The sequence below is a fragment of the Beta vulgaris genome, chromosome 5 (genome assembly GCF_026745355.1).
Source record: "Beta vulgaris subsp. vulgaris cultivar EL10 chromosome 5, EL10.2, whole genome shotgun sequence".
NCBI classification, from domain to species: domain Eukaryota; kingdom Viridiplantae; phylum Streptophyta; class Magnoliopsida; order Caryophyllales; family Amaranthaceae; genus Beta; species Beta vulgaris.
Genome location: NC_079206.1, coordinates 57,987,797 through 58,131,975, shown reverse-complemented (window position 1 = coordinate 58,131,975; position 144,179 = coordinate 57,987,797). Strand labels below are relative to the sequence as shown.

Here is a 144,179-nt window from a genome sequence, read left to right as displayed (position 1 = left end):
TTAGGTGTCGTAAAAATTATTCCTATTTCCTTTTTAGTTCCCATTTGTAGTATATTTCTACTTTTATATATTTAAAAGTTTGGGCCCATATTCAATTCTCATTTACCATATACTGACCAGTGTTCCCAAATGAAATTCTAAGTTCCATTTCCTTTTTGTAATCAACAACTTTCAGTAAATCTCTATTTACTTAATTAGCACAACATTTTTGCGCATTTTATACCCCCTCCGACCCGTAATGTAGTGATTATTTATTCTTTTCTTTTGTTTACTGGAACTAAGGAAAATGGAGTGAGTAGTAGATTTTTTTTAAAAAAACAAAAATTAATGAAATACTTTTTTCTTGGAACTAATTCTATATTTTTTTTCCTTTGAAAACAAAGAATGGTGTAAAGTGATAAATAAGCATCCACATTTTGAAAGAAAGACAAGAGTGCGTATTTTGAAAAGTTTTTGTAAAAATTAAGGATAATTAGTCCCAAAAATTGATAAAAATAAAGTAGGCATAATATTTTAGGACACCCAAAATTAAATGGAATGTAAACACTATGGGATGGATGGACAAAATCAGAATTTTCTGAAACGTTTATTGTTCAATGCACAATATGAAACCAAATCCACTTCCTCAATTCACATAGAAAATGAGAAATAGGAACATATTTTGGGAACGAAAGGAGTAATTCTAAAGCTATATGATGTTGTAAAACGTGACACTTGTATATTGTAATACCCCAACAATTCTCTATTTTGCAAAATACCTTTTCAATATAAAACTTAGAGAATTATCAAAGTATTATCGCCCGTGTGATAACGTATCAGCTTATTCAGAATTTTGCAGTGGAAAACATAATAAATAAACTTTAGAAATAAAACTTAGCCAACTCCAAAAGTCAAACCAACAAATGGCAAAGTCAAACTGAGAAGTCAAAGTCAACAACAATAGTCAAAGATGAAAAGTATAAAGTCAAATAAAATATATAGCCAACACAAGTTCTCTAATCCCGAACCCATGATGCATCATCTTCAAACCTCTAATAGACAATGCACAATTGATCCCTAGAGATTGATCACCAAATAGGTCATCACAGGATCAATAAGGCATAGCCATGATCAACAAATACACACAAAGCATGTAATCAGCAAAACTGAGTACTACATAGTGCACAAAAAAACAAAACCTAACATGACACTAATAAATATTAAACAGGAATAAATAATAATATAATAACACTGCAGACTTCTTTTACTGAACTAAACTTCACAACTAAAGAATAATTGATTTACATGGAACATATAATCAATGGAACGAGTTGTCTAAACCAAAACAAATCTTCAATCTAGAATACGAAATATGGGCGCGACTCCGTATTCCCATGACCTACGATATCAATGAACCTTTAATAAATAAAAAAATAGGACACTGTGATCAATTCGGTCCCAAGAAAAGCCATGGGTTACCACCATGTACTCCAACTCATACTTGTCCAACACTTCAGACGTGAACAAGTCTAAAGTCATTGTTATCCACGTTTCACTTTACATGATTAATAATTTATTCACTAGTATAAAACAGACGATTTGCGTCTCACCATCTGCGTCGCACAATAGGATGACAAACATCGCAGAAGACCTATTTGCGTCGCATGCAACAGAGAATCGACGCATAAGACGAACTATCTACGTCGTATCTAACTAACGTGCGATACAAATCATCTATGTGCGTCGCAGGAAGCCCATGGTGAGACGCACATAACAAAGTAATCTGCATCGCATGAAGCCCATGGTGCGACGCAGATTACAAGCCCAACCCAACCCCGTGTTTTATATCCTCTCTCTCGAACCTGATTTCTTATTATAACTCTCAAACCTATTTTCTTATTATCAGCCGCGCGCGTCTCTCCAATGTTTCCTCTCTCTCTCCAAGGTTTAGGTTTCCTCTCTGCCTCCAAGGTTTCCTATCTCTCTTTCCAACTCTACTCTCTCTCTCCAACTCTTCTCTCTCCAAGGTCTCTCATATACAATTTTCGTTTTGATTTATCTGTGATTTCATTCTCATATTTGCGATTTGGAAAGCACAAACTTAAACCTCATACATGCGATTTTCTTCTTCAATTTCGACGAGCACGAACACAAAGAGGAGAGAGAAACGAACTTAAACGACGGGCTCTGAATTTCGCGCTCCTTATTATGAATTTCTTTGTTTTGCCATATTTATGTTTATTTTTGAAATTTGAAGAACGAGATTTGAAGAACTAGATTTGAAGAAGAACGAGATTTCTTTCTGTTAGATATGGTTTTTGGCGATTTGAAGAAGCACGAGGTTTTTGGCGATTTGTATTTTTGAAAAAATATATTTAGTGAAATTTATGTCTGTTAGATCTGGTTTTTTTTTAGGTTTAGTTTTTAATTTTGTTTTTTGCTGTATGTTAGATCTGAATATTTATTTTTTGATATTTGTTTAGATTATTTTCGTTTCTTAATTGACGCAAGACAATTTTTTTTAAGGTTCACTTGTTTAATTAATTATTATCACTTGTTTCTTAATATTTGTTAGATCTCGTTTTTTAATTATCGTCATTTGTTTCACTGGTTAGATCTGGTTTTTTGATATTTAATTTGTCTCGTTTCTTTTTCCTTGAATGCGGTACTAAAGCATTCATGCTTTGGTACTGCATTTTTTTTATTTTTTCACATAATGTCATTTGCGTCGCACATGGCGCAAGGTGTGACGCAGATGCCTGATTTGCGTCGCACCCCGTGCTATGTGCGACGTAAATTCCCCTTTTATCCCGACTGTAGTCTGTAGTTTGTGGGGCTGCGAAGACCAATTTATGGCGCACCATATACAACGTGCGATGCAAATAACTAAAACATCTGCGTCTTTTCCGCATACGACACAGATCGGTTATAGGTCATCTGGATTGAGACCTGTGCCGTCGGACCCATGTCCGACGCAAATAGAGGCCCCAGGTCCGACGCAAATTGACCTTTTTCTACTAGTGATTCACTTGTTATGACTCACGAGTAGGACCAATAATATAATCATCAAACAATCATGAACTTTCATTTTTATCGTAGGATTAGATAAGGTGATCATCAACTCAATAACCCAAGATTAATTCCAATTTCAATCCATAACCTTCCTTTATTTGTTGAACCAAGTCAACAACAAACCAACCTTTCATAGGTATAACAATCCACTTACCAAATAAGGCCCTCAATCCTCATAAAATAATTAATTAATCCAAAGGGAACAACATGATTCAGTCATGATCCAAACCAACATATATATTAATCCCTCATATGAATTAATGAAATAGAGTTCCCAAATTTCATATGCTTGCATCAATCTTCCACACAAACATAATAATATAATAAGCAACATGCTTCACACAACGACATAAAACATGGAAATCCAACTTAATAGAAATAGCAGATGAACTAAAAATAGTTCCCAACACATGATACTAAATAAATCTTATCCTTAGGACAATCACATGATACTAATCCAATCAACACAAGTATGAATGTACCTTGTGTAGACAAGTCAAGAGGACACTTTCACAACCTTAAAAGTCGCCTAAAGAAAATTCTCCGCTTAAAACAACCAATATAAATCCACCATCAATACCTTATAAAATTACAGCAATAATAAAATATTTTTAATTCTTTTTAAAATTGTTTAAGGGGGTTGCTAAACGCTTATTATCATATTCTTTCTAAAAAATCCTTTCTCTCTCTAAAAAATATTCTCTCCTTCTCTCTAACTATTAGATATAAAAAACTTCATTGAAGATCTAAAAATTTTAATTTGATATTCAATGGACCATAATTTTGACCCAATCGAGTTTCAATATGATGTAAGTTGTGAAATTTTTTTCGTAATTATGATTCAAGTTGTGAATTTTTTTTCGCAATTATGATTCAAGTTGTGAATTTTTTTTTTCGCAAATTCGTAATGCATGATTAGTCTGTTTCGTGTAGACTACACGAAACAGATGCTTCCATTTCGTGCAATCTGCACGAAACAGATGATTCCGTTTCCTGCAAATTGCACGAAACATATGATTCCGTTTCGTGCAACCTGCACGAAACAATTGAATCCGTTTCGTGCACCTTGCACAAACTGAAGGAAATTGGTAAGACGTGGGTTTTTCATAATATCTGCTATTTTGCTTTTCAAAAACCATAACTTCAGTGTATATTTGATGGTTTCACAGTATCTTCATTATGCTTTCATGGGATAAAGTACATGCCAGACAAACCGACAAAGAATGATTTTCTTCTTCAATCATTTTCTTTATTTTCCCTGTAAATTCATTCAATTTGTAGTCATAAAAGAATCTGGAGAAGTTCGGTTAGTCTCTACCAAAATGCAAGGAGGGAAAATTAATTATCAGTATTGCTTCATACATAGATCATCAATGTATATTGAATCATAAACATCTTCAAGAGGACGAAGGAGGAAGAAGGAAGGAAAGAGAGGGGGGAGTGAAGAGAGGAGCAGTTAGAGAGAAATGGGTGAAATGGGTTTTAAGGCTAAGGGTATTTTAGATATTTTGTAGAATTGTATTAGTAAAGTGAGGTTGTATTTAGCAACCATTTTGTTTAAAAACCTTTCTTGTCATTAAAACTCAGTAATTAAAACTACCTATGATAGTATTACTACACTAGTTGTTAAAAATCCTTAAAACTCATGTTTAAATCATAAAAACTCCAACATCCACTTCCTTTTTAAATTTCCAGCAACATATGAAATACTAAAACTCTTTTTAAAAATACTTAACATACTTAAAATCATAAGAATACTCAATTTCATAAACTATAATATACCACTACAATTTTACAACTCATAAAACCCGAAAAATCCATGCTTTGATAATTAAAATTCCAATTCAAACATATTAAGTAAATCTGAATTTTAATACTTCATTACATAAACTATACAATCTTAGATTCATAGTTAAATCATCAAACTATAACTTTTAAACATAATCATATTAAAACAAACCCTTGTAAATACAATTTTGCATTAAAATGAAACTTAAGGAGGAAGAAATAACCAACAAAGAATAGGAGGAGAAGGATGCCGGGAAGGAGGCGGCAGGCGCTGCCCTGGCAGGTTGGTGGTCGACGGTCCATGAACGGCGAGGAGGAGCAAAGGTCGAAGAGGAGATGAGAGAGAAAAAAAAAAGAGAGAGAGAAAAAGGAGGAGGGCCGAAAAATATGCACGGAAAAGGAGGAAAGAGAAAATAATGTGTAGGAATTTTGGGGTTTTGGGAGTTTATATAGTTTCCCCTTTTGGGCTTACGAAAAGGTGATTGGTCTAAACTAATATTTAATGATTGATGAGTTAGGCGGTTGAGTTCCTCATACCTAATTTAAAATCCTTTTTCACAACCCAAGAAGTGTTTTAAGCTTTTCAATAACTAATTAATATATTTGGCTTCTTTAAATCATTAAAATAATTTCTTTGACTTTCAAATAGTCAATCTTTGAAGAAATAAATCGTTCAAATACTAAAACATACTAAATTATATATAAATATATATTAAAATAAATTTATAAAATTCATAAATTTACGAAGATTATATATATACTATATTTTACAATATGAAGATTTTACCATTTTTCTATTTTTGGGCAGTAGGATGGTTTAGAGATTTTTAGAGAAAAGGAAGAACCCTACACTCTAGAATTTTATGTGAACAAATTAAATTAAAAAAAAATACAAAGAGAGTACTTTAATTTTTTTTTATCTAACTCACTTGGAATATTCAAGTCAAAATTTTAACAATTTGACCATGCATGCATGTTTACATTAGTTATTATACATTGAAAAATTGCATATGATTGTGAGAGGTTTAAGTTCGGTTTATCTTGATGTGTAGCTTTAAAAGATTCGATTTTCATAAAATTTACTAATCTCTAATTAAAAATATTAATTAAACTAGTTAAAAGTGTGTATGGAAGACTATGCAAAAACAAATAGACAGATAAATAACTATAAAATTACCCATGTATGGGGCTCTATCATAATTTCAAGGTCATGAGATCAAACCCCACAAGATCTTCATGAGTGAGGGTTTCATCACCACATCCCCCCACACGTCTATAGAGTTTGATTTGCGAAATGAGTTTGACCTGAAAAATTGATTGATAAATTTACTAAATATTGTAGAAATTTTAGAGGAGGAAAGAGAAACTTGGAGAGAATTAAAAAACTACATTTTATATTTTCATACATAAATAACCTGGGTTACTAAACGACGCCCTATAATTTCCTACTAACGCCCTAAATACATATAAAATACTGTATTTTTATACTTTTCATCTCTTTTCTCATTTTCTCACCTTCCTTCTTCACTTTCCCTCCCCATCTTCTTCCATGTCACCATTAGGCACTAACACCAACACACCACCGCCACATCACCACTGCGGCACCAACACACCACCGCTACATCACCACCGCGGCACTACCACCACCATGATCGCACACCACCCTTCTTCTCTCTTTTGTTTTCTTCGATTTTAAAAAAAAAATCAAAAAAGGAGGCGCCCACCACGGACGCTCCACCGTAGGTGGAGGCGTCCATGGCAAGCGCTCCACCACAGGGTGAGGCGCCTGCCATGGACGCCTCCACCAGTGGTGGAGCGTCTATGGTGGGCACCTCCTTATATTTTTAATTTTTTTTTTTAAAAAAGGAGGCATCCACAATGGACGCCCAACCACCGGTGGAGGCGTCCATGGTGGACGCCCCTCATATTTTTAAAAAAAAAAAAATCAAATGAATTTAGATCTTGAATTTGTAGGAATCCATGGTAAAATGTTGCTCTTCTATCCATGAAGATGATACACTGCTTTTCAGTTTTGCAATTTGAAGATGATATACTGCTTTTCAGTTTTGCAATTCACAGCAGAAGGCAATTGGTGGTGGTGGAAGAGGGAAATGGGGAGTGAGGGGAAGGAAGTTGGAGGGAGAAGAAAGGAAAGGTATAAAATACTGTATAATTATATGTATTTATAGCGTTAGTAGGAAATTTTAGGGTGTCGAATAGTAAAATCCTAAATAACTAAACACAACAACCTTTAAATAAGCATACAAAACAATATTAATAGCTTGCCCACTACATAACCCACTACTTGCTATGCCACTAAATAGACCATTATGTAGACCATTACTTGTTAGCCTATATCCAACATAATCCAACACATATATTCATTTTAATAGGCTCTTTTTCTTTACCTAACTACCTAAAAAAATAATTGAAATAATGACTAGCTACGATAAAGATTTGTTTTACTACAAGGATCCTTCTGCAAATAAAATTGTATTCTCGAATTATTCATTTTCTCCAAACTTTATGTTATTCAACCTTTATTTATTTTGTCTCAATGAAATTGTTTGTTTACTTTGTTGAGATGTTATTTCATACAAAAGAGAGAAGGAAAAAAAGTACGATCATAAACAAATATCTCTCAAACGGTTGATATACATAGAAAGTTTTAGTAACTACATGTATGAGACAAGAGGTAAGAATAAAAAAAAAAGTCCATTCTTATAACTTATAATCTGCATTTTTGCTTATTATACTTTTTGTTGGAGTTAAGGCTTGGAAAAGCCTTGGCTCATTTTCTTGTTTGTCCCACATTGCTTGTGGGAGGGAATTTCTTCATGTTTATATACTTCCTCCCTCCTTCCATCTATTGAGTTGTGACTAGAGATGCTTTTGTGGTTGGATGATATGTTTGGTTTGGGCTTGCTATCACACGCGCGCGCCGCCCGCCCGGACCGGGCCATGGGCTTTGGGCTTTGGGCTTTGGGGAATAAACTTAACTTAACTAAAGTTTTGGACCCGGGAGCTACGCGTGTGTGGCCGTTGGAATTCTGTAACGTTTTACCGTTACAGTATTCATGGCAATCCCTAATTATCCGCCCATTGATTTCTGTCTTGATTGCTATCCGTTTTTTTGGCTTGATTCTTCCCTATAAAATCAGTGCTATTCTGTTCAGTCAGACACACAAAAAAAACAAACACTCTTCTCTCTTCCCTTATCTTCTCTATTCCTGGGTTTTCATGACTTAGTTATACATCAGATGGATGTTAAAACTGCTTTCCTGAATGGTGACTTAGAGGAGGAGATTTACATGTCTCAACCTGAGGGTTTCGTGGTGTTAGGTCAAGAAGATAAAGTGTGCAAATTGAGGAAGTCCTTATATGGTCTCAAACAAGCACCAAAACAATGGTATGAAAAATTTGATAGTACTGTGGTGTCAAATGGTTTCATTGTAAACAATTCTGATTCTCGTGTTTATTCAAAATTGATAGGGTCAGATTGTGTGATTATATGTCTTTATGTGGATGACATGCTGATTTTTGGTAACAACTTAAAGGTGGTTAATGATACTAAACTTTTCCTGTCTTCAAAATTTGAGATGAAAGATTTGGGGAAGCTGATGTGATTTTAGGAGTCAGACTTAAGAGAGTCTCCGGTTGCATTTCCCTTAGCCAGTCTCATTATGTGGAAAAGGTGCTTAAAAAGTTTAATTCCTTTGATGTTGTTCCAGTGAGTTCTCCCTATGATTCTAGTATTCATTTGACCAAGAACTTAGGTGAAAGTGTCTCTCAAAGTGAATATGCGAAAATCATAGGTAGTTTGATGTACCTCATGAACTGTACTCGACCTGACATAGCTTATGCAGTGAGTAGACTTAGTAGATATACACATAACCCTAGTAATGAACACTGGAGTGCCCTTCATCGTCTTCTCAGATACCTAAAAGGAACTGTTGATTTTTGTTTGCACTATTCTAAATTTCCTGCTGTTCTTGAAGGATTTTGTGATGCAAACTGGGTATCTGGTAATGATGAGATCAGTTCAACTAGTGGCTATGTGTTTACCCTTGGTGGTGGTGCTATATCGTGGAAGTCTTCGAAACAGACTTGTATAGCACGTTCCACCATGGAGTCTGAGTTCATTGCCCTCGAGTTGGCAGGGCAAGAAGCTGAATGGTTGAGAAACTTGCTGTCTGATGTTCCTTTAGGAGGAGGACAGGGCGCACCTGTCTCTCTTCACTGTGATTCTCAAGCAGCCATTGGTGTTGCTAAGAACAGTGTCTACAATGGTAAGAAGAGACACATACGGATCAGACATGGAGTCGTCAAACAACTCCTGAAAAATGGGGTGATTTCTTTGGACTATGTGAGGTCCGAAAAAAATCTTGCAGACCCCTTTACTAAGGGGTTATCTAGGAGAGTTGTCCTAGAGTCGTCGAGGAGGATGGGGCTAAAGCCCATTAGTTGAGATCTTATGGTGGATACCCGTTTGTGGTCAAACGAAGCCATGAAATCTTAACTTGCACTACATTTCCCATCCCTATGACACATGGTAGTGCTTTTATCCATAGCCTATTGGTGGTGCTTCTGAGACGCACTTGATGGATATACATTGAGAGGTTGAGCATTTTGCTCTTAATAGTTCCATATCCCTTCGGGGTGGTGTTATTGAGAACACTTGATGGACTACCTACGTAAGTGTGGAGGTTAAGCCGCCTTCTATGAAAGACTGGGCTGTCTTTCTAGAGCATTATTAGACCAAGGAATGCGCATGGCTATAAAGCGCTTGTGATGTATCGCGGAGATTGCACGATCTTAAGGTAGGTATGTGTTGTGGGGGTCTCAACGGAACTCTGGTGAGTTCAAGAGTAATTCACTCACTAGATAGTAAGTTGTTGCCTTTCCACTATGCATCAATTCAAATCGAAAGATATTGGTGCTTAAGTACTTTCCTTTCCTTACCCAGGAATTTCTTTTGCTTTTCTGAGCCTTTGTGGGGGATTGTTGGAGTTAAGGCTTGGAAAAGCCTTGGCTCATTTTCTTGTTTGTCCCACATTGCTTGTGGGAGGGAATTTCTTCATGTTTATATACTTCCTCCCTCCTTCCATCTATTGAGTTGTGACTAGAGATGCTTTTGTGGTTGGATGATATGTTTGGTTTGGGCTTGCTATCACACAAGCGCGCGCGCGCCGCCCGCCCGGACCGGGCCAGGGCCTTGGGCTTTGGGCTTTGGGCTTTGGGGAATAAACTTAACTTAACTAAAGTTTTGGACTTATCCGCCCATTGATTTCTGTCTTGATTGCTATCCGTTTTTTGGCTTGATTCTTCCCTATAAAATCAGTGCCATTCTGTTCAGTCAGAGACACACAAAAAACAAACACTCTTCTCTCTTCCCTTCTCTTCTCTTTCCTGGGTTTTCGTGCTATTCTCTAAAGCTCAGTTTGCTAGTGGTGGCATTCTTAGCTGTGTAAACCTTGGGGAGCATTCCGGCCAAGATCGATAACCACCAGTGTCGGGCCGTAATTGCTTTCAAGTCAGTGATCTCCTATCACGGCACAGCTTGAAAGTTATCTTTTCTGCCTTTGCGAACTCTTATTCTAACAATTTGAAAGCAATTACTATTATTTGCAATGGCAGAAAGTTCAACCAAATCAATGGCTCATCTGTCCAAACTTGAGTCCCTTGATGGAAATAACTACAAACGCTGGGCTCAGAAACTTCTTATGTTTTTCGAGCAACTGGATATTGACTATGTCCTGTTCAATGACTGTCCCACTGCCATTACGGCTTCTGCTGATTCTTCTTCTCCTTCTGCTGCTGTCATTAAGCAGAATGAGGATAAAATTCTGAAATATGAAAAAGATAATAAAACAGTTCGTTTCCATCTCCTTAATCTGATGACTAATAATTTGTTTGATTTGTTTATGGTTCATAAGTCATCTAAACTGATTTGGGAGGCCCTTGAGAAAAAATATGGGGCTGATGATGCTGGGAAACAGAAATATGTTGTAGGAAAGTGGCTGTCTTTCCAAATGGTTGATGACAAACCTGTCATGGACCAAGTTCATGTCTACGAAATTTATGTGCTGATGTTCTAAATGAGGACATGAAAATCTGTGAGGTTTTCCAGGCAATGTTCTGCTGGAAAAATTTCCTCCTTCCTGGAGGGAGTTCCGTAACAATCTGAAGCATAGGAAAGAGTTCCTTCTCTTCAGGAACTGATCAGCCATATGAGGATTGAAGAGGCCAACCGATCAAAGATAATCAGGACTCGGCTCTTGTCAATGTTTCCAAAGCTAATCTGGTGGAATCTGTTGCTGCGCCAAGTTCTGATAAGTTCAAGGGTAAGGGCAAGAAGGTATTCAACAAGGGTAAGAAGCAAGGAAAAGTGAACAAACCAAGTGGTAAGATTCAAAAGAGGACCTTTGTGTGCTATGTGTGTGGAAAGCCTGATCATAAGGCTTACCAATGTCCTCAACGCCAAGGTTCTGTCCAAAAAGAACTCCTCAGGCTAACCTTGCTGTTTCGGATGATGTTATTGCTGCTGTGGTTGTTGAAGCAAATCTGGTCGAAAACAGTTCTGACTGGATTCTGGACACCGGGGCTTCAAGGCATTTCTGTTCGAACAAGGAGCTGCTCCATGACTTCCAGGATGCAACAGAAGGTGAGTGCGTCTACATGGGGAATGCAGCAACTGCTGGAGTGCTTGGACATGGAAAGGTCACTCTAAAACTTACCTCTGGAAAAACCCTCTCCCTTTCAAATGTCTTGTATGTTCCTACTATGCGTCGTAACCTAGTGTCTGGTGCCTTGTTAAACAAAGCTGGTTTGAAAATTGTTTTTGAGGCTGACAAGGTTGTAATGACTCGTGGTGGGGAATTTGTGGGGAAAGGGTATCTGAGTGGGGGTTTGTTTATTTTAAATGTTGCTTCTTCTGTATCTGCTATTAATAAAACTGTTTGTGGTTCTGCTTATATTGCTGAGTCTTTAAATTTATGGCACGGTAGATTAGGACATGTGAATGTTGCTTCTATTAAGAGACTAAGGACCTTAGAATTGATTCCTAATCTGTCCTCAACCGAGTTTTCTAAGTGTCCTATTTGTGTTGAAGCAAAATTTACCAAGAAACCTTGCAAAACTGTGACTCAAAGGACCACCCAACTTCTAGAATTGGTTCATACAGACTTAGCTGACTTTCAGAACACTAGAAGTAGAGGAGGAAAATTCTGGTATATTTCCTTTGTTGATGATTACTCGAGGTTCACTAAGTTATACCTTCTTAAGACCAAAAGTGAGGCAGGGGAAGCTTTTTTGAAGTATAAGGCCGAGGTAGAAAACCAACTTGATAGGAAAATCAAGAGGGTTAGGTCTGATAGGGGTAGAGAATATGAGAACTTCTCTTGGAATGACCATTGTGAGAAATTGGGAATCATTCATGAACTTAGTGCTCCTTATGTACCCCAACAAAATGGTATAGCTGAAAGGAAAAATAGGTCCTTGAAAAATATGATGAATGCTATGCTTGTAAGTTCTGGGTTGCCTGATGAAATGTGGGGGAAGCTGTTCTTTCAGCTGTCATGTTCTTAACCGAGTTCCTCACAAAAGATTAGATAAGACCCCTTATGAGCTATGGAAGGGTTATCCTCCAAACTTGAGTTTTCTAGAGTGTGGGGGTGTCTAGCCAAAGTTGGGCTTCCTGACTATAAAAAGTCAAACATAGGACCTAAGACTTTTGATGCTGTATTCATTGGTTATGCTCATGCTGCATATAGATTCATGTCTTTGAGTGATAGGTCTATCTGTGAGTACAGAGATGCTGAGTTTTTTGAACATGTTTTTCCTTTGAAAAAAGGTGATGTTGCATCTGTGCCTTCTTGTTCTTCTCCTGCTGTTGATTTATCTACTTGTTCTACGCATGATGTTCTACCTACTTGTGATACTCCTGCTGATTTGACTTTGAGTAGTAGTTCAGTTGACATGCATGCTAGTAGTTCTCTGTCGTAGATGAGCCTAGGAGAAGTAAGAGACCTAGAGTAGCAAAAGACTTTGGTTCTGATTTTGTTACTGCTTTTCTATCTGAAAGTTCTTGTGTTGACTTGTTGAGTGATGAACTAGTTTATGCTTTCATGATAGAAGAGGACCCAAAGACCTTTGATGAGGCAATGAGATCTGTGGATGCCAGTTTTTGGAAAGAGGCCATTAAGAGCGAGTTAGATTCCATAGTGTCTAACTCTACTTGGGAGTTACTGACTTACCTAAGGGATCAAAGACCATAGACAGTAAATGGATCTTTAAAAAGAAGTTGAGACCTGATGGAACTATCGAGAGGTTTAAAGCTAGGCTTGTCATCAGGGGCTTCACTCAGAGGAAAGGACTAGATTACTTTGACACTTATTCTCCTGTGACTAAGATAGCCACTATTAGGACCCTGCTTGCTCTTGCTGCTATTCATGACTTAGTTATACATCAGATGGATGTTAAGACTGCTTTCCTGAATGGTGACTTAGAGGAGGAGATTTACATGTCTCAACCTGAGGGTTTCGTGGTGTTAGGTCAAGAAGATAAAGTGTGCAAATTGAGGAAGTCCTTATATGGTCTCAAACAAGCACCAAAACAATGGTATGAAAAATTTGATAGTACTGTGGGTCAAATGGTTTCATTGTAAACAATTCTGATTCTTGTGTTTATTCAAAATTGATAGGATCAGATTGTGTGATTATATGTCTTTATGTGGATGACATGCTGATTTTTGGTAACAACTTAAAGGTGGTTAATGATACTAAACTTTTCCTGTCTTCAAAATTTGAGATGAAAGATTTGGGGGAAGCTGATGTGATTTTAGGAGTCAGACTTAAGAGAGTCTCCGGTCGCATTTCCCTTAGCCAGTCTCATTATGTGGAAAAGGTGCTTAAAAAGTTTAATTCCTTTGATGTTGTTCCAGTGAGTTCTCCCTATGATTCTAGTATTCATTTGACCAAGAACTTAGGTGAAAGTGTCTCTCAAAGTGAATATGCGAAAATCATAGGTAGTTTGATGTACCTCATGAACTGTACTCGACCTGACATAGCTTATGCAGTGAGTAGACTTAGTAGATATACACATAACCCTAGTAATGAACACTGGAGTGCCTTCATCGTCTTCTCAGATACCTAAAAGGAACTGTTGATTTTTGTTTGCACTATTCTAAATTTCCTGCTGTTCTTGAAGGATTTTGTGATGCAAACTGGGTATCTGGTAATGATGAGATAGTTCAACTAGTGGCTATGTGTTTACCCTTGGTGGTGGTGCTATATCGTGGAAGTCTTCGAAACAGACTTGTATAGCACGTTCCACCATGGAGTCTGAGTTCATTGCCCTCGAGTTGGCAGGGCAAGAAGCTGAATGGTTGAGAAACTTGTGTCTGATGTTCCTTTAGGGGAGGACAGGGCACCTGTCTCTCTTCATGTGATTCTCAAGCAGCCATTGGTGTTGCTAAGAACAGTGTCTACAATGGTAAGAAGAGACACATACGGATCAGACATGGAGTCGTCAAACAACTCCTGAAAAATGGGGTGATTTCTTTGGACTATGTGAGGTCCGAAAGAAATCTTGCAGACCCCTTTACTAAGGGGTTATCTAGGAGAGTTGTCCTAGAGTCGTCGAGGGGGATGGGGCTAAAGCCCATTAGTTGAGATCTTATGGTGGATACCCGTTTGTGGTCAAACGAAGCCATGAAATCTTAACTTGCACTACATTTCCCATCCCTATGACACATGGTAGTGCTTTTATCCATAGCCTATTGGTGGTGCTTCTGAGACGCACTTGATGGATATACATTGAGAGGTTGAGCATTTTGCTCTTAATAGTTCCATATCCCTCGGGGTGGTGTTATTGAGAAACACTTGATGGACTACCTACGTAAGTGTGGAGGTTAAGCCGCCTTCTATGAAAGACTGGGCTGTCTTTCTAGAGCACTTATTAGACCCAAGGAATGCGCATGGCTATAAAGCGCTTGTTGATGTATCGCGGAGATTGCACGGTCTTAAGGTAGGTATGTGTTGTGGGGGTCTCAACGGAACTCTGGTGAGTTCAAGAGTAATTCACTCACTAGATAGTAAGTTGTTGCCTCATTTCACTATGCATCAATTCAAATCGAAAGATATTGGTGCTTAAGTACTTTCCTTTCCTTACCCAGGAATTTCTTTTGCTTTTCTGAGCCTTTGTGGGGGATTGTTGGAGTTAAGGCTTGGAAAAGCCTTGGCTCATTTTCTTTTGTTTGTCCCACATTGCTTGTGGGAGGGAATTTCTTCATGTTTATATACTTCCTCCCTCCTTCCATCTATTGAGTTGTGACTAGAGATGCTTTTGTGGTTGGATGATATGTTTGGTTTGGGCTTGCTATCACACACGCGCGCGCGCCGCCCGCCCGGACCGGGCCAGGGCCTTGGGCTTTGGGCTTTGGGCTTTGGGCTTTGGGCTTTGGGCTTTGGGGAATAAACTTAACTTAACTAAAGTTTTGGACTTATCCGCCCATTGATTTCTGTCTTGATTGCTATCCGTTTTTTGGCTTGATTCTTCCCTATAAAATCAGTGCCATTCTGTTCAGTCAGACACACAAAAAACAAACACTCTTCTCTCTTCCTTCTCTTCTCTATTCCTGGGTTTTCGTGCTATTCTCTAAAGCTCAGTTTGCTAGTGGTGGCATTCTTAGCTGCTGTGTAACCTTGGGGAGCATTCCGGCCAAGATCGATAACCACCAGTGTCGGGCCGTAATTGCTTTCAAGTCAGTGATCTCCTATCACGGCACAGCCTTGAAAGTTATCTTTTTCTGCCTTTGCGAAACTCTTATTCTAACAATTTGAAAGCAATTACTATTATTTGCAATGGCAGAAAGTTCAACCAAATCAATGGCTCATCTGTCCAAACTTGAGTCCCTTGATGGAAATAACTACAAACGCTGGGCTCAGAACTTCTTATGTTTTTCGAGCAACTGGATATTGACTATGTCCTGTTCAATGACTGTCCCACTGCCATTACGGCTTCTGCTGATTCTTCTTCTCCTTCTGCTGCTGTCATTAAGCAGAATGAGGATAAAATTCTGAAATATGAAAAAGATAATAAAACAGTTCGTTTCCATCTCCTTAATCTGATGACTAATAATTTGTTTGATTTGTTTATGGTTCATAAGTCATCTAAACTGATTTGGGAGGCCCTTGAGAAAAAATATGGGGCTGATGATGCTGGGAAACAGAAATATGTTGTAGGAAAGTGGCTGTCTTTCCAAATGGTTGATGACAAACCTGTCATGGACCAAGTTCATGTCTACGAAATTTATGTGCTGATGTTCTAAATGAGGACATGAAAATCTGTGAGGTTTTCCAGGCCAATGTTCTGCTGGAAAAATTTCCTCCTTCCTGGAGGGAGTTCCGTAACAATCTGAAGCATAGGAAAGAGTTCCTTGTCTCTTCAGGAACTATCAGCATATGAGGATTGAAGAGGCCAACCGATCAAAGATAATCAGGACTCGGTTCTTGTCAATGTTTCCAAAGCTAATCTGGTGGAATCTGTTGCTGCGCCAAGTTCTGATAAGTTCAAGGGTAAGGGCAAGAAGGTATTCAACAAGGGTAAGAAGCAAGGAAAAGTGAACAAACCAAGTGGTAAGATTCAAAAGAGGACCTTTTGTGCTATGTGTGTGGAAAGCCTGATCATAAGGCTTACCAATGTCCTCAACGCCAAGGTTCTGTCCAAAAAGAAACTCCTCAAGCTAACCTTGCTGTTTCGGATGATGTTATTGCTGCTGTGGTGGTTGAAGCAAATCTGGTCGAGAATCGTTCTGACTGGATTCTGGACACCGGGGCTTCAAGGCATTTCTGTTCGAACAAGGAGCTGCTCCATGACTTCCAGGATGCAACAGAAGGTGAGTGCGTCTACATGGGGAATGCAGCAACTGCTGGAGTGCTTGGACATGGAAAGGTCACTCTAAAACTTACCTCTGGAAAAACCCTCTCCCTTTCAAATGTCTTGTATGTTCCTACTATGCGTCGTAACCTAGTGTCTGGTGCCTTGTTAAACAAAGCTGGTTTGAAAATTGTTTTTGAGGCTGACAAGGTTGTAATGACTCGTGGTGGGGAATTTGTGGGGAAAGGGTATCTGAGTGGGGGTTTGTTTATTTTAAATGTTGCTTCTTCTGTATCTGCTATTAATAAAACTGTTTGTGGTTCTGCTTATATTGCTGAGTCTTTAAATTTATGGCACGGTAGATTAGGACATGTGAATGTTGCTTCTATTAAGAGACTAAGGACCTTAGAATTGATTCCTAATCTGTCCTCAACCGAGTTTTCTAAGTGTCCTATTTGTGTTGAAGCAAAATTTACCAAGAAACCTTGCAAAACTGTGACTCAAAGGACCACCCAACTTCTAGAATTGGTTCATACAGACTTAGCTGACTTTCAGAACACTAGAAGTAGAGGAAAATTCTGGTATATTTCCTTTGTTGATGATTACTCGAGGTTCACTAAGTTATACCTCTTAAGACCAAAAGTGAGGCAGGGGAAGCTTTTTTAAGTATAGGCCGAGGTAGAAAACCAACTTGATAGGAAAATCAAGAGGGTTAGGTCTGATAGGTAGAGAATATGAGAACTCTCTTGGAATGACATTGTGAGAAATTGGGAATCATTCATGAACTTAGTGCTCTCTTATTACCCAACAAAATGGTATAGCTGAAAGGAAAAAAGGTCCTTGAAAATATGATGAATGCTATGCTTGTAGTCTGGGTTGCCTGATGAAAGTGGGGGAAGGTGTTCTTCCAACCTGTCATGTTCTTAACCGAGTACCTCACAAAAAAGCTAGATAAGACCCCCTATGAGCTATGGAAGGGTTATCCTCCAAACTTGAGTTTTCTAAGAGTGTGGGGTGTCTAGCCAAAGTTGGCTTCCTGACTATAAAAAGTCAAAATAGGACCTAAGACTTTTGATGCTGTATTCATTGGTTATGCTCATGCTGCATATAGATTCATGTCTTTGAGTGATAGGTCTATCTGTGAGTACAGAGATGCTGAATTTTTTGAACATGTTTTTCCTTTGAAAAAAGGTGATGTTGCATCTGTGCCTTCTTGTTCTTCTCCTGCTGTTGATTTATCTACTTGTTCTACGCATGATGTTCTACCTACTTGTGATACTCCTGCTGATTTGACTTTGAGTAGTAGTTCAGTTGACATGCATGCTAGTAGTTCCTCCACCTTTGTTTTTTATTTGTTTTTAGGTTTCCAATAACGATTTCTCCCTCGAAAGAAAGGATTTTCGATCTCCTTCGTAAGAAAAGGTTTTTCGATCTCCTTCGAAAGACAAGGTTTTTCGACCTCCTTCGAAAGACAGGGTTTTTCTCCTATTTTAGAGGGGGAATTTCTACAAGTTACAATCCGGGATACTAGATCTAAAGGATTGCCGTGAAATTATTTTATTGGTGAAGAATTATGGGGGATCACAAAGGTTATCAATTTTTCGAATACGGTCAGATGAATCCGACGGAAATCATCCTCAAGACTACAAGGGATCGTTAGATTGTCTTTCCAACAAGGCTGTATTTTCCAGCGATATAAGCGGGAGATGTTACATTGCAAGATTTGTTTGACGATCGTAGTTTTTATGAAGGAAATTTTTGTTTGATTCAACTTATGTATTTGTTTGATTCGATTGCTTATGTAGATGTCGTATGACTTTTTATTAATGAATTAATTTTACTATTAAAAAAAAAGGTAAGAATAAAAAATTATCATGAACACCAATCTGGAAGATGTCATCTAATATTTCAAGCAGTATATTATTTCTTATATCTTTTCAAGTTTCATGTTTACATCATAATATCCCTAATCAAGTATCTTAAACCATACAAATAATAATTACAAGAATATGACAAAATTATTCCAGCCACACAAATGCACTACGTAAATAAACCCAAAATAAAAATAGAAATATAAGGAAACAACAAGATCCTCCTAAGTCCTACTAATCAACATGAAAGAAACTACAAACAACAGAAAACAAAATCAAATTAATTAAATTTTCCACGCTTCTGTTGACTAATTATAGTCAAATACTTCAAAGTTGTTTACTTTATTTTAGGAGTAAAGGTTGGTTAGTGACTAATTAGTTGAGATTGTTTCTCTGATTTGTTAGCAACTAAGTAGCAGCATTTAGTTAATAGTGGGCCATGTTCCCCACTAGCTCCATTTATTTAGCCATTTTCTTAATCCATGATGTTAGCTTGTAAGCCTTTAAATAGGCCTTTTCATTGCTTTTGTTAAATGCAGTTTATAAGACTCATTTTCTACTATTGACTTTTATCTACTATATTTTATATTTATCAACAACTTGGTATCAGAGCTCAAGGAGAGCAGAGAGATAAAAACAGAGCACCGCAGCTCTTTCTCTTTCCTTTTCTCTTCTGGGTTCGATTGGGAACTGGGCAAATTTTTTTCTTTGAGAGTAAACACAGTGAGGCAAACACATTTAAGTGAATTCATGGGAACCACCGGCATATCGACCAATACTCAAACCCTAATTCCAACTTTTGATGGGGAAAAGTATGAATTTTGGTCAATTAAGATGAAAACTCTCTTTAAATCCCAAGAGCTATGGGATTTAGTAGAGAATGGATTTTCGGATCCTGATGAAGATCAGCAAAAATTGAGGGAAAATAAAAAGAAAGATGCAAAGGCTCTTCTTTTCCTTCAACAAGCTGTTCATGATAATCTTTTCTCACGAATTGCTGCTGCAACAACCTCAAAGGAGGCTTGGCAAACTCTCAAAACAGAATTTAAAGGCTCAGAGAAGGTAATTGCTGTCAAACTTCAAACTTTTCGTGGTGATTTTGAAACTTTGGTTATGCAAAAGAATGAATCTGTGCAAAATTACCTTTCAAGGGCTAGTTTAATTGTCAATAAAATGAGGTCTTATGGGGAAGAAATTAGTGATGAGAAAGTAGTTGCCAAATTTTGAGAAGCTTGACATCTAGATTTAATCCTATTGTTACTGCAATTGAAGAAGCCCATGAAATGTCTACTTATTCTTTTAACGAATTAATGAGTTCTTTGCAAGCTCATGAGGAGCGATATAATCGTTCCGAAGATCAGAATGAGGAGAAGGCATTTCAGGTGCAGGGAGAGTGGTCCAAAGATAAGGGCGGAAATTCTGGTGGTCGTGGAAAAGGTAGTGGTGGCTACCGAGGCAGAGGTCGTGGCGGAGGTAGAGGCGGCCGTGGCCAACAACGACAAAATTTCCAGAAGAGCTCTATTCAATGCAATTACTGCAAGAAGTTGGGTCACAAAGAAGCTGATTGCTGGACAAAGCAAAAGGCTGAACAAAAGCAAGCAAGGTTTGCGGAAAAGGATGACTCGGAGACTCTATTTATGGCACACTTTCATGATTCTGATATCTCCAATGACGTATGGTTTGTTGATAGTGGGTGCTCTAACCACATGTCTGGTTCACGTAAAATGTTCGTGAAACTAGATGAGTCGAAAAAATCTAATGTTCGACTTGGTGATAACAAACCAATTCCTGTCGAAGGTAAAGGTACAATTGCTCTTTACAATAGTAGTGGTACACAAAAGCTTTTACATGAAGTCTTGTATGTGCCTAGTATAGCCCATAATCTGTTAAGTGTAGGACAACTTTTGTCCAGTGGATTAAGAGTCATATTTGATAATGATCAATGTATGATTCAAGATAAGAATTCTGGTCAAAATGTTGTTTCAATTGGCATGACTCAGAATAAAATGTTTCCGCTTGATATTTCTTGTGTCGAAAAAAGGGCCTTTGTTGCTAGAAAATGTACTGAGTCTGATTTGTGGCACTTAAGATATGGTCATTTGCACCTAAATGGGCTTAAGCAATTGAAACAGAAAGACATGGTTTCGGGGATACCACACATAGATGACATTGAATTTTGTGAAGCGTGTGTGTTAGGAAAGCAGAGCCAACGGTCATTTCCTGTTGGGAAGTCTTTAAGGGCTTCTCAATGTCTTGAATTAATACATGCTGATTTGTGTGGTCCAATGAAAGTCGAATCCTTAAATGGTAGCTTCTACTTCTTGCTGTTTACTGATGATTACAGTAGAATGAGTTGGGTTTATTTCTTAACATTAAAGTCTGAAGCTTTTGAAGTGTTTAAGAAATTTAAAGCCCTGGTTGAGAAACAAAGTAGTCGAAGCATCAAAGTATTGCACACAGACAGGGGAGGTGAATTTTGCTCAAATAACTTTGATGATTATTGTGAGGAAAATGGTATCCGAAGGGAACTTACTGCACCCCATACGCCGCAACAAAATGGCATTGCTGAACGGAAGAACAGAACGGTTGTTGAGATGGCTAGAAGTATGTTGAAAGCGAGAAACCTTCCAAACAAATTCTGGGCAGAAGCAGTGGCTACAGCAGTGTATCTTCTGAATCTCTCACCGACAAGAGTCGTTGCAGACATGACACCCTATGAAGCATGGAGAGGCTTCACACCACGCGTAAGCCACTTAAGAGTTTTTGGTTGTATTTCTTATGCTTTGATTAAATCTCATCGTCATAAACTTGAGAAAAAATCTGAAAAATGTGTTTTCATTGGTTATAGTTTGCAATCAAAGGCATATAGGTTGTACAATCCAAATAGTGGTAAAATAATTATAAGTAGGGATGTTGTATTCAATGAGGGTGCTAGCTTTCCTTGGGGTAGTGACCCGGAGGAATATGTTGTTTTTCCTGTTGATGAAGAACCAGAAACAGAACCAGCAGGTACTGTTCAAGAACTAAAACCAGTTTCAAGGAAGTAGGAGTCTATCTTATTGTACCATGCACGGGGAGCTTGTTTAAGGCCATACAAAGCCTTTTTCAGTTTGTAGACTTTGCTTTCACCACCATGCACAACAAAGCCTTCAGGTTGAGATACATACACTTCCACGCTTCTTCTTGAACCTCAAAACCCTAATCCATTCTCATGGCGAGCTCCAAGCAATTAGCAGTCCAGCAGTAGTAAACTAGAATCTTTTTGCCATAAAACTCACTATTAAAGAGTAAAATTGGACCCAGAAATAACGTGAAAACATTCTGGTTTCTACCAAATCTATCCATCTTCATCTTCAACTGCAAACCATATATATAGAAACTTACCAGGGGTGTAAACATTAGTAGTCCTTACTCCAAACCCGTTTAGAAGACGGTCCCTCATTCTCCTCGCCGTCATCGTCTCAGGAAAAGAAAGCAAGAAATTGACATTGATTAACTCGAGTTTATTAAACAATCTCCTGGTGGAATCAAGAAAATCATACCCAAGAAGTTCCCATCTAGTTGGAATTCTACTAGGTCCAATGGGCATCATCGGGGTGGGTTGTTGTTGTAACCTAAGATGCATAATCTGGGTAGGAGAGTTTGAGCTTTCTTCCCAACGATAACAAACCTCAATGTCTACTCCAACTTGATGATAATATTCAGACGGATCGAATTCGAGCATCGTCAATGTAAAGAATTTGATGGATGAAGATACGAGTTGAAACCGCCGGTTTGATGATGATGATGATGATGATGATTTCAAGAAAGATAGAAGATCAATGGGTGTTAATAATTTAGTCTGATAGATAAGATTGTTATTGTATTTGCGGCGTAATCTTAGGTGGTAAAGGAAATCGCAGGAAAGATTAATGGATCGGATAAGAGAAGTATTGCCATTTTCACCTCTGAAGTCACAAATGGCTGTTAGTATGGTGTTTTCTTTTTTTTTTTTTTTTTTTTTTTTTTTTTTTTTTTTTTTTTTTTTTGACATCAAAGTAACATACCAAAACTAAAATTACTCTAAAGAAGATGTAGTCCTGCGACAGGTGAGCGCCAGCATATGAGCCAAGTGAACCTGATCCCTGCTTACCTTTATCCCTGGTGATGGGGTGATGGTGTTAGGAGTATGAATTTGGACCCTAGTTTCAAAGTTTGTTGATAAAAGAAAGTTGTCCAAAATTCGAGGTGATATGTTGATTAATAATGGGGTGGTTGTCATCTCTTCTTGTGTACTGAACATTGCAAATCCTAGATATTCATATTGGTTTTTCATCTTGAATAATCTTGAAAATGAGAGAGAAGATGAGACTGAGGTGGGGTTGTAAGAAAATGAGAAAAGTATGATTAAGGAACATAATAGTAAGTGTAAGTATTTACTTAATCCACTTAGACATTATTTTTTCAAGTATTATCTACTCCAAAAACAAATATAGACATTATTTTTTTTCAAGTAATATATACTCCAAAAACAAATATGACCTGTAAAATGTTGGAATTGTGTCAATGTATATTTTTGTAATATGAACTTTTTATAAAATTTACTAATTGGTAATCAAATAGGAGAGCTAGTGAGGAATCATAATTAGTCTAGGAGTTATTATTTTATTTTCTTTATTCTCGTTATCGTAGTTGAACAATAAAGATTATTTTAATAAAGAGTGAGTTATTTCAGTTTTTCCGCTGCATTAGTTTAAAGTTCAGTTAGTAGTTAGTAGTAAAGCCTTTAACGTTATCAATTGGCGGTAACACTCTCAAGTTTTTCAAGCGTTTTATACCAAAATATGATTTTTAGAAAGAGAAATTTTGGGGGGGGGTGTCAGTTACCTTTTTTTAATCAACAACTTTCAATCAATCCCCGTTTACTTAATTAGCACAAAATTTCGCGCATTTTATACTCACTTCGGCCCATAATATGGTACTGATTTACTTAATTGGAACCGTTTATGCTAGAAAGATTTTCTTTATTTTTTTGGGCTCAACTGCTCCGGTTTTCACCAAAAAAACGGACCAGGCCAGTTAACTGTATACTGGTCCGATTTTTAGTGAAAACAAGATAATTTAGTGGATAATAATTGATATGGTTTTCACCCAGATTAGTTGACTTTTAACAACTGACCTGGTCCCAATCCGGATCAGTAACTCGTGGTTCAGCTCGTCTTGCAAGAGACGGTCTAATTATAATAGTAAAATTAGGCGGAGCCCAATAGGCCCAAAATAGAAATACCCACCTCACAAAACCCACAAACCCAGCGCCCCCAAACCCACAACCCAATCCCAAAAAACTGAAACCCAAAAAATTAAAAACCCTACCTGACAGTTTTTTCACCTGACAGTTTCTTCTTCAACCTCATTTCTCTCTCGAAATTCTTCCAATTTTCAACAAAAAAACAATCGAAAACACATGATTCTACTAAATTTCGGTGGAAAACCATCAATTTGCATACAAAAGATCATTCCATCAACTTAGGTATGTATTTTATAGTCATATTTTCTTCAATTCCTGACTTCTTTTTCTACTAATTTAATAAATTCTTTTGAACCGCGATATTTTTAGGTGTTTTCATACAATTATCTGGTCTATAATAGCGAAATATGGCAAGACGAAAGAAGAAAGCGCCAAAAATGCCAACAGATGAAGGTATTTTACTAAATTTCAGTGTAAATTTCAATTAATAAACTGCGATTTTGCTTGATATTAATTTTTGTACGATTTTGCTTGCGATTTTGCTTGCGATTTTGCTTGCGATTTTGTTTGATTCTATGAACTTATGCATTCACATTTTGCATTTTGATTTCAGATTTTACATATTAAATGTTTGTTTCTCATTATTAAATTTAGGTTTAGAGTTGTGGATATTCTTTTCATTGATCTGATGATTTTGCTTCATTCTATCAACTCATGCATTCACATTTTGCATTTTGATTTCAGATTTTGCATAGTAAATGTTTGTTTTTCATTGTGGAATTTAGGTTTAGAGTTGGGGATATTCTTTCCAGTGATCTGATGATTATGATTTTTTGATGTGAATCTCACTATGACTGTTGACAGATTTTGCTTGTTGTATTGTTGGACACATAAATGCAAAAATGGACAAATGATTGTAAATTATACATTGTTTCATTTAGTTACCATTAAACTTGTATTTGTAGCCAGTTTATGACATTTAGTTACCATTTATTTTAAGATAAGAAAGACTTCACAATCACTTAGCCCAACATCAATCCTAAATCTATAACCATCTCTATATCTTAATCTATAACCATCTCTATATCTAAATCTAATAGATAAGCTAAGAAGGATCTCATTTGTACACCTTAGGGAAAATAAATTAGTAGTAGAAGCATTGAAAATATGTTGACAAAATATTTAGTAGCAGTAAATATTAAAAACAGAAACTAGATAGTGAAGAAACTAAGTCAAACAGGGGATTAATGGATACTCTTACAGTAAATACACACAAGTAAGAGGAGGAAGGGGAGATGTACCTTACCCAGATGCCTCCCACAGTCCTCCTCCCCCCTGCCCCATTGCCACTCCCTCCCACTCCCTCTCACTCCCTGCACTCACTGCCTCCCCCTCCCTCACAGACCCTCACTCACCCACCTGCACTGCCTCCCCCCTCCCTTACACACCCTCACTCACCCACCTGCACTCCCTCCCCCTCCCACTGCCTGCACTCCCCACCCCCTCCCATTGCCCTGCCACAATTTCCTTATTATGCTAATTGGGATTAGTTCTGTACTTCTATTGTTTCATTGGATCAAATTTCTTTTGTGGGTTTTTTTATATTTATTCTTTGAGGGGGTGGGTGTGATTTGATAGATAATATTGCTCATAATTTTCATAGTAATTACATGAAATTTGGTTTATTAGTTGTTTCATTTAGTTACCATTAAACTTGTATTTGTAGCTAGTTTATGTCATTTAGTGACTAATGAAAGTTATGACCACTTTTTATAGATACACACAATCAAGACACAAAAAAAGCAAAACCATACAAAACTGTGGCACAAACTTTAGCTGAGATGAAGAAAAAGGCAGCTAATGATAGAAAAGCTGCAGCAAAGGATAAAAGGCGCCAACCACCTAAAATACCAAAAAAAAGTGAGGAAAGAACATCTCCTCCCATAATTGAAAAGGAACAAGCTGAAGGTGAGTCAAACAAGGGGCCAAATGAGGAAAATCCAACACAAGAACATCAAGAAAAGGGAGGAAAAAGACGTAAACAACCTCCTATAAAGGAAGAAAAAGATCAAAAAGAGATACCTCAAGGAAAAAGAATGAAATTGGCACAATCACCTGGAATGAAACCCATAACAAGGGGAATGAAGACTTCTCCGGAGAATGAGATGGACGCTTCACAACAATCACCTCGTACAAAAGCAAAGAACAAAGAAAAACAACATCTGAAAGAGATTGACCAAGATGATTCTAAAAAAAAAAACCCGTAAAATCAGGTTTACATTTCATTCATTTTAAAATTATGTAATTCATATTTATTGTTCCTTTGCAAAAATATTTAATTAATGTTTTATAATACAGTATTAGTTGATATTTTATATCATTTAGTAACTAGTTTAATTCTATTAGTCACCACTTTTGGCTCATTTAACTTTTATGTTTAAATTATGTTTTTATGTCCATTATTCAACACTAAAACATTAACTTTTTAGAAAAAATCAGTTGCAAAACAAAAACAGGGTTATCACTACATTAACTCGTTTTGTGCTCAATATTGTTCATTTTGTCACCAGTTTATCTCAATTAGTGACCAGTTTAATGTCTGATGATCAATATGGTTGTGATGTTTGTTGTTGTTCCAAATTTGTTTACAGGGCTAAGAAAGTTTTGATTTCGACATATTGTTCCCCTAGTGGACTGTTCAAATTGAATGAGCAACTCACTACAGATCAAAGAGTGCATGTGGAATTTATGGGATTTGGAGGATTGCTTATGCTAAACATGAATGCGTATTATCAAGGGATGGTGGACTGGCTGGTCCAACAGTATAACGGAGCAGCCACTGGTTTACAGTTGATGCAACTAGGGGATGCAATATAACTGAAGATGATGTTTATGACATCTTTCAACTGCCAAAAGAAGGTGATCCTGTTGTCCAAAACTCTCTTGCCAAAAGAGACAATCCAGATCTTTGGGCACAAAATCATTGGCGTGAAGAATTAGGATGTACAGGCAATGCACAAATAAAAGTATCCAAACTGGTTGAAGAGATTCTGAAACTACCAAATGGAGGTCGAAGATTCCAAAGCTATTTATGCTATGTATGCCCTCTCGACATTTCTCACGCCTACACCACACAACAACATAGACATGGATATAACAAAAGCACTTTTGGATCCCGTGCAAATCCCAAGAATGAATTGGTGCAACTATGTGTTGGAGAGATTGGATAGAGCTGTAACAAGTTGCAACAAAAAAGGATCAAAGTATGTAGGTGGGTGCATCATCATACTACAACTTGTTTACTTCCATCGTTTACTTTGGAAGGGAATGCAAACCCTAACATCACTTCCACTAATTCAGCATTGGACATATGAAATAGTCCGTGAGCGTGTGCTAGAAGAGGTTGCAGCAAAGAACAGCAAAGGAGGAAGATTTGGTATGGGTGAGTGGGAAACAATAGTGTTCCCAATATGCCTTAATAAAAACAGGTATGATACTGCTATTATGTTTTTTTATGTTGTTTTATGTGTGGTATAAAGTTTTTTTATGTCATCATAAAATAGCTTAACATTAGGTAATAATCTACTGTTCCCAATCTTACTCAATGGAAACAGGTTTGAAACTCAGCATGAAAAAATGAATGAAGGTCCTCCATTGCATCATGATCAAAATCCTACAATGACGGGGTCAAAGCCACAACCAATGGTGATTACAAATTCTGCAGAGAGGGTAATAATAATCAAGCTTCCCAAAGGCACGATGACTGATGAAGAAATTGAAAAAACTACAAACGATGTAAGTTTAAATTTGCTCTTAAAATGCAGTACGTTTTTTTACCATTTTAATTACTTTAGTTAGCAGTTTAATTACATTTGTTACTAGGGTAATATCCCCATGCAACTGAGTTATAAAATTCTTAAGTTTAGAAAGACAGTGGGAATCAGGAAATCTGTTTTAGAGGGAGAATAAACTTTATTGCAAACTTGTTATGACAAAGATATTCTTATTATGACAAGAAGGAAAATGCAGTACATGTTGTTGTTACCATTTTAATTATTTTTGTTACCAGTTTCATTACATTTGTCACTAGGTTAGTTACAAGGTACTGTCACAATATTTTTGTTATTATACATTAGTTCTACTAGATTACTTGCATTAATATTTGGAAAAATTGTCAAGAATAAGTCAACCTTTGCGTTGACCGCTTTTAACAAGTCAACCTTCATTTATTCCAGTAGCAAGTAAAGCTTGTACATGAATTAGCTTTTAACAAGTTTTTTTACTTATGACCTGAACAACCCCTACAATTTTGTTCAGTTTTAACAGGTGTGTATTCTAGAACTCATTAAATTGTTCTCTAGAACATATTTGCACTGCTTGAATTTTATAAAAGTTCCGTGAGAAACTTAAAACTGAACAAAATTGTAGGGGTTGTTCAGGTCATAAGTAAAAAAACTCGTTAAAAGCTAATTCATGTACAAGCTTTACTTGCTACTGGAATAAATGAAGGTTGACTTGTCAAAAGCGGTCAACGCAAAGGTTGACTTATTCTTGACAATTTTTCCTTAATATTTTACGATCCTTGTAATTTTGACAGCCTATTGATCAAGCTCGTCTGAAATTGGGACGCGACCTAGAGGTTTGCTATAGCATGCACACGCGAAGATTGGAGGAGCTTAAACAAATGAACGAGGATGTTCCACAGGATGGATCACCCACATTGACTCAACTGTTAGAGAACCCTAAAGTTCTTCAACAAATTGATGACATTGAGAAGCTCCTAACAACAACAAGGCAAACAGTTCTAGATATGCCATCATTTGACTTGGGTATACCCGAAATGAACCAAAAAAAGCAACCTAAAAAACCAAAACAACAAGAAGATCAAAGCAAACTTGTTCCTCAACAAGTCTTTACGAGACGATCAAAGAGACACCAAGAAGCACAAAAACAAGAGGCAACCACTGAAGTACTACCAAAAGACTCTCCTCCTATAAGAAGAATCTCTCCTAGAAAAACAAAGAATGCCTCCTAGAAAGCTATATTATGAATTCTGATCATATGGTTTTTTGCACAAATGTTGATATGTCAACAACTTTCATACGGTATGTTAGGTTATATTTTGAAATGTAAATATGAAAACTAAGGGCAGTAGGCAAAGTTCTATTTTGTGACCACTATAAACCTTTTAGTCACCATATTATGTTAATTAGTAACCATGTATGGAGAAGTGTTTTGAAATGTTTGTTTGTTTGGCTTAACGGTTCATATAGCATACTAACATTTCAAAGTTTATATTATCAGTATTCTATTGTGGGTAAATAATTAAAACAAAACCAATATTCTTAATTGGGACTTGGTTGTAATATATCTATACCTACTTCATCATCGACAAATTGGAAACGAAATTGCATATATTATGCTGATGTTGAAATCGATCTTTTGGGGCATGGCATAGGGGTCTATGACATGGAGTCTAAGAAGATAAGCCAAATTTACCAATATTCTTAATTGTATTCAGTCTAATCCTATCAGTTTCCACTTTATTCTTAATTGTGACCAGTCTAATCCTATTAGAATGCACAAGTAATTTTAAATATTGTATTATTGTGACCAGTCTAAAAACATAACATTTAAGTATAAAATACTAGAAACCAGTATTGTATTATTGTGGGTATTCTTAATTAAGATATTAGTCATAAGCCTATTAGTCAGTAGTTTATCTTAATTAGTGACCTATTATAGTCATATAGTCAGCAGTTTATTCTATTTAGTTACCAACTGTGCAACTCTTTAAAAATCATAAGTGATGAAGAAAAAAGAAAAATATTATTCAATTGCAATGAAGAAAACTTAAATGAGTCATTACAAAAACTTATTATTAACTAACCTCCATTATAATCCTACTGGTCAGTAATTTAACCCTATTAGTGACCACTTAAAGCTTATTAGTCACCCTTCTATCTCACTGTAAGAAAGTCAAAATAATCTTGCAGGTGGAGTGTAAGAGCCAAACTCCTTTGCAACATTTGAAACACATTTCCCACGACCTCTGCCCCTCTTGCTCTTCTCAATTCCACTTTTCGGCCTCACACTTCTTCCTTTCGTTTTAACCCAAGGAGGATCAAAAACAGTAATGGTAGAGGAATTTGATGCAGTTGATTCTCCAACACCTGATTCTGAATCACCTAAGTTAATATTTGCAAAAACAGTCAGCACATCAGCAAGATCACGCATATAACCCTTCTCCATTATCTTCCTTGCCTTTTCATTATCATGACTTCTTATGATGAGATTGTTATACACCCTAGACATTTGAAATCGCCAAGGAATGCAATCTTTCTTTAGTGATGACATGTTCACCCGTTGTTGCTTCAAACGGTCCCAAACTTCTGTTTTGGCAAACTTTGTCCACCGCCTTAAAATATAAGATGAAGGTATCTCACTAACCGAGTGCATGTGAAGTACCCTTAGGCAATGATAACATAACATCCCCACCTCCTCATAATTCCTACAAGAACAACTGACAAACTTGTTGACACAATCAAAAGTGACTTGGTGTGTCCGTTGTGGATGCTTCTCAGGCCACACTTTATAAACTAATATTGTGTCATCCATAGTCAACAACTCACAAATAGTACCCAAACAATACCCAAATTCTTGCTCAAAATCCCTAAACATTGTAGCTGTGTAAATTTGACTAGCATGTCTCAACATACCCGTCATAGGAAAATAAGACTTAGGGACAGATTTAGAATCAACAAATTCATCATTGGTTTCAGTTTGTCTCCATCGTGAAATAGTATTTTGAAACATACCAAAAAAATCATACAAGCTTGTTGTCTTGGAAGCTTGAAAGCCTATAGCATTATTAGTACTTTCACTACGTTGGGAAGACAAAATTCCAGCTGAGAAGAAGTCCTTACTCAATGCTGTGGACCACTTATCCTTCAACTGATACAAACGAGCAAACCACTTGTCTCCTTCTAGGCCATACTTCTTCATCATATAATCCCAACTTGCCTCAAACTCAACGCTATCATAACAACCACGAAGACATTTCTTAAAAGCATCGGAAAATGTGTCATCACTCTTCAAAGTCCCAAAGTGACTAACTGCATTCTGATAAAGATGCCACTGGCATAGCCTCGCCCTCGTGTTAGGAAACACCTACATACCACAATTCTGTTATAAACACATTTAAGATATCCGTACCCAGATAAATCCATTAAGTAACCATTTTATGTCATTTAGTGACCAACATAACATAATCCCTAAACATTACATAATAATAATTAAGTCATAAATGTCAGTTTTCTATTAAGTACTCATTATACCTTTATAAGTTACCAGTTTAGTGCATTCTGTGACCACTTTAATATATAAGATAAAAGGACTCAAAAATTTAAACAAAATTACCTGAGACAAAGCATTGCTCATGGCCTGATCCTGGTCTGTAAATATTGATACAGGACAAACTCCACCCATACATTTCTTGAAAACCTCAAAGAGCCAAACAAATGTATCAATTGTCTCGTCCGACAAAAAGCAACACCCAAACATTATATTCTTCCAATGATTGTTTATACCCACAAATGCACCACATATCAAATTATACCTATTTGTACGATAAGTGGTATCAAAAACAGTAACATCTCCATACAATTCATAATCATCCTTCATCATAGAATCGCGCCAAAACACATTACACAACCTACCCATGCTATCCAATTTAACCCTATAAAAAAAGTCATCCTCATCAGCAGCCCTTTGGCTAAGCTTATCGATGACAACTTGTGCATCACCTCCTTCAATTGCCTTCATCTTTAGCCTATTCACAAAATTGTAGTGGTCACGAGAAGTGTGACCAAGGGCCTCTGCACCACCATATTGGTGACATTCATATCGATATTGCACAGCAGGACGCATTGATGCTTCTGTCATAACAGTAATTTCTTTCGCTTTGCCATCCCCAATGGCCCTTTCTGAACGGTGGTAATGTTGCCATCGTAGCTCATGAAGCACATGACCAATAACTTCATACATCCCCGAATCATTTAGCTTCACCCTCATCATTGCATTACACCCCGTCTTTGTAACAATAACCCTCCGTTGCTTCCGCTTTCTCTCATTGCCATCCTCATCAACAACATCCGGAACAGAAACAAAATCACTTTGACCATCCGGTTTTCCATGACACGAACAAACAAAGTACTTTTCCTTCGTTAAATACACATTTCCCTCAACCCTACCAATCCTAGATGTATACTTCCTAATGCTAAAACCCAATGCTCCAGAATGCAGACGGTACAATTCATACAATTCCTCAATTGTTTTCTTTTGCACACCAATTAGACTACCACTAATATCAAGCTCGTCTTCTGCCACAAATCACAAAAAGACACCACAAAGCCTTAATCAGTGACCACTTTAGGCCATAAAGTCACTATTATAACAAAATACATAATGTCATATTCAGATATAAAATAACAACATATTTCTGCCAAAAAAATAAATAACATATTCTGCCAAGAATTTCTGTTACCAGTACATTCTTCAACAATTGAATCAACAGGTTGTAGTTGATTATGAATCATTGCATCTAATGGTTCATTTTCATTATGTGTTGCATCAACTACTTCTAGTTGATTATGAATGACTTGATTTGCTGATTCACTTTCATTATCTGCTGCATCCGCTAATAAAAATTCTTCAAAACCTTCATACATTTTATAATCCATTCTAAAAAAAAAAAAAGTCAGCGATTGAATTCAAAAATTCTTCAAAACCTTCAAAAATGATTGCAATCAAAAATCTAACAATATAATTCAAACGAATTACTGATTTTGAACGTAATAAGTTTGATTGCAATCAACAATTATAAAGCAACAAAAACATAAATTGTAGAGACTATTTGTGATTTTTTTTGAAAGTTTACACAGAATTGAACATAATAAAAGCAAGAATACGAAAAAATACCTCAATCAAGCTCAAAATTGCAGCAACTATTTGTGATGTGTTTCGAAATGACATGCAGCAACTCTAACCTAAAAAATTAAGTGAAAAAACCAGATTTTCATCCAGAATTGATTGCGAGGCAGAAAGCGAAGAAGATCAACATTAAATTGCAAAAAAAACGAAAAATATTGATGCAATTATTGGAAGAAGATTGATGCAAGCAAACTTCCGCCGTTTTTTTTTAGAGAGAGAATACTGAATTTCTGGTTTTCTGAGCTGTAGAACATATTACATATGGTAACTGTTTCTCGAAAAAAATATGGTAGCTGAATTTTCGGCTGAGGTGGCAAATGTTTTTGGCATGTTTAAGTATGAGTTGGATCAACTGAGAGTCATGAATTATTGGGCCTGGGCTGCCTACTTTTAATGTTATAATTAGGCAGCCTAGCCTAATAAAAACTTCTCGTGGTTTGACCGGATCCAATTAGGTTTTTCCAACTAGTGTACAGTATGGTACCGTACATGGAATCAATGATCAAACTAGTCCCCAAACCGGATTAGTAACCTGTGTTTTGACCGGATTTGATTATGTTTTTCCAACTAGTGTATAGTATGGTACTGCATTATAAGATCATTTAAGGATCTCATCCTTTAAGCTTAAGAAGAGTGCTATTAATCAACATATATAAATGAATTATGTAATAATATTGTTGTGCATGTAATATGTTATGTTTTGATGATAAAAATTAATATGATATGTTATAGTATGAAAGTATGTAACAGTTGAAACAGATGCATGAAGAAAGGAATTAATAAATGAAGACTTTGAAGAAAAGAAGAATCAAGATTGAAGTCAAGTTTATATGTTCCTTAGAATAGTTACTTTGTGCAAAAATGTAATATGCTTGAATTAGGTGATATACTATGTGCTAAATATAGAAATATAAAATTAGTATAATTATTATTTTCTTAGAGTTAAGAAAATAAATAATTGTATTAATATTATATGTCTATATAAAAAGGAAATTAGTTTATGAAATAAGATAAAAGATTTTCATAAAAAATGTTTTAGAAAAGAATTTTATAAAAAAAACGTGGTTTTAGAAAAATATTTTTTACAAACGTGTTTTATGAAAATAATTTTATGAAAACGAGTTTTAGAAAAGAATTTCAGAAACAACGTAATTTAGTTTTCTAAAAAGATTTGGAAAATTCTTTTTGATAAAAACAGAATTTGAGTTGAAAAGAAAATCTAATATGGAAAACTTATCTTTTTGAGATTAAAGATAAAGATGGAAAAAGATAAAGTATGTTTTTCTAAAAAGAGAGTTTTATCCCTTAAATTAAGGATCAAAAGATAAAGATATTTTTAAAGGATTTTCGTCCAAACCAAGTCCTATAAAAGGGATTTATAATTCACTTTTAGATCTCACGTTTTTAGAGAGAAAAATCAGAGATATTCAGAGCTGAAAACAATTTCCTTACGCACAGAGTATAGCACTGTCTGAGTCAGATTCAAGTAACGATTATACGAGTGTAATTGTCCTCTAATTGCTTGAATAAAAAGCACACGTTTGAGGATTCTTTCTTTCTGTAATTTCACTATTATAGAGAGTGTCAACTCTTAGAGTTAAGAGTTGGTTAGCACTACTAGGGTTAGTAGTGAGCTAGGGAGTCTTATTGTATCAAGAGGTTGGTATCTTAAGATTCAAAGAAATAAAGAGTTTTGTTTCGTGTGGACGTAGATCTCAGAGGTGATATTGAACCACATTATATTCTGTGTTTGTGCATCAAATTCCACATAATTTAAGTTTTAGTTTTCGCAAAAACTCAAATCAGTGATTTACGATTATTTTGCACAGTGGCTGGCACTGTGCAATAACAAAGGTTTTGCGAAAATCGATCGAATTTCGTCACTCAATTCAACCCCCCCTTCTTGAGTGTCACCTTGGGTTCTAACAAGTGGTATCAGAGCAGGCTATTCTCGTAAGACTCACATCTAGAGAATATAAATCATGAACACGCAAGATGACTATCGTGATAGGCACTCCAGGTGTCCTACTTTCAACGGAAAGGATTACGGATGGTGGAAGACTAGGATGAGGATCTACATTCAAGGTTCTGATTTTGAATGCTGGAGAATTATAAAGACTGGACCTCTCCCTATTCAAGTCAAAGATGCTGAAGGAAAGCTGATCGACAAGGATGAAGATGAGTACAATTTTGTTGACTATGGAAAAGCCGAAAAGAATTACAAAGCTATGAGTATTCTCCAATCTGGAATTGGACCTGACGAATATTCGAGAATCTCGGCATGTACTACTGCTAAGGAAATTTGGGACACACTAGAGTTGACCCATGAAGGTACAAATGAGGTAAAACAGTCTAGGATAGATTTACTAGTCCATGAATATGAATTGTTCACAATGAATAAGGACGAATCTATTAAAGATATATTTACCAGATTCACACTAATAACTAATGAACTAAGATCCTTAGGAAAAATCTATTCTTCTGAAGATTTAGTTAGAAAAGTGTTAAGAAGTTTGACTAATAAATGGCTTCCCAAAATAACTGCTATTCAAGAGGCCAAATATCTAACAAAACTCTCACTAGAACAACTTATTGGTTCTTTAATGACTCATGAACTTGTTTTAGATTCTAAATCAAACGAACCAAATAATAAAGGGTTGGCCTTAGAAATTGAAGTAGAAACGGATGATAGTGAAAGTGATGAAGAAGTAGCGTTTCTAACTAGAAAGTTTGAGGGATTAAAAGGTAAATAATGACTAATAAATAGTTTGAACACATTTATTGCACCATAAAACTAATGAAAAATTTAATTCATAAATTATATTTTTTTATGGAAAAATTCGAAATAGGAACAACATATTGAAATTCTCCAATGAGAAATACAGGAATTATAAAAGAAAATAGAGGGGAGTAATATAATTACTAAATAACTATACTACATATTGTCAAAATTATAAATATTGTCAACTTTCAAGTGAGGTAACAAAAAAAATACACAGAAAGTACGCTATTTTTTTTATCTAATTCACTTTTATTCAAGTTAAAAGTTTTAACAATTTGACCTTGCATGCATGTTTATGTCATTTATTATCATGCATGAAAAAACTGCATATGATTGTGAGAGATTTTAATTGATTTATCTCGATGTGTAGCTTTAAAATATTAGATTTTCATAATATATACTGATCTCAGATTAAAGATATTAACAGTTAAAGGTGTGTATGGGAGACTATGCAAAAACAAATAGACATATAAATAACTATTAAGAAAGTACATGCTAACTAATACATAATTATAATTTCGTAAATGTAGCAAAAAAAGGCTAATTAATACTCCCTTTGTTTCCTAAAGATCTTCCCTCTTTCCGTTTAAGTGCGTTTCCAAATAAAAGATCTTTCCTCTTTACTTTATTCCTTATTTAGAATTTTTTCTATCCTTTTTACCCTCTCATGTCCTTATCATATGGTCCACCATTACATTATTAATTCAATTTTACACCCTTTCTCTCTCCTACTTTAACCTCTTTTTCTTTGTTTATTTATCTTAACCCCTTTCTCGCTCATACTTTACCCAAACCACCCCCACACAAATGGATCCTCCTTGGTATCTGTAGGAATAATAACAAGGAAGATCTTTAGGAAGTGGATGGAACATATACAATAATAATGTACAAATTTGTTAATGTATAAATTTTAATTCAAATTTAAATATAAATTCAACTTAATGAATGAAGTGGATGTAAAATTAAAATGGACGATCTTGATTACACAAGTTATGGTGGCTATAATATTATTGTAGCCATTGTAAAATTGTTTATAATTTATATAGTATTTGATATTTAATACTTCTTCTTTTTTTTAGTTTGTTTACTTTAAATCTTGGCACTATTCATAATTGGATACAATCTTCAAATTTCTTCTCAATATATAAGAAAAAATTAGTAATATGGGGACTTTTTTTTATTATTCTCAATGAGTATTGTATTAATATTCAGTCGTGATAGTTTTTACTAATATGTAATAATTGATATTTAAGGTCAAAGGAGTGCATCAGCAAACGACACTAGTCCCTAGGGTTGTTCAAAGTGCGGTCTGGACCACACTAAATCACAACCCAAAATGTTTTTTCGCGGTTTAGATTGGTTTATGATTTCAAAATTGCGAGTCGGTTTGATATTTCAAGCAAACCGCGGTTTGCGATTTGGGTTTGGTTTGAATTTTTATAGACCGAAACCGCACAGTAAACCATAAATTTATGTGATTTTTTTCAAAAAAAAAAAAAAATTTATCTATTTTGATTTTGTTTTTTAAAAAAACATGACAAACTCACTGATAATACGAGTATACAAAATAATACGAGTATTAGGTTAGGTCTTTTCATCTAGTCATCTGCCCCTCTTTGCAATCCTCTGTCTCCCTTACTTCCACTCCTATGAGGCTCTGACCTCCACTTATCTACTTTGTGTTTAGTATCTAGTTTTAGAGAATTATGTATTGATTTTATCAACAACTTTCTACCAATTTTTCAAAATTTTTAGATTACAAAACTCATACCGCAGAGAAAAATGTGGGCAAATGTGTGGTGCAGTTTGAATTGGAAAAATGTCAAATCGTATATTTGCGGGTTGGTTTAGGTTACTTTCCACACCGCACCAACCCAATCGACAAACAGTTCTAAAAAACACTGTCAAATCAGGCAGAGTACAAAATATAGATGGAGTACCTATTAGCTTATAATATAATTACTACTAGTAATATTATAGCTATACTATATATTGTCAAAATTGTAACTAGCGTTAAAATTCAAGTGAGAACACTAAATTGTCATAGGAGTTTGTCTTGTAAGAGACCGCCTACTTTTAAATTAAAACTAGTTATTAGGCCCGGGCTATGCCCCGGGTAAGAAAAAAATTTCTTTTATTAATATAATACTTTATGATAGTAACACTAAATACAACTTAGCCTAGTGGTTAAAACTTTAGTATATGTACTTGATGTCTCGGGATCAAACCCTATACTATGCAATTTCTTAATTTTTTTTATTGTACATGGATTACATGAACTAAAACTCCCTAGGGAGAGCGCCACGTGGCACAGTTTCTTGTTTTCGCACGCCTTTTAATATATTTGTATAGATTAGGCAACGGTAAGCCCAATAGTAACTAAGTTAATTTCTTTCAGTAATTAGTTTAATCCATTTACTGAGTAGATCTACTTTTATCTTAAAATTAAACCGTCTCTTTTAATAATTTCTGCACGAATAGATACGAAAAAGATTTGTTATAGTACACGCATCCTTCTCCAAGTGATCAAATTATATATGTTTGTATTATTTATTTTTCCCTATACTTTATGTTCTTCAACCTTTATCTATTTTGTCTCAATGAGAAATTCTAATTAAACGAACAGTGGACAAACACATTTAAGACCAAAGTTTTACCAACTACGAGTATGAGATAAGAGGTAAGAATCAAAGACTATCATGGATACCAATATGGAAGATGTCCAACTATCAGAAACTGTTGACACTGTTGCTATGTTCACAGAAACTCTAACTGGAATCAAACACAAAATAAAAACAACGCTGACATTATATCATCATTCCTCTTGATACTTGATAATTTCCACAAACAGCTATAGTTGATATTATATAATCATTTACGAAGTCATGAAACTAGACTTCATATTTAAGATGGAGATATACTTCAGTTTCCTAAACCAACACATACTCTATACAGTTTCCTAAAGCAGACAAGTAGTTACAAGAATACCACAAAATTATTGCAGCCCTAAAAAAATAAAAATAGAAAAACAACTACACAACAAGATCCTCTAAACTAATTAACATAAAAGAAATCATAAACAACTGAAAACAAAATCTACTTACTTTAAGTCTTAAGATACTCAAGTATCCTATCCACTAATTATGCATCTTTCTCGAGCACACTTTCACCATCTTTTTTTTTTTGTGAACATGGTTTTCATTCATTAACTAGATAAAGTCAAACATATTACAATCTGAGAGTAATTGTTCCAAACAGTAACTAGGGGGGAGAGGAAAAATCCTAGTTACAATACTATCCCCATCCATGTTCCTACAATCTTTGGCCAGGAGATCCGCCACACTGTTGTACTTCCTGCTACAATGCTTAAGCTGGATATCCGGTCGCTTAGTCATCCACTGCCTGCACATATTAATCAGATTTGAATAGAGGTCAGGTTGACCCCCTGTGAGTAGGTTAGTCGCATCCATACAGTCAGAATATACAATGGCCTTCGGGAGCTTGTATTTTTCAATCAGAACAAGAGCCTCAAGAATTGCTAGAAGTTCCGCTTCGATGGCATTTTTAGTAAATGTCTTCTTACCAAATCCCCAAACCCAGTGACCACCATCCTTACGTATCACCCCCCCAATCCCAGCCACCTCCATATTTCCAACAAAAGAAGCATCAACATGGATCATCAAGAAATCTTTAGAATGGGCAAAAGGGAGTGGATCATTATTTAAAGAAACCGAACCTGTGGCAGCTAGAAACTCTTTCACCTTTTCTCTGGCCCTAAAGCAGATTACTCGAAAAGACGACGGGTTTTGATTTTTGAAAACACATGTATTCCTATCCTTCCAAAGTTCATGACACATATATGGAAAAAGAGACCCCCAAGGTAGGTCCCAGAACTTTTCGGTAGACTGCATATTCTGCTTAATCCAGCATCTAAAGTCTGTGTGGGTTCCAACGGGCATCCCCGTCCATCCCCACATATCCCTACTTTTGGTACACTCTCGTATAATGTGTGCACTATTTTCAAGGTGAGTTTGACATCTAGGACAAGTGTGATCATTGATCATACCTCTAACTGAGAGAAGGAGCCTATGGGGAATTCGGTCGAGCCAAAGAAGCCACATAAAAAATCTAACTTTTGGTTCACAACACCCTTTCCAAATCCACGATAAATCTGGGTGTACGGAGGACTGGGTTACTTGAGCCCTGTAGGCCTTTTGGAGCATGAAGCCTTTGTGATCAACAAAGTTCGGTATTAAGAGGTCTGGGGCCGCATTGTGAGATGGAGGTATCGTGGTAAGGATTCGATTATACAGACGCGTCGGGAGGAGAAGAGACAGGGGGAAAGGTCCCACTGGCCAAGGTTCACCACACTATGGACTTTCCTTGTGTCTTCCTCTGGAGTAAGAGGGCCCTGGACCCATGCACGCAAGGGTCAAATCGACAACCAGTCATCATGCCAGAAGTCAATACTCCTACCATCCCCTAGATTCCAGGAACTATTTTCCTTGAGGAGATCCCACCCTTGACCAACACTTTTCCACACGACAGACCCATTCTGGAATTTTGTAACATGATCTTTGTACATATATTTTGCTCTAATACACCTTTGGGCCAAGCTAGGTTGTCCTTGGGTTAATTTCATGAGTTTTTGGCATGTGATGCCCAGACCCCCTTGGTTTTTTGCCAAAAAAGTGGTTTGCTTATTAACTAAATGGATCTTCTTCTTACCCCCCTCCTCACCCCACAGGAAGTTGTTGCATATCGAGTCAAGATCCTGCAAGGTACTTGACGGGAGGAAAGTAGCCTGCATGTAGTAGGCCGGAATGGCTGATAGGGTTGAGGAAATAAGGGTCATCCTACCTGCTTTTGATAGGAACTTTGTTTTCCAGGTCGCAAGTCTGGTCCTGACCTTATCCACAATAAACTGGACCTGGTTACGGGAGGGGCGTTTATGGGAGATTGGAAGGCCTAGGTACATCCCCAAATCTTTAGATTCTTCTATGTTAAGAGTTTCAATGAAGAGCCTTTTGTGATCGTTAGCAGTGTTAGGGGAAAAAATGAGCTTGCTTTTAGCCTCATTAATTTTCTCACCTGAGTCCTCACAGAATCTCTCTAGAACTATACGGACCGCAAACGATGTGTCCTCATCAACCCTCCCAAATAAGAGAAGGTCATCTGCAAAGAGAAGGTGGGAGATGGGAACACGACCCCTCCCAACCCAGAAGGGGGTCCAGTTTTCACTCATACAAGCTTCATTAATCCTACCCGTCAAGGCTTCCATGCATATATTAAACAGATAGGGTGACATGGGGTCCCCCTGTCTAAGGCCTCTGGAATGTTTAAATTCTTGTGATTTTCGCCCGTTTATTAGAACACGAGATGAGGCATTGGTGATGCAGCTCATGATTAGGTCAATAGCGGAAGGGTCTAACTGAAGGTTATTAAGACATTCCCGGACAAAATCCCATTCAACTCGATCATAAGCCTTTTCAAGATCAATTTTTAGCGCAAACCATCCCCACTTTCCCTTCTTTTTATTAATGGAGTGTAACACTTCAGAAGCTACCACAAGATTCACGTCAGGCCCCCTACCCTTTATAAAACTGTTTTGATTTTGAGAAATCCAGGATGGAATTAAAGGTTTAAGGCGGTTAACCAGAATCTTGGTGACCAGCTTATATAAAGTATTACACAAACTTATAGGCCTAAACTGCTTAACAGTATCGGGAGATTTTTGTTTAGGGATGAGACATATCAAGGCCTGACAAAGATCCTCCGGGATCCTACTTTGGTTAAACCACTCTTGAATATCTCTGCACACATCATTCCCTACAACAGCCCACGTTTTTTGGAAGAAAATTGGATGGAAGCCATCTGGTCTAGGGGCCTTGAGGGGTTTCATGCTGAAAAGGGCTTCCTTAATTTCAAGAGATGTTGGAACATACCCTACATTGCACACCACATGTGCCCCTTCTCTCAGATTTCTCAAACAGGCTAATTTGCCCGTAGAGTACAGCACCTGATAAAAGGCTAGAATTAGGTCATGAATACCTTTCTGGTCAGTGATCTCATTTCCAACATTATCCCTCAACCTATTTATCCTAGACGCATTTCGTTTAATAATAACACTTCTATGAAAAAATCCTGTGTTTCGATCCCCTTCCCCCACTCGTTCCTTTCGACTCTTAGATTTCCAAAGTACCTCTTCCTGGTCTAAGGTCTTAATCAAATCAGCCTGAATGTTCGATTCTAGGTCTTGGTGAAAAACAGACGTAGGGTTATTTTGGAGATATACCTGGGTACCCTTCAACCTAGCTAAGAGGTGACGCTTTCTTCGGTAAATATTCCCAAACTTTACATGATTCCACTCAACGAGAATATCCTTAAACATAGTCAGACTTTCCTGGATTGACCTACATGGATACGGCCACTGAAGGAGAGCCCCCTCTCTAAACCTACTATCAAGAAGCCACATAGGTTCAAACCTAAACGGTTTTTCACCTTGGACAAAGGGATCATTTTCGAAATTTAGTAAAATAAGACAGTGATCGGATGTGATTCTCGGTAGATGCCACAGATTCGCATTAGGAAATAACTGGATCCACTCAGTATTCGCCCACCCTCTATCCAGTCTCTCGAAGATCGGTTTTCTCTTTCTTTCATTTGTCCAAGTATACTTGGGACCATTAAACCCTAAGTCAATGAGCTGGCATTTATCCATAGTAAAAGCAAATAAGTCCGCTCTCCGCCTAGAAATAGGTCGACCCCCCAGTTTTTCATTTTGATTGACAACATCATTAAAGTCCCCTATAACTAACCACGGTTTACCTAGATCATGAGCAAAGTTCTCTAAATCATGCCATAGGTTTTGCCGAAAGTGAAATTTAGGACTAGCATAAACTGAAGTAAGCACAAAACAAATGTTTGTAGAATGTACCTCGACCACGCCATAAACTCCCTGAGCACCTTCTCCTATAACATGAAAATCTAGGATATGTGATTTCCACAACAGGAGGATGCCACCCACAAATCCATCCGGTTCAAGCAGATGCCAAGAATCGAAGCCCAAGTCAGCAATAATAGCGTCAGTCTTCTCACGCCCCACCCAAGTTTCCGCCAGGATGACCAAAGACGGATAATGATGCTGCATAAGAAGCCTAAAATTCGGCTTGAAGGAAGGCCTAGCCAACCCTCTAACATTCCAAAAAAGCTCAGTCATTCCTTTTCTCAGGGGCTTTTTTTCCAGGAGCATCTTTAACAGCCCCTCCTTTCCTACCACCCACGGGTCGACTTCGGCTCCGGTTTGGGGGCATGTCCATGTTTTCCAATGGGGCCAGAGAGTCACTTCGGCTTCTCGAGGGCTTCTTTGCCCTTTTCCCACGGCCCATGTTGTTGTGATCCCCAACTGCTTCATCGGAAGGTGTGTTCTTGCAAGTAGTAGCGCATTGGAGTTGCTTTTTGCTATCATGCGCACGTCCCTCAGTTTGACCGTTATGAGAGTTCGTACCATAGGTAGCAAGGGTATTGGATCCACCCAAGGTCCCAAACTTGCCAACAAGGCTCTTTCTTCGCTTTCTACTCCTACCTCTTTATCTAGAAACCACTTCAGAAATATTTTCATGGTTTGGGGAAGGTGATCTGCATTTAGCACTTGAGGGACATGAGCTGGACGGAACTCGGAGTTTGAGTACATCATGAGGTGATCGGCCGACTCTGGGTTCAGTGCCGGGTTGGCTATTAGGGCCTTCACCTCTTTGAAAGTTAGTTCCGTGTAAAACTCGTTGGATCCTCCAGGCTGTCGGGAAGGTAGTACTCCACCTCGTCGAGATGGAGCTCCGGTTTGAGAGGCCGAACTGGGCGAGCGAACAGAACCGGGCTGCGTGAGCATGTCATCATGACACGGGGTTCTGGGGGTGAGTTGGGTGGTGACAAAGGCGGGGGTGGGGACCGAGATCCGGACAGATCGAGAAACTCGGGGTCGCATGGTCTCCACATTTTGAGAGGTGAGTGAACTGGTTTTTTCTCTTACAGACGATAAAATATGCAATGTAGTTTGGTTTGAAATTGGAGAAGGAATATGGGTATTATTTATAAAGGATGAAATAGGAGGGGCGGTGGGATAACAGATGAATTATTGGAAATGAGCTGGGTCTTAGTACACTTAACTGGGAGATGGAGGTTGTCCGATTGGACCTGAGCTTGAGTTTGATCAGAAAGCAGCTCCTTTTTCCCCATTTTCGAAGCTTTGGCAGGGGAGGGTGGGATTTCTTCCTGCATAAACTGCAGTGCCGCATACTTATTTTCATTTTTTGGAAGATTTTCCAAATCTTCCTCAGCATTGGTAATGTGCGAATGAACAACACTACAAAAAAAAGTCCATTTAGAGACGGACAAAATCCGTCCCTAAATAGGTCAAATCCGTCGCTATATGGGCTTAGAGACGGATTTAGAGACGGATATTGTCCCTCTCTAAAACCCTTGTCGCTAATTCGAGTTAGAGACGGATTTTAAAAATCCGTCTCTAAGCTTAGAGACGGATTTTGCAAATCCGTCTCTAGTTTAGAGACGGATTTTGAAAATCCGTCTCTAAGTTAGAGACGGATTTGCAAAATCCGTCTCTAAGTTTAGAGACGGATTTTGGAAATACGTCTCTAAATTCGCTGAAAATATAAAAAATATATAAACGAAATTAGCAACACGATAGTTCCTAATATTATCATGATTAAATTGAATCACCTATTATTACCTACCTAGTTCAAGTTGATCTCATTACCATTTAGGAATATATCCCTTAAGTAAACCCTGTTCAACTCTACAAGGGAAAGGATAAGAAGACTCCACAGTCGCAAGAATCGCTGTTCGTAGGAATCGAACTTGTAACCTCAAAGAAACGAGAAGAAGCTCCAACCAACTACACCAAATACAACTTGTATACTTCTCTACATAATATTGGTAATATGTAGAAGAAATATTAGAGACGGATTCAAAAATCCGTCCCTAATTTAGAGACGGATTTTCAAATCCGTCCCTAAATTAGAGACGGATTTTAAAATCCATCTCTAAATTAGAGACGGATTTCTAAAATCCGTCTCTAACTTAGAGACGGATTTTTAAAATCCGTCCCTAAATTAAAGAAGTGCAATAAAATATTCATATTTGAATTTAGAGACGGATTTTTGAATCCGTCTCTAAATTTAGAGACGGATTTTAAAAATCCGTCCCTAAATTAGAGACGGATTCTAAAAATCCGTCCCTAAGTTAGAGACGGATTCTAAAAATCCGTCCCTAAATTAGAGACGGATTTTGAAAATCCGTCTCTAAATTAAATACGTGGAATAAAATATTCATATGTAAATTTAGAGACGGATTTTTTAAATCCGTCTCTAACTTTAGAGACGGATTTTTAAATCCGTCTCTAACTTTAGGGACGGATTATCAATATCCGTCCCTAAGTTAGAGACGGATTTTCAAAATCCGTCTCTAAATTTATTTCGAGACGGATTTTTAAAATCCGTCTCTAATTTAGGGACGGATTTTTAAAATCCGTCCCTAAAGTTAGAGACGGATTTAAAAATCCGTCTCTAATTTAGAGACGGATTTAGAAAATCCGTCTCTAAATAAATTTAGAGACGGATTATCAATATTCCGTCTCTAAATTAGAAACGGATATATATCCGTCTCCAAAAATCCGTCGCTATATAAGCTTTTTTTTGTAGTGCAAGGGGAAAAGTCCCATCCATGCCTCCCTTTTCTCTCTCATCATCATTACTTTTGCCACCTTCTTTCCTAGGTGTCCATCTAATTTTAGAAGGGGCCCTACCCATCTTTCCTTTCCCTAAGTCAACTTTCCTTTTATGTTTTTTATCCTTCACGTCAATCCATGCAGGATCCTTAGGCTTCTCCACTTTGGAGTGAACTCCCACTCCAATATTCATCCTTTCCGACACCATGGCAGCAACCAATTTCATCTCAGGACATCCCTTTACATTGTGACCCACTTTCCGGCATTTATGGCACAACCAGGGGGAGTCGGAGTAGACAAGATCCTGACATGTCCCTCCAACCCACACCCGACCCGGAACGCAGGAGGAAGCGCGCATCAAAACACACACCGACGCAAACCTTTTCCACTCCCCATCAAGTGAGTGAGCGTCGATTTTGATAATATTTCCTAAAGCATTACCTATGGAATACAAGATATCTTTTCGAAAAAATTCTAACGGTAATTCCGGCAAGCTGACCCATATGGGGTATTGGGATATGTTTGCATTGGATGGCTTAAAACCCGGCTGCCATGTTTGAACCCATATGAGAGAACCCATTACGAACCATGGACCCTCTGCAAGGATTTTTGATTTTTCCTGGGTCGAACCACAGTTGAAGCTATAAAATCCTTTCCCCAAAGAGATAAGATCAACACTTTTCTTCAAACTCCAAACCTTCTGTAATTCCTTCTTTAAGAATTCATGAGAGAATGACTTTCCCACTACCTTACATATTAAAGCTTCATTCCAAGGCTTAACAAGTTCTCGATATTTCTTTTCGGAGATAGGGATAAACACATCATCACCCTGGCATTGCTGGGGCTGAACCTCTGCAAAAGGAACTTCCATCATTTCTACCGGAACAATCTCTGAGATTAGTTGCGGCACAAGCGCGGTCGAACACGCTATTTCTTTAAATGACCTTTGCGGGGAAGGGGGAGGGGAGGGGTGAGTAGACTGCGGCGACGACGGACGGCCGACATCCTTAGCATCTGCTTGAATACCGGAGATTTGCTTCGGGAGATTCTGGCTGGGCTCCTTACTTTTGGCCTTGAGGGCAGTGGGGGAAATTTTTTCATGTGGTGTTTCGGGGAGAACAAGGGGAGAGCTTTCTCTCTCCACTTTCTCTCTCATTGGAATTAATTATGGCACGACCATCAAACCAAGTGTCGTTATCCCTCGTATCGGTAGCGACGAGACTGAGGGATCGATTTCAGAACGGGTATGGAACGAGGGCTACTAATGTTTACACCACTCATAAGATTATACATGGTTTGCAGTTGAAGATGGATAAGTATGGTAGTCCACGTGGACCACCATACTTATCCATCTTCAACTGTAAACCATGTACAAGCTTACGAGGGGTGTAAAAAATTAGCAGTCCTTATTCCAAACCCGCTCTGAAATCGACCCCTCAATCCTCATTCTCGTCGCTACCAATGTCTCAGGAAAAGAATTACAAAAATTGGCATCAAAATAACGTACATACTCGACTATATTAAACATATGATCAAGAACATCATACCCAAGAAAATACAACCCACTACTTGGCGTTCGTTGAAACTTGAAACGGCAGCAACGGGATCGGTTCTTGATTGTTGTAGCTGAAGACGCAGAATCTTTGCAATATAAATAATGTCGTCCCTGGTTTGAGTCATTGAGTGCTTGCTGAGAAAAGAAAGTCGTTCAATATTTGGGGTGATACGTTGATGAATAATGGGGTTGTCGTCATCTCTTCCATCTTGTGTACTGAACAATGCAAATCCTAGATATTCATATTGGTTTTCCATCTTGAATCTTGATGGTGTGTTCTTAGAGCCTAGAGGAGAGAGAAAGATGTAGAATTTTTAGAGGAAAGAGAGAAAACTTGGAGAGAAATTAGAAAGACTACATGTTTATATATTTTTCATACTCACATAATGAATAAACAAAACAACCTTTAAATAGGCATACAAAGCACTACAGATAACATGTCCACTATGTAGCCCACTACTTGCTATCCCACTAACTAGACCACTACTTGTTAACCCACTAACTAATTATTAGTAACTAATCCTAACTATTAGGAAAACTATTTGACTAATTTTGGCGCATAATCCAACACACCCCCTTGCTCCAAAATTTCTAAGAGCCAACATTAAACATTCTGTCACAATTTTGCTTGTTCGTAATTCTTCCCGCATGATAAACTTTCAATTTTTTTAAAAAATTTTCATGGAGCACTTCTCTCCGTTAACATGGAAGCACTTCTCTTCCTAATGTAATGCACTTCTCATTACCATCTTTAAATTTGTTGATGCACTTCTCATCAACCTTCAATGAATGAATGGAGCACGTCTCTCCATAAACTCTCTTCGACGTAGTCTTGCAAATTTGACCATATCCACTACTAAAATTTTAGAAACCGTGTCTGCATTGACTACAGACTTCCACCATTATCAGATTGCCAATTATCTGATTTTCTTGTGAAGGTTGCCCCATCACCCTAAATATTTACTCCCTCTTTTTTATAGTAACCAAAAATAATTTCATGTAGTCTTTCTAATTTCTCCCCTTTTTCTTCTTCTTCTTCAACTCAAACAATTTTTTATGCCCTCTTTTTCACAGGATTAAAATCTATTTTCATGGGCTAAAAAGAAACCTAACAACACATCACACCCAACCATTACTTTCATGGTTAAACACAAAAAATTTCACTCAAACAAAAAAAATTGCTCACAAACAATGAAATCAAGCTGCATTGCTTGTTTCTTTTTACTTAATTTTGTTTTTAATACTCTCTTTCTCTCTCTATCTCTCTCTCTCTCTCTCTTTTTTTTTTTTTTTTTGCTTCATCTCTTTCCCTTTCCCGGATCTAACCTGGAGCTCTTAATACCATGTAATTCTTCCCAAGCTTCCTTTGCCATCTTAGCTGTTGAAATTCGAGGAAATATATCATCATCCACTGCAGATTGGATGATAAATAAAGCTTTCGCATTTAATTTGCGATTGTCACGTAGCTTTTTATCGGGTACCTCCGGTGGCTCCTCCGGTTCCTCATACCCGCTCTCAACAAGATCCCATAACTCCTGGGATTGAAACATAGTTTGCATCTTGATACTCCATAAATGATACTTCTCACCTTTCAATATTGGAATTTGGGGTGTATTTGAATGAATACCATTAGTGGCCATGACAAACACTTTCTCACAATTTGTGTAAAGCAAAACCTCTCCTCCTCTTTTTTTTTTAAGTGATTCAAAATTACCATGGAGGTTTCGTATCATGTATATTTTATAATTTTCTCAACATGGTATCAAGAGCTTTATTTATCATCCAATCTACAGTGGATGATGATATATTTCCTCGAATTTCAACAGCTAAGATGGCAAAGGAAGCTTGGGAAATTTTAAAAATGGAGTATAGAGGTGATAGTAAGGTAATTTCTGTCAAGTTGCAAAACCTCCATGGTAATTTTGAATCACTTAAAATGAAAGAAAAAGAGTATGTGCATGATTATTTGTCTAAAGTGTCAAGTATAGTTAATCAAATGAGGTCATTTGGTGAAAATATTAGTGACTCAACAGTGGTGCGAAAAGTTTTAAGGAGTCTTACAAAAAATTACAATCATGTTGTTGCTGCAATTGAGGAGTCAAAAAATATGTCCTCTTATAGTTTTAATGAGTTAATGGGTTCCCTTTTAGCCCATGAAGATAGAATTTTAAGGTCGGATGAAAATGTCGAGGAAAAAGCCTTCCAAGTTAAGGGGGAAATGTCAAATGAATGGCATTATGAAGATGGTCGTGGTCGTGGTCGTGGTATGGGTAGTCGAGGTCGAGGTCGCGAAGAAAGTGGAGGACATGGTCAATACGTAGGACAACGTCAATCTATGAGTAGCATCCAATGTTACTACTGCAAAAGGTATGGGCACAAAGAAGATAGGTGTTGGGATAAGCAAAGGGATGAGCAAGATGGACAAACCAATTTTGCTCAAAAGGTTGAAGAAGAAGAGACGCTCTTCTAAACTCGTGTGTCACAATTGTGTTGTGAAGTCGTGGTTGAGGTACTTTGAGTGTCGAGAATCAAAGCGTGTCGAGTTCAAGTCATCAAAGTTCGTTGCAATGCAATGTGGGTCATTGAAGTTTACAGCAAGTTTCAGTATTTGAATGTGACTTTAAATCAAGGGGGGATGTTGAGTAATTGATTCAAAAGTTGATTAGCTATTATTTAGGAAGTTGGGTCAATTATTCTTTGTTAGTATTGGAGTCTTTCTAACGTCAATAATGTAGTGTTGTAGTTTGTTATTAGTGGTATTTTGAGTGGAGCAATTGGTGGATCATTATCCCCACTTCTCTCTAGTTAGTTACTAGTGTTTAGGAAGTCTAATAGTAGGTCTTGTGTGCCTATATAATAGGTATATTAATGTAAGTCATTCATGCAATTTTGTGAGCAAAAAACATCTGTTTAGTTAATTGCATCAGTTTGGTATTATATTCTTCCGCTGCAATTCCTTTCATTTTCGTATCATGTATATTTTCTCTCTTTCCTCCTCTAAAAATTCTACATGGTATCAGAGCACTACAGATAACATGTCCACTATGTAGCCCCCTACTTGCTATCCCACTAACTAGACCATTATCTAGACCACTACTTGTTAACCCACTAACTAATTATTAGTAACTAATCCTAACTATTTGGAAAACTATTTGACTAATTTTGGAGCATAATCCAACAAAAGAGAGAGGATGAGATTGAGATGAGAGGTGGGATCGTAAAAAAAAAAAAGGGATTATATTGTTCTACTTTTATAGAGGTGGTTGTTTTTTGAGTTTTGACAAGTTACGCTCTAAAGACTAGTACTGGTAAAAATGGTGAGGGATATGATATCATATGGCAGAACAAAGTTTGATTTGGCGGCAGGGAAATTTGAAGATGTAGAAAAAAAAAGAAAAAAAAAGACGGGAAGTAAATGGTGAGGGATGATGCCCATTGCCCATTGGACCTAGAAGAATTCCAACTAGAATGGAACTTCTTGGGTATGATTTTCTTGATTCCACCAGGAGATTGTTTAATAAACTCGAGTTAATCAATGGAAGAACATAATTTGATTTGGCAGTCTGACAAGCTTATTAGAGGAGAGAAACAATGTGATTTTATTAAGGTGGTTCAATAATGAACGATGACTACAATATATATAGGAGTACATAGAAACTCCTACCTGAAAACCATCTCAAGAAGATATACTATTCTTAATAGTTATTTGAAATAAATCATAACATAATTAATATCTTAACTACTAATATATCCTAAAAATATTTATCATATCTTTAGTATCCTAATATATCTCTAACACAGTCATACATATATATAATCATTCCTCCCCTCTTTTAACTTTTTATATTTTATATTTTTATTTTTTTTTTATCAGGAGAGAAAGCTAGGAGGTGTCTACAACAAGAGACACCTCCTAAAACATCCCGAAGGATGGTTACAAGGTACATCGATAAAAACATCAAGGTAAACAAGAAGAAGAAAAAGGAGCACAAAGGAACACTTGTGGAAGCTCCGCCACGGCTAACACCTTCACCCCAGGTCCAATAGTGAAACCCGTCACGGGGGGCGAGACAAACACCACAAAAGTTGAGATAGCTCCAAAACCTTTACAAAGTAACCACCATACCTTGAATTGTCGCCAACCACAGAGACCGGCGACGTGAAAACTCATGAACCACCACGAACGAACTGCACCCACACCGCGAACAACCATTTTCAAATTGACTGATTTTAGAAATGGCGAAAGCAAATTAAGAGGCTAGAAAACCCCGACTGAGGACAAAAAAAAATTGGGCTAGTAGACAAAGCTAAGCCATAACAATGACTAGATCTAGGAGGAAGAGAAGAAAGAGGAGGCTAGGGTGTCAAATTCTAAAGAAATTGATTTGGGGGTTAGGGTTTTTAGGGTTTTCTTGTGGGAAGCTAAGGGATTTTTTCTAGAGAGAAGGCAGAGCCTCTCTCTCTCTAGAAAAAACTTTTTTCTTTTTTTAACTTTTTTTATATTATACTCCATCCATCTCTTTTCCATTTTCTTTTTAGGTGTCCTAAAAAATTGTTTCTATTTTTTATAGGTGTTCAAAAAAGTTAGTTGTCGTTTCTAATATTTCTACGTACTTTTATATTTTAAAAATTTGTGCCCATATTTAATTATCATTCACCATATTAAATTATATTTATTTTCATTTCCTTTTTTCAACTTTTAATAAATCACCATTTACTTAATTAGCATAATCTTCTATTAGAGTACATAAGAAAACGAATATAGTTTCCTTATGATAGTATGTAAGTATATATTAGTATTAATTATATTTCGTTTAGGATATGTTATCCTAATTCTACTTATGTTAGGTTTTATATAATGTACTATAAATATCCCTTTTAGGATCAATAATAACGTGACCCTTTTCCTTCACTCTATCCTAACACATTTCGTGTGTTTTGTTATCCATCCAACCCATAATATAATGGTTATTTCTTTTTTCCTACAGGAATTAAGAAGAGGGTGGGGAGTATTAGGATTCTAAAAAAAAAAGTAATGGAGTACTTTTTGTCTTTGAACTATTTTAATTTTTTTCCTTTGAAAATAAAATCAAAAAGTAATAAATGTTCCTTGGAATGGTGCAAAGAAATAAATAGGAGAACATATTTTGAAAGAAAGGTAGGAGTATTTTGGAATTTAATTTGTGTCAAAATAATTGAGGATAATTTAGTCCAAACAAATTGATAAAAAATAAAATAGGCACAATATTTTGATTTGGGACATCCAAAATAAAATGTGAACACTATATTATGCGATGAATGGGGTATGTTTTATTCATTAAATTATGTTGTCAACACTATATTATTCAATGGATGGAGTATGTTTTATTCATTAATTATGTTGTTCCAAAATCAGAATTTTCTAAAACCTTTATTGTTAAATGCAGATTATGAAACAAAATCCACTTCCTTAATTCCCATAAAAATTGAGAAATGGGAACATATTTTGAAGACGGTCGGACTAAATATTAAAGTTGTATAATGTTTTATGTCGTTACATTTGGTTTACTATATTTATAATATCAAGATTTTACCATTTTACTATTTTGGGCGGTGGGGATGGTTTAGAAAATGTTGGAGAGAATGAAGAGCTCCTCGCTAAAGAATTTTCTATGGCAATCTAATTTTCTCCTTCTCTATATACCCTTTTAAGTTTTGAATGAAGTACATGTAATCATATTGTCTTTAAAAAATTCTAGTGACATTATGGTAAAAAAAAAGTTTCACTTTGTACTTTTTTTCCCCCTTTTTCCTTTGATTGTTTTTCTATATATATTTTTTTTTTATTAGATGCAACATTTTGATTTACCTATTTGTTAATATGTAACTTTGATCGTCATTAATATCTTTAATTATTTATTATTATAAATTACAAAAATTTGATATTTTATAAATGTACTTTAAAATAAATCTAATAACATGTTAAATATTTAATTTTATTGTATATATTAGTCAAAAAAGTTCGGTCGAAGTTAATACATGAACGATGTACAAGTCAAAATATTTCAACCTTAAAAACCAAAGAAAGTATAGGTTTAGCCATGGTGACAATATAATGCTCTCTTGCCACCTTGAATTGCGCGCAAAAATTAAAGTAGCTTCACCCTGAGCACAACCATGCTAGAAAGGAATCACTAAATCAAATTGCATTTGATGTTAGGGACATATAAGACATTCTGGAGTACCAATCATGTCATAGTACTTAATGCTATCTGCTCTAGTAGAACTCACTAATGTAGGGGCATTTTTAAATGTTCTTGTCATTGTGTGATGAGAAGCATCATCGTGTAGAAGCAGACACTTGACTTATCCACAAATTAAATCCATTAATGCAAGAGGGGCATCAAGATGGGACGTAATTTGTAGCAATTGATCAGTTGAGAGACTTGGAAGAGGAGTTGAATCAATGGCAGAAGTCGGTTTTGTTGGAGGAAGGTGTTAGCGTTGCCTGCTTGCCTCTTTGTCTCGACCACCTTGAGCAACACCACCTTTGTTGCTTTGTAGATCTCCACGACCGTAACACCTTAGATCATCGTCTGGGTAGTCATAATATTACATCGTTAAACTTGAATACATCTTTGATCATTAATATTTTCCAGTACTTATTGTAAAGAGAATATAAACTGGCAATAAAAACTTGATTTTACGTGACAATGTAAAGATTCTAATTAACTCTTTCAAATACATTTTAAAATTTAGAATCTTTGACAACAAGACCATGAGGGTAGAGGCAAACAAATTGTAAAGAGATAATACATTAAAATGGAAATTTACAAGTTGTAATCACCAAATAAACAAAAGAAAATAAACATTCAATGTTAATTTGACAAACAAAAGGAGAGATTCTTTTCTATAAGAAAAAAAAAAGAAGGAAACAAAATAAAAGGCTTCTATTGCACATATCATAAAAAGGGAACAACCAAAAATGCATGAAGAAATTAGAAACCTTACCAGCGCTTGGTACTAAACAAATTTGTATCGCAAGTAGTGGCATTGGACGAAACAATAGAAATTCCATTACACAAAACTGTGAAATTCCGTCTTACAGACAACAAAAAACCAGAATAAAAATTAAGCTCCCCTCTTAATATAAAATCAAGTTTCACATCCTCTTTTCTCAAGCTAGATTTTGATATTTGGATCTCCCCTTGTGCACTCATCATCAAATTAGATGTACTTTTAGACCCTTGTGCAAAATGTTGTACTTGATGAGTTCCTTTAAATTTTGCTCCAACTTCAAACCATGCAGTTTCCATTACCACATTCCAAAATTCTACACCAACTAAACAATTTTCATTATCGGAATCAAAGACAACGTCAATATTGGTCGATAAAACTGGTGGTTCTAGTTTTACGACTCTAAATGCAGATACTTCGATATTCTTGACAACAAATTGAGGTCCTTCAGCATATTTGAAGGCAACTAATATTGTTATTGCACCGATTAGTAGGCCAAGTAAGATGATAACAAGAAGCACAACACACAATATTTGCGTATACTTTCCATTCCGTCTGGAGGCTGAGGCACCTTGTACAGTATTCCCAGCCTCCATTGACGGGAGGGTAAGTTTAACTTTCTATGTTTTTCTTTTAACAATAGGAGGGTGCGATAATGATTTACTTCCCTCGATAATAGGAAAAGAGTTCCTATAATTACGCTAATTATTGAGGTTTATCAAAAGGAATGGTAAGGGTATTTGACTATAATTGGATGTTTCTTACGTTGGCATGATAAGAACTAATGTTCTAGTTTAAGGTGAGGGTGGAATTCTCCATATCTTTTTTAAGGTTCCAAGTATTTAGGATGGTAATTTACTTAAACATAAATGTTTTTTATCAAAAAAGTTATTCTCTAGGTCCCACAATTATAACATGAGAGTATTTAAATTATTATATATATATTAAGTTATCTTAAATCATATCCCAATTTAGATACCTTAAAGTTTTTCTAATAATCTCTCTTCGTATATTATGAGCATATGATTACAAACCCCCTTTTACATAGAGGTCAAATTATAACCAAGGATGTCTTGGCCTAGTGATTAAGATTGAGGTGCTGTGAGCGATAGGTCACAGGTTCGAATCCCCCTTCCCTTCTTTGTACTTTGTACCGCCTTCGTGGCTCATATGGATCAAAAAAAAACATAGAGGTCAAATTATTCTAATCCTAGTGGATCATCCAACAAGACTTATCTAATTAAAATTAGAAAATTAATTATATATTCATCTGATCTTTGTAACACAAATGTCATCCTTCTAGAATATAGTTAATCACTAGTAGAAAAATGCTAATTTGCATCCCAGCATGAATGTGTCGAACATTTAAGAAATCGACGCAGTTGCAGGTCATTTGTGTCGGTTGTATGAAGGATTCGACACAAATTATAAGTAATGTGTGTCAGTTTGACCGGAGCATTCGATGCAAATTAGTACCATATCGCATATGGGGTAACAACGATTCGGTTATTGATCTGCACGCGACATAAATGGGGACTCTTGCCGACGCAAATGGCACATACTATGTGTCGAACTACAAACTGACGCTAATAACTTGTGGGCAATTTGCGTCTGAAGTTGTAGCGTCGAATTCGAAACTGGCGCAAATAAGGGTTCAGGAACCGACACAAATAATTGATTCTCTAATAGTGAATATCCAATAATTCTAACATAAATAAACTAGAAAATAGAGCAATTAAAATCATGGAAACAACTTTATAAATCATATTGCACAAACTTATGATGGGGGCGATATTCTAGAATCGATGTGGGAGTTTTAACTTTAGGTAGACTACCTGTTGTCCAAAAATGACTATATTCGAGAGTCCGGCCAATATGATTTTCTTGGGTTTAATTTAAATAAGATTTTTCCACCTGAAACCGAAATGACTCAAACGCTAATATTTTGGATTAGGGTTAGGGTCGAACCTAACCAACTCAATTGACCCAACATTCTAATAAAATGTTTAAAAATTAATATTGTAAATGTAAAATATGATAAAGATATATATAAGCGTTTAATTTATTTCTAAAAAGGAAAAGTATTTAGTATTATGACTAATAATTGATCAAAATAATTATTACATTAAATAAATATTTGCATTCACATCAACTGCAATATGTTTGATTAATTGAATGATACAATATTATTTATAGTACCAATAATTTACCATTATTAATTTAAATTTTACCAACTTTATTGGTAGAAAATTTAAATCATATATATGTTAGTAATATGAAGTGGCTATTTACAAAGAAGTTAATACAAGGTGATTCTATATAAAAAATATAATATTATAGAGTGGTTTTTTATGAGGGGTTATAGAGTGGTTAGTGTCAAAGATATCCATTCTCATATGAAATGTTTCTACTCAAATATTATTAATTTTGTATTATTTTTGTAAGAAATTACTTTTTAATTAAGTGAAAGTATTGTGTCAGACCGTCTGACACAATACATTTGGTCGGACCATCGTCATGTTGAAAACTCTCCTATTACTGCTCCTCCCATTTCACATCCACAAAAGAACCAACAATGGCAGCACTAAAAACTCTCCTATTACTGCTCCTCCCACTCCTCGTCCTTGCGACTACCATCTCCATTGTTGCCACAGCCAACGACACAACCAAAAACGACGAATTGTCAACGATCTAACACAAAATAAACCCAACCCATAAATTCTTAGGGCAACCAAAAAAAGATGAAAAATATATGTAAGTCAAAAATCACACAAAAAATAAGTAGATCAACGAAAAATCAGCGCAAAAGTGTAATAAAATACCACAAATTGATGCTTTTTTTCCGCTACGTACCGGAAGAACTTCGTTTCGCCGCCGAGAACCCGACACAGAGAGAGAGAGTAAGGAGAGAGAAAATGAAATAAATAAAAACGGCGTAAAAAACGAAGCTTTAATCCACAAAGAAATGCAGTATATAAAGCCAGAAAGTAGGTGAATTGAAATCACGGTTGTGCCCTTGATGGATGTTTGCGACTACCATCTCCATTTGGATTATCTTGGTGTTCAACAGAGACAGGATTGGTATAAAGAATGCTTTGCTGCTTGTAATCTTATCGCAAAAGCTTCTAATAATGTATGTTGATCTCCTGTACTTTGTTAGAAGGACGTGGTGGTGTTGAACAACACTAACAAGACTTCTGTTAAGCGGACAGAAGAGGAATGAAGAAGAAGGAGAAAGTGAGAGAAAGTAGAGGTTAGTGTTTTGTTTTCTTTTCAGTTGGACTTTGTTTTCTTTCAGTTGGACTTTGTTTTCTTTCAGTTGGACTTTGTTTTCTTTCAGTTGGACTTTGTTTTTTTTCAGTTGGACTACCTGAAGAAAAATGAAGACTACCTGAAAAAGAATGAAGACTACCTGAAAAAAAAAATGATGACTACCTGAAAAAGAATAAAGACCAACTGAAACCCAAAGTAAGTCTAACTGAAGTACAAAAACTAACTGAAAAAAAAAGAAGACTAACTGAAAACAAAATGAAGACTACCTGAAAAAAATGAAGACTACCTGAAAAAAATTAAGACTAACTGAAAAAAATTAAGACTAACTGAAAAAAATTGGAACCACCTGAAAGTCGTCCGACCAAAGATTATGGTCGGATGAGTCCGACACAATACGTTCTCTTTAATTATATACTCCGACAAATTAATGCTAAAAACAACCTTTTGAAAAAAATTGGCATAATAAAACCTTCAATTGTTTTTTTTTTTGCTAAAGACCATATTAACCCATATTCAGACGTGCGTTAAATTGTTTCTTTTGGTATTCTTATACATCCTTTGGATAAAAATCATTGTGAATTGTGATGTTCCTAAAATCCTAATTATTAGGTGTGGAACCTATGACTTGTCTGAAAATTCTATTGTGCTCCCGGAAGTATAATGAGAAATGTGCTCTCGGGAGCATAATGAGAACTGTGCTCCCACAATACAGAATAGAACATTTACGAATACGAATACGAACATTTACGAATTCGAAAACGAACATTTTACTGTTGAAGTGGAACATTAAAAAATTCATTTACGAAAACGAACATTTTATTGTTGAAATGGAACATTACAAGAATTCATTTATGAAAAAGAATATTTTACTGTTGAAGTGGAATATTACCAGAATCCAAATACAAAAATGAACATTTTGTTGAAGTGGAACATTACTAGAATTCAATTACTTAAATAGAACATATGCTTATCAAATATAGAACATATTTTTAGTAAAAACAGAACATATTTTTGTAAATAAATTTTGTAATGTTCCACTTCAACAGTAAAATGTTCGTTTTCGTATTCGTAAATGTTCTATTTTGTATTGTGGGAGCACAGTTCTCATTGTGCTCCTGGGAGCACAATGCACGTACAATTTACGGTTGTATAGTAGATCGTTGATGCCGTCTCTAGTCTCGACCCGCCATATCAGACTGTCTCCTTTGTTTCAAGTAATGCACTCTCAAAAAGTTGACGCTCTAATTCTTACTCCTTTGTTTTAGCGCGGAAGTTAATTTATGTTAAGGGAGAAAGTTAGTTAATAAGTTGTTACGCCTAGCTGGCAGTGGGGTAGTTAATCAGTTACAATTCAGTTAGCTCAGCTGATCTCAATTGTATAAAGGTTAGCTGATTGTATGATTAGAAGATTTAATGATGATAATAATCAAATCTTCTTCTCTCCACCTTCTAATTCTCTCTCTCTCTCTATTTTCTAACTAAATTCTGCAGATACTTAGTATCCTGCAACATTGGTATCAGAGCATTTCGATCCAAATTCATCCAAATTGATTCATTTTTAGTTCATTAGAATCTGTGTTAGACTGTGATTCTATCGAGCTAACATTTGTAATCATCAGTTCATGTTTTCATATTCAAAATCGACACCCTATTTTGTCGAAAAGTGAGGAGAATTCTGTTTATAAAGATTTTTAGTTCATCCAACTCGTTATATCCTCCTGATTCTATTGAACTACAAATTACAGGAAATTGTTGAGTAATTTGTTGTCAATCTTACACCCTATTTTTCAGAAAGAAATTGAGAAAAACTGGCACCTGTAACTAGAACTAGCAGTAATATGGAGGAACAAATCAAATCATTGGAGCAGAAATTTGGTGCTCAATCAAAGAAGGTGGATGATCAATCCAAAAAGATTGATGATATGATGACATTGATTCTGGAATTAAGGAATCAAATGCTTGAGAACGTGTCTACAAACACAGTTTCAAATGGTGAAGGAGGTCAAGGAAGTCCTAGAACTCCTAGAACAGTTGGTCTTAAACCTTTGGGGTACGTACCTAAATTAGAGTTTCCAAAATTTGACGGCTCTAATTGTAGATTGTGGATTAAAAAATGCAGCAAATATTTTCATTTGTGTAAGATACCTGATGAACATAAGGTTGATTTAGCGTCATTATTCATGATTGAAAAGGCTGAAAAATGGGTAGCTAGTTACTTGTCTGTGAGAAAGAATGTAGACTGGACTGAATTTGTGGTTGATTTGTCTGCAAGATTTAAGGATGAAACAGCAATTGATGTTGTTGAACAATTCAATAAGTTGCAACAAACTGATTCTTTAGAATCTTATATAGATGAATTTGAGGATTTAAGTTCTGTAGTTCTTCAACATCATTCTCTGCCTGATGATTACATTCTAGAAAGTTTTGTGGGAGGTTTGAAGTCTGGAGTTAAGCCTTTTGTTAAAGCATTTAAGCCCAAAACTGTTTCAGCTGCAGTAGAGATTGCTAGATTACAAGAGGAGACTCTTAAATCTATACAATACACGCCTTCTAAATTCACTCCTTTTGGTTCTAAAACACTTCCTCCCTTGTTGCCAAATCCACCTGTGAAACCTTCTTCCCAACCTACTCATCCTGTGACTAAATCATTTACTCCAAGAAATGCTAAAAATTTTAAATACATTCCGGCAGATGTTAGAGCTGAGAAAATAGCAAAGGGGCTTTGCTATTATTGTGATCAACCCTATGACAGAAATCACAAATGCCAGTTTAAGGAACCTCAATTGTTTACAGTGGAAATTGCTAGTAGTACCGGAGGTGCAGATGGAATAAGTAATGATGAGGATGATAGTGACATTGATAATATAGAACCAGTGATTTCAGTCAATGCTTTGTCTGGAAATCAAAACTTCCAAACCATGAGAGTGCAAGGCAGAGTTCATGACAAACCTTTCCACATTTTAGTAGATTCAGGTTCTACTCATAATTTTCTAGATCTGAATTTAGCTAAGAAGTTGGGTTGTGCTATTGAATCTATACCTGCCCAAGCAGTGGCTGTTGCTGATGGTAATCAGCTGAATTGTCAGCATGTATGCAAGGAATTTCAGTGGAGTATGCAGGGGCAATCTTTTGTGGCTGATGTTATGCTGATCTCCTTAGGGGGGTGTGATATGGTTTTAGGAATTCAGTGGTTATCCACCTTAGGACCTATTTGCTGGGATTTTAAAGCACTCTTAATGGAATTCTTGGTTCATGGACAACAATTTAGGTTACAAGGTATGCATCCTCAAAGAGTAAAGGTGTTGAGGGGGCACCATCTTCCAAGCTGATGAATACTGCTGTTCACCTTTGTATACTGCAAGTAAGGGATGTGTCTTTCATGGCTATGGATGTGATGCCTGTTACCACACCTTTACAACCCCTTCATCCAGAATTGGAAGAGTTGAGAACTCAATATAAGGACTTGTTTGCAGATCTAGTTAATCTTCCTCCTCACAGGGGTGTGTTTGATCACACTATACCTTTGGAAGCTGGTTGCAAACCAGTGAATATCAGGCCATATAGGTATCCCCTCAAACAAGGGATTTATTGAGCAATTGGTGCAGACATGCTGGATAGAGGAATTATACAGAATAGCTCAAGTCCATTTGCTTCACCAGTGGTGTTGGTAGGTAAAAAAGATGGTACTTGGAGACTTTGTGTGGACTACAGGGACTTGAACTCTAAATCTGTTAAAAATAAATTTCCAATCCCAGTGATTGATGAGCTTATAGATGAGTTAGCTGGGGCTACAGTCTTTAGTAAGTTGGATCTTAGGACTGGTTATCATCAGTTGAGAGTCCATGCTAGTGATGTTTATAAAACAGCATTCAAGACTCACACAGGACACTATGAATTTCTTGTAATGCCTTTTGGGCTTACAAATGCTCCTGCATCTTTCCAGGGGTGGATGAATAAGGTGTTCAAACCTTTGCTTAGGAAGTGTGTGCTGGTTTTCTTTGATGATATATTAGTTTATAGCAAAGACAAAGACACTCATTGGGCAGATTTGACTGCAGTCTTTGAACTAATGAGAACTAATTCTATGTTCATTAAAGAAAGCAAATGCAACTTTGCCATGGACAAAGTGGAATATTTGGGTCATTATATCTCAGCTGTTGGAGTGCAAACTGGCCCAAATAAGGTGGCTACAGTAGAGAAATGGCCAACTCCTAAATCTGTGAAGGAATTGAGAAGCTTCTTAGGATTGGTTGGATATTACAGGAAATTTGTTAAGCATTATTCTCTTATCAGCAAACCCCTTACTGACTTGCTGAAGAAGGGTGCTTTCTCTTGGTCTAATTCAGCTACTCAAGCTTTTGCTGCTCTTAAGCATGCTCTAGTTACAGCCCCTGAACTTGCTGTTCCAGATTTCAGTAAAACATTTGTAGTGGAGACAGATGCTTCTAATGATGGCATTGGAGCTGTGTTGATGCAGAGTAATCATCCTTTGGCTTTTATCAGTAGGACATTGGGTCCAAAATGGCAAAAACTTTCTGTATATGAGAAAGAATTGCTAGCTATGGTGTTTGCAGTGCAAAAATGGGAACAATACCTAGTAGGCACCCATTTTGTGATTCATACTGATCAAAAGAGCTTGAAATGGTTGTTGCAGCAGAAGATTTCAACTCCATTTCAGCATTTTTGGCTATCTAAACTCATGGGTTTTGACTATGAGATTAGGTACAAAAGTGGAAAGGAAAATCAAGTTGCTGATGCTTTGTCTAGGGTGCAGGGTTCTGAGATGCTATGCATGGCTATCTCTATTGTGTCTTCCAACTTAACTGAGCTTTTGCAAGCTAGTTATGTATTAGATGACAGTTTGCTGGCAGTTCTACATCAGTTACAGCAAGCTCAGCCAGTGGACAAGTTCATATTACAGGATGGATTGCTAAGGAAATATGGCAAGTTAGTGGTTGGGCCAGATGTTAACTTGAGGTCTAAGATCATTACTTGGTTGCATTCATCACCAGAAAGTGGCCATTCTGGAAGAGACTTGACTATTAGAAGAGTCAAGAATTTGTTTCAATGGAAGGGTCTTAGCAAAGATGTGAGGAAGTTTGTCAGGAATTGCAAAGTGTGCCAAGCTTCTAAGTATGATCCAGCTGCTAGCCATGGATTACTGCAGCCCTTATCAGTTCCAGAAGCTGTGTGGGTTGATGTTTCGATGGATTTCATTACTAGATTGCCCAAGTCAGCTGGATATGAGGTCATCTTTGTGGTAGTTGACAGGTTGAGTAAGTATGGCCACTTCATACCCTTGTCACATCCTTACTCAGCCTTGCAAGTAGCTCAGGCCTACTTAGATTCTGTTTTTAAACTCCATGGGTGGCCTAGGAGTATAGTCAGTGACAGGGATGCAATTTTTCTAAGCCAATTTTGGCAAGGATTGTTCAATTTACATGGTACTAAATTTCTACTCTCCTCAGCTTATCACCCTGAAACAGATGGTCAGACAGAGGTGGTTAACAGGTGTTTAGAAACATATTTGAGGTGTATGTGCAGTGAACATCCAAAGGAATGGCATGCCTGGTTGCCTTTAGCAGAATGGTGGTACAATACCCATTTTCATTCTGCTACACAACTCACTCCATATGAGGTTGTATATGGCCAGCCACCTCCTGTATATCTACCTTATTTGCCAAGGGAGTCCAGTGTGGTTGAAGTGGATAGGAGCTTGCAAAGGAGGGAAGACATGATAGCTTTGCTTAAATTTCACTTGAGCAAAGCCCAAGCAAGGATGAAGCAACAAGCTGACAGGCATAGGTCTGAGAGATCTTTTATGCTTGGAGATTGGGTATGGTTGAAATTGCAACCCTATAGACAACAATCGGTTCACCATAGAGGCAACCGGAAGTTGTCTCCTAAGTTTTATGGGCCCTATCAGATACAAGCTGTCATTAGAAAAGTTGCTTATAAGCTTAAGCTTCCTGATTCAGCTAAAATTCATGATGTTTTCCATGTCTCTCAGTTGAAACCTTTTCATGGAACACTGCCTATGGCTACACACATTCCTTCTTGGTTTCAAGCACAGGATGCTGGTGTTGTTCTTAAACCCAGAATGATCTTGGACAGAAAAATTGTTAAGGTCCATAATCAGGCACAGGTCCAGTACCTTGTTTAGTGGGATGAGGCTCCTGATCATGAAACTTCTTGGGAAGTAGCTGCAGACTTTGAAGCTAGATTTCCTGATTTTGTGGTTCAGTGATTTGAGTTGTACTCTGTTGGATAATTTAGAGTATTTGGTTGATTAATTTCATGTATCGTATAACTTGAATGACTTGGTTATGGTGTCGTTGTTCAAGTTACGTTAAGTATACACGTGGGTTGTTTATGGTATAATAAACAATGAGAAACGCACGAAGCTAGGCAGAAATGTCGTCGCGCGACTCGCCACCATTGTTGTGGCTCGCGACTGGCTGATGAACACGAGACTGGGCAGAAGTGGGCAGAACCTTGGCCGCGACTCGCGACCACTGTCGCGACTCGCGACAGGCTCGCTCGCAACTCGCGAGCTCTGTCGCGGCTCGCGACAGGCCACTGTGTTTTGCGTGAAGTTGTGTGTGTTCAGCGGTTTTTGACGGTTTCTTCTTAATTTTGCGTGTATATAGTGGCATTGGTTCACAGATGAAAGGATGTTTTTTAGATATTATTTTCTCTCTAAAAGCATTATCTCTCAAAGTTCTCTGATTACATTGATCATCAAACACAAAATCACAAATCTTATTCTCATTTTTACAAGATTCATACGAGCGTGACTCTTGTTGTTCTTCTTTGTATCTCGAAATTGAATTCCGTGCAACCCGTGCTTCGTATAGGGTCGGAATATCACTTTTGGGAAAGTGTCTACACACGCCTAGAAGTTTCATTGTTCATAGTAATCATCTTCATCACCCTTAATCAAGTTCAAACAATCCAAAAGCAATAATTCTTGAAGATGGCTACGGTACGTGAAATGACTTCGAATTTTCAGAAACTTGAAAAGTTTGAGGGTGTGGGATTCCGTAGATGGCAAAAGAAGATGCATTTTCTTCTCACTTCTCTTTCGGTGGCATATGTTTTGAGTACTCCAAAACCCGAGTTTGTGGAAGATAAACTTTGGAGGCCTCAAGGAGAAGGAACAAGTGGGAAAGACGATTATATATGTCGTGGTACATATTTAAACGGTATGTCTGACACTTTATTTGATGTTTATCAATTTTATGAATCCGCTAAAATGCTTTGGGATGACCTTGAGTCAAAATACATGGCCGAAGATGCATCTAGTAAGAAGTTCTTAGTTAGTAATTTCAATAACTTTAAGATGAATGAAACAAGGCCTGTGATGGAACAATTCCATGAAATTCAAAGGATTTTAGGAAGTTTTAAACAACACAATATTAGTATGGATGAAACTTTTATTGTTTCTTCGATAATTGACAAATTACCACCAAGTTGGAAGGATGTTAGAAATACTCTTAAACATAGGAAAGATGATATAAATGTGGAACAATTGGGTGCTCATCTTCGGATTGAAGAGGGCATTCGGGTTCAAGATGGACAAAAGGAGGTAAATCCTAATTCTTCTACCATTAACATGGTGGAGGATGGAAAGTTCAAAGACTCAAATCCTAAGAAGAGGGCTAATAATTTCACCAAAGGCAACAACTTTAAGAAGCCTAAGAATGGTGGAGGTGTTCAACAACGTGGTTGTTGGGAGTGTGGCAAGCCCGGACACTTCAAAAGGATTGCTTCCTATGGAAGAGGAAAATGAACAAAAAGAATGAGCAAGGTGGAGGGAAAGGCGAGTCTAGCCAATCCCAAGCCAAACAAGGTACTTGTACACAACTTTCATGTAATTCAGTTTGAATTATATGTGTATGATTTCTGAAATCTTTTGTGTACAGGATGATTGTTCATGGTATATCGATTCAGGAGCTTCAAGGCATGTGTGCAAGGAGCGGTCTTCATTCAAAACCTTCAAGGAGGTGGACAATGGAGAAGTTCTATACATGGGGAATGACTCTACAGCTCAAGTTCTTCGGTGTAGGACAAGTAGAGTTGGTCTTTAGTTCCGGCAAATCTCTAGTGTTAAGAGATGTTGTATTTGCTCCGGAACTTAGGCGTAATCTAGTGTCAGGAGCTATCTTGAATCGAATAGGTTTTAAAATGGTTTTTGAGTCGGACAATTATATTATCTAAGGGTGGTTTTTTGTTGGACTTGGTTATTGTTGTAATGGTATGTTTAAACTCAGCATTTCAAATGCTTTAGTAAACAATGTGTGTGTTATTAATGATAATTCTTCTCTTTGGCATTTAAGACTTGGTCATGTTAATTATAGAAAATTATATTCTATGGCTAAGGATGATTTAATTCCTTCTTTTGATCCAAGTATTGAGAAGTGTAGAACATGCATGCTTACCAAAATAACTAGGTGTTCTTTCCCTAATAATGTGGAAAGAGATACTAAATTGCTTGATTTAGTACATAGTGATCTTTGTGATTTTCATAGTACACCTTCTTTAGGAAACAAAAATATATATAACATTTATTGATGATCATTCACGATTTTGTTATGTATATCTATTGTCTACTAAAGATGAAGCCCTAGAAAAATTTGAGATCTATAAAAATGAAGTAGAATTGCAACTAAGTGACAAGGTTAAACGGTTTAGAACCGATAGAGGTGGTGAATTTCATAATCCTAGTTATTTCCAAGCTTTAGGAATTATACATGAAACAACCGCGGCTTATACACCACAACAAAATGGTGTAGCGGAAAGAAAGAATAGAACTTTACAAGAAATGGTAAATTCTATGTTATCTACTCGGGTTTGAGTGATGGTTTTTGGGGTGAAGCGGTTTTAACGCTTGTTACATCTTGAATCGTGTTCCTATGAAAAAGAACAAAGTACCCCTTATGAATTATGGTACAAAAGAAAACCAAATCTAAGTTACATTAGAGTTTGGGGATGTAGGGCAATAGTGAAAGTGCCGGAACCTAAACGTAAAAAGTTAGGTGAAAGAGGAGTTGAATGCATCTTTATAGGATATGCTTCTCATAGCAAATCCTATAGGTTCTATGTTATAGAACAAAACGACTTTTGGTCGGTTCACACTATTGTGGAGTCAAGATGCAATTTTTGATGAAAATAGATATTCATCGGTTCCTAGACCAAAGGATAACTCCAAGTACCGAAATTCAAGAAATTGATCAAACTAATGATCAAGATTAGATGAACAAATTCTAGATGAAAATGTTGCATCTACATCAACTCAACCAAGGAGAAGTAAACGGGTTAGGAAAGAGAAATCTTTTGGCCCGGATTTTCATGTATATTTGGTTGAAGGATCAAGAGATAGTGTTTTGACTAAATTTCCATATGTCTATAATGTGGAAGGGGATCCTTTAACATATGATGAGGCCATGCAATCTCAAGATGCTTCATTTTGGAAAGAAGCTATTGATGATGAAATGGACTCAATCATGGGGAATAACACATGGGTTTAGCGGACCTACCTCCTAAATGTAAACCAAAGGGTGCAAATGGATTTTCAAGAAGAAAATGAAAATCGATGGAACTATTGACAAGTTCAAAGCCCGGTTAGTGGCACAAGGCTTTTCTCAAAAGCCGGGTATCGATTATTTCGATACATATGCACCTGTAGCTCGAATCTCCACTATAAGATTATTGATTGCCCTTGCAGCAATTCATAATCTTGTGATCCATCAAATGGATGTCAAGACTGCGTTCTTGTATGGAGAATTAGATGAGGAGGTTTACATGAGACAACCGGTTGGATTTGTAAAGAAAAAAAGGTTTGCAAGCTAATTAGATCTTTGTATGGGCTAAAACAAGCACCTAAGCAATGGCATCAAAAATTTGATGAGGTAGTGTTGTCTAACGGATTCAAATTGAACAATTCAGACAAGTGTGTATATAGCAAATTTGATGACAATGGTCATGGTGTGATGATTTGCTTATATGTAGATGACATGCTAATTTTTGGAACTGATTTATCCCAAGTTGAATGGACTAAATCTTTTCTATCGTCTAAGTTCTCAATGAAAGATTTGGGGGAGGCGGATGTCATTCTAGGAATTAGAATTAAAAGAAGCAAAGGTAAATTGAGTTTGTCTCAATCTCACTACATCGAAAAGGTTCTTAAGAAATTCGATGTTAGTGGTTGCTCTTTTGTGTCAACTCCAATGGACCCTAGTGAGAATTATGCCTAATGAAGGTAGTGTTGTATCTCAACTTAAGTATTCAAGGGTGATTGGATGTTTGATGTATGCTATGACGAGTACTAGGCCGGATAACGCTAGTAATCCTAGTGTACAACATTGGCAAGCTATTCGTCGAGTATTACGGTATTTAGGGAAAACCAAGGACTATGGTTTAACCTACAGTGGATATCCTTCGGTTTTAGAAGGGTATTCGGATGCAAGTTGGATCTCTAAACAAAGAAGATCACTCTTCTACAAGTGGATGGGTATTTCTACTTGGGGGAGGTGCTATATCTTGGGCTTCCAAGAAACAAACTTGCATAGCGGATTCCTCCATGACTTCGGAATTCATTGCTTTTGTCTTCCGCAAGCAAAGAGGCGGAGTGGTTGAAGAATCTCATGATTGAGATTCCTTTGTTGCCAAAACCGATATCGCCAAGCGATTCATTGTGATAACGATGCTGCTTTGGCAAGGCATATAGTCAAGTCTATAATGGTAAGTCAAGACACATTGGTGTCGGCATAGCTACATCCAAGGACTTATCAAGGATAGTGTAATCACTGTTGACTATGTACGTACAACGTATAATCTAGCGGATTGTTTTACAAAGGCCTTGGCTAGAGATAATGTAAAGAGGATGGCAATCGGTTTAGGATTGGAGCCCCTCGAGAATCACGAATGAGGGAATCTTAACTTAACGCCCAATATGACGTTGGGTCTTAAGTTCAATAAGATTAATTTCTTCATTAGATGATTGTAGAACTTTTATTCATCCTAAGTTTATAGTTCTATAACTGTGTTGTATAAGGAGGTTGTATAACTTAATAGGTCTCTTGTTTATGCTTTTCACAGTAGCATGTATTTTAGAGATCTACCTATGTAAGTGTGAAGTTTAGCCGCTTCAAGGAGCTAGTGGGGCGGCATAGCTTTGATACACTTATGAATAGATATGGACACAAGGCTTTATGTGTCGGTTTATAATGAGTTTAAGTAATCTTTATCTTGTGTGTATAGTATCTTCGGTTTCCATTATGTATTGAAATTGCTTCAATCGTTATCGACACCAATTGGATACGGATACTTGGAATGTGTACTTTACTATATGAAAGTTCAAGTTTTATACACTTTCATTTACGCATGAGATGTTTGGTTTGATGATGTTTAGTGCTTATTATCTTTTAGAATACTCTAAATGGGGGAGGATTGTTGGATAATTTAGAGTATTTGGTTGATTAATTTCATGTATCGTATAACTTCAATGACTTGGTTATGGTGTCGTTGTTCAAGTTACGTTAAGTATACACGTGGGTTGTTTATGGTATAATAAATAATGAGAAATGCACGAAGCTAGGCAGAAACGTCGTCACGCGACTCGCCACCATTGTTGTGGCTCGCGACTGGCTGATGAACACGAGACTGGGCAGAAGTGGGCAGAACCTTGGCCGCGACTCGCGACAGGCTCGCTCGCGACTCGCGAGCTTTGTCGCGGCTCGCGACAGGCCACTGTGTTTTGCGTGAAGTTGTGTGTGTTTAGCGGTTTTTGACGGTTTCTTCTTAATTTTGCGTGTATATAGTGGCATTGGTTCACAGATGAAAGGATGTTTTTTAGATATTATTTTCTCTCTAACAGCACTCTCTCTCAAAGTTCTCTGATTACATTGATCATCAAACACAAAATCACAAATCTTATTCTCATTTTTACAAGATTCATACGAGCGTGACTCTTGTTGTTCTTCTTTGTATCTCGAAATTGAATTCCGTGCAACCCGTGCTTCGTATAGGGTCGGAATATCACTTTTGGAAAAGTGTCTACACACGCCTAGAAGTTTCATTGTTGATAGTAATCATCTTCATCACCCTTTATAAAGTTCTAACTCCTGATCATAAAACTTCTTGGGAAGTAGCTGCAGACTTTGAAGCTAGATTTCCTGATTTTGTGGTTCAGTGATTTGAGTTGTACTCAAATCTTTTAAGGGGGAAGGAATGTTAAGGGAGAAAGTTAGTTAATAAGTTGTTACGCCTAGCTGGCAGTAGGGTAGTTAATCAGTTACAATTCAGTTAGCTCAGCTGATCTCAATTGTATAAAGGTAGCTGATTGTATGATTAGAAGATTTAATGATGATAATAACAAATCTTCTTCTCTCTCACCTTCTAATTTTCTCTCTCTCTATTTTCTAACTAAATTCTGCAGATACTTAGTATCCTGCAACAATTTGTCTGTCCCATTCAAAAAAAAAAAATGCCCGAAATCTGTTCGATGAAATGCTTCAACCAGTCAACCAGATGAACACTTTGCGCTTCGGCATAGCGATAATCATCATGAATCTTCCAGAATGTTTCAAAAGAAGCGAAAATGGAAGAGAAGGGAAAAGACATAAAAAGGTACTTATGTAATTAGCTTTTCTACTATTATGATTCATTATTAAATTTTGGGTGAAATTAGTGATTTGATTGCTAATCATGAATGAATGTGAAGTAAATTGTTGGTGAAGTCAAATGATACTTTGGTTCATATCTCTATTTCTTATGAATTCGTATCCCTTAATTGTAGGCAAATCAAAATACTGAATTTTTTTTGTTTGTTTTCTACTGCCTACATATGAAGAAAAACATTTGGTACTACTACAAATGGATATATTTGAGTTAAAATAGAAATTTTCTTTCTAATTTTGCACATTAAAATGTAGTTACAAAGTGTAGGGGAGAAATCAATTTTCTCTCCTCTAATCTACAACTGAGAAATAAGTCTAGTATCTACAATAATGTCTTCTAATCTTCCTACCTATTGTGTCTAATATCAAATATACTGAGAAAAGTGGAAGATTTACTTATGTTTAATTAAATGGACTACTCATTTTCGAGCTATGAAAGATTAGTCTATGTCTTAATTAGGCGAAAGATTCGCCGGAAATCTGGCTAGGATGAATGACAATTCCTCGAAGTTCTGTTTTTGTTGTTGTTGACTTGGGGAGAGTTAAGTTTAGCCCAGGGGGTATAGGCTTTTCGGGCGAGTGACCCAATATTTCGGGAGCACCATTGTCACCTTCTCCCCAGTACACTTCCACCATAGTTCCCTGAGGATTCTTGTCAGATTCTGTTCCTGGAATCCCAACAAATCTGGCTCCAACCGGTATCTGCTTGTACATTGTTAGCAGAAATAAGATTCAGTTCATTAGCAAAGCTTGCCTAACCATCCACCTTGAATTTTTAGTTATTATGTGATTTTGTAAGGATAAAGAACTTACCTGTATCGAGGTACCAGATGTCAGACTTAGAGTTACCAGTTTCTCCTCTGTAGCAGCATTTTCCATTTCTTCTTGTTTAGCAACATTCAGAAAGACTTCTTCTAGAGTTGCAAGACCGAGCTGGATGTCTGTTATACCGAATTCACTTTGTCTATCTTGGACCTCGCCAAAAGTTCTCTGATTTACTCAAAAGCATGAATTGGGATCAGAATAGGCATATGAGTTGGTTAGTTTGACTTCAAAGTTATATTCACTAAACATGTAAGGTAAAGTTATATTCGCTAAACAATGTAGTTTTTCTGCTGGTTTATGGTCTCAGATTATGCAGCAGGTTAAAAGGGTGCCGCTGTTGGCAGAATTTGGTGAAATTAGTAGGATAATGCAGGATAAAGCTAGAAGTAAGAAGGATGAAAATAAAGTGATAGTGATGTTATTTACTGAAACTGTGTATACAATCTGGAAGTACAGAAATAGGAAAATCTTTGAACAACAAAGTACTACAGATTTGTCTCTAGTTAGGGAGGTTATCTTTAATACTGCCTGTAACTGTAATGAGAAGCAAAGACAATTTCTCATTCAGTAGATTTCCTAGCTGATTGTGTTGGGTTCTTGTTGCTGTCTTTCAGTTTCTTTATAGTTCAGACCTCCTGTGGTCTGTTGTTTTGAAAGAATAGGTTGTACTCTATTCCCAAAAGTTTTTTTTTGGTTTTCAATAACAATTTTGAATTGCCAAAAAAAAAAACGTGAATGTTCTGTTATAGAGGTAATCAGGACATGCAAGTTGTATACCTTTAATAATGGTTCTTTCTCATGGGGAATGATGTAGCTAGTATATGACTTGGTCTCCTCCATGGGTTCAACATTCAATTGCTGCCAAATAGTAATTATAAAACAAATGTCAGACCAAAAAGTGCAAATTTGTCTGCTGTTTAAAAAAACATCCTAGATTAGAGTTCCTCTCCAACTCACTGTTTTAAACAATTGCTTTAGCCCCTCTCGAGCTTTGTTGCCTATTTCACCTGCTTTGCTGTCAAAGTTCATATGAGCAACAAAACCTGTCCCAAACCGCATCTTCAATCGAATCGGTGTTCCTACACAACGTAGCCTTCCCTTTGCCATAATCCCTATACGATCACTTAGAACATCAGCTTCTTCCATCGAGTGTGTTGTTAGAACAATGGCTCGCCCCCTTTTTGAACTTTCTATAATGTCCCAGACATGTCTTCTAGTAAGTGGATCCATACCAGTAGTCTACAAACTCAAATATTAGCCTGTTGTGGTTACTTGTTCACGTGAACAAGTAGGAAACATTTGCAAGCCTTGAAAGTAGTTAAATAATTTCATACCGGTTCATCTAGAATAACCAATTTTGGGTCACCAATAAGGGCTGCAGCAACACTGAGACGCCGTCTCATTCCTCCACTATAACTACCTGATCGGACTTTAGCTGATTTAGCCAGCTGAACATCTTCTAGTAATCTGTGAACAATCTGGTTGCGATCAAAGCTTTAGGTTTAGGTTCTTTGAAAAAACTAAATTGGGAAGTCAGAATTATTAGACATTCCCCCAGCCTCACAATATTTATGTGTTGTATATGTATAGCATATAAATAAAGAGTCCCCTAGCAAAAATGAAAAAAAGAAAAAAAATTGATTAAATTGCAACAAAGGTGCGATTGGTAAAACACGTTGTAGAGACAAATGGGGGATCATTGCCAAAGGGAATTACGCTATCTGGGGTAACGATATGGATATATTGTAGTTTCTTCCCCAAAAACAAAGCTAGGTAATTATTTGCAGCAGAATTACCACTTTGTATATGTGCTTACTTTCCTTTTTGTACAAGAAGACAGGAAATGCCAATAGAATTTTGTTCATCTTGGATACTTACTGTTGGGATTGAATCAGGAGGTAGGCCTTTTATGTTGCAAAAAAGGTCCAGGTGTTCTTCACCGCTTAATACATTCCACAAGATATCAAACTGAAAGAATGATGTTGGGAAGTAAATGTCAGTCCTTTGATCTTCTAGAGTTTAGCGGTAGAAAGTATAGGCCAATTCAATAGTTTACAAGGATTATTGCAATAATCAACACAAAATACAGAGGAGAATAAATTATGGAAATAACCTGAGGGCAAACACCTATAATTCTTCGGATGTTGGACATTCCAACAGAACTTCTAACAGATTGATCGTATATTAGTGCTGTCAGTCAAATGCTGTCAGTCAAATGAGAATAGTAATCTAGGGGTAAAGAATCGCAAGTAGTTGGGTTATTGTATCAATAAAGATTGAAGCTATATTACCATCTCCTCCGCTCACTGGTACTATACCAGTCAAGCAGCTGATTGTTGTGGTCTTTCCAGCCCCATTATGCCCGAGGAGGCAAAAGAGCTGATCCTTAGGGAAGTTGACCCATAAGCCCTACAAATAATGTTAAAAGCCATTTCGTAAAGGCTACTATAGTATCCATATTCCGTAATATTATCTTTGGGATTTACCTTATCTTTTTTTCTGAAAAAGTAGTTAAAGTTCAAGAGCATGATCATTTTGGGTTTTGCATAGCTACTTTAGCAAAAGAAAAGGATGAGAAACAGATCTAATAGCTCTTTTAGCATTAGTTGTACATTGTTTTGTATGATTAAGGAACATAATAGTAAGTGTAAGTGAAAATGCAGAAAGGAAGGGAAGGGAAGAGAATGGGGGGATTTAATCTTGTTCTTTTTATTAAGCGAAATTCTCATAAGAAGATACTACTATTTGGAAGGAAAATGCAATTGTACTCCTCTGATCCCTCCCTTCCTTTCCTATTATTTTGCTCAACTACCATTTCCTCTATTGATTTATGAAAAAACTTCTATAAGTAGTACCTTAACAGAGTGAAAAGGAGGGGACATCTTTAATTTCTTATTCAATTTTCCTGGAAAAGTCTTGATAAGACCTCTTATCTGAACGGCAACATCTGGATCCACCATACCATTGTCCATCATCTTTTTAATCTTGTTTTCTTCTTCAAGGACATCTTCATCATCTGGTGTAACTGTCTCAGGTTTTGGAAGCCATTTTGTACAGTTGAAAATGCCACTTTCTGAAACATTGAAGATAGAGGTATATAGTCATGGATGAGCTGTAAGTAGAACTTCCTCTGATTTAAAATACTTTGCACCACTTTAATCTTTGCTCGATTCATATACAATTTTGAAAGTAGTTTTTTTTACTGATAGATAAAAAATAAATGTTACTATTTGAAGTGTTGATAGATTAGTTTTCAATGTATGTTTTTGAAAATCAATATGTACACTCCCTCTGTTTATACTTGGTCAGTTGGTTGTTCTCACTTCTACTGTTGCACTATTTACTTAATCCACTTAGACATTATTTTTCAAGTAATATATACTCCAAAAACAAATATGATCTATAAAATGTTGGAATTGTCTCAATGTATATTCTTATAATATGAACTTTTTATAAACTTTACTAATTGGTAATCAAAGATATTTAATGGTCAATGTGGTGCATCGACAAGTGTAAAAGTCAAAATGGAACAACTAGAAAAATAACATAGGGGCATATTTTTACTCATAGAGAATATAAAATATTAGTTATTGAAATTGTGTTTTAACAAGCATGGAAGTCAAATTTTTGCTAGTATTTGAAACATAGGAAGTATAACTGTATAACAAGGAAATTATTGCATAGAGAAGCTGTATATATTTTTAAGGAAAGAGGGATTTTACCAAAAGCTCCAATTCCTCCTCCTCCTGTCCAGTACCCTGGGTTCAGAAAGTACAACGGTGACTTGGATATGCCATTCTCACTTGGAAGTATGTTGTCTAAATATAAAGCCACCAGAAGCCACAAAAAGAAGGCTCCTATGAGCCTAATGAATACACCATCCTGTTTGAACCATACATATGGACGCATAAGGTTAATGATATAGTTAACCTTCATGTTATCCCCTGATATTTTTGTTAATTCTTTTTCTGGTGTAAGAAAATACTAACGTTGAATCTGACATTTGGACACGTACCATCGTGAAAATACATGGTTCGCTATCTTCACCCTGTGGACACTTATTCCGTCCCTTCCAGCTCATCCCGTTGTTGCTTGTAGCTGCTGTCGTTAGCATATCAACGGCTTTGGCAAACGGGATTACTGGCACTATATGCTTGATAATTTTGACTATCTGGTTATCCTTCATGAATTTTGCTACGAGCTGGAGGAATTTCAGTAACATGTATGTTGTCAGAATTATATTATTCATGACTACTAGTTCAGAAACCCTAAACAAAAATGGGAAGCGACTTGCCTGAATGGCAAAGCTGCCAACAAGGACATAAACTGTTGCCTGGTTTGCTGAGCGTGCTTGGCTGATAAAAGTTGAGGCCAAGAAGGCAATACTCGTCTAGTATATCAACAAAGGAGTCCGAAGATGAATAAGAAAACCTCAGTAGCAATGGGTTTGAAAGAGCCAAGGAGAAAACCCTTAAAAGCAAAAATAAAGCTAAAAGAGGACATATTAAAGGACTTGAAACACAAAGGAAAGACATACCAATGGATTATTATTACTAAAGGATTAGCCATTTACTTTCATACCAGTGATAAATGAGGATTAATCATTTTCTTGTAAGAGTATTGTACTATAAACTAGTGTAGTAACAAAGAATACCTTTGTGCAGATATAGTTGTCACAATACTAGTTCAGGGACTGGTTCAAATCCTTTTATTAATACTAGAAGTAATAATACTAGTAGATACAAGCGGATAAACATGAGTACTAGAAGTAAAAAAGAGTATGTTTTGTGATAACTTCTGCAATGTTCTTATGTGGGTTAGGTTGAGTTTCTCGCCCATGGTTTAAAGTCGGGTTTGGATTGCTTAATCAACTTAAGTCAGAGACCGCCAACTCTTAACATGATAAGACACAGAAATGACTTTCACCTTCTATAAATTTAATATGCCATTATTGTGCAACAAACCGATAACAAAAGTGTCTACATGTTTAGAAAATGGAGGGAAGTTGGAGTTAATGCATAGGATTTGCTTTGAAAAAGTAGGGCAAAAAACAAAGGAGCTTACCATGCTAAGTAGGTTAAGGTAGAATGCAAGGGACACAACAATAAAGTTATTGCGCGTGAAGAATGAAAACCGGAAACACAAGCCTGCGATCATTGTGAATAGTGAAACAAGGAGAGTCATGATAACCTCCCAAGCGAGCCAGGAAAGCCAGTAAGCAGAATCATAGAGCCCCATTATATTCATAGCCTGTTAAGTAATTATAGAAACAGTGAATATAAGACGAAAAAGATTTTGATCAATTTCCATTACTACGATTTAGAAATTTAAGGTGACAACATTTTTCAGATATCTATATGTGGAAAAGAGTTTACCTGACGTAATTTTTGTTCTTTCTCTATGATCAAGTTGCTCAATTGAATCTGGAAAACCTGGGTGGTGATCAGCATAAAACAAATATTTCCAAGAAAAGTAAACAGTTGGGCTCCTTTGCTCTGCTTGGGCGGGTGTGCAAACGGCTTCATGCCAACACTCCAGTTGAAATTCTGATCTAATCCAGTTTTATAATATTAAAGCCAAAAAAGGGAGCATAAAAGAAGTACAGTAGTTAATCATTAGAAAATTGGGGTAATTGCCAAAATATGTCTCATAAAAGAGTACTATTTCTATTGTAATTTGTCAAGGAAAAGAATGCTTGTGAGTTGTGATGTGTACCTCCAAGAAGGGTTCTAGCGATTTCGCGTTCTGCTGCCATCTGAAGGGGAATCTGAAATTTGAGAGAGGTCTCTAGGTATGGAATTATATAGATTACTGTAGAGTTAGGCTGAATTCCATAGCTGATGACAGACTTGCTTCTGTCAACAAGATGCAGAGCTCCTGGGCTGCGTGCAGGGTTACTTAGAAACCATGCATCTGTTTCCTTTTGAGTTTTGAATGATTTTACCTGCATGCCATTGCCAGATATATGTATAATTATCATCAGTCCAACATATTACCAGAATTTTAATTAGAACTCATACATGCTTTCATATCTTATAAAGTACAGGTGGGGAAGGTTATAAACATTTAGAAAAATAACAGCAACCAAGAATATGTCTTCTAAACTCCATTTTTTCGACGTGTGACTAATATGCACAACTGCACATATCTATGTGTCTCTATATTTGGCCTCACTGCAATATTTTCTTTATAGGTTGTGGACTTGTGGCGTCGTCCACGAATGAGGAGAGTTGGAGTACTGAAGAAAGTTATCACAGATTCCATCCGTATTAACAATGGAAAGAGTGATTCGTATTGGTCTACTTATGAGATGTCAAAGTCTTATTTATGTTAGAGATGTTACACTTAACACATAAGTTTATTGAATTCAAATTTTATGTATCCCACAATCTATAAACCATTGGTGTGACGCTTTTTCTAATTCCTCATATATATTTCATAGGAGAACATACCTTGGAAGGTGGAATGGGTCGACCAGGATTGTTAGCCATGATCGCGTCAACAATACGTTGAATCCTTGAGTTGGAGTTGGAAGGTCCGCCACTCCAAACAAAGTCATAGCATGGACGGATTACACTAAACTCCTCGCAAGGCGGTATTGGCTCCGAGAGGAGGTTGTATGGCGGGTCAGACAAGTCACGAAATGTGGGATCTACGGTAGCAATGGCGTGGCCTATCTTGTCCAGCGCAAACATTAGGAAGATAAAGAAGAAAGTTAGGAAGAATAGTTGGAATAAGGCGTACTTATTCCTCCCTGCCACCCACATATTTTTCCTCAAAAGCGCTTTGATTTGCTGCATTAGCAGCGGGATCCCGCTTCTCAATTGCATCTTTTATTCCACAAATATCATCCAAACCCAAATACCAAATAATGAAAACAAGGAAGAACAAAAACCGTTTCAGTTTAATATATGGAGGGTATATATACATTTTTATTAAGTGGACTTAGCTACATTTTAGCCATTTATTATATATAGTAAAGAAAATGAGAATATCTAGGAGAAAATATAGAAGAACCATATATGCATAAAAAAATCTGCAGATCTCTTATAGAAAAATTCAGGAGAAAATTTAGAACCATAATGTCCATATGTAGTAGATCTCTCATATATTCTAGATCACTCATAAACAATTTGCATGGCCACTAGAAACGTAGGTTGACAAAAACCATATGTATAGTAGTAGAGAAACGTGGAAAAATTGTTGGTCACTGTAGATCTTTCGAGGAGAAAATATAGCAGAACAAATGAACACTTCTCTTCAATTTTTCTTCAAACTTTGTTAATTCTCCTCCAATCTTTCTAAGGGTGTGAATCATATTTTGTTGGGTTGTTTGTTTATAATCTTCAAGGCATGGAAGTCTCAACGATTATTGGTCGTGCAAGCTTTGGTACTCAGGCAGATGCATTGTTTAGAAAATCTCTTATATATCAGGTACACTGTTTCATATTTGATCTCTAGGAGCATCTTCGTATAATGGCATATTGAGCTAGGAAAATTCACCATTAAATATCTCAAATTTGGGTGTTTCTCATATTTATCCAAATTTTACTCTTACTTATGAATCAAGGCCAAGTAATGTATAAGACATGTTATGAATTTAAATAGGGAAGAAATGTTACCTATGGTAAAGAGAAGGCTTCTCATTGGATCGCTAATACATTTCCTCTGTTTCTATATAATTGTTTGACTTTCAAGTTTGCCAATGCACAATTTTGACAATTAATATTTTTAGTGATTTATTTGTAAAAATTATAAAAAGCTGATAATATGAAAATATTCATTGAAACAGATCCAACAATATTCCAATTTACATATGATCATTCTTGTTTTAATATATTACTTCACCTGTTCCGTTTTAAATGCAACAAACAAATATTTTATATCTCACAAATAATACTCCTTTGTTACATTTAGGCTCCGTTTGGTAGGGCGTAAAACGTTTTTCCGGAAAACTGTTTTCCTCTATTTTCAGTTTTACATTGTTTGGTTGGCAAAAGAGTGTAAAACCATTTTCCCTTGGGGTAAATTACTCTCCCAAGGATGGAAAACCATTTTCCTTTCAAAATGAAGGGAAAACTATTTTCCTTCTCTCTCTTGTACACTCATATCACTACCTCCTTACTTTCCCTTTCATTTTCCTTTCATTTCATCATTTTTTTTACATCGAACCAAATAATGGAAAACTAATTTTGGAATTATGTTTTCCATTGTAAATTGTTTTCCATGAAAATCATTTTACACTGAAATTATTTTACGCCCTACCAAACGGAGCCTTAAAACGAAACAAAGGAAGTAGTAAGAAAAATATGGTCAAAATCAGGTGTATGAATAGTGCAAAATTCAAAGAGTTGCGCTTAAAAAAGAAATTGAAGAAGTATATAAGTAGCACTGAATCGGGTACGAGGTTGTTGCCTACTAGGTATTTCTTCATGCTTCATAGTTGCATACCATTGCATGATATGACTAATCATACAGATTTAAAAAAAGTGGAATTAATGATTAGTTGTGGTTTTGGAATGCAGAAACGAAACAAGTCACAGAACTGCTGCCTGTTAATAACCCCATTGGTAATAGTAGCATTTTGTGGACTTTTGGAACGTTATATGGTGGACATAAGTAAAGCAGACACAAGCAAAAATCCTAAGATGACGCAGGAGATAAGGGACCCCTTTGCTTGGCCACCAGCCGTGGATATTCCTTCCGACACCACACGAGCTGTTCGCTTCAAATACATGCCTTTCACTGACTTGCCGCCTCCTTCTTGTCGAGACGCCCACAATTGTCCGGTCTCTTTGCTCTTCACAGGCACCAATCGATCCTTTGTTATGAGTATGTTCACCATTTATCTATCTATCGACACCTCCTCGTCCAACTTTATTCCGCGTTTTGTTACACTTTGATTTTCATGCTCTTTATAATTTACATAGAGAGAGTTATTTTTCTCCCTTTTTTTCGACATCAAGAAAAATACATTAATAAAAAATCGAAGTACAGCCTAATGCTAATACAACCAAACCGAAACAGCTAACACTAACAAGAACTACATTAACTCGTACATACTTTTTAAAGAAAACACTAATTATTATATTAATTATTATGTGTCCAGTTTGAAAGAAGTTTGTCTTGAGGTATGGCGGGTGAGGTTTGATATGAGAGGAAATCTGTTGAGATACAAAACCCTAATGATCTTTATAGAGAGATTGTCGTACAACAGTTAGTAGATCCCATTGTCCACTAGACGCGAAATCCCAAGGTCCTTGATAATCCTCCTAGTATTCTCCTGATTCAACTAACAATGAAGTCACTTTTTTGGTGAATTTTGAACCTGCTGCGAGGGTATCCAGAGTTCAGTCACACTAGACTGAAACTCGAAAGACGTGAAGGTCTTGATGTGTCCCAAATCAAGTTGGAGTGCCTCCCACAAGATGCATTATAGGTGTGATGACACCTTAAGCCATCACGAAAATTTAGGACGAGTTAGATTGAAAAACTTTGCCCACTAACAGATCCTAAGATCCAAACTGACAATCCCAAACCCATAAGACCAACACACAACAGATATTAAGAGAGAATATACTCTCATCTTAACCAACACCTGAATTCCTAAAGTGGCAAAAACCCTATGCCTAACTCCAGAATCATTGACTCTTCCTACCAGGTTGCCTAGATCTTCCTTTAACATAGGAAACCAAGAGCCTTGAACTGCCCAGGGATCACCACTAACGAACACCCCAACACAACCATTCACAAAAAGGCAAGGGCCATCAGATCTGAAAGAAACAAACATGAAAATAACGAAAACACACATTACTAGATTCGTAACACATAACCCTAAACTAGAAAACTCGACCAAACGCGGGAAGGGGAAAACACAAATGATAAATATGAAAAACCACCTAGAAAATAACATAGAAGGGGAGGGAGAGGGAAGCAGACGCACGTAAATGACGCGCCGCAAACACTAAAGGGGGAAGGGAAACTCGAGTGGGACTCGACGGACGAACATAATAGGGGAAGGGGTAAGGGAATCCCACGAACGCAATAGGGGAAGGGGAGGGGAAGCCCACGAAGTTAACCGGAGAAGGGGAGTCCGGTCTCCGGTCAAAGAAAAAATGGGATCCTGGGTTTCCCTTCAGGTTCTGTTCAAAACTATAATTTTTGTCCGGACCGAAATGGACTGGAATTTTTTTTTTGTAAAAATAGCTTTGAAGGTTAATTTTTTTTTTGAAATTTAGAAAAGCTAGGAAGTTAAAACCTAATCTTTATAGCCTTTAAGATTATTGCTTTTAAAATTATTACTTTTCAATCTATCGAGTTTATAAACATGTTTAAACCTAAGCAATGATTTTTATAAATAAAAAAAATACAAATTCCAGTCCAAAACCGGACCGGTGCACACCCCTACCTATGATTGGGAGCTAAAAGCCTACCTATGATTGGGAGCTAAAAGCCTCTTATAATACTATATACACATATCACATCAAGCACATTTGCACCAATCGCAGGCACATCATAAGGTTTCGCAACAACAAGAGAATCTGAATTGAAAGGAAGAAAGATCTAGGGTATCGGGAAACAAGTCTAGAATGTGTTTGAAGAGATTTGAAGGATATTGGAGATGGCGGACAAGTCGACTCAAAATGAAATCGAAAGAAGGAGCCTCGCATTGAGGAATCCTAGGATGTGGTGTCATAGGTGAAAATGAGCTTAGAAACGGGAAGAAGGGCGTACTCGAAGGGTCTGCAACGAACATAGACTGCGATTAGATCTTCGGTAAAGATGGAGGTGTTGATGATGGTGTCACTTTAGTGTTTTTTGCCATTGATCAAGGAGGAGAGAGAAAATAAAGAAAGGGTTAAAATTGGGATTGGATCTTTTTTTAATAGGGGATTGGATCTTTAGAAGAGATCTATATATATATATGGAGTTTTATGAGGAGAGAGAGTGTGTGTGAGAAGTGGCGCTAAGTCTCTAGCATAGGGGGGGGGGGAAATCATAGAAATGTATTAAGTGTTGTTTTCACATGATCTTGTTATATATATATAAGCCAAGGGATGAGGTGTGGTGTCCTCTTTTGAAATGATTAAAATACCCTCTAATAATTTAAAAACAATATTTTTCTTTTTATAAAAAACTGAAAAATGAGAATCAATGAAACTTGCCATATGAGTAGGTCAAAAAATGGAATATGCAATAACACTAATAACTTGACAAACTATATCGACACAATCAATTCACGAAATCAATTAGAATCTTCAACCAAAGAAAGTTAGCAATATATAGTGATAACATAATATTTCATATTTACAAAGTGCAAACAATATGGTTTATTAACATTTATAATTGTTAAAGAACTTTACTAAAGTCGCTGAAAAGAAAATTATTAATTCATCTATCAAATTTTACAGTATCGGTATTGAATAGTTAAAAATCATTCACCTATATTTTAAAACAACCTTGATAATTTACATCACTATCAAAATAATTTTAAATAGAAAAAAATAAAAACATGTCCATTTGTATATAACTACATAAGATTATCGACGCACGCATCGCGTGCATATGCAACTAGTATATATATAAGCCAAGGGGGGAGCAATGTTGTACCCCTTTGAAAGTACATATTCACCCTCCACAACATAAAACCATTACGCACATAAACTTACCAAAAAATTTCAACGAAATCTTTATTAAATTCAATTAACTCATATAATTGTCAATCAAATAAACTCGCCAATAAAAAAAATTCAATCAAATAAAATTTAGATCCTATCAACTAAAAAATTTTCGTAATCAAGAACTTACCAAAAAAAAAAAAATGGCATTCTCATTACAAAGACAACTTATATACAAAATTAATCACAAATATGAACTCCAAAAAAGATTCAATTTCTTCATTACTTGGATATGCAATTTTTTTTTTTTTTGACACTTATAATTACTTTAAAATATTTTTAGATACTATTTGTAAGTATTTAAATACTTCTTACTCACCAAATGAAGGTGAATGTAGTACTTTCATAATTTTATTTTTCATTTCTTTTAATACCGAGTAATAGTATGCCTAAAATGTCGCCGCAAGTATAGCGTGCGGAAAAAGCTAGTAGTATATAAGTGAGGGCGAGAGGAGCATTGTGTCCCCTTACAGAGAGTTTGATATTACTCTTAATGAATTTAAATTGTCATATATCAAATAATATATTCTTCTTCCTACTTGTCATTTCTTCCTACCCGTCATATATATTGAACAAGTTAATGATGGTATTGAATTTGAAATTTCATTTAAATATTAAATCACGGAGAATGATTTCCTTTTCTTACATATATGTGTCGAAAACTCTAATAAAAAATTAAATGACAATATAACTTGATTGACACGATCAGAAGAAAAAAACAAAAACTTGAATTTCATATCAATAATTATATTGGTAATATCTTAAAATATAAATCAAACTCTATTATATAAATCAAACTTTCGCACTTTATTAATTTTCAATGATTGAACCTGATATACAAATTATTCCACTTTATTTGAGTATAAACTTTCTTCAGCTTTATATTTCTCTCAATACTATATTTGGATAGTGATGAACAAGTAACTAAAAAAAACCAACAAAACATTGATTTAAGAATTATTTTTTATAATTATAAACGTCTGTTCGAATCAAATTTTCTATAGCACCCATATATAACTAATTGGGAAAAAACGTTAATACGATACACACACATGCATTAGGGTGAAAGTTATCCGGATAAAATCCGGAAACCAATCCAATCCAAACGATTTAATAATTTTGATTGTGTTTTTGAAACATCAGATTGTCGGATTGGATTGAGGGTGATTGGACCCGAAAATTCAAAATAGTTGAATAGTAAAAATTCCTATATTGTTTATTTATGATTGGGCTTAACTACTTCAAGTAACGCTCAAATAATCCGACATCCGTTCCCTTTCTTTAAAAGTTAAAAGCCTAATTTAGGGCATGTTTGGCAAAACTAGCGATTATAGTAGCTGTTAGCAGTTACAGTAGCCGTAGCTGTTGGGGGTAGCTGCTAGCTGTCAGCGATCAACGATTAAATTAGTTTATACGACTTTTTAGATGCTAAAAAAATGTATATATCTAAGAAAATATTCAATCCTCGAAAAATTTATATTACCAATTTTACTAAAAACTTGTAAAGTATCTTATCTTTAAAATAAATATTTGAATTACACCTTTACTATTGTAAAATAAACATTGAATTGTCATAAAATAAAACAATTAATAAACAATAGTGTTTATTTGCTAGACCGCTACCTCTAAATTTCAAACGTTACTTGTTGTAACGTTCCATAACCGCTACTCATAATTTACTCCAATCATTACCCGCTACTACAACCACTACCTTACCAAACAATCATAAATTTCTCAAGTAGCGTTTTAATCTTGTCAAATCGCTCACCGCTACCTCAAACACTACTGCTACCGGGTTCGGATCCTCTAGAGTTTTATGAAAACTCTACAAAGTAGAGTTGAATCCTGACCATATATTATAAAATCAAGGGCTCATGATTAGTGGGAAAGGAAAAGATATGGGCAGGATATTCGGGGGAAAATAGGGGGGATTTTTGGGAAAGAAAATACAAGCCTTTGATTTCTTAATCAATGACTGATATTTAACGAACTCTACCGTGTAGAGTTATTTTGGAACTCTAGAGGATCTTAACACTACTGCTACCTGCTATATCGTGAACATGTTGTTATCATGTTGTTGAACATTCAGTTGTAAAGAATTATGAATATTTTTTTTAAGGGGTAAGTAATTGTTAGTCTTTTCATATAAAAAATGAGAAGAATTCAAGGACATTAGATGAACGAAATCTAACGATCAATAATTAACCCGTGTCACTAATGACATAATTGCAATTTTCCTAATATTCTCGTGTCCCATTAACCAACCCTTGTCATTCTCTCTCTGTCTCACACTCTCACTATTTCCTCAGTCCTATGTGCGACATTTTAACTTTGATCTTTTGTCTAAACATCTCCTTCTCTTCAAAACCTTTCAGCTTCAAATCCAAACTACCCATAATCTCAAAAAATAACATATCAAAGTGAAGAATATTAACATTTCATCCCCTCATTTGCAAATATGGGGATTCATCAAAAATCCATAATAAGGCAAGAAGTAAAAAAAATGAGGACTTGGACAAATTCGGCAGTTGAATCGGAATTATATTCCCATAGAATTTGGTGGTCTGATGTTGTTGTAAAGAAACCCAAAGAGATGCAAAATTGGATTTTCCATATTAGTCTCTAATTTATGTGCGACAGTGGCACTATAGTCTATATGTGTTTGGCTGTTTTTGCTCCATTTACCTTCAATTTGGGTTCATCTTGCTTTAGGTTGGTTTGATTTGTTCTTAAATTTTGGATTTTGCTTCAATTTTGCACTCTAATGTGTTGCAATTTCAATTTTCTGTCTTTGAATGAATTTGTTGATTTTTCATGAATTTACCCATAATTCTACTTAGTAATTGCTATAACTCTAAAGCAATGTTGCTATGTATGGATATGTGTGTGGTTTTTATGATTAATAGATATATGTATATCAACTTTTGTAACAATAGTTAAAAATCTATAATGAAGATATAAATGATCAAAGTTTTGTATTGGTAAGAATGAAAATCAAAATGTTGCAAAAAAATAAATAAATGGGGTATAATTTTGTTAGATTCGTTTCAATGTGTGTGACGAAAAATCGAAAATACCAGCTTTAATAGATTTTTAGAGTATGTTGCATTGAGTAGGTTAGTCTTTGGAATTTGCCATATTATTCAAGTTGGTACTAACGTAAGATTCCAAAGAAATACTACTACAACTTACTCGATTGTACTAGTACTAGTATTTTAACTTAATCTCTTACAACCATATGTGGTCTAATAAATAAAAATTACCTGACTATAATATGTGAAATGTTAATGACAGGTTTGGCAGAGAAAATGAATCCCCCAGTGTCTGCAGGAAACCCTTCTGATATGGATCGTATAGTCTTGGTAAACATGAATATTTGTTTCAATCTCGTTACATTTTTGTGGACGACGTACACTTCCGAGTTAGTAATACTATGATCAACAAATAGGGCATTCAGCATTGTATGATTGCATCACGCCTTTGGCCTTTGCTGGCTAATTAATTGCTGAACTTTATCTAAAATTGTGTACCAGGCAACATCAGTTAAATTTCCTCTAGCGAGTTATCTGATGGATCCTGCTTTCGATCCCGGATCGCCGTCACCCCTCTATTATTTACAAAGCAAGTGCAAGGCTAATTCTTCAATCCCTTATCCATCAGGCCAAGGTACATACTTGAAAACCTTTTTCTGGCTCTTGTTTACGTGCATCTTTGCTGTTTCATATTTCTTTGTTGAAAAATATATATTGAGCACATATATGAGAACAAAACCTCTTTTTGGTCTAGTTTATAACTTTATATTGCTTGTAATGAGATGACAACATATATATTCATGCAACAAGCATGTTAAAATAGATTGAAGGGGAAATGTTCACATTATTATTAATTTGGATTTTCACACTGGTGTACTTCAACTTTTAACAAATTCCAGTGGTATACCTAAGTTTTTGGAATTCCCGAAAACATACCTGAGGTATTGCCATCTGCTCATATGTGACATAATTGGTTAACAACAATTACTGTGTCGGTAAGTGTATTTGTTTTATGTTTAACCTTGGTTAACCACTTATTTACTTAGACCCTAACAATTATAAAACCGAAATCACCCTTCTTTCTCATTCTTTCATCTCAAATTCTTCAATCTCAGCCTTCCTTCTTCTTGCTACTGTTGCTATGTCTCGAAACACACGCTCATCCACTTTAAATGGCAGGTATGAACAGCATGACACCCCTTTATTTAACAGCATTTAATAACACAATGGGAGGTTGGCTACAGTTTTTCAATGGGTTTATAGAAACCTTAGCAGTAGAGAATCTTCTGTTATACATCTCACGAATTATCACATCATCATGGAAAATGAATGAATAGAACCCTCTACTAAATAGAAAGTTGAAAAGAATGAAGTTGGCACAGTTCTGCAGAACTAAATACAATTGAATAAGAACCCAAAAAGTTATATAAAGGCCAATGTATTGGAAAAAAGCTACAAGTGACTTATATTATTGAGTTCCTAAAGATATCAATCTGTATACATCATGGTGATACAATTCTAATCAAGAGAGAATGTGATGTCTTACTGAAACACTCAGAAACATTGAAATGATTGGATTTGCAGCAACTTGGTGAGGTTTTTGATTGAGGCTACGCTCTCATGGACGAAAAAAAACTGGAAGCAGGCACTCAGAGTGATCAAGTAGCACCCATTTGTGAACTTAGCGTTTGGAACAGTTAACATATGCAGGCAGAGATATTGCTATGGAATCGCACACCAACAATACCAAGAATTCGAGTGAAGAATCTGATTTACAGTAAGTGAGATATGGAGAATTTAGAGAGTTTTTGTTTACAAAATAGAACAGAGTTTGATGAGAGTGAAGAAGATGATTTGCTAGAGTGAGTTACCCTAGTTTAACTAACCATAGTGATTAACCACATAAGCAAGATTTTAACATAAATAATAAGGTTTAACAGCATAATAGCAACTTATGTCACATTTAATCTTTGTACACTACCTCAGGTTTGCTTTCGGGAATTCAAAAAACTTGGATATACCATTGGGATTTATTAAAAGTTGAAGTATACCAGTGGGAATTTCCCTATTAATATTTTTTTTTTTTTTTGAAAGATCCCTATTAATATTTATAATACATCATATAAAACCTAAGTTCGGTAGAATTAGGAAAACATATCCTAAACTAAATATAATACTAATAATATATACTTAATATCATAAGGAAACTATACTCGTTTCCTTATTAGTCTAGGATTCTAATATAATATACTTACCATAACTCTAATACTCCCCCTCAATCGTAGGGTAGTAACATGAACACTACGATTGAAAAAAATATATAAAAGAATTACTCGGAGACCAATAAGATTCTTTTCTTAATCAATAACCACCCTTTAGGATTAGGGACAACCAATAAACACCATTTTGGATTAGCGACAACCAAGAAATACCTTTTTGGATTATAGACAACCAATCAACGAACCACCCTTTAGGATTAGGGGCAACCAATAAACACCATTTTGGATTAGGGACAACCAAAAAATATCCTTTTTGGATTATGGACAACCAATCAACCTTCATGATCCAATTCGTCACTTGAGTCATCAACGATGCACAACCGTAGACAGCAGCAATATGCACAAGTAGATTAAGAACAAATGAAGAACAGACCGAGAGCACACACGCACTCGTACAAACCGGAGTACACACGAGTAGCCACAGAACCAAACAGGAGAGAAAAAACCGTGCCTTTGAAAACCAACCTTTGGAAACCAACTTTCAACAATTTGTAAACCAACTGTCAACAATATGTGGAGAACTTGCACAAAGCAAAGTTAACCAAGCTAGAGAAGCCTCCACACTCAAAGAAATAGAGAAAAGAAAATTTTAATGGAGGATATAGTAGCACAGATTTGACAGCGGCATAAAGCAAACCACAGTAGAGAAGAAACCAATAAACTCCAACAATATGGCAATTAGTAAGCCACGGCAACACGACAGAGACATACAACAACAATAGTAGTCAACACCATGAGATAAAGACACACATTAATTAGCCATCAAACACGCACAGTAAAACAGCACAAACACCAAGATGGTGCCCAAAGACAGCAGCGGAAGAGCTGAGAACAAAGCAGGCAAAAAAAATCTCAACTTGACCGAAATAATCCGGCCGGTGGGTTAAAACCTCAAACCCACCGGCAAGAGAACAATAACTCGTTTCCTTATTAGTCTACGACTCTAATATAATGTACTTACTATAACTCTAATAAAGCACTACTTGGCCAATTCTTGGAGATTCAAAGCTTGCTAGTAAAAGGTTGTGAGGCAAAATTTTGTATGAATCCGAGTTATAATAATATATTATGCTGTTTGGCGTGAGATCTTTAGTATTTTGAAAGATAAATTTTAACGCCTCACGAGACACTAAGTTATAATAAGTTCATAAGCGTTCATCTTACCTAAATATGTTTTGTGAAACACTTATACATGCATTTTGATAATGTGGTAATACTTGGTCTTGTATAATTCGTCCATTGTTCACTTTTTCTTAATGTATTCAGAAGTAAAGTGCCTTGAATGTTTACACTTATGGCGGAACAGCTCGTCTGATGTCAATAAGGAATTATACAAATGCAAAGGAGGAAATAAACAACACAAGGAAGATAACGAATTCGCAGCAGGTAGTACTAATCAATATAGTTTGATCAATATGTAAAAGATGACAATAATAATCTGAAATAGGCCGAATTTTTCTATGATAGTTCTCCATTTCCATAGTAATCAATGTTGTTTGACCACGTGCACTGCTCACATAACCTACTTTGACTATGATATTCTATAGATATATCAGGATCAAAGTTAGGATGTAAAATATCTAAATTCAAGATTAATATGCATTTCTCAATGCATATTTCTAAATATTAACTTTTATAATGTTTGCTAATTGATAATTACAAGTGAAAGTTAACATTGTCATGTTAATTAAATAATATGGTACGAAAAGAATATAAATTATCTCATAATAATGTGAAGCTATGGAGGTGCCTATCTAAAATGATTTGTAATTATTCTTAAAAAGACAAGGATGTCAATTTTTGCATTTTTAAGCTAAATGTGCATATTTTTTTCATGATCAATTTAGTCAAAATTGAAGAATCGTTCATTTAGGGTCCGTTCGGTATCATTGTAAGGTTTCATTTTTTGGTTTTATGAATATAAAAGTCATATGATATAAGGGGGATAATAAACGTAAAATTAGTCATACTTATGCTAAACATGTCAATTCTGAAAACTGACAACTAAAAATTGGAAACTACTTTTTCTAGTTTTCATATTTTTGTTTTTGGTTTTCAAAAAAACTGAAAACTAGAAACCAAAAATGATAACGAACGAGCTCTTAGCTATTGGACTAAATTTGACACAATCGGTTGGTATAACTTAAATCTGCCGTGACATTGCAAAAATTCAACAAAATTATTTCAAGAACAAATCAAATTTTGATGTGAATTTTTTTGAAAAAGCACCCTAAACCTAAAAAAATTCGTACCAATAATCCAATATATGGGTCAAAAACTCTCTATGAGAGAGAGACAGATGAAGATTTATTCTAATCAATTACTTTAAAACAGATATAGATACGAAAAAGGGGTGTATATTCATCCAATGGGGTGGTGGTATCCCCTGCATCTAAAAACAAAACTAGGGGTTTTAAAGAAAGAAGAGAGCGAGACGATTGAAAAGGGAGAGAAGAGACTGTGGATTCAACATTCCTTTTTGCTCTTTAATTACCGTTAATCCTCTAGTTAATTTTGTGTCTCATCCCTTGTCCTTACAATTACTTCTCCTTTTGATACATCATCAATGTTTGCTATTTGTATCAAAAGGAGAAGAGGTTGTGATACAAAATGAGACACGAAAAAACTCTTTAAAGGTGTATTGGCCTTGATCATTCGAAGTATCAGACAAAAGTTGTTGGTCTTTTTTCTTTGGTTGAAATGTTTTCTAAAGAATTGACTATTTAGACAGACTACAATATTGTTGGTAATATGGTGCTGGTCACAAATCAGAAGAGAGCATTGTATAAAATTCGCTCTTCCTCATAAGTCATATGGTCATCTACTCATCTCATGCAACTTAAGTTTGTAGGACATGCATTTAATTTTTCTTTTTTCATTTTGTTTTTGGGGATGGGGGATAGCATTTGATTTTTCAGACAGCAACGGAGCCAAGTACAATATGACTGTATGGCACGAAGAAACTCAGGTTACAAATTTTATGATGGGGATTACCTTTGAATACAATCGTCTACCACGGTGGCTCAATTTGGTAAGAGTGATGCGTGTCACAACCTGTTCAGTACATGTTTCTTTTGATTTTATAAGTTTTTGTATCATTGCTAGTTTATAGGTACCAAAAGCATATGAATGTGTGATCATAGAGGTTTTACCTATAATGAACTCAAAAAGTACTTGTAAGTTGTAACTAACAACAACAACAAAAAAAAAAAAATATAATTGACAACAATAAAGTAGAAACCATTTTTTGTATGTCTCAAACTCTCTGAGTGTCTCGACGATGCCCCATGTTACTTTTCGTAATAATTTTAAGGAAAAAAAGATGTAATGACTCACGGCATGATAGCTAATTGCATGACATTTTGAAAAATAAAACCCTAAAAACTTTGGGGATGTATGAAAGCAATAACTTAACCTTCTACAAGGAATTTGGGTAAGAGTTTATGTCTACTCTTCTAGTGAGATATAATTATAAAACAATTATTATATTTAATGTTGAAATACTAAGCAATGATGTTATGTTGGATTTGTGGGTAAAATATCACTTTTCATTTCAAAAATTACGTGTTTGACAAGAGTGCCATGTGGCACATAAGTTTTTTTTTTTAGGCAAGATGAAGAGGACTCACTTGAGGGGGGATAAGGGGAAATCTTCAAATGAGTCCCATGAGGTTTGATCCCTAGACCTCAGAGATATGAGGTGGGACTACTCCACCACCTCAACCTCCGGCACATAGGCATTCTTTAGAAAGCCTTTTAAGAGAGAGTTTGGACTTTGATTTTGTAAACTTAATAATTACCATGTTACCATAATTGATAAATAGTATTTAGACCTTACAACCTTAACTAAAAATGATTTTACAAAAGACTTTGTGCTACACCTAGTTCTTTTTTGTTTTTTCTCCCTTTATACTCCTTTTTCTTTTAGAAAAATGTTGCCAAATCTAATATGTAAGATAATAATTACATGTGCAGGCATCCAATGCATATCTGCAAGTGTTGCAAGGACCTGGGACGCAGATGCTGTTTGAGTTCATTAAAGAAGTGCCAACCATTATTAGATTAGATTCCAGAGTTCAAGGGGTGTTGGATTTTCTCTTGCGCATTGCAAGCTTTGGATTACTTATCTATCCAGTAACCGTAAGTATCAAAACTATGCTACCAACTAATGAAAAAGCCTTGCAAATAGTTATCTTAGACATTTTTTCTGGAAATTATTGGAGATATATATAACCCTGTGTTTTCGACCATTTTTATGAATAACCCTTACGCTTTCACATTTATCTCAAGTAACTCAACTTATAAAACGTAAAGAAGCTTAACAATTTTGTACAAAGGCAAAAAGTACTATATAATGTTTTGTAAGAGTGTTTTTAGCTGCTTTTAAACGTATATATTACGTTTTCGAAAAGCTAACTTTAGCTTATTAAATTTTGAGTCAATGACAGCTTTTGAAGGTAGAACCTAGTTCGTTCATGTTCCATTACTAAACCCCAACAGCTTAATTTTAAGAATACCTGATGTTTCAAGCTTTATTTTGAGTGCTAACGTCTTACGTATAACAACAACTATGATTGCTAACAACTAAAGTACTTAGCTATAGTTTTTGATGGTTTTTTTTTTGTGTTAAGTCAATGCTTTTTAACTAATTTCAGGTCTTAGTAAGCTTAATTGTGTACGAGAAGGAAAAAAATTTGCGGATCATGATGAAAATGCACGGGCTTAGAGACACAGCATATTGGGCAATTACTTATTTTTACAGTCTCATCATTTCTGTTCTCTTCGTTCAGTTCTTTCTCATTGCCGGAGAAATCTCAGGTAATCAAATATAGTAGTATGTCTTGCATAAAACCGCATTATGTGATGGATTATCATCATCAGCAGACCAAAACAGTCGATTAATGGAATAAAAGCAAGATTAGGGAAGTGAAGAAGATGATTAAGAAAAGAAACAAATGAAGATATTGATTGGATAGATGATTAAATCACCAATTACAACCTAGCCACTCTTTCGAGAGGAATGACACTCTCCCAATTAAACTAACCGACCACTTTACAAATACTCAACATGCTTTCTTTCTCCCTACTCTCCTCTATTTATAGAATACTTTTTCCTACTCTCTCCTCTAACTAACTCAGTACCTTATTCCTCACGCTAACTCGTCATAACTAACTAAATTGCATTACCAAAAGTGCCCCTTCCCCAGGCCAATCTATTACACATTACAATAAAATTATGGTAAAAGCACCTCACTTTATGTAAAGAAGTGATTAGGGTTTAATTGCTTGCCTTTTCTATTGATCTCAATCATGTATATATAGTACATCAAAGTAGGAAACCATATCAACAAAGGACTTTGGGAAACATATCCTATACAATATTTCCTAACACCGGGCATGGGAGGGATTGAAAATGCCTAACTTGGACAATAACAAATCAAACTGAGATAGCCCAAGAGCCTTGGTGAAAATATCAGCAAGCTGAGTCGTGGTAGAGACATAAGAGGGATGAATAAGGCCATCTCGAATAGTGTCACGAACACAAGTGGCAATTAACCTCAATGTGCTTCGTACGCTCGTGAAAAATCGGATTTTTGGCAATATGAAGAGCAAACTGGCTATCACAAAAGAGAGGAATGGTCTTGGGATGATGTACACCCAAGCTTAACAACAAAGCCTTCAACCATTTTAACTCACATGTAAGAGAGGCCATGGAACGCTCTTCTGCCTCGGCAGAAGAGCGAGAAACGGTATGCTGCTTCTTGGTCTTCAAGAGATAGGGGAATGACCCACAAAAACGAGCCAGTCGGATAAGGAACGACGAGTAATGAGGCAGGCCGCCCAATCAGAATCACACCAGCCCTCAAGAGAAGATCACTATTAGAACGCAAAAGAATACCCTGCCAGGAGTACCCTTCAAATAGCGAACAACAGAGAAAGCACATATACTGAATAAGCCAAATCAGGGCGCGTAACATCCAAATAAATCAAGCAACCCACAAGACGACGATAAGGAGCAGATAATAAAGGGCCAGAAGGCAGAAGCTAGAGCAAGACGATGATTCTGCTCTATAGGAAAGCCAGAAGGCTTGGAACCCAACAAACCTGCCTCGGAAATAATATCAAGAGTCTATTTCCTCTGACACAGAAGAAGAACTTCGGGCCACCTCAATGGCAAGAAAGTACTTCAATACTCCTAAATCCATCATCTTAAAACAATCACTCAAATAAGCCTTGAAAGCAAAGAGCGTAGCAGAATCATTACCAAAAATAATATGGTCATCAACATCCAACAAAACATTAACCTAAAGAGAGTGATGAGTATAAGTGAAGAGAGAATAATCCGAGTAATATTGAAGAAAACCATAATCCTTCAAGGCAGTAACCAATTTGGTAAACCAACAACGGGGAGCCTGCTTCAAGCCATATAAAGATTTACGGAGAAGACAGACAAGATTAGGGTAGAGCATGCAAAACCCGGATGGAGTTCCATATAAACTTCTTCATCCAAATCACCATGAAGAAAAACATTATGCACATCCATCTGATGAAGCTCCCAATTTTTAGAAGCAGCGATAGCAAAAAACACAATGGTCATTTTAGCAACAGGAGCGAAAGTTTCCGTGTAACCAATACTGCATCCTGATGATTGCCTAAAACAACCAAGCGAGACTTAAGCCGCTCAACGTCACCATTCGACAAGTACTTGGTGCGACAGACCCACTAACTGCCCAAAGCACGTTTCTCGGGAGGCAATTCCTCCAAGGTCCAAGTACCATTATCGTCTAACGCTTGAATTTCAGCTTGCATGGACTGTTTCCACCCCTCATTCCGCATAGCTTCGTTAAAGGACCACGGTTCAGTAGTAGATACAATAGCTGCAACAAACATTAAATAATTTTTAAAAAAATTTGAACAATTTATATAGTGAGCTAGAGGGTAAGGACTACCTGAGGAAGAAGATGGAGCAGGAGTAGAGGAAGATGGATAGTTTGAAACAACAGCATTAGTGACATAATCCTTTAAAATAACGGAGGGAAACTTGGTCCGCAGACCACGGCCCAAAACATCAGTATCCGGCTGAGGGTTATGCGCACCAGAAGAAGAAAGTGGAGACGAAGAAGAGAGGCCCAAAGGTGATGGGTTGGGGTCAGGAGTAGTGGAGCGCGTGCCAGGAGATGAACTGGGAGCGCAACTGGGCGAGGCTGGGAGATGCGGGGACAGGTGCTAGATGCGAGAGAAGGAGAAGAAGGTGTGGGATGGGAGAGCACGGGATCTGTGGGTGGAGAGGGAGATAGCAGTGTGGGCTGGGAGAGCACGGGATGCGTCGGTTGAGAAGGAGAGAGCGGTGTGGGCTTAGATAGAGGAATATTTTTGGGCGGAGAGGCCAAGACAAGGATGGACTAAGCACGAAAAGCATTTGTGGGCTGAGAGAAGGAATTAGGAAGAGATGTAAGAGAAGGAGAGCTGGGCAGATTTGTGGAGGATGAATTTGTGGGGGCAGTAGATGGCACAAGATCATCATCAAAATCAGCATGAACAGTGACGGCACAAGGAATGACATCATCAGGAGATAAGAAAGGATACACATCCTCAAAAAATTTGACATCACGGGAAATAAAAAATTCCTTGGTGTCACGATTAAAAAACCGTCAACCTTTCTTACCAAAAGGATAACCAACAAACACACACTTCCGACTTCTACTAGCAAACCCTTTAGTTTTATGATTATGTGCAAAACAAAGGCAACCAAAAGTTCGAATAGCATCATAAGCATGAGAGAAACCAAAAAGAATGTTAAAGGGAGATTTATTGTGAAGAATAGGAGGAGTACAGTGATTAAGTGAGCAGCAGCAAGAATACTTTCCCCCCAAAAATAAATAGGAAAATGAGCTTGAAACCGTAAAGCATGCCCAACATTATGAATATGTTGATGTTTTCGTTCTACCCGCCCATTTTGTTGTGGAGTAGCAACACAAGAAGTTTGAAAAATGATGCCAGATGAAGAAAAGAAATCAAGCAAACAATTAAATTCAGTGCCATTGTCACTTTGAACAAATTTAATCGTTTGAGAAAATTTCCTATCAACCATAGCAACAAAGTTGATAAACATGAGAAAAACCTCAGTCTTATCTGCCATTAAATAAACCCAAACAGCCCTAGAAAAGTCATCAACAATAGTCAAGAAATAACAGGCCCCACAAGAAGAAACATGTATGTAGGGACCCCATAAATCACAATGAATCTTTTCAAAGATCCTACTAGCTTTATTGTCACTCAAAGGAAACTTATCTCTAGAATGTTTAGCACGAAAACAGATTTCACATGCTTTATTCAAACTGCCCTTACGACCCCACAAAGGAGGAAGTAATTTCAGCACTTTCTCTAAGAGATGACCCATACGACGATGCCACAACTCAAAGTCCGTAGACACGCCATTAACGGAAACCAAAGGAACATCAACACCACCGTTGAAGTAGTAAAGTCCATCCTCTCTACGACCTGTTCCAATCAGCTCCCTCATGTGGTCATGTATAGCACGCATAGAAGAGTTAAATTGAACAAAACACTACAAATCATTAGTCAGTTGTGCAACATAAAGTAAACTACAACTGAACTAATGAACTAAAAGAATGTTAGTAAGAGTAATAGAAGTTGACAATCGAATCGAACCCTTTTGAGTGGCAATAAAGCTAGTAGGATCTTTGAAAAGATTCATTGTGATTTATGGGTAGCACCACTGTCTATTATCCAGGAAGAAGAAGAGAACTCACCGAACATGGAGAAAGCATATCAAACATAAAGGAACTCATCCGTAACATGATGAGTAGCACCACTGTCAATTATCCAGGAAGAAGATGAGAACTCACCACTTAACTAGTCATTCGAAACCTTGGTGGAACCAAAAATACCGGCAAGAGCCTTCCATTGCCGGGAGTAAAGAGAGCACTAGAGGATGCTGAAGCATGGGGAGTCGGTGAGGCAGCAGCCCCGACCACGGCAGTGGCGTGTGCTGCCATAGACCCGCGGCCACGGCCAGCCGGGACTTTAGATGGGCGAGGCTTGGCGTCTGAGCCCTCGGGATACCCAATCAACTCATAACACTTAGATATTTCATGGCCAGGCTTTTTACAGTGAGCACAGTAGGGACCAACAACGAGCAATATCGTGCCCCACCTTATGACAGTGGGTGCACGTGGGGCGGTCAGTGGAGCCACGGCCACGAGTAGCAGTACCGGTAGAACCTCGGCCACGAGTAGGCTTGTCGTCAGTGGAGGACTTGGTCGTGCGCACTCGTTCCTCCTGAACCACGAGTTGATACTCATGGTCAAGTGAAGGCAAGGGATATCATGAAGACGACCATAAAAATCAGAATAGAGACCCATCAAAAAAATCATGACGACGTTGATTTTGACGACGTTCGGCTTGAATAGAACTGACTAAGCATGGAGAGACACATGTGCATAAAATAAAAGGCTCATGCTTGAAAAGTTCATGCCATTAAACATTCAATTTACCATAATAACTTAATAAGGAGAGACACTCATGTTCTTGGTTTGCTCACACATAGCAATAACTGATTTTAATTGATGAATCCTAGGTCCTTTAATAGTAGTAAATCTAGTTTTTAAATGACTCCATAATTAATGTGCTTCATTTGCTTAACGTACCTTTAACCTCAACATTAATTGTGTTGAGTAGCCAAGAAACAATCATAACATTGACGGTAACCCAGTCGGCATCGGTGAAGGGAGTGATCGGACCACGCAACGTGCCGTCGACAAAACAGAACTTCCGGCGAGCCTCGAGGGCGAGTTGAACGTCGCACGCCCAGTCATCGTAATTGTCTGAACGTAGGCGAGTCGGCGTGATAAAGTCGTCGGGTCTATCGCCGGTGTTGAGAAAAAGAGGGTTGGTAATATCAATGCGGGAGACAGTGAATTCCGGCGGTTTGTCAGAATTATCGCTGGCCATGAGGAAAAGATTGAGAGAAAAAAAGCTTATGACTCCGATACCATGTAAAGAAGTGATTAGGGTTTAATTGCTTGCCTTTTCTATTGATCTCAATCATGTATATATAGTACATCAAAGTAGGAAACCACATCAACAAAGGACTCTATACATTGGGAAACATATCCTATACAATATTTCCTAACACTTTATGTCCCAAAAGAGTCATTTTGCAAGTTAAAGGAGTCACTATTAGATAATGGGTCATCTTATACCTTAAAGCGGTTATTTTTATTTTCAGTCACCTCTTTAGAATGACAATATACACTCGTCTTACCCTAAATTATTGTAAGATGGTCTTATATGATATTTTGTATTTCAAACAACTCTAATTTTACCTTGTTGTCACCTCATTTTGTGCATTGTTTATGAAGCACAGCATAAATTTGCTTATTCAATTTGCAGGTCTAACTTTTTTCAGCAAGAATGACTACATCCTTCAATCTGTCTTCTATTTCATCCATGTGAACTGGCAAATTTCATTTGTTTTTGTAATTGCTGCACTTGTATCCACTGTTAAGACTGCTCAAGGTTTGTTTTTCACACGCTTTAATAATATTTTTTTCTGAATTTTAAAAAAGTTTCAAGTATACTTGTAAAAAATTTCTTCATCACGATCATGCTTTTATACGTTTCAGTGATTAGCTCGTCGTACATGATGCTGGTTTGTGTTTTGGCATTTTTTGTTGCTGGAAGATGTATTGAATCCACTGATATTTCTAGTAAGTAGACTCTACTAGACCTCATTTTATACTTTTCTTTCTGCTAATTGTTTCTATACATATTTTCCTCAACAGTATTGCAATACTTTGACTTTTGCAGTATTTATATACAAATTTATATCTTATATCTTATTTAAACTTATTAGATTAGAAGTTATATTAACTTATCTGAACTTGTTAGACGTGAAAGTTGTTTTTTAGGGTGAACAGAACGCACCTTATGTGATGTGCTCTTATAACCTCTCTTCTTGATTCATTCCGCAATCCGGAAATCATGTCAAATATGAAATTTTTAGAGAATCAGTGAATCATATGAACTCAGCAAGAATAACAGAAGAACTCAACGCCAGAATTATGTCATCATCGCCAAACCTCTTGTGGCTCTGTCTTTACACCTAATGCTTCATTAATTTGTGTAGAGATACAGTAGAGAATTCTCACAATTATTACACTTGAGAGAGAAATGAAAGCTAATCTAAGAACAAGTATTTAGAGCTTTCTAGCTTACAAGAGAATAAGAGAGAAGCTGGAAGTTAAAACTAATGTAACAAGCAATAACTAACTTGCTCAGAGTTAGTTAGGTGGGGAATTATTAGGTGTGACGCAGGAGATTGCTGAGGTGTCATCAGTAATGTTATCACCCCCCTCAGACTAGGCATGGGCGGAAACATGCCAAGTTTGGTAAGAAGATTATGCATTTGAGCAGACGGTAAGATCTTAGTGAACACGTCAGCAAGCCGAGCTTGTGTAGGAACATAGGCTAAGGATAGAAGACCTTCAAGGGTTTATCACGAGTAAAGTGAACATCAATCTCAATGTGCTTGGTACGTTCATGATGAACTTGGTTCTTGGCGATATGAATGACACTCTGGTTGTCACAATATATAGCCTAGGATTTGCTTTATCCGGTATCAAACGAGAGCTACGAGCAAATAAAACGCCTTTTAGAAGTATTAGTACCGTTACATGAATTGTAAATGCATGGAAGGTTATGGACACCTAATTCACCAAGTATCTTACAAGCCATGTTACTTGCAACACTCTGCCTCAGAAGAACTTTTAGACACAATATGCTGCTTCTTTGACTTCCAAGTAACAGTGACTTGCCAAACATGAGAGTATAGCCTGAAATTGATCTTCTGGTATCCGAACAAGCACCCCAATCTGAGTCTGGAAGTGCGTGAAGAGTGAGGAAATCACTACCTTTCAATAGAATCCTTGACAGCCCGGTTCTTGAAAATGAAGGGAGGTCATTGTTAGAACATGATACAATGCCTGAAAATGAGCTTCTCTGGGGGAATGCATGTATTGACTCAGGTATTGGACAGTGTAGGAAAGATCAGTGTGGTGTGGGTTAAGAAATTAAGCTTACCAACTAAGCTTTTGTTTGCAGTGGGATCAAGTAAATAAGTAATAAGGGAGAATCAGTGGCATTGAGTTAAGTGAGAGAGGTAAGGGAGAACAACTGACTTGTAGGAAGTGAAAGGTGTTGTAGACAGAAGCTCTTTTGTGAATTTAGCTTGGGTCATAGATATACCTTCAGGTAAATAAGCAACCTCAATTCCTGGGAAAAAAACTTAGGATACCCAAGTCTTTGATGCTAAAGACAGCATCAAGGTGATGTTTCAAGGACTGAAATAACTGAATAGATGTAAGATCATTTCCTGTCAGTAGGATATCATCCACATACACTGCTAATATCAAGATTAAACCATTAGAGTGCTTAGTGAACAATGAGTAGTCATTTTTAGACTCGGAAAAGCCTTTTTGTTGAAGCTTATGTAAAAGTTTGGCAAACCATTGCCTTGAGGCCTGTTTAAGGCCATATAAGGATTTGAACAGTTTACAAACTTTCTTGTCAGGATTAGGCACTCCATCAGGGACAGTCATGTAGACTTCACATAAATCACCATGTAAAAAAGCGTTGTTAACATCGAATTGAAAGATGTTCCAACCTGTGTGAGCAGCAAGAGCAACTATACATCTTACTGTACCCATTTTAACAAGAGGGCTGAATGTCTCTTCAAAGTCAATGCCTAGCTTCACAAGGCGTGCCTTGAACCTTTCAACTGAGCCCTGAGCTCTCAACTTTTTCTTGTAGACCCACCTACATCCTATGGGTTTCTTGCCAACAGGAAGACGGACTAAGGCCCAAGTATTATTTTTTAGAGAGCGCAGTCAACTCCTTGTCCATGGCTCCTACCCACCTAGAATCTTTAGAAGCTTGTTTATAGGCGTGAGGTTCAATAAGAGGATCAACAGCTGCTACTAAGGCTAAGTGAGCAGGAGGAAGAGAGGAATAAGAAATAAAATTGCACCAGTGAGCTGTGTTGTGGAGGAGGGTGAGAAATTCTTGTGCTCCTCCTAACAGGTGGAGGAGAAGGAGGAGAGGTGCAATGAGTAGAAGAGATAGGAGATGAAATAGGTGAGGCAGAAGGTGTAAGGACAGGGAGGAAGAAACTAGAGTATTAGAAAGAGTATCATCAGTTGGTGTAGAAATAGGTGTACAGGGGTCAGAAGATGAAGATGTAGTGTTAGGAGTAGATGTAGGAGTATCTCAGGTAAATCAATGTTAGGAGTAGATGTTGAAATATCTCAGGTAAATCAATGTATGGAATGAAATTTGTGCTAGTTGGAAGGAAATTGAAAAGAAGTAGAAGAGAGAGGAGAGGATATGTGGAGAGGAAAATGTTCATAAAATACATCTCTTGAATTGTAACTTTTTGAGTGCAAAGATTGAGGACCTTGTATCCTCTTTGACCTGGGGAGTAACCAATAAAGACATGAGGATTAGCTCGAAGTTCAAACTTCACTCTATTATGTTTAGGTGTAGAGACAAAACAAAGGCAACCAAAGACCTTAAAATGCTCAAGAGTAGGAGCTTTGTGAAAAAGAAGAATATGGACGGTTGTTTCCAGAACAGTGAGTGGCATCCTGTTAATGATGTGAACACCACAGAGAATACACTCACCCCAGAAAGGAGGGGATAAATTTGCTTGAAAGAATAAAGCCCTGTCAGTTTCCAAGATATGCCTGTGTTCCCTCTCAACAACCTCATTTTGTTGAGGGGTATCAACACAGCTTCTATGATGCTCTCTGCCTTTGCTTGAAAGCACATTCATAAATTATTTGGCATTATCAGTTCTTACAAACTTGATGACAATACCAAACTGAGTACCAACATAAGCATGAAAATTGAAGAAAATGGAATGCACTTCTGACTTAGCATGTAACAGATAAACCAAGTCATCCTTGTGAAATCATCCACAAGGGTAAGAAAAAACTCACAACCAGAATATGTAGTTTCTCTGTAGGGGCCCCAAACATCCAAGTGAACTAGTTGAAAACAAGTTACAGATTTAATAGTACTGTGAGGGAATGAGAGCCTTGTTTGTCGAGCTAATGGACAAAATTTGACAGATTTCTTGAACTGAACTACAATGATGTCCTGTCATAGGTGAGAGGTGCTGTAATTGAGAGGAGGGCATGTGTGCCATACTGAGATGCCACAATTTGGCTTCAGCATTAGCTTTATTTGAAACTTTATTGACCACTATAGGAGCTTGTTGAGCAGGACTGGTGACAGAAAGTCCAGCAGGACAAAGAGGGTACTATCTTGAGTAAGCTTCAAATCAACACAATATGGCCCTTGTTTTAGGCTACCAAGAAGTGCATTTCACCGGTTGGTAGTTGATCAATGTCATCAAAATGATCCCAAATTCTCTTGATTTTAGTGAAACGTGTTGAAGCACTATCTGAACCTTGTTTAAACTCATCATGATTCTGTTGCAAGGCACAAAAAATTGTTTCAGAAGACGCTCCTTCCTGTAAATTGAGCCATATTTCTCTTGCTGTGAGAAAATACAGAACAGTACGTGCTAATTCCTAGTGCCACAAATTAGCATTGAGTTACATCTCTCCCATGCTTTCAACTCTTTAGTGCCAGAACTAGTTTTGTGAATCGATCCATCAATCATTCCTAGTTTATTTTTGGCTGATAGACTGATCATCATAGACCTTTTGCGATCACCATTAAACTTCTCAGAGACTAATTTTATGCCAGGATTGTCAGAAGGATGAAGATAAAAAGGAGAGGTAGGTTCTTGAGTAGGATCTAAAGTAGAATTCAAATTGCTCTGTGAAGACTCCGAGTTAGGAACTGGAATTTCCGTGATATGAACTGATTTGAACCAAGGAAGATGAAGAAATTCAATAAGAAATGAAGAATTTGCACAAATTCTTAGCAAGAAAATCCTGAACTAATTTCACAACTGATGAACAATTTTGATTCTAAGAGCAAGAAATTGATTGATTACACAATCAACAATCATTTTCAATACAAGAAATTCTGAACAAACAATTGATCTAACAATTTCAACAGTCAATTTGAAGATGCAGATAACAAATTGAACTTTAACAGAACAAACAAATCTCTGAACGAACAATTAAGAGAAAAATTGCAGGATTGAACCTGGATGCAGCTCTGATACCATGAATTTTTTATAGAATCAGTGAATCATAGAACTGAGCAAGAATAACAGAAGAACTCAACACCAGAATTATGTCATCACCGCCAAAACTCTTATGGCTCTGACCTTACAACTAATGCTTCATTAATTTGTGTAGAGATACACTAGAGAGAGAATACTCACAATTATTACACTTGAGAGAGATATGAAAGCTAAGCTAAGAACAAGTATTTATAGAGCTTTCTAGCTTACAGGAGAACAAGAGAAGCTGGAAGGTATAACTAATGTAACAAACAATAACTAACTTGCTAAGAGTTTGTTAGGTGGGGAATTATTAGGTGTGATGCAGGAGATTACTGAGGTGTCATCAGTAATCTTATCAAAATGCAAGTGTAATCCACTACCATTTTAGGAAATGTGAAAACATTTTCATGACTATTCTTCTGAATTGGATGCAAATTATTTATTTACAACGGTACCTTATTCTTCGACTTGTTATGAACAGCAGGATATAACAAAAGTGCTCCTCTCTTCATCAATCTTTCTGTAATATATTACGTATATCTTTGACTTTTCAGGCAGTGTGGTACTTTTAGTAGAGATATTTCCTGGGTTTGCACTATATCGAGGCGTATACGAATTCCAGAAATATGCTACATTTGCTAGGAATGGTGCTGGCGTTGGGATGCGGTGGAAGAACTTGAGTGACACAGGCAATGGAATGAAAACAGCTATGATCATCATGGTTACCGAGTGGGTGGTCATGCTTTTGTTAGCATATTATCTAGATCAGGTTGTATCTAGTGGAAGTGGGAGGACAAAGAGTCCCTTCTTTTTCTTACCCACCTTCAGAAAGAAGCCTACTTCCCAGCAAAGTATGCAAAGAAATAGTTCTCAAGTTTTGCCTGGCAATAATCAGAGTGATGTGGACCAAGAGGTATTGTTTCATTCAGAACAGCTTTCATACCCCCCCCCTTTCAATCTGTGTTACTCAGACTCTTCATGTGGGGCACGAATATGTGTCCTAGTGTCGGACTAACTTTCTTGTGTAATATTTGGCCAAATACGAAGTGTCAAAGTGTCTATATCCATGTTTGAGTATCATGGATCCAACACAATACTTACAATACCCCCCCATGACATCAACTATAAAGCCAAGATTTTGCATCTTTTCTGTTGGACTTAAACCTTGTTTGGCAATTTCATATTTGCCATAAATTTAATCGGATTTTGGATTTTGTTTGTTTAATTTATTGGTCAACCGACCAAAAAGAATATGTTTGGTATGTGGCATTTCGTTGCAGAAACGATGAGGCTGAACTAGACCTGCTTTTTGTTTTTGGCTTTTGTTTATTTTGCTCTAAAGTTAGTTGATTTGCTTGTTTAAAGGTTGGCAACTAGCAATCGATTTCACCAAACATCTTTTTAAACAAGTAATACAAAAAAGTTACTCATAAAGCCAACACGAGCCACTGGTCAAACAAGCCAAGTGAACTAACAAACAATCAACAACTGATTAAGGCCACTATATATTGATAATTCTGTTAGATCACTCTTATAAATCCCCTCCCTCGACTGAAGGCTTGAATGTAGGAATCAATTACTCACGAAAACTTGTCAACAATATGTGTTCAATGTTTTTTGACAGAGACAAAAGGTCGAGCAGTTGATGAAAGAAGGAAGCAGAACCCACACGGCTGTCTGTGACAATATAAGGAAGATTTACCCGGGAAGAGATGGAAATCCAGCAAAGGCTGCAGTTAAAGGATTGTCTCTTGCTTTAGAAAGATCGGAGTGCTTTGGCATGCTTGGCCCAAACGGTGCAGGAAAGACCTCATTCATCAGCATGGTCAGTATAATTTCATTCTATATCTATGTTCTGTTTGTTATATAATCCTTTCAAATGGTGCATAATGGCGTATTAACATACATCAGATAATTTTGTCAAGCCATTGGTGATAAACATAAAAAGAAATGAAGAAACTCTTATGTGTTATGCTATATTTAACTTCTTATATATCCCCATAGATGATTGGTCTCACAGAGCCAACTTCAGGCACGGCATATATTGAAGGTTTAGACATAACAACTCGTATGGATGAAGTATACACTTGTATGGGAGTTTGCCCTCAGTTTGAGTAAGTTCTAGTCTTGCTCTTTTTGCTTGTAAGGAAACTATTAATCAGTTGATCACACTTCATCTCCTTAACAGTATAAATATTACGTATTATAATGATTTAATATTCCAACATCTTTTACCCCTGCAGCCTGCTGTGGGAAACACTTACTGGAAGGGAGCATCTATACTTCTATGGTAGACTTAAAAACCTTACAGGTTCTACGTTGGCACAGGTACTTCGTTTGTCCTCCAGTAAACAAAAGAGGGATAATTAGATATAGTTGCGTCCAAAAACTCAGCATGAGTTGCTAAAACAGGTGGTCAAAACTGATTTGTGCACCTTCACTTCTAAAGAATGCCATTATTCACCCGTCCCCATTATGTTGTACAGGCAGTTGAAGAGGCTCTGAAAGAGGTAAACTTATTCCATGGTGGTATTGCTGACAAACATGCTGGCAAATATAGTGGAGGCATGAAGAGAAGGCTTAGTGTCGCTATATCACTAATTGGCGATCCAAAGGTTACTTATTTCACTTAGTTGTACCTTTTCTTTTTTACAAGTTCTTTTAAATCCCTGATCCTTCATTCAGTTTTATGCTTACTTATTGGGTCAAAGTGTATATGCTAATACTAGTTTCTTGGATTTTCTGAAGATTGTTTACCTGGATGAACCAAGTACTGGACTAGACCCAGTTTCCAGGAATAGTCTATGGAGTGTTGTGAAGCGTGCAAAGCAAAATCGAGCAATTCTTCTTACGAGTAACTATTCTTTCCTATCTTCTTGGAAAGGAATACATCAAAACTTCTCTGATCAAAGATCCATATACATGATACTGAAGGTACACTAGTTAATTTGATAAGTTTTGACACTTTTTTTGTTTCTAACTTCTATCAGCTCATTCAATGGAAGAGGCTGAGGCTCTCTGTGATAGACTAGGGGTTTTTGTTGATGGAGCTCTGCGTTGTGTAGGAAACCCAAAAGAGGTAAGTTCCTTGGTGTTATATTGCGTCTTCTTTTCAAATTGACTTTCTATTTCAGCTAAGTCTAGTTTTGTTAAGTTTAAAAACTTCGGAGAATTTCAATATTAAGCTCAGCGAATTTCATTTCAAAGCTATTACCCAGTTGGTTTCTTTCTGATGTACCTAAAAAACAATGGTTGTGTATAAATGGTGTACAACAGCTGAAAGGTAGATACGGAGGTTACTTCATCTTTACAATGACTACAACGTCAGGTAAAAACGACGAAGAAGTGGAGGATATGGTGGTGAGCCTCTGTAGGAATGCTGTGAAAACCTACCATTTGGGTGGTACTCAAAAGTTTGAGCTACCAAAGCATGAAGTTCGTCTTGCGGATATTTTTCAGCTTGTTGAAAATGCAAAGAGTAAGTTCCCTGTTCAGGCTTGGGGGCTGGCAGACACCACTCTCGAGGATGTCTTCATTAAGGTCACTCGTCAGGCTCAAGCTAGATCTTCTGATGAGTAAAGTTTTTTCAGTTGTCCCTTTTTTCCATCTACATGTTTCAGTTTTAAGTATGTCTTCAGAATGAAGTGTTAGGGTATCATCTGAAGTGTAGGATGCCACCTTTTTATTTTTTATTTTTTGTAGTTTTCTTCATGATGCGGTGCTTTAGAATCTCCCGCTTTTCCATGTAAATGAATTGTACGTTGCTTGTGGTGATAGTTGTAAGCATTTTAGATTAACAATATGACTGCGCTCAGATATAACATCTGAAGTTATCAGTTTTGGAGCAAAACTAGCCATAAATCAAAGACATCCAGCCTTAACCTTTAAAGAAAATATGTTGTTTTACAATTGTACTGCAGATCATGAACGTGAATATGAAAGAAGCGAGTTTAGGACAGTTGGTACTTGGTACGGATCAATCACCCTTCCTACAATTCTTCGTGACTTGCCCAACGACCTTGAATGAGCCACAGGGAGGATGTGGCTTGGTTGTACATTAGGAGGAACTGGCATCTCAGTTGAATTAACCTGAAATGCAGATTGCACCTGAGTCGTTATGTTCCCAATGCACTTCGACCATAATGCCTCGAGGATTCTCTGCAGTCTCTGAACCTGGAATTGCCACATATCTAGCTCCCTCAGGTACCTCCAATGGTAAGAATTTCCAACATATATTAATTGCACAGATTAGTCTTTGCATTTCTGGTTCATCCAAGAAATGTAGTTTTAACATTTATTAAGGGTTTAAAAACATAGTTGAAACTTACCTGAACTGGTGTTCCTGAAGTCAAAGTAAGAGTCTTCATTCGCCCCTCAGCTATAGCAGTTTCCAACTCTATCATGCCTCGCAATATTCAGGAAAACTTCTTCCAGAGTTGTTAAGCCAAGTTGAATGTCTGCTACACCAAATTCTTGTTGTTTATCTTGGAGATCTCCAAGAGTTGCCTGCCAAAAGAAAAACATGACCAGGCCATGAAACTCCCCACTATCCAAGGCCAAAATAGTTTTCCAGGGCAGAAATATATAATACATGATCCTTTTGAGATTGTTGTCACATAGATTATGTATTAATGATAACTGTATATATACTGCGTCGAAGCTAGTATTTACCTTCAAACGGGGCTCTTTCTGACGCAGAATCACAGATGTAAGATATGCATTGCTCTCTTCCTTTAGGGAGACTCCCAGTGCTGTAAGAACCATTAAATTAAAGCAAGATGCTGCTGCCAATCGAATAAAACCTAACATATTCTTTTCCTTAGAAGCTACATGTCTAAAGAACTCCTTTACCGTTTCCTTAGAAGCTGCATTTGCTAGTGAGTTGCCATTTATGAAGCTCAAGTTAGTGATAAAACCAGTCCCAAACCGTGACTTCAATCTGATCGACGTCCCAATACACCGGAGTCTCCCTTTAGCCATGATACGTATTCGATCCCATAATATATTGGCTTCTTCCATTGAGTGTGTTGTCAGAATCATGACCCTTTCCCTCTTTGCATTTTCTATAATGTCCTATACATGCCTCCTGCTTATTGGATCCATACCTGTAGTCTACAATTGTAACAAAGATAAATGTCACATAACTTTATCAACACTAAGGAAAAGGGAGGTAAATATTACATTTCTTTCTTTAGATACTAACAGAACTATTATGGACCCTTGTTAAAATTATTTTCCTTGAAGATATTTTCCTCGGAACCAAAATCCTCTAAGTGTTAAAATGTGTCTTAAAAGCCACAAGTAGCTAATAATTTCTTGATACAAACAACTAGCAAGAGTATGTTTGTTGGCAATTGAAAATAGATCCCATTATGAACTCGTTGGATTAGGGTGTCTAGGAAGAGAAAATCGGTACCTTGATGGCATTGGAAGGATTAGTTCTGTGACATTTACAGCAACAACCTAAATTTAATTTTCCAGGATAAATCTTGACTAGACCGTGCATCTGAACATCAATGTTAGGATCAACTTCATCTAATCTTGTTTGTCGCTTCACAGCTTTTTCCTCCTCGAGCACATCTGTGTCATCTGGAGTAATATTGCCAAGTGACCACCTGAACAAAGATATTATGAGGAAGAAGTTAGTAAAATCCTTTAACAACTATACTATGTGTATCAACAAAAGCTCAAGTTTCCGTACCTTGAGTATTTTCCTCCTATTCCTGCCCAATATCTTGGGTTTAGAAAGTAGAGTTGTGATTTCCTCGTACCATTAGGGCTCGATAATACATTATCCAAGTACAGCGCCACAAGGAACCACAACAGACAAGTATATATGAGCTGCATATAGATATCATTCTTCACAAACATGTACATGCACATGCACCCAAGAATAAGTACTTGGCCTTTTTCTTAAGTGCCTCTATAACAAAATTGTTAACACTAATTCTTACAACTTGGATTATATAAGACAAATATGTAACTTAGAACTATGTTTTCAGGTACGTAAAAATATATATTGTATACCATTGTCAAGAAACAACCAGATTGATCACGAGGACACTTTGCTCGTTCACTCCAGCTAATCCCAGGTCTATATATTATGTGATTCAATTGCATTGATGAGCATCTGAAGTGCATGTGAAAGCAGACTTGGTGGGAGAAAATACAAGATGTTAGATTTCTTAGAGGGATCAATAGCTTGAGCTTTAAACTGCAACATCAAATTTATACATTAATAAAACACATTGAAATTATAAGTATTAGAATAATCTTGTGCTCTAAAACTTAGAATGCTGAAATTACTTGTAAGACAACTCCAACCAGAAACATCGAGAATCCTGCTCTAGATGCAGAAGATGACTTTTGAAGAAAAGCAGATAGCATGAAGGTGAAACTGGTCTAGTATCAAAAATGCCCAATAAAAAGCCAGAGAAAAGTCGTGAGAAAATACAAGGAATAAAGCAAAAATTACAGGGAACTCGTTTGGTAGACAATAATAAATGGTGGTAATGGTTTTTTTCTTTCCAAATGCAATATCGTAAAAAAAGTGTCATGCCAATACCCAAACATGTGTTTTTTCTTTCCGTTAACACTCGATACCACCTCTAAAATGATAGTGCATGGCAATGGAAATTTGTGAAGTAAAATTGTTATTATTTGGAAATAGCATTGTCGTGACCTTTTTTTCTATCAAAATTACCTATAAACTCACTATTATCACCACCATTAATTGAATAGCACGTATCAAATGCGACATAAATGTGTAAGAGATAAGTCAGTACAATATTCAACTCGAAAAGGAAGAAAACAAGGAACAATATTGCAAAACTGTTATGCAAAAAAAAAAAATTGGAACTAAAACATCATTCCAAAGAGGACAGTACAAACTACAAAGTGATAGAATTATAATGACAAAGCTCTCCCAAACAAGCCACTAGAGCCAAGAAGCAGAATCATAGAGCCCCATTAAATTCATGGCCTGATAAACCACAAGTACCAGAAGTGATGCATCAGATATAGTAATAATCAAAAATCACGTAAATTCTTCTCGATGTCAAAAGTACTCGAGTTTTAGTGTTTTATCTGCCGTAGCTTCAATTTTTTTCCATGACAATAGAACTTAATTGAAAAACAACAGGAAACATGGCAATCACAAACAGGAACAACGGTGCAAGAACTTCAATGTCAGAAGAAGATCCATCTGCATTAGCTATTGCAGGATGTGGGATTGATACTAATATGTCTCATAAGTCATCAAATATCGGTTTTGTCGAAAGACGTGGAGTCTGTGAATGCAAATCATATAGGAAATAATATCAAGTAAATCACTTGATATTATTCTCGACATTCTCAGCAAGATATTATCTTGTATATCTTCTATTCTTATCTTGTATATCTCTCATTCCTTGTACATGTTATTTGTTGCTTATATATATTGCTATATCTCTTGTAATATATAATTGATGTAAACGCTGCATATAATATAACTTTCTTTCACACTTCTCTACTGTATTATGGTATCAGAGCAGGCTTAAACTACCTTCCACATATTATTTTTTTCTCGGCTCCCATGGCTTCCAACACTATCCCTAACGATGTTGATCCCAAAACTCCTCTTGTTATTGTTAATCTTACTAACATCATCAAGCTTACTAATCTGAATTATCTCTCTTGGAAACTCCAACTTGAGGCTATCCTAGTTGGCCATGGTCTCTTCAAGTTCATTGATGGAACTTACCCAACTCCCCCTGCCGCCATTCCTCCCACCAACAGTACCACCACCACTTCTCTTCCCGACCCGGCTTATCTCACTTGGATTTGTCAAGACAATTTACTTTTTGGTGTTCTTCTTGGCACACTTGACTCTAACATTGTACAGTTAGTTTCTCGCGCTACTACTGCCCAACAAGCATGGGATATTTTGGCTCACACCTTTGCTCGCCATACCCGTGGCCACGCAAAACTTATCAAGGCCAAGCTTAAATCTATCACCAGAGGTACTCAACCTATATCTGACTATGTCCATGCTATCCGCGTATGTGCCGACCAACTTTCGGTCCTTGATGACCCCATTAAGCCTAAAGACTTAGTTGAACGTGTACTTGAAGGCCTCATCAATACCGAGTTCAAACCATTGGTGGACAATATAAATGAGCGTGATAGGCTTATTACCTTTGATGAATTACTTGAAAAGCTTCTGCTCAAAGAGGGGACTTTACTTCCCCCTACTCCCACGCCCAGCCTCACCCCCTTCCCATTACTGCCCATGCTATGTCTACTCGCGCCTACCCTTCACACCCTACCTCTTCCCACCCTCTTGATGTTCAACGTCCCTTTTACCCCTCATCTAAACCCGCCCACTATCTCAAACCTTCCAACACTCATGACAAACCTAAACCCTCGGGCTACAAAGGTAAATGCCAATGGTGTCATACCGTTGGTCATTCTCTATACCGTTATTATGTCTTCCAAAAATAGTTCCCTCACACTAAACCTACTATACCTTCCTCTAGCTCCCCTCTCCCACCTCAAGCTCACTTTGCCAACGCTTCTATACCACCGACGTCCTCTTCTTGGCTCCTTGATACATGGGCTTCGCATCACGTCACTCATGATCTCTCCACTCTTTCTTTTCATCATCCTTATGATGGTACTAAGAAAATTGTCATAGGTAATGGTTCTGAGGTTCCAATCACTTATACGGGTTCGCTAACTCTTCTCTCTACTCCCTCTAAATCTATTCATCTTTCTAATGTTTTATGTGCTCCTAGCATGAATCGTAACATCATCTCTATCTCTCAATTATGTCTTGATAATGATCTTGTGGTTGAATTCTCATCTTCTTCTTTTCCTTTGAAGGATCACCTAACGGGGGTACCACTTCTAAAGGGTCACACTAAACATGGTGTATGTCTATGAATGGCCTACTACTTCCCCTTCTATTCTTGCTCTATCAACTATCAAGGCTCCTGCAATAAATCGACATCATAGGCTTGGCCATCCCTCTTTAGCTATTTTCAAACATATTATTTCTGATTTCAATCTTCAAGTTTCTAACTCATAGTCTTTTCATTGTAATGCTTGTTTTTGCAATAAAAGTCACAAACTTCCGTTTAGACAAGAGACTTTAGTTTCTCATTCTCTTCTTGATATTGTTTCTACTGAGCTATGGACTTCTCCCGTTTATTCCATTGATGATTTTACATACTACCTCTGTTTTTGTGATACTAACTTTTTGTTTGCATATTAGTAGCAAACGATAACGTTAAAGTTCGAGGACGAACTTTCTTTTAAGGGAGAGTAGATTTAATATCCCAAATTTTTGTAACTATTTTATAAATTTATTTTGTTATAATAAGATTATATAAATATAAAATTCTGAAAAATAAAGTAAAATCATAATAAATCCGATTTTTTTTATGAAACTGTTTTTATTTATTAAATCAGATTTTTATCTTTTAAAAAAAAAAAAGTCGAAATCAGATTTTTTTTTAAATCAGAATTTTTTCGTTCAAAAGAAAGATAGAGAGAAAAGAAAATTCTGAAATTTTTAAATACTTATCTTTTAGTGAAACCCTAGATTTACATACATATATATATATATATATACATATATATATATATATATACATATATATATATATATATATACATATTATATATATATATATATACATATATATATATATATATATACATATATATATATATATATATACATATATATATATATATATACATATATATATATATATACATATATATATATATCCCCAAACACCCAAAAATCTCCACGTAATACACTTTCTTCATATTTTTGGTAAGTTCTAAATTCCAAATCTAGAATCCACCATTGTTGAATTTCGAAGGTTTCAACCAGAAAAAAAAAAAATAATATATTTTTTACCAGACATCGCGACTCCGACGACTTGGCCGGAGTCCGACGCCGGTCTTCTTCTTATTTCTTCTTCGTCTTTCTTCCTTCCTTTCTTCCTCCTGCGTCTCGCTGAGGCGTGCTTGCGTGCACCAGTTCCTTAAAAATTTGTTTGTCAAGCTTTAAAAGTTTTTTGTTTTTTTTTTAAAAAAAAGAAAAAGAAAAAGAAAAGGTGTATAGTGTAGCGGCAGAATGGCAGTAGGTGCCAGTGTGTTCTGCCACACATCAAAACCATTAAAAGTGATTAACCATATACAAATTTTTCGTCCAACAGTGACATGTCACGTGTTTTAGTAGAGATTTTTATGTTTTTACCTTTTTCTGTTTTCGGATTTTGGTTCATATTAACCTTGACATGTCACGTGTTTTTACCTTTTTCTGTTTTCGGATTTTGGTTCATATTAACCTTGCAAACTTTGGTTAATTATTTTTCGGGATATTATATCAAGTGACTAACTTTAGGTAATATTATTTGTTGTAGACGGAACTTTCGTAGAAGGCGACTTTTAGTTGATATTGCTATACTTGGGAAGCGTTTGAGGTAATTCACAATGTCCATCAACAACTAGAATCCCGTTAGGAGTTGTATGTGCTATGTGTAATACATGTGATTATATGATTTTATGTTTATATTAGATGTATATATGTGGCATAAATAGTATTAGTATGTGTTATGACTAAAATTATTATTATTATATTTATAGTACCTATTATTCCTACGTATAATACATATGTATCCACAAGTGTTTTGTTATTACTTTTGGAATGTAGTGTACATATGTAATCACCATGGTTAAGAAATTATATTAACTTTGGTAATGTAACTTAATGGGTAAAATTAGTGAGTTAATGATGTTTCGAACGGTATAAGTTGATATGGTGACTCTTTGAGGCTCTAATGATGGATGTATTGGTTACTACGAATTATGGACGTTATTATCATGATTATATTAAGTGGTTAAGTTGTGAAAAGTATTTATTGAACTGAAGATGTTCCTGCTAATGTTAATGTGATGTTTGATGTGTTACAACTTTTAAAAAATCTATTAATCACGTAAAGTGGAAATTGAGGGAATTATCCTGTGGATTTGGATCCTCCATAGGTGATGAACAGTACTTGATTTTATTCTGTTACAACTCTTTATTGTCTTCCTCCTAATACTATTGGTGCGCATTGCGGATACCCATTAGATTAGTGAGGGGTGTGCACACTAGGGACGTTCTGCAAAACGATATTGGCCATTACTCTTAATTATCTGGGTGACGACCCATGTTGAAGTAGGTGGTTACTGGGATTAGTCCCGGCCTACTGACGTTCAATTCCCTTCTAATAAATAAAATTGTTGTGTATGACTCATATAAACTTGAATAATTGAAATGGTTAATCATATTATATACTTGATTGTATTATGTTATACTTGTCTGTATCATCTATATTGTCTGTATTATGCTAAAAAATTATTTTTAAAATATAACTATTATTATATTATTATTTTACGGGATGGAGTTGTAATTACTTAGCTTTCGCTAATTTTTGTGTTTTTGTTTTCTTTTCTGTTCCATATTTATTTTGTGCAGGTTGGTGAAAGGGACTACGTTGCAGGAATGAGTGAATTTATAGTTTTTAAGTTCACCTATTTAATAAACAGTACTGTCATTTGAGATTGTTTAGTTTTGGTTTGGTTTAAATTAGACAACTTAGTTTGGTTATTTTGATACTTTGGTTTGTAAGTTAAATTTTTATTTCTAATAATTAGCCTTGCATTTATTTTGAACAATAGATGCGGCGGTAACACCCTAAAGGTTTGGTCAGATATTTTAATGAAAAGTGAATATTTTATAAAGTTTTAGAACCAAATTTTGGGGTGTTACAAATTGGTATTCAGAGCTTAGGTTATAATAAATAAATATAAATTAGGAGTTAATAAAATTTGTTAAATAATTAAGAGTCTAAGGTTAAATAATATAGGTGCTAATAAATTAAATAATAAACGTTAAAATAAATTGTGAGAATGGGATCAAAAAGGGTTTATGTGCCTTAATGTGAAAGCACTTATTTCAGGTGCTTATTAATTGTTTCTTTTCGTTCTTATATGTTTAGATGTTGTAACTACAAGAAAATGTTGCGCTCGGATGACCGACCATAGGATTTAGAAATTTATATTTATAATAAGGTCTATAGACTAAGTTCTTTAGTAGTATTGGAAATTCTCTAAGTTCCTATATATGTGTTTTTATTAGGAATTTATTACTTGACTATTTGAGTTGAATAGAAATTAAGTTCTTGTTATAATTGTTGTTTACTTGTCAATATTGATGTTAAATGGAAGCATGCAAAGGTTGTCTTGAAATGTTATGATGAAATATAGTTTGATTGAGGCATGTAATTTCTTATGATGAAAGTTTGTATTGAGTAAATAAAACGATGTGCAAGACCATGTATGGGTGAATAGATGTAGTAATACCAATGCTAATGTGCAGGAATTGTATGCAAACCTATCAAGTATACACTAGATCTCGTAGGAGGACTTTTGAACAAATGGCTGAAACCCCTGAACAATTGCTTGAGAGACTGAGATCTCTTGAACAACTTTCGCAACGTATGGGTTTAGTGTTACAAAACCAATTAGGGAATAATGGTGGAGAGGACCCACAAGCTGCTATGGCAAAGAAGTTAGCAACCCTTAAACCTCCAATCTTTTGAGGAAAGGAAGACCCCTTACTCTTAGAGAACTGGCTAAGAGACTTTGATAAGTTATTCACTGCTACTGGGACACCTGAAGCTCAAAAAGTAGACCAAGCTACCTTTTATTTGAGGGAGGATGCAGACACTTGGTGGGAGAGTCAAGGACCTATTGTTAGAGCTCAGGAAAACTTTAATTGGAATGCTTTTAAAGTTGCTATTAAGGATAGATTTTTCCCTGAACATATTAGGAGGCAGAAATACAATGAGTTCACTAGATTTAACCAGGGAGGTACTATGTCTGTGCAAGAGTATGCCCAAAAGTTCAATGAGTTAGCTAGATTTTGTCCCTAATGTTGTGCCAGATGAGAGAGCCAAGGCTCAAAAGTTTGAGGATGGATTAGCATTTAGAATTCAGACCAGACTTGGGGGAGCAACTTCTGCAACTTTTCAGGAGGCTTATGCTAAGGCTTCTAATATTGAGAGGATTTTGAGGCGTGAAGAGGAAGTTATGGGGAGGAATAAGAGAAAAGACCCACCTAACAACCAAAATGACCATGGAAATGACAAGAAACCTCGATATGGGGTAACAATGATAATGGGGGGAATAATCACACTAATGGTGGTAGTAATTATCAAGGGAATCGTAGCAACTACCAAGGTCAGGGGAGATCAAACCAGCAAGGATCCCGTACCCAGAACCCTACTTGTAGGAAGTGTAACAAAAGCCACCCAGGATTTACCTGTCAAGGAGACCCAATAACTTGTTATGCTTGTGGAGAGAAAGGACATAAGGCTAATCAGTGTCCCAAGCGTCAGAATAATGGACAAAATGGAAACAATGGGGGTAATAGGAATGGTCATGGGCCTAATCAGAACCAGAATAACAACAACCGCCCCTACAACAACAACAACTCCCAGGGTCAGACTTCGAATGCTCAAGGGGGAACAATACTCAGCATAATGGTCAGAATAACAATCGAGCAAATGGAGGAAACAACAATCAGAATGGCAATGGAAATGGTGCTCGAGGCAACAATGGAAGAATCTATGTTATGAACCAAAATGAAGCAGACACCAACGCCAATGTTGTGACGGGTACTTTCCTCGTAAACTCTAACCCTGCTTACTTGCTTTTTGATTCTGGGGCGTCTCATTCTTTCATAGCTAGTTCATTTGTTGAAAAGTTAGGTCTAAAACCCTCAATCTTTTTCAAACTTCATAACAATACCTTCAGGAGAAGTAGTTCCTTGTAGTTCCATATACCAAGACATACCCATTACCATATTAGGATCTGATTTGCCTGCTGATCTTATCAGTTCAACTTACCCGACTTTGATGTAATATTGGGAATGGATTGGCTTGCTAAGTATAGAGCTAGGATAGAGTGTCATACTCAAAAGGTGTCTCTTAGGGGGCCAAAGGGAAATAGAATATCCTATCAAGGAATTGTTTCTAAACCTGGAGTCAGTATTGTGTCAGCCATGTCATTCAAAACCTATATTAGGAAGGGCTACCCCATATATTTGTGCCATGTGAAGGATGTGAGTGTGGAGGATGGAGAGATATCTCAAATACCTGTGGTGAGTGAGTTCCAAGATTTTTTCCAGAAGAAATTCCAGGGATGCCGCCAGTGAGAGAAATGGATTTTAAGATTGACCTAGTGCCTGGAACTGGAGCTATTTCTAAGGCACCATATAGGATGGCACCTGCAGAGATGCAAGAGTTGAAAGTGCAATTGGAGGAATTATTGGAGAAAGGGTACATTAGGCCAAGTGTTTCACCTTGGGGAGCACCAGTGTTATTTGTTCGAAAGAAGGATGGAACCTTGAGGTTGTGTATTGATTACAGAGAGTTGAATAATGTCACAATAAAGAATAAGTACCCATTGCCTAGGATTGAGGATTTATTTGATCAACTTAAGGGTGCTGGAATTTTCTCTAAGATTGATTTGAGGTCTGGGTATCACCAATTGAGAATTTCGGAGGAAGATATACCAAAAACAGCGTTTCGTACGAGGTATGGGCATTATGAGTTCACAGTGATGCCATTTGGACTTACTAATGCACCTGCAGCATTTATGGATCTTATGAATAGGACATTTCAGCCGTATTTAGATAGATTTGTGGTGGTGTTCATAGATGATATATTGGTGTATTCGAAGGACAAAGAAGAGCATGAAGGTCATTTAAGGAAAGTTTTGGAGATACTTCGAGAGAAAAGGTTGTATGCTAAGTTATAAAATGTGAGTTTTGGCTTGAGAAAGTTGCATTTTTAGGTCATGTGATTTCGAAGGAAGGTGTTGCTGTAGATCCATCAAAGATACAAGCAGTAACAGAATGGGTGAGACCTAGTAATGTGACTGAGATTAGAAGTTTCTTAGGACTTGCTGGCTACTATAGGAGGTTTGTAAGAGATTTCTCAAAAGTAGCTCAACCTTTGACAAATTTGATGAAGAAAACAACTCGATTTCAGTGGATGAGAGGTGTGAGAAAGCTTTTCAGGAATTGAAGCAAAGACTTACTTCAGCACCAGTTTTGACTTACCATCTGGATTAGAAGGTTTTGAGTGTATAGTGACGCTTCTAAGAATGGGTTAGGATGTGTATTGATGCAACATGGTAAGGTGGTAGCATATGCTTCGAGACAACTTAAGCCTTATGAACAGAATTACCCTACTCATGATTTAGAGTTAGCTGCTGTAGTATTCGCATTGAAGATTTGGAACATTATTTGTATGGTGTGTCATGTAAGATTTTCACTGATCATAAAAGTCTGAAGTATATATTTACTCAGAAGGAGTTGAACATGAGACAGAGGAGATGGCTTGAACTTATTAAGGATTATGATTTGGAGATATTGTATCATGAGGGTAAAGCGAATAAAGTTGTGATGCATTGAGTAGGAAGACTAGTCATTCGATGAACATGATGGTGTTATCTGAGAGATTGTGTGAAGATTTCAGGAGAATGAGTTTAGAAGTCATGGAGCAAGGGCAAGTGGAAGCTCAATTGAATGCACTATGTGTGCAACCCACCTTATTCGATGAGATTCGAGAGAAGCAAAGTAGTGATGAGTGGATGGTGAAGATAAAGAAAATGAAAGAAGATGGAGTTGTCATCGAGTTTGACATTGATGAAAATGGTGTTGTGAAGTACAAGGGAAGATGGTGTGTGCCTAAGGATGAGGAGTTAAAAAGAAAGATTTTGGAAGAAGCTCATAATACGCCATATTCTGTGCATCCTGGAGGAGATAAACTCTATAAGGATTTGAAGCAGCATTTTTGGTGGAAAAAATGAAACGTGAAGTGGCAGAGTTTGTTGCAAAGTGTTTGACGTGTCAGAAAGTGAAGATTCAGCATATGAGACCTGGTGGAATGATGCAACCTTTAGAAGTGCCGAGTTGGAAATGGGAGTCTATTTCAATGGATTTTGTGATGGGATTACCACTTACTAAGTCAGCTAAGAATGCCATATGGGTTATAGTGGATCGATTGACAAAGTCGGCCAGATTTATAGCAATGAAGGATACATGGAGTATGCAACAGTTGGCTAGTGCATATGTGCGAGAGGTTGTTAGACTGCATGGAGTACCAAAGGATACGTTTCAGATAGAGACTCGAGATTTTTGTCCAAGTTTTGGGAGAGGTTACAACAAGCCTTTGGGACATTGCTCAAATTTAGTACAGCTTTCCACCCTGCAACAGATGGACAGACAGAGAGAACAATTCAAACATTGGAGGATATGTTGAGAGCATGTGTGATAGACTTTGGAGGATTGGATGTTATTTGCCAACTATAGAGTTTTCGTATAACAACAGTTATCACTCAAGCATAAAGATGGCACCGTATGAAGCATTTATGGGCGGAAAATGTAGGAGTCCTTTGTGTTGGAGTGACATAAGTGAGACGATGACTTTAGGGCCTGAGATGATTGAAGAAACAACGAAACAAGTTAGGCTTATTCAGGAGCACATGAGGGCAGCTCAAGATGACAAAAGGCTTATGCAGATCAGAATAGAAGGGAGATGGAATTTGAGGTTGGGGAGAAGGCTTTGCTAAAAGTGTCACCAACAAAGGGTGTCATGAGATTTGGTAGGAAAGGAAAGTTGAGTCCACGTTACATTGGACCATATGAGATCTTGGAGCGAATTGGGGAAGTAGCCTATAGATTAGCCTTACCAATGGAGTTAGTTAATGTCCATAACGTCTTTCATGTGTCTCAACTTCGAAAATATGTCCATGATCCTACCCATATCATTCAACCTGAAACCATTGAACTAGATGAAACCTTATCCTTTGAGCAACGCCCAGTTAGATTCTTGATACCAAAACGAGAAGTACCCGGAACAAGGCGGTAAAACTAGTCAAGGTGTTATGGTCAAGTCAAACTTCTGAAGAGGCTACTTGGGAAGCCGAAGATGATATGAAAAATCGATATCCCGAACTTTTTCAGCAGGTACGCTTGAGTTTCGGGGACGAAACTCTTTAAGGGGGGTAGAATGTGATACTAACTTTTTGTTTGCATATTAGTAGCAACGATAACGTTAAAGTTCGAGGACGAACTTTCTTTTAAGGGAGAGTAGATGTAATATCCCAAATTTTTGTAACTATTTTATAAATTTATTTTGTTATAATAAGATTTTATAAATATAAAATTCTGAAAAATAAAGTAAAATCATAATAAATCAGATTTTTTATGAAACTTTTTTATTCATTAAATCAGATTTTTATCTTTAAAAAAAAAAAAAATCGAAATCAGATTTTTTTTTTAAAATCAGAATTTTTTCGTTCAAAAGAAAGATAGAGAGAAAAGAAAATTCTGAAATTTTTAAATACTTATCTTTTAGTGAAACCCTAGATTTACATACATATATAGATATCCCCAAACACCCAAAAATCTCCACGTAATACACTTTCTTCATCTTTTTGGTAAGTTCTAAATTCCAAATCTAGAATCCACCATTGTTGAATTTCGAAGGTTTCAACCAGAAAAAAAAAATAATATATTTTTTACCAGACATCGCGACTCCGACGACTTGGCCGGAGTCCGACGCCGGTCTTCTTCTTATTTCTTCTTCTTCTTTCTTCCTTCCTTTCTTCCTCCTGCTTCTCGCTGAGGCGTGCTTGCGTGCACCAGTTCCTTAAAAATTTGTTTGTCAAGCTTTAAAAGTTTTTTGTTTTTTTTTTTAAAAAAAAAAGAAAAGAAAAAGAAAAGGTGTATAGTGTAGCGGCAGAATGGCAATAGGTGCCAGTGTGTTCTGCCACACATCAAAACCATTAAAAGTGATTAACCATATACAAATTTTTCTTCCAACAGTGACATGTCACGTGTTTTAGTAGAGATTTTTATGTTTTTACCTTTTTCTGTTTTCGGATTTTGGTTCATATTAACCTTGCAAACTTTGGTTAATTATTTTTCGGGATATTATATCAAGTGACTAACTTTAGATAATATTATTTGTTGTAGACGGAACTTTCGTAGAAGGCGACTTTTAGTTGATATTGCTATACTTGGGAAGCGTTTGAGGTAATTCACAATGTCCATCAACAACTAGAATCCCGTTAGGAGTTGTATGTGCTATGTGTAATACATGTGATTATATGATTTTATTTTATATTAGATGTATATATGTGGCATAAATAGTATTAGTACGCGTTATGACTAAAATTATTATTATTATATTTATAGTACCTATTATTCCTACGTATAATACATATGTATCCACAAGTGTTTTGTTATTACTTTTGGAATGTAGTGTACATATGTAATCACCATGTTTAAGAAATTATATTAACTTTGGTAATGTAACTTAATGGGTAAAATTAGTGAGTTAATGATGTTTCGAACGGTATAAGTTGATATGGTGACTCTTTGAGGCTCTAATGATGGATGTATTGGTTACTACGAATTATGGACGTTATTATCATGATTATATTAAGTGGTTAAGTTGTGAAAAGTATTTATTGAACTGAAGATGTTCCTGCTAATGTTAATGTGATGTTTGATGTGTCACAACTTTTAAAAAATCTATTAATCACGTAAAGTGGAAATTGAGGGAATTATCCTGTGGATTTGGATCCTCCATAGGTGATGAACAGTACTTGATTTTATTCTGTTACAACTCTTTATTGTCTTCCTCCTAATACTATTGGTGCGCATTGCGGATACCCATTAGATTAGTGAGGGGTGTGCACACTAGGGACGTTCTGCAAAACGATATTGGCCATTACTCTTAATTATCTGGGTGACGACCCATGTTGAAGTAGGTGGTTACTAGGATTAGTCCCGGCCTACTGACGTTCAATTCCCTTCTAATAAATAAAATTGTTGTGTATGACTCATATAAACTTGAATAATTGAAATGGTTAATCATATTATATACTTGATTATATTATGTTATACTTGTCTGTATCATGCTATATTTGTCTGTATTATGCTATAAAAATTATTTTTAAAATATAACTATTATTATTATTATTTTACGGGATGGAGTTGTAATTACTTAGCTTTCGCTAATTTTTGTGTTTTTCTTTTCTTTGTTCTGTTCCATATTTATTTTGTGCAGGTTGGTGAAAGGGACTACGTTGCAGGAATGAGTGAATTTATAGTTTTTAAGTTCACCTAGTTTAATAACAGTACAGTAATTTGAGATTGTTTAGTTTTGGTTTGGTTTAAATTAGACAACTTAGTTTGGTTATTTTGATACTTTGGTTTGTAAGTTAAATTTTTATTTCTAATAATTAGCCTTGCATTTATTTTGAACAATAGATGCGGCGGTAACACCCTAAAGGTTTGGTCAGATATTTTAATGAAAAGTGAATATTTTATAAAGTTTTAGAACTAAAATTTTGGGGTGTTACAGTTTTTATTTAGTTGCAACATTCACCTTTTTGCACAAACTTTAAGAAATGAGAAAAGAGAGTATAATTGACCCACTTGCCCCTGCTACTAGTATTGTAATTAAATGGGGAGAGTAGGTGAAGTAAGGGTAATATAGTCAAATTATCCCAAAAAAGCTTTCCTAAAAAGGAAAATGTTGCAACTAATAAAAAACACCTAAAAGTAGAAATTGTTGCAACTAAATAAAAACAGATGTAGTATTATGTTATCTTTGTTGACCATTACACAAAATACATATGGTTCTTGTAACAGCCCGTATTTTTAAGCATGTTTTAAAGAAAGCGATTATGTTTATTGCTTTAACTAAAAAAATTTAATAGAAAAATAAGGAAAAGGATTATTACTTGAGATCTATTATTTATCAAAATTTATATCTTTGTGGGTTTATTTTATAGAAATAAATAAATTGAGTTAAAGAAAGGGAAAAAAAAAGAAGAAAACTTTATGGAATTCTCTAGATTATTCAGGATTTTCATTTTTGGGTTCACATATATATCTAGGAGTTCCTTGATTCATTATTTATTATCTCATCATCTTAATTTCTAAAGAGGAAACCCCAAAACCCTTTCTTCTCCCTCTCACGAGTCCTTGTTCAGTCATTTTCAACCCTTCCTCGTCATTTCTCTGATCGGGCTTCCATTTCCGGCATTTCGCGTTCCTCCGCCACCTAATTCATGTTCCTTTCTCTCTCACGAGTTGATTCACTTATAATTTACTGGTTTTGAGTTGAAATCGGTCGGGTGACCGTGTTTGTGGTCTTCCGCCGGTGAGCTACTGGTGGTCCGTTTTGTGTCGTCGTTGCTGGTGGCCCAAATCACCATAGTCGAGCAACGTTTTGTCTCTTCTCTGTTATTTTTCTTTCTCCTCTGCAATTTTCTCTCTCCTCTGTTATTTGCTGCTATCGTCGGTGTTCGACCGGAATTCCGGCACTGTCGCTGCTACTGTTTCGGTGCTCTTTGCCGGCGAGTTATCATTGTTGTTGCTGTAGCTTCGTGGAATTCGCTGCCGCTTCATTCATTCTCTGTTATTGGAATTCTATTGATGTTGTCCATCTGATTACTTTGGGAAGGTATAATTTTGAGTATTTTCACTCTTATTTCATCAATAGTAATCTGATTATATATTTATAATAGTTTTGATTTTCATAAGTATAACTGAATTTGTTATTGAGTTGGAAAAATTAGATTATGAGAATTAAATTGGTATTATTTGGGTTGTTGTTATTAAAGATTGAAACTTTTGCTCAATTAGTAGATTGAAACTTTTTTTAAGGCTAATAAGTGTTATATAAGAGTTTATTGAAATCATGAATAAGTTTCACAAACTCATTATTGTTTTAAAGAATCATATCAGTTTATGTAACCTCCATACCTATGTTAGTTTTAAGAAACAATTTACGAAATCTGCTTGTATTTCTAAGAAAGTTGTTGAGTTGGAATAAGACCTTGATTCTAAAACTGAATTTTTGGAAAGGCATGTGATGTTAGAAATATGATGGTAACACTAAGGAGAAGCTAATTGGATGATCTTGAAGTAGAATTATCATGTGAGATAGAAAACTTGAATGGAAGGTGAAAAGTTTATTTAAGATTATAGTCCTTCATAAAAGAGTTTAGAAGGTATGAGCAAGTAACTTCATTAATCTGAATTATAGTAGAGATGAATGTTAATTATTGTATTATTGTTGTGAGTGATTATTGCAGAGATTGATTATGAATAAGGAGATATCGGACTCTTGAAGATTGTTATGGAGTCGAGTGTTATTCAAAGATGCGTAGAGGTACACATTGTCCATCCACTTTTGATTAGAAATTGGTATTTTTGTATGATCATGAGAGTTCTCTGAAAAACACTGGTTTTCAGCATTAATTTATGATGTTCTCTCCGGAAGCTTTAAGCTATAATGATTGAGATGTTTTATAAGCTTATTTTATTATAAATAGAGTATTTGATAAGCAATTAGTGTATTGTTCAAAGCTGATATTATTATATTAAACCTTCTATTGCAAAGTATGATAAGTTTATGAATTATGATTTTGAACGACCTGATCTAAACTTACACTATCTAAGTATTACCATTCGTTGTACTAAACTTAATTATTTATGAGACTTAAGAGTATTAATTGGATGTTGGGTGATTGTATAATAGGTTTCTATTTGCATGTTATGGTTGTATATAAATGAGTTCATAAGTGGGAGTGTTCAGACATAATTATCAAGTATAATCGTTATATCTACTAGGCAAGTTGTGAATTTATATTGTGGATGCAAATTATAGATAGATGCTTCTGATGTGAATCATTATGACTATAATATGAGTTTTCAAAAGGAAGGAGTTTCCGATATAAATTTTGAAGATTTTATCTTTCGGTTTCTCTAAGTTCGTAAACTAATTATTGTTTATATGTTGTGAGGAAAAGACATCTAGATTATGACTAAACTATATTCTCAAAAAAAAAAAAAAACACCTTTAGATATTCTTTGGAAGGAACTACTTTAGTATACACTGGGAACTTACGGTATTATTGGAGCTAGCAATAAATCATTTGGGATATTAGATTTAATATGCAATTGTAAAGTTATAAGTAAGTTTTCTGAATGTGTTTTGGGAAGGAAGAGAATTTCATACTAGAAGATATATCACATTATTTAGAGGTAGTCTTTGGAGAATTCTGCATCCTTGGAAATGGATTTTGTAAGATAGAAAATATAGTTGGAGATGGTTGGCGTTTGATGGATTGGTAAATAGGATTAAATGGAAAAGTTGTCTGCATGAAGAACATTTGTGTTTTAGATATAAAGTGTATATAGAATAATGAACTCTAAATTGGAAACATGATCTTTTGGTAAGCAATGTTTTGTTTTGGAGAATCCTTTATGAAAATGAAGCATAGTTTCTTTAAAGTCGGTATTGAAAGAGATTTCGCCAAAGAATTATTTATAAAGGTTGATTTATACCAAGTTACTAAAATATTATGCAAGCAATTTAATTTGGGTATATCTAATACCCAAAAGTGATTCTATTATGACAATTTGAGATTTATGAATCTGAATTTTCGAAAATATGAATTTATGATTCTGTTTTATGAGGGGAAGAAGCTGCTAAAGCAGTGACGAACAACATTTGTGGAGCAGGTTTGCTCATTATGTGTTAGAGCGGGTATTGCTCTGGAGCAGATATTGCTCTGTTATGTGGGGTCATGACCTAAAAGTCTTGCAAGCAGTACAAAATGGAAGAGGGAGACGTCCCTTGTATAAAGCTTAGAGAATTCGCCTAAAAGGCAATTCTATTCGTGTTCTCTTCCCCAATATAATATGATTTCTGAAATAAATAAAATATGTATTTGAATATTCGAGTGGTTTCGTGGAAAGTTATTTCAAACTTTAAATTTTTGAAATGATGTTTTGCTTACCCAAGTTATGGAATTCATGCGCCGATTATAGAATGATTTACCAAGAATCTTGTAGGAATATATGCAGGAGTTAACTACGATATACATATGGTTTAAATGTTTTCGTGTATGATCCACATGAGGGGGAGAGATTTATTGAAGTAATGTATGTTAGAGTTGACTTCGAAAGATTGTATTAGTTCTACGGAAGTAGCATTACAAACTATGTTCAAATATTTGTTATATACTTCTCTATTTACGACTTCGATGTATGTTGATTGCAAATGTCTTGTAAAATCTTGATTACAATTGTTTTATAAGATAAGTTAAATCTGTACATACGTTTTTAAGCCACTGAAAAGATGTTCTGGTTGAACAATGTGTACTCTGTTTTCCTGATTTTGTTCTTGGAACCTGTCCTGGTGGGGGCAGAGTTCATTGTTAGTAATCTTGCAGGTTCGTGTGTGGAAAGCTCGAAATGGAGAAAAATGATGAATTTAGGAATCAAGGTTATAATTAGGTGAAATGGTTCGGAGGTTGTATTTAGGATTATTTATCCTTATTTGTGAATAAATTATTATATTGCTTTAGAAGTCGAACAAGGTATTATGTAATATGTTATTTGATTATTGAGGATGATTGTTGTGGGCCCTGACCCACAGGTCCAGGATCGCTTATAGGTTATGTTTCCGCTGCAAAATAATGAATGTAATTCGAGTTATTAAGTGTTAATTGAGTTTTATGAATCTTAAGTATGATTAGCTAGCAGCTCGGAAGCGCGGGCTGTTACAGGTGGTATCAGAGCATGGTTGTTTCGGAGATTGTCGTGATCTTCATATCATGACATATTGATTAAGAAGGATATTTGGGAATGATTGAAATTGATTGGGTTATTAGTTAGTTGAAAATTGAGGAATTGGAAATTGAGAAAATCGAAGGTTGAGTGTTGTGAATTTTGCAAAAGCGAAAAGTCAATTGGGATTTAGATTGAGTGTCTATAGGAGGAAGACTAAATTATCTTGATTGAGATTGCAGAACGTTAGGAAGTTTTTCTTTCGAGACATTATAGTTCGTTATGAGTTCTGAGCTAATTTTTGTGGAAATCTTTTATGTAATGTATTCGTTTTGAAATTATCTAAAGTTTTAAATTTTTAAATTTCGAGGACGAAATTTATTTTAAGTGTGGTAGAGTGTAACAGCCCGTAATTTTAAGCATGTTTTAAAGAAAGCGATTATGTTTATTGCTTTAACTAAAAAAATTTAATAGAAAAATAAGGAAAAGGATTATTACTTGAGATCTATTATTTATCAAAATTTATATATTTGTGGGTTTATTTTATAGAAATAAATAAATTGAGTTAAAGAAAGGGAAAAAAAAAAGAAGAAAACTTTATGGAATTCTCTAGATTATTCAGGATTTTCATTTTTGGGTTCACATATATATCTAGGAGTTCCTTGATTCATTATTTATTATCTCATCATCTTAATTTCTAAAGAGGAAACCCCCAAAACCCTTTCTTCTCCCTCTCACGAGTCCTTGTTCAGTCATTTTCAACCCTTCCTCGTCATTTCTCTGATCGGGCTTCCATTTCCGGCATTTCGCGTTCCTCCGCCACCTAATTCATGTTCCTTTCTCTCTCACGAGTTGATTCACTTATAATTTACTGGTTTTGAGTTGAAATCGGTCGGGTGACCGTGTTTGTGGTCTTCCGCCGGTGAGCTACTGGTGGTCCGTTTTGTGTCGTCGTTGCTGGTGGCCCAAATCACCATAGTCGAGCAACGTTTTGTCTCTTCTCTGTTATTTTTCTTTCTCCTCTGCAATTTTCTCTCTCCTCTGTTATTTGCTGCTATCGTCGGTGTTCGACCGGAATTCCGACACTGTCGCTGCTACTGTTTCGGTGCTCTTTGCCGGCGAGTTATCATTGTTGTTGCTGTAGCTTCGTGGAATTCGCTGCCGCTTCATTCATTCTCTGTTATTGGAATTCTATTGATGTTGTCCATCTGATTACTTTGGGAAGGTATAATTTTGAGTGTTTTCACTCTTATTTCTCAATAGTAATCTGATTATATATTTATAATAGTTTTGATTTTCATAAGTATAACTGAATTTGTTATTGAGTTGGAAAAATTAGATTATGAGAATTAAATTGGTATTATTTGGGTTGTTGTTATTAAAGATTGAAACTTTTGCTCAATTAGTAGATTGAAACTTTTTTTAAGGCTAATAAGTGTTATATAAGAGTTTATTGAAATCATGAATAAGTTTCACAAACTCATTATTGTTTTAAAGAATCATATCAGTTTATGTAACCTCCATACCTATGTTAGTTTTAAGAAACAATTTACGAAATCTGCTTGTATTTCTAAGAAAGTTGTTGAGTTGGAATAAGACCTTGATTCTAAAACTGAATTTTTGGAAAGGCATGTGATGTTAGAAATATGATGGTAACACTAAGGAGAAGCTAATTGGATGATCTTGAAGTAGAATTATCATGTAAGATAGAAAACTGTGAATTGGAAGGTGAAAGAGTTTGTATTTAAGAGTTATAGTTCCTTCATAAAAGAGTTTAGAAGGTATGAGCAAGTAACTTCATTAATCTGAATTATAGTAGAGATGAATGTTAATTATTGTTATTATTGTTGTGAGGTGATTATTGCAGAGATTGATTATGAATAAGGAGATATCGAACTCTTGAAGATTGTTATGGAGTCGAGTGTTATTCAAAGATGCGTAGAGGTACACATTGTCCATCCACTTTTGATTAGAAATTGGTATTTTTGTATGATCATGAGAGTTCTCTGAAAAACACTGGTTTTCAGCATTAATTTATGATGTTCTCTCCGGAAGCTTTAAGCTATAATGATTGAGATGTTTTATAAGCTTATTTTATTATAAATAGAGTATTTGATAAGCAATTAGTGTATTGTTCAAAGCTGATATTATTATATTAAACCTTCTATTGCAAAGTATGATAAGTTTATGAATTATGATTTTGAACGACCTGATCTAAACTTACACTATCTAAGTATTACCATTCGTTGTACTAAACTTAATTATTTATGAGACTTAAGAGTATTAATTGGATGTTGGGTGATTGTATAATAGGTTTCTATTTGCATGTTATGGTTGTATATAAATGAGTTCATAAGTGGGAGTGTTCAGACATAATTATCAAGTATAATCGTTATATCTACTAGGCAAGTTGTGAATTTATATTGTGGATGCAAATTATAGATAGATGCTTCTGATGTGAATCATTATGACTATAATATGAGTTTTCAAAAGGAAGGAGTTTCCGATATAAATTTTGAAGATTTTATCTTTCGGTTTCTCTAAGTTCGTAAACTAATTATTGTGTTATATGTTGTGAGGAAAAGACATCTAGATTATGACTAAACTATATTCTCAAAAAAAAAACACCTTTAGATATTCTTTGGAAGGAACTACTTTAGTATACACTGGGAACTTACGGTATTATTGGAGCTAGCAATAAATCATTTGGGATATTAGATTTAATATGCAATTGTAAAGTTATAAGTAAGTTTTCTGAATGTGTTTTGGGAAGGAAGAGAATTTCATACTAGAAGATATATCACATTATTTAGAGGTAGTCTTTGGAGAATTCTGCATCCTTGGAAATGGATTTTGTAAGATAGAAAATATATGTTGGAGATGGTTATGCGTTTGATGGATTGGTAAATAGGATTAAATGGAAAAGTTGTCTGCATGAAGAACATTTGTGTTTTAGATATAAAGTGTATATAGAATAATGAACTCTAAATTGGAAACATGATCTTTTGGTAAGCAATGTTTTGTTTTGGAGAATCCTTTATGAAAATGAAGCATAGTTTCTTTAAAGTCGGTATTGAAAGAGATTTCGCCAAAGAATTATTTATAAAGGTTGATTTATACCAAGTTACTAAAATATTATGCAAGCAATTCAATTTGGGTATATCTAATACCCAAAAGTGATTCTATTATGACGATTTGAGATTTATGAATCTGAATTTTCGAAAATATGAATTTATGATTCTTTTTTATGAGGGGAAGAAGCTGCTAAAGCAGTGACGAACAACATTTGTGGGAGCAGGTTTGCTCATTATGTGTTAGAGCGGGTATTGCTCTGGAGCGATATTGCTCTGTTATGTGGGGTCATGACCTAAAAGTCTTGCAAGCAGTACAAAATGGAAGAGGGAGACGTCCCTTGTATAAAGCTTAGAGAATTCGCCTAAAAGGCAATTCTATTCGTGTTCTCTTCCCCAATATAATATGATTTCTGAAATATATAAAATATGTATTTGAATATTCGAGTGGTTTCGTGGAAAGTTATTTCAAACTTTAAATTTTTGAAATGATGTTTTGCTTGCCCAAGTAATGGAATTCATGCGCCGATTATAGAATGATTTACCAAGAATTTGTAGGAATATATGCAGGAGTTAACTACGATATACATATGGTTTAAATGTTTTCGTGTATGATCCACATAAGGGGGAGAGATTTATTGAAGTAATGTATGTTAGAGTTGACTTCGAAAGATTGTATTAGTTCTATGGAAGTAGCATTACAAACTATGTTCAAATATTTGTTATATACTTCTTTATTTAGACTTCGATGTATTTGATTGCAAATGTCTTGTAAAATCTTGATTACAATTGTTTTATAAGATAAGTTAAATCTGTAATACGTTTTTAAGCCACTGAAAAGATGTTCTGGTTGGACATGTGTACTCAGTTTTCCTGATTTTGTTCTTGGAACCTGTCCTGGTGGGGGCAGAGTTCATTGTTAGTATCTTGCAGGTTCGTGTGTGGAAAGCTCGAATGGAGAAAAGAAGAATTTAGGAATCAAGGTTATAATTAGTAAATGGTTCGGAGGTTGTATTTAGGATTATTTATCCTTATTTGTGAATAAATTATTATATTGCTTTAGAAGTCGAACAAGGTATTATGTAATATGTTATTTGATTATTGAGGATGATTGTTGTGGGCCCTGACCCACAGGTCTAGGATCGCTTATAGGTTATGTTTCCGCTGCAAAATAATGAATGTAATTCGAGTTATTAAGTGTTAATTGAGTTTTATGAATCTTAAGTATGATTAGCTAGCAGCTCGGAAGCGCGGGCTGTTACAGTTCTATCCTCTCAAGAATAAATCTGATACTCGTGATGTATTTATTCGCTATAAAGCCCTTTTTGAAAAATAGCTACCTCCATTCGTATTTTATACTCTGATAAGGGGGGGGGGGGGAATATGCAGCTTTAGCTTCTTTTTTCACTATTAATAGCATCTCTCATCTTACCTCCCCTCCTCACACTCCTGAACATTATGGGTTTGCTGAACGACGTCATTGTCACATTGTTGAAACTGGTTTATCCTTACTCACCCATGCCAAATTACCTCTTGAATGTTGGTCTTATTCTTTCTCCACATCATCATATCTTATCAATCATCTTCCCACACCTACTCTATCTCACAAATCTCTGTATCATTGTCTCTTATTTCCTCCTAATTATCTCAAACTTCGTAGCTTTGGGTGCCTTTGTTACCTTAGGTTAAAACCTTACACCTCTCACAAATTGGACTGTAAATCTCGGCCATGCATTTTTATAGGATACTCTAAATCTCAAAGTGCTTATCATTGTCTTGATCCCACTACTCAAAAAGTTTTTACCTCCAGGCATGTTCGATTTGTGTTGAGCATGAATTTCCCTACTCCTCTCTTGTCCTTCGGCCCACCTCCTCTCCCCCTTCTGATCCCACTTATTGGAGCTCTTTATTTCTTCCCATCCTTCAAAATCGGATTCATCAACCTGCCCCTGAGAGCCCATACTCATTTACTCCTCACCCTTCTAATTCCATGTCCCATTCTAACTCTCTTGACCCATCTGGCCCATCTTCCCCTCTATCTTCCGCGTCCTCTCCTCTGGACTCCTCCTTCTTTCCTACAAATAATGCTGGCCCAACTTGCTCTGCCCACTCCATGTCGCGTATTTTCCACTCCCATTTCCCTTCATCCAGCCCAACTCCCTCTTCCCATGATCCTTCCTCACACACGTCCCATTCCACCCCTGCTTCTCCTCCAACGCACCTACCCCACCTCCTGGTATTATTACCCGGTCCAAAAATAATGTTTTCAAGCCCAATCCCAAATATGTTCACTCTACTACCACTAGCCCAAAACCCCATATTCCCAAAATCGTCCCCCAGGCACTTAAGGACCCTCTTTGGTGCAAAGCTATGGAAGAAGAACTTGCCTCTCTTTATCATTTAGGCACATGGAACTTGGTATCTCCTAGACTCCTACCATGGCTCGCAATGTGTACAAAAATGTATCTAGAGTTTCGATGGGCATCTATCAATGGGAGAATGTGGAATGTCTGTTACATATAAATTGGTACCGTATATCTCTTCCAATTTGTACCATGAAAATTCAAAATGATACTAACATGAGTACTAATTAAAAACAACGTTATGAAAGGTTATTGAGAGGAAAACCCAACTATGATCAGCTAAGAATAATAGGGTGATTATCCTATGCTTCACATACAACAGAGGAAGTTACACAAGTTTGGGAAGAAAGAAGTAGAATTTATATATATTAGTAGGTTATGCGAATGACCAAAAAGGATTAAAATGGTATGATCTTCAAAAACATCTGGAAGGAATGAATTAGGAATTTGCTAGATGACTTCAAAAACAATGACGAGAACGTGGATAGGAATAATAAAGGTAGAGGGATGTTGATCCCACTGCTGCAGCAAGAGCATATGGAAGAAACGATATATATAGGGCAAGATACCTAAGTATTTAGCTCGGGTTGGGTCTAATTAATTTTACCGAGTCTGAAATCAAACTTATAAATCATGCTCAAGCAGTCAAGTTTGATTTGATAAGAGTACACTAAGTTTTGAGCTCGACTAGTTAAAATATGTATCAACAATAAGTACTCTACTATTTTAATGTTGTTTTTATCGACTTTATAATAGTATTTCGTTCGGACATGTTGTGTTGAAAATCCTCTCCTATCGTTGTCGTTCAACTGATCATTTAGATTTTGGGGTAACAAATACTTGTATAACAATTTTATTCATAAATCACTTCTTTTATTGATGAGCTTCCGAATTTTCAAGCCCAACCCATTGAACTTTAAGTTTGGCTCTATTTTTATTCCTTCAAACTATAATATTAAGCTCAAGCATGACTCATTAACACAAGACAATCTGGAACAAGACTTTTACTGAACCAATTCGAAACAAATCACGAACAGTTTATAATGTAATTTACTACATTAAAAATCAAATATAGAGAATAAAAAGTTTTTTTTGATGGCTATAATAGGAAGTTGGACTGCCTTTTTTCTCTGTCCTTTATTTTCGTGGTGGGTGGAGCGGCTGGAGCCTGGAGGGGATACTGTGAGCAGTAAGCATGCCCACACTTGACTAATCTGCTATCCTTCTGTTCTGGCTTGGCCCAGGCAGTTTCTGAATGGCCCCATAAGCAATTGGGCAGGGCCTAGTTGATTGAAAAAATGTCCCCAGCATTAATGTTGCTACTATGCAGTAGTTCAACCTCTAATTTATGATTTAGGAGTATGAGTGTATGACTTGTGAATTGCGAGCGGGCCTTTGTGCCAACCAAACATAAAAATAAAAAAAAACATCTTTGTTTGTAATTATATTGCTCATTTAAAGTTTTATATTCACCAACCAATGCATAATTTTAATTATTAAAAGTTTAAATTATCTATTACTAAGTAGTTCTATAATAATGAAAATCTTATATCTTGAAGCTTTTCTTTTGAGCATATTTTGAACATGTTACATAATACTACTATTTAACTATCATATATTAGTACAGAAAAAAATTCAAAGTGAAAAACTATTGAAAGATGGAGAAAGTATTTCATTGCCTTTGCAATTGACACTCAACCATCTAAGCTCATATACTTCTATATAGAGAATAGGGCAATTCATAATGCAATGTGCACCGCAATCCAAACCGTTTTTTCGCGATTTGAGTTAGTTTTCGGTTTCAAAATTGTTGTTTGGTTTGTGATTTCAAGCGAATCGTGATTTACGGTTTGGGTTTGGGTTTGAATTTTTTTAAACCGCAAACTTTACCGTAAATCGCAAATTTATAAGATTTTTTTTAAAAAAAAAGTTTATCAATTTTGTTTTAGGGTGTGGTGAGGCCTGCACGCCTCTTTTTTTGCTCTCCTTTGTTTATTGTTTTTTTTTTATAGAATGTTTATTGTTTGTTTGTTATGTCTTCTAACTTCGTTCACCAATGAGAGCTCTTGAATTGTAAAGTCTTTTTTATATTATTTGGACTTTTTATTTTTATTATCTTGTTTTCAAGAATTATGTTTTGGTTTATCAACAATTTTGTAGCAATTTTTTAATTCTTAAATTACAAAACTCATACAGCAGAGGAAAATATGGTTAAACCGCAACGCACCAAACCGTTTTGAATGGTCCGGTTGGGGTTGGTTTAGGCAAAAGTGTTGTGCGGTTCGGGTTGTAAAAATGTCTAATCCTATATTTGCGATTTGGTTTGGGTTACATCCGAAACCGCACGGCAAGATGCCAACCCAAACAACGAACAATCCTAATAGAGAAGTAATCTTATACTCCCTCCGTTTCCTAAAGATCTTCATTGTTACTGTTCCTACAGATACCAAGGAGGATCCATTTGTGTGGGGTGTAGGGTGGGTAAAGTAGGAGAGAGAAAGGGGTTAATATAAATAAACAAATAAAAAGGGGTTAAAGTAGGAAAGAGAAAATGAGTAAATTGAATTAATAATATAATGGTGGACCATATGATAGGGACATAAGAGGGTAAAAAGGAGAAAAAAATTCCAAATAAGGAATAAAGTAAAAGAGGGAAGATCTTTTGAAAACGCACTTAAACGGAAAGAGGGAAGATCTTTAGGAAACGGAGGGAGTAGAAGAATATTTTATTACTCTCGATTATTGTATAAATAATCATCAAGGTATAGTTCAAATTTTTCTTAATTTCTATCTTTGAATTGATTAGGGTTCCGTTTAGAGAGTAGACTTTCCTAATTCTTCTGTAGCTTCTACAAAAAAAAAGAAAGAAACTGAAACACATAATCAAGAAATTACCTTCTGCAATTATTATAAATATTATGTGATTTAGCCAATTATTCTTTTAATCAATCAAAGTTTGATGCATATAAATCTAATCTCTTAGAACTCCTCATGATCATATATTCAAAAGATCTATACCTTTTGGTTTAATAGTTTGGTTCATTTCAATTCAGTCAAATTCTATCAAGAAAACAGGTCCTTGCACTTAGGGCTTGTTCTCCCAAACTTATTTTCAGTTCAGTTCAGTTCAGCTCAGCTCAATTCAGTTCAGTTCAGCTCAGTTCAATTCGGTTCAGTTCAGCTTAGCTCCATTCTTTTATAACCATTTTGTTAAATATTATTATTATGTTGGTCTAATTTATTTTACTAATTATTCTTATTATTCTTATTTATTTTTATATCATTATTATTAAGTATTAAGTATTAAGTATTATTGTTATTATTATTATTATTATTATTATTATTATTATTATTATTATTATTATTTCTATATACTATTTTTCTTATTATAACTTTACTCATTATTATTACTATTATTATTAGGAGGAATATGGTTTAGGTCAAAAGCACAAATAGACTCACGTTTTTTAGCCCATAAACCAATCAATCGCGTCAAAATGGGTTATGATACAATTTTGCGCGGTCCGACCCAATCATTATTTTTATTACTAAATATTATTATATTATTAAAATTCAATTATTAAAATAGTAATATTAATTTACTTTTTAGATATTATTGTTATTATATAATCATCATCAAGTATTAATTTATTAATACAAATAATATAAAATAATTATTATTAATTATCATTATTATCATTAATTATGATTATTATTATTAATAATTTATGATTATTAATATTATTTATTTATAACTATCATTTAAAAATATCCAAAAAAACTGTTATTATTATTCATTATTATTACTTATCATTATAATAATTATCTAATATTCATATTATTATTGTTTAAATATTAATTATATATTTATCACATTCAATCTAATTCAATCCAGTTCAGTTCAGCTCAACTCAGTTCAGTTCAATTCAGTTCAGCTGTTTTATGCCGAAGAGAACATACCCTTAACTTCATGCAATCATTTTGTAAATCTTTCACATATATAGTATTATAATGTGAAAGGTCTCCAAATAGACTTTTCTAAAACTATTTACCCACAACTAACGGTATACATTAACCTTCTATCAAACATGATGTAACCTTACATATAAAAATGAACGACAAACTATTCATCGAACACGTAAATTGCAAAGCAATGTATATGAATTCATAATTTGACGCAAGATGATCCTCCTCCAGACAGCTTTCTCAGCTTTAATATGCATACGTAAAATAGCAAGTGAATGATAAAAATGTATAGAGAGATAACTCTGCTTCAGGAGACCCAACAGAATGGTGACCAAAACAACATTGAGCAAGTCAAGTTTCATAAAAAAAGTGTAAGGTGATTAAAGTTGCTTTATACACACAACAAAAATGCGGCATAAATTATAAGTACTCGTATGATTGATGCATTTAAAGAGAGAAGTGGAGGCATATAAGTCAATGTTGGTTATCTCTTGCAGCTTTATTGTGGTTTGAGTGCATTACTTCGGGCCATAAAACTATGCTCCCACAAATGGTAGGACTTGTCTTTCTTTTTTTTTTTGACTGGATGGTAGGACTTGATTTAGGAGATTCTAAGTTTTTCTTTCTTTCCTAGCTACTTATTTTTTCTAATAGTGGGATTTGGGAATTCACGCAATATGGAATCTTAGAAATTGCAGTACTAACCTCTACAGTTACTTCCTAAAATTTAGAAGAAAATATATAGACATAAAAGTAAACTTAAGAGTAAGTTCATTAGATGATTTGGGAGTAAGATTATGAGGAGAGATAGTGAAAAAGATCATTATAAATTGGGAAAGAAGAAAAAAAAAAAAGAGCGAGAGGGAGGATCAAGAAAAAAAATAGCTTCTACAGTTGTTTTAGCTGAACTTTAATTAGTTAAATTTGCTGAAACTTAACCTACATTTGTCAAGAGTAGTTATTTTTGTTAAGTGCAATTCCTTTATGTATTGTCAATTATTGAACTTATTTTTGCTTAAATTAATTTATTTTTGCCAAACTTATGTTTGCTAAAATTAAATTATATTATTTGTTGTAAATTTATCTCTATTATATAAGTCAAGGGGGAAGTTACGATATTCCCTTTAAAAAGTCATTTTTGTCCTTAACTAAATATATAATTGGATATTCAAATCTTCTACAATATATCCTTTCCTAATATAAAGATGGGGTCAAAATTCTAATGATAAATTAAACAAAATAAGCATTAATAAAGTAACTTGACGCAATTAGAAAAATGGTTATTTAATTAAAAAAATTACAAATTTATATTGACTATAAGACCTTAAATCTAATAATCTAAATGTTCAATATCATTTCTAATCATTTTCCATTAGTCTGTACAACAATAACTATAAATCACACTTCTAAAATTAAATTTAAATGAAATTTATTAAGAATTAAGAACAGAACCAAACAATAGACTCACGCATCACGTGCATCGAATGCTGGTTTTTAATAAACTCATTCTTATTTATGAAGAAATAAGAAAGTATTATAATCACACCAAATGGAAAGAACAATTGTGCCCATAATCAGCCATAAAATCACTAGCCCTATCAACTTTTTTTTTTTTTTTTTGTTAAGTTGTATTCAAACCAAAAAAAGAACCCATTTAAGACCTATCCTTAACCTTCAAGAGAGGAAAAGGAAAAACCACACAAGACCACATGAGGTCTAGTTACAACTCATCATAAAATATCTATCCACCTTTTATCAGTAGCATTACAAGCCTTTACTAAGCAAAAATGAATTCTAATCTGATTATAGAATTTATACAATCAACACTTTGATCTACACTATACACTTGTAAGTTCCAGTAAGCTTCATTATGCATGCATTCTCCAAATCAGATAAGTCACAGCTGCTATAATAGTGCTCAACACATGTTTCCTGGTCGACTGGTCCCCGTCCCTTTGTAAGACCTGTGAGTCCGCATGATCCATTAAGCTAAGGATCTCCTCCTTGGAGTGATACCCGTAGTAACGAAGACTGCTAACAAAATTAATTAAACTTATCTGATAATCGTGGCGTGAAGAAATCACTGTTCTAAAGTTGAATTTACCCCACAACAACACACGGACTCATAGCAATCAACCTCCAGGGATACACGGTTTCTGTGTTTACAGTGTTTATGGAAAACAGATTGAGAACGATCTTGAATATTGCCCAGAATTTTGGAATAGAGACAAAGAAGAAGAAAGTGTTTTCGGATTTTCTCTGTTTAATCAAACAATAAACCTCGGTATTTATAGAGAGAAGAAAACCAGAACGAGGCTGAAAACGTGGGTACAAACGGTCACATAGAGGAAATGACAACAGTTATGGCACGAAATTAGAAATAACGGCACATTAAGGGAGAAATTAAGGGAAAAACGGTAACTTTAATACTGGCTTAAAACGGTCATAAAACTGACAGAATATTGACCCAAAACTTTAGTCAAATTAATTCCCCAAAGCCGAAAGCCCAAGGCCCATGGCCCCACGGCCCATGGCCCTGGCCCGGTCCGGGAGGGCATGCACGTGTGGTAACTCCACTCACCACATGCCCACTAAAAACCTCTTTGTTATAAACCTTTACACTCCCTATTATTCTTTCAATGTGGGACAAGAGACTCCAAGAGACTCTTCACATTCTTTTGAAGCAACTCTTGAGTTTCTTTAAAAAAATCCTTATAAACTCTAACAATCCCCCACATGATTCAAAAGAAGAAAACAGGAAGAAACAGGACTGAAAACAGATGATCTGGGCAATAAATACTGACTTTTGAAGTATCAATGTCTTATGGACTTGAATTGACACTCAGTGCATACAAATATGTCTTACTGTCGTAAGAGGTAGATTTCTCTTTGAACCTTTCACGAAATTAGCAAAGCATAGTTGCCCACTCAACCTTTTTCAAATCAAGAGATGTTCTCGCAAATATAATATAGGTGCCCCACAATTTACCTGGATTCTCATGAATGCTCTAGAGAGCCTAAGCCTTAGACTCTCATAGGGGATTAGGCGTAACCCCCACATTCACATAGGTAAGTTCATCAAGTTTGTACTGTCACAAACCACCTCAAATGAGGCTATGAACTTATTAAGAGCTTTATGCTCAACCTCACACATATCACATAGATTAAAACAAAATACTACATCACTTTTATTAATAGGAATGGTAGTAGTACACAATAACTTGAGGTCTTTTGTGGTTTCGTTTGACCCTTTGAACTTAGGAATTCCTAAGAAGGGTATCCATCACAATTCACTCCACAATAAGCTTTAAACCCATTCCTTGTGCTGACTCCGGCACCATTTTTCTACAAAGGCCTTTGGTGAGAGGATCAGCAATATTCCTCTCTGATTTTACATACTCGAGTGACAACACATTATTTCTAATTAGATTTCTAACTATCGCATGCCCTAAGCGATTATGCCTTCTCTTTCCATTATAGACTTGATTATTCGCTACCCCAATTGCTGCTTGCGAGTCACACCGCATAGAAACTGATGGAGCTGGCTTCCCCCACAATGGAATATCAGCAAGCAAATTCCTTATCCATTCAGCTTCTTGACCTGCCAATTCTAAAGCAATAAACTCATATTCCATTGTCGATTTGGCAATACATGTTTGTTTTGATGATTTCCATGATATAGCTCCTCGAGCAAGAGTGAAAACAACCGCTAGTAGATTGAATCTCATCATTATCCGACACCCAATTAGCATCACAAAATCCTTCAAGAACACAAGGTGTCCTTTGATAATGTAGACCCTAATTGGTAGTGCCTTTTAGATACTTCAACAATCTAATCAAGGCAACCCAGTGCTCCCGATTAGAATTGTGAGTATACCTGCTCAATCTACTAATCATCAAGAACATTACACTACCAATTATTTTTGCATATTGTTCTTGTGATATACTAACACCTTTATTCTTTTTCAAATGAATATTAGAATCATATAGGGTTTTCACAGGAACACAATCAAATTGATCAAACTTCTTTAATATTTTCTCAATATAATGAGATTAATTTAAAGATATCCCATATGAAGTTCTAGTAATCTTTATTCCAAAGTTAACATCGGCCTCTCCTAAATCCTTCATCTCAAAGCAAGAATTTAGGAAACTCTTAGTTGCATTTACTACGTCTATATTGGTCCCAAAGATCAGCATATCATCCACATATAGACATATGAAAACACAACCAAGTTCATCAAATTTGGAATAAACACAAACATCAAAATCATTTACCAAAAATCCATTTGAAGTAATAGTTTGATGAAATTTATCATACCATTGTTTTGGTGCTTGTTTTAAACCATAAAAAGATCTAATAAGCTTGCATACCTTGTCCTCTTGACCAAGAACCTCGCATCCTTCAATTGCTTCATATAGATCTCCTCATTTAACTCACCATTCAAAAATGCAGTTTTCACATCCATTTGATGCACAATTAAATCATGAATAGATGCAAGTGCAATTAAAGCTCTAATGGTGGCTACCTTGGTCACAGGAGAATAAGTATCAAAGAAATCTAACCCTTATTTTGGCGATGCCCTCTAACTACAAGTCTAGCCTTATACTTGTCCAAAGTCCCATCAGGCTTGCATTTCTTTGTAAAGATCCACCTACTGCTTAAGGCCTTACAACCTCTAGGAAGGTCTGACAAAATCAAAGTGTTATTACTCATAATAGACTCTATTTCACTGTTAATAGCCTCTAACCAAAAACTTGAGTCTACCGATCTCATGGCCTCAACATAGGTTCTCGGGTTCTCTTCTGACACAAAAGCATTGATATCTTGCTCATCTAAGCACTCTTTCTTAGCTAGAAAGGTAGTAATAAAATTAGGTCCGAAACTAGACTCAGTTCTAACTCTCTTACTCCTTCTAGGTTCTAAGGTCTCACTAGATGATTCAATGTCACGATGCAAAATAGAAGAAGATGCAGCATGCAAGCATGATTGTAAACTAACTTTCATAGGAAGCACATGCTCAAAAAATTCAACATCTCGTGACTCTCTAATAGGACCAAAACCAGATGCATCCTTAAGAATGAGTCTATATGCAGCAGTGTTAGACGCATAACCAATAAAAATACCATTTACAGTCTTAGGTCCAATCTTACTCCTTTGAAAGCCGGGAAGTCCTATCTTCCCCAAACACCCCCACACTTTGAGGTATCCCAAATTCGGCTTGAAGCCTTTCCATAATTCATAGGGAGTCTTATCCCAAAAGTGAACCAGAAATGAGATTTCTGCGGATGTCAGGAACATGTAGAACATTCTGCAAAGCAATGGTTTTCCCGGATGTTAATTTCAGGAAAACCTTTCCTTAGCCTGAAACACTCACAGTGCTTGAGTTACCCATGAAGACGCATTCTGATTCTGGAACTTTGTGGTAGTCCTGGAACACTTCCTTGTTGGCACAGCTATGACGAGTTGCACCCGTATCCACGATCCATTCGGAAACATTGCTTACCAGATTTACCTCGGACACCACAGCAACAATGATATCATCTTTAACAAGGTTTGCTTGAGGTTTGCTGTCTTTGGCTTTGTTTGGAGCTTCCTTCCTTTGACGGCACTCCTTGGCAGCATGCCCATACTTACCACACACAAAGCAATTTCCCTTAAATTTACCTTTTTCCTTGAAGTTGTTGTTATTCTGCCTGGTACCATGAAACTGATTCTGACCCTTACCTTTTGGTCCTTTACCTGCAGCGGCCTTACTTTCCACAAGATTAGCAGAAGAAGAAGAATGATCAACTGATTTTCCTTTTTATTTGGATACGGTTTTGCTCCTCAATCTTAATATGGGACACTAACTCTTGAAGGGTAAAATCTTTCTGCCTATGTTTTAAGGAATGAACAAAATTCTCCCAGGAAGAAGGCAATTTTTCTAGTAGGCAATTGGCTTGGAAAAGAACAGGAATAGCCATACCCTCAGCGACAATATCACCACATAAATGTTCATACTCATGAACTTGATCAAGCACAGGTTTATCATCATTAATAAAAAACTTCAACCAATGACTACATGCATATTACTTAGTCCCAAAATCATCAGTCCCATACTTAGCATTCAAACCATCCCAAATCTCCTTAGCATTTTTAGACTTACTATAAATCAGATAAAGGGAAGCACTCATATAATGCAGTAACATCCCACGACAGGTCTTATTATCTTTCACAAATATCAAAGCAGATTATTTTTGTGAAAGTCTCATGAATGGTTACAGTATATTAAACAAGACATATCTCTTGGTTGTGAAAAATGATTCCTTAATTTGTAATTTTCTATGTTTTTGTAAATTTATTATATTTGTATAAAAAACATAATTTGCAATACAAAATGATACACACACACACACACACACACACACACATATATATATATACATACATATATATATATATATATATATATATATACATACATATATATATATATACATACATATATATATATATATATACATATATATATATTATATAATATATATATATATATATTATATATATATATAGAAGTGAGTTCATATGAGAATGCATACTTACATGAGAAATGAGAAATTGTATCCGCTATAACTCTTATGAATAAGTGATGTAACTCTAATGAAAAAGTGATGTAACTCAAAAAAAAAAAAAAAAAATATTAGAAAAAAAATTCAAAAAATCTTTTTTTTTGGGCCCAAAATATTTTAGGGGGAGTATAACTCTAATGAAGAAGTATTGTAACTCTAATCAAATCGTGTGGTTTGAGATTCATTCTCATTTCTCATGTAAGGAGCATTCTCATGTGATTCTTGCTCTCTCTCTCTCTCTCTCTCTCTCTCTCTCTCTCTCTCTCTCTCTCATTATAATTATATATATATATATATATTATATATATATTATATATATATATAATTATATATATATATATATATATATATATATATATAACTTGTTGGGGATCATTTAGGACTAAAAATGCAAAAAAAAAAAAAAATATTCTTTTTGGGTCACAAGAGCTGCGGTTTCATCAAAATCGCAACCCTTAATTTGTAAAAAGGGATGCGGTTTAGGCCCAAAAACGCAGTCCTTCCTTTTTGCCTAAGGGCTGCGGGCCAAAAACGCAGCCCTTAGGACTATTTTGACCGGGGATGCCTCATTCCCTACGACTCGATCAAGTTTACATTAAACTCTATTCACCCCCTCTTGTTTATGGTTCCAAGTGAAAAATTACCCACTAGACATAATATCCACCAGACCACACCTTGCCATACATGATTTCATGCATGTCAACCGATTCACTTTCTCTCACTGGCTGGCCATTTCTTTCCTCCAAGTCCATTATGGCATTGAAATCTCTTAGAGTCACCCAAGCCCCCTCAATATTTGCTGACAAAGAGACTACTCTCCCACAAATCTTTCCGATCTTTCCTGTCATTATGTCCATACACAAAAAGAACAACTAAACTTGCTTCCTCCATTCACCGCCTCTACTTCTGTATGTATAATATATGCATTACAAAATTTTATATGTACATGAAATACTGTAGGATGCCAAGTTATCACTATTTTGCCATTTTTATATCAAGCATTATTATTTGAACCTATCAACTATTATTAAAAAATAGTAATATATATATCAACATCGAGACTTTAAAAGTCCATTATATAAGGCTCTATTCTTTTATATTGGATAAATTTGGCTAACATGACTGACCTGATTCATTTTGAGTGAAAAAACCTGAATTAAACCGGATGAACTTGGACTAAACTCATGAATCGAATGGACCTGAACTAAGCATCTTATCCTACCTTCTAAAGTTTGTTGTTTCTCATAATGTAACTTTAATTTTGTATTACATGCTAACCCTTATAATTGTATATATACTCCCAAACATAACATAATTACTTCAATGTGAACTTTGTGACACATCTTGTTTCCAAATTGTGTATATGACTAAGTAGACAGTGGTAGGTGGAGTAATCATTATTCAACAGATTAAGGTACTTTTTCATGTGCTGTAACAGTATCATAATTTTAAAGGTTTACAATTTGTTTGGTGTGTAGGCCTAAGGAGTCATGAAAACGATGAAATCTATACAAATATATTAAAAGGCGTGCGAAAACAAGAAAATGTGCTATGTGGCGCTTTCCCTAGGGAGTTTTAGTTCATGTA

General features: G+C 35.9%; 5 protein-coding genes and 1 pseudogene across 8 annotated transcripts; 3 read left to right on the top strand and 3 right to left on the bottom strand.

Moving 5' to 3' along the window:
• Positions 1-29,793: 29,793 nt before the first annotated feature.
• LOC125497667 (protein FAR1-RELATED SEQUENCE 5-like) lies at positions 29,794-32,543 on the bottom strand. Its single transcript, XM_048645316.2, has 3 exons — positions 32,360-32,543; positions 31,234-32,195; positions 29,794-30,984 (listed from the first exon to the last, which is right to left on the bottom strand). Exons 1-3 carry the CDS (start codon positions 32,541-32,543, stop codon positions 29,794-29,796), a joined length of 2,337 nt encoding a protein of 778 aa, XP_048501273.2.
• A 16,097-nt stretch (positions 32,544-48,640) lies between these two features.
• Positions 48,641-49,354, top strand: LOC104908106 (uncharacterized). The gene has a single exon (XM_010697182.2). It carries the CDS (start codon positions 48,641-48,643, stop codon positions 49,352-49,354), a length of 714 nt encoding a protein of 237 aa, XP_010695484.2.
• Positions 49,355-58,991: 9,637 nt separating this feature from the next.
• On the top strand, positions 58,992-60,745 carry LOC130591468 (uncharacterized). The gene is made up of 2 exons (XM_057394797.1): positions 58,992-60,429; positions 60,516-60,745. Exons 1-2 carry the CDS (start codon positions 58,992-58,994, stop codon positions 60,743-60,745), a joined length of 1,668 nt encoding a protein of 555 aa, XP_057250780.1.
• A 9,188-nt stretch (positions 60,746-69,933) lies between these two features.
• LOC104908097 (ABC transporter A family member 2-like) lies at positions 69,934-77,494 on the bottom strand. The gene is made up of 16 exons (XM_019252747.3): positions 77,111-77,494; positions 76,374-76,602; positions 76,034-76,209; positions 75,723-75,908; positions 74,953-75,048; positions 74,674-74,859; positions 74,381-74,540; positions 73,514-73,731; positions 72,950-73,067; positions 72,772-72,848; positions 72,537-72,626; positions 71,993-72,136; positions 71,616-71,897; positions 71,436-71,516; positions 70,647-70,823; positions 69,934-70,535 (listed from the first exon to the last, which is right to left on the bottom strand). The coding sequence occupies exons 1-16, from the start codon at positions 77,486-77,488 to the stop codon at positions 70,290-70,292; spliced, it is 2,844 nt and encodes a 947-aa protein (XP_019108292.3). The 5' UTR covers positions 77,489-77,494; the 3' UTR covers positions 69,934-70,289.
• LOC104908096 (ABC transporter A family member 12) lies at positions 77,494-106,739 on the top strand. 4 transcript variants are annotated; one of them, XM_048644255.2, is made up of 18 exons: positions 77,494-78,092; positions 79,184-79,490; positions 85,631-85,698; positions 85,870-86,002; positions 88,914-89,033; positions 90,551-90,678; positions 91,623-91,787; positions 92,303-92,465; positions 98,064-98,189; positions 98,297-98,380; positions 103,428-103,786; positions 104,498-104,698; positions 104,878-104,987; positions 105,117-105,201; positions 105,360-105,488; positions 105,622-105,727; positions 105,864-105,952; positions 106,150-106,739. In XM_048644255.2, the coding sequence occupies exons 1-18, from the start codon at positions 78,012-78,014 to the stop codon at positions 106,450-106,452; spliced, it is 2,757 nt and encodes a 918-aa protein (XP_048500212.1). In that variant the 5' UTR covers positions 77,494-78,011; the 3' UTR covers positions 106,453-106,739. The 4 variants fall into 4 exon arrangements, with proteins under 4 accessions (XP_048500212.1, XP_010695471.2, XP_010695472.2 ...); XM_010697169.4 differs by lacking the exons at positions 77,494-78,092; positions 79,184-79,490 and adding an exon at positions 84,606-85,048; XM_010697170.4 differs by lacking the exons at positions 77,494-78,092; positions 79,184-79,490; positions 85,631-85,698 and adding an exon at positions 84,606-85,048.
• A 55-nt stretch (positions 106,740-106,794) lies between these two features.
• Positions 106,795-110,224, bottom strand: LOC104908107 (ABC transporter A family member 2-like; annotated as a pseudogene).
• Between the last annotated feature and the right edge of the window lie 33,955 nt (positions 110,225-144,179).

Coding starts and splice junctions, on each gene's coding strand:
- LOC125497667 (XM_048645316.2), bottom strand. CDS start 32,543: ATGTATGAAGGTTTTGAAGAATTTTTATTAGCGGATGCAGCAGATAAT. Junction 32,196..32,359: donor AATTGTTGAAGAATGTACTG/GTAACAGAAATT, acceptor GATTTGTGGCAG/AAGACGAGCTTGATATTAGT. Junction 30,985..31,233: donor TGAGCAATGCTTTGTCTCAG/GTAATTTTGTTT, acceptor TGTGGTATGTAG/GTGTTTCCTAACACGAGGGC.
- LOC104908106 (XM_010697182.2), top strand. CDS start 48,641: ATGGTATCAAGAGCTTTATTTATCATCCAATCTACAGTGGATGATGAT.
- LOC130591468 (XM_057394797.1), top strand. CDS start 58,992: ATGGAGGAACAAATCAAATCATTGGAGCAGAAATTTGGTGCTCAATCA. Junction 60,430..60,515: donor ACAACAATTTAGGTTACAAG/GTATGCATCCTC, acceptor GTATACTGCAAG/TAAGGGATGTGTCTTTCATG.
- LOC104908097 (XM_019252747.3), bottom strand. CDS start 77,488: ATGCAATTGAGAAGCGGGATCCCGCTGCTAATGCAGCAAATCAAAGCG. Junction 72,627..72,771: donor TTATAGGTGTTTGCCCTCAG/GTTATTTCCATA, acceptor TCATTCTTTCAG/TTTGATATCTTGTGGAATGT. Junction 72,137..72,536: donor CTCCTGATTCAATCCCAACA/GTAAGTATCCAA, acceptor GATCGCAACCAG/ATTGTTCACAGATTACTAGA.
- LOC104908096 (XM_048644255.2), top strand. CDS start 78,012: ATGGAAGTCTCAACGATTATTGGTCGTGCAAGCTTTGGTACTCAGGCA. Junction 105,728..105,863: donor TCGAGCAATTCTTCTTACGA/GTAACTATTCTT, acceptor AACTTCTATCAG/CTCATTCAATGGAAGAGGCT. Junction 105,953..106,149: donor GTGTAGGAAACCCAAAAGAG/GTAAGTTCCTTG, acceptor GGTGTACAACAG/CTGAAAGGTAGATACGGAGG.